Below are 144,179 nucleotides of genomic sequence, written 5' to 3' on the forward strand. Positions count from 1 at the left end.
ACAAAATAAAGAATAAAAATAGGGCTGGAGGTGTATCTTGGGGGTAGAATGCCCCTGGGTTCCTTCTTCAGTACCAAAAAAATAAATAAATAAACCACACAGTTGCAGCATTTACAGGGAAATGGATGGACCTTGAGGACATTATGTAAGTGAAATTAATCAGTCACAAAAAGTAAGCAATCGGATGCTTTCCCTAATATGTGAAAGCTATGGTGAAATGGGTCATAGGAGGAACTCCAGGTGAAAAAGGAGATCCTATAGAGGAGCAAATAAGGCAACCTAACTGTCGGAATGGGAGGGGGGGGAGAAGGAAACTCTTTAAAGCCCATGGTGTACTAATTCATATCATAGTCAACCACTAAGCCAAGCATGGGAGGGAGGGATGGGGAGGGAGTGGGGTGGGCACTGGTTGGGGGCTGGCTGGGTGATGTGTGCATTTATGTCTACACAAGTTTTTTGCTTCGATATGATGTATAAATATAATGCACCAATAAAAAATTTAATTAAAAATAAAACAATTTCATTTTTTTAAATTTTTATCATTTCTAGGACTATTTGTTTGTGTATAGATCTGAATATCCACACACTCATTTTTTTTTTCTGTATGAAGATTTTTGTTTTACATTTCTTACAGTGAAAGCCTTCTGGAAATAGAGTAATTTTTGCCTTTATTTGTTTTGCAAGATAATGTAGCTGGGTATAGAATTCTGGATCAACAGTATTTTAGTTACTTTTCATAGTGCCACCCAAAATTAAACCAAATAAAATCAGTGACAAGATCAAAAAGATATCTGGTATGAGGCAAGTGTATATCTTACCAGGGTAGTATAGGGAAGAATCGGATCAGGGAACCTGCTGTTTTTCTGGAAACAGCCTGCAAAGATCAAAGATGATGGGAATTCGAGTGAGGAAGCCTTATTTTTAAGAATCACCCCCTGGAAAGTCCCTTAAAAAGAAATTTCTGAGGTTTTTGAAAGCCGTATATGGTACAGACACAGTGCCACAGGTTTGAGGGCCGTTGACTAAGCCTTCCTCTAGGTCATCGAAAGCCTATCCTATTCAGACTTTTAGGAAAAATGAAGCCGAACTATTTTTAAGAGAATGATTACATTGGGTTCTATATGGGCTCTCAGTAGAAGGCCAGAATTAGATAAGACATGATTTCTTGTCCTAGTTAAATTTTAAATATGGAATATTAAGATACATGAATGGGCTTCTAGGGCTTGAAAAGGGTCTGTTCTTAAAACAACTCTCATTATCCACATGAAGACCCATCGCGATTTATCTTTCTTTATATTTGCTTTTGAGTGCAATCTCATTTTAAGCGATATCTCATCGTGAGGTTGGTAAGGGGGCATTTCACTGCCCCTTGTACTCTGAAGGGTGATGCTTACCAGCTTACACATACAAGGCAGTTATGAAGTAGCCCAACTTCCAATTGGCTTTTACTTGTTTCACAAAAATATTAAAAGAGGAAAAAAGTGAAGCAAAGAAAGTGGCTTTTTACTTATAAAAGGGGGCGCGCTGGGCCCTCTGTCACTCGGGGGTCGCCTCTGGCTGCCCTGAGGGGAAACTCCCCAGGTGGGCGGCCCCTCCCTCGGCGCCGGCCCGAGACCAGCCTCGCGGGAGGCAGGGAGGCCGGGAGCGGAGGCCGCCCGGAGCTCCTCCTCCGCCGGGGCGGGACCTCCGCCTGGCCCTCGCCCCCTCCCCCCAGCCCGCGCCATCGCCGCCGCCGGCCGGGCCGCTGGGCATGCGGCGGCCGCCGCTCTGGCTGCCCGCCCTGGCCGCGCTGCTCGCGGGCGCCGCGCGCGGGGAGGAGGCGGCGCTGGCAGGTAAGCGGCCGGGCGGGCGGGCGGGCGCCCAGGCCGCCGGTCACCGCGGGCGGGCAGGTCTGCAGACGCCGGGCTCTGGGCTGCAGAGTAGGCCGAGAGCCGACTGTATTTCGAGCTGCTCCTTTACACTCAGCACTAGAGGGAGGAGGAGGCGCCCCGCCCGCCTGGCTGTTGCCACCCGGGGACACTTCAAGACGCCAGGCTGCACCCCGGAGGGCCGGGCGGGGGCTCCGCCGCCGGTGCACACGGCCCTGTGCAGAGGAGGCCAGAGCGGGCAGCTCGCAGCTCCGGGAGTGGCTGCGGCTGCCCACAGCGCGCGCTGGTTTCATTTTCCCTTTCAGCATCCTCTAAATAGACACCCTGGACGCGCTCTCCACCAGCATCCCTCCTTGCACTAACCGGGCCTGGTTGCAAGAGAGGCTGCCAAATGTGCTCCTTGGGCTTGGATCAACCCCCAATAAAGTCAGAGTTCCTTGTCTAAGGATGAAGGAGGGAATGGATGTTGAGGAGGCGGTCACCAGCTTCCGCCTCACCTGGCAATCCAGAGGTGTCTGGCAGTGAGTTACACCTTGGGGAACTCTGTGGCAGTTTTTATTGAACAGACAGTTGTTTAGTATGTGCTAGGCAGTGTTAAAAGTGCTTCAGCCGCATCCTCTATTATATTTTTAAAAATATGAAGTCGGGCGTGGTGGCGCAGGCTTCTAATCCCAGCATTCGGGAGGCTGAGACAGGAGGATTGCAGGTTCTGCCAGACTCAGCTGCTTAGTGAGGCCCTTTGCAACTCAATGAGACCCCTTTTCAAAATAAACAATAAAAAATAGGGCTGGGAGTGTCGCTCAGAGGTAGAATGCCCCTGGGTTCCATTCCCAGTAAAACACACACACACACACACACACACACACACACACACACACACAAAATACCCCTCTCATGGTAGTTAATAAATACATATATAATCATAAAAAATGATACCCCTGTTGGGGTAGTTACTATATATATATGTGTGTGTGTGTGTGTGTGTGTGTGTGTGTGTGTGTGTGTGTGTTCATGTTACTCATGAAGAAACAAAAGCTCAGTACTAAGAAACTTAAGAATAAGCTGCAATAAACAAACAAACAAACAAACCACAGATCTAAGAGGAAGGTTCCTGGTCATAGGAGAAGCCAGAAAATTAGAAGTAGCCCTGGACCAACACTTAGAAACCTGGGATCTAGTTCAGTTATTTCATTCAGCCATCAGCTGTTTTATAACCTTGGTCTAGGCACATAGTCTTTATAGGGACAGTTTTCTCAACAGTAAATGAAGGTGTTTTAGGGCTGATGGTTGTGCGATGTTTTCCTCGCCTTTTATTTGCCTCAACGAAGCCAATCAAAGACATACAAACTTGCTTACCAGAGCTTTTGTTCTGTATGAGACTTGCAAGAGGCCCACAGGGTCCGTAAAATTCTAGTCTACAGCGGAGAAAAGTGGCTACTTCTGTCACATAGTGGGGGTTGCCATTGCAAACAGGCTTGAAGTGTGGACTGGAACACATCTACTGTCCTGTAGTGTGTCATTGACACTGTGCTGGATTAGACTAGGTCTAAGAACCAGTGATGCTCTATAGTGTGACTTTATGAGGAACCCTGAGATGAAATAACCAGCATAGGTAAATGCCTTTATCCCCAGGAATATGTTCCAAGACCCCCCACCCCTTGCATGCCTAAAGCCTCAGATGGTACTGAAGCCTAAATATACTGTTTTTTTCCCCTATACTTGCATATCATGATGAAGTTTAACTTATAAATTTGGCATAATAAGAGAATAAAATAATAACTAATAACAAAAGAACTGTTGTGACAATATAATATAATAAGTTATTTGAACTGATGAATTATTTCTAGACTTTTTCATTTAATATTTTGAGCCCACAGTTGACCACAGGTAACTGAAACTTCAGAAAGCAAAACTACAGATAAAAGGAGACTACTGTATTTCCTTTCATAAAGTAGTGTCCATCTTTAACATGAGAGGCTTGGAGGATATTTAAAGCCCCTTCCTGTTCTATAATTTTGTCTTGTACACACACTCTTCCATGGAATGGAAAAAATCCAGACTGAGGCTAGCTTTTTATCATCCTGTTTGGAGGAAAGTTAGAGGGAGTTGGCATGGGAAACACAGGTAGTTTGGTTGAGAGGAAGAGAAACCTCAAGCCAAGAGTCACCTGTAATTTGTATCTATTGGGAGAAGTCTCTAGAAACCATGTGTAATGAAGTTCAGGTCAGGGAAATGGCTTCTCAGGTTTAGGCAAAAGCAATAGGTCATTCCATATTTACAGCCTTAAAATTCATCCGTGGCAAAGCAAAATTGGTATTTGGAAAAGGAGACTCAACCCTGAATGTATTCGTTTCAGTTTCATTCTCTTATTCTTGGAAGAATAAAAGTCAAGATTTATATTCAAGTTTTAAAAACAAACTGGGATTAGCAGAATAGAGAATTTACCTTTGTAACCAATACCTTTGTAAATGTGGGCTTACAAAAGAGTTCAAAGAAAAAAATCCCAATTCAGCCAGGCATGGTGGTGCAAGCTTGTAATCCCAGCATTCGGGAGGCTGAGACCTGAGGATTGCAGTTCACAGCCACCCTGAGCTACTTAGTGAGGCCCTCCGCAATTTAGCGAGGACTCTGTTACAAAATAAAGAATAAAAAATAGGGCAGGGGTGTAGCTCGGAGGTCGAATGCCCCTGGGTTTCATCCTTAGACCTGCAAAAGAAAAAAAAAAAAAGAAAAAAGAAAAAAAAGAAAAAGAAAAATCTCAACAGTATATAGAATCATATAGATATTTTGAACTTTTGCCTTTTGTTTTTCCTGATCTTCTTCTTTCCTTGTCTCAAAAGAAAAAGAAAAACAGTTACAGGTCAGATGGAGAAAATTTCAGCATAATGTAATAATAAATTCTTATATATTATTCTGTTATAGTGTAATTTAAGTATAGTGTGGTAAGTTTTTAGGAGTAACATTGGTGGAATACTTTTATATGGAAGGTGGTTCAAGATCTGCTAAGATTAAGAAGTGTTTGTGCTTTTTACTTTTATAATATTCCATAAGTAGGTTTAAGTACTACTTGTCTTTTTATAAAGTTTTGACCAAATATTTTTACTATTAATGTTTGACCAAACTTTTTGACTTAAATATATACTTAGATATTTAGGAAAACTAAAGAAAAAAAAGGAGTAAATTTTAAATTTACTTGTTAAAGCAAGGGATATGCAACTGTCCCTTTTTATATAAGAAATGTATAGTAGTTTCCCTTTATCCACAGGGAATATGTTCTAAGACGCCATTGGGTACCTGAAATTGCTGAGAGTACTGAACCCCATATATGGCATTTTTGCCCCTCATATATACCCACAATAAAGTTGAATTTATAAATTAGGTACAGTTAGAGATTAATACAATAAGTAGTAAGAGAGAACAATAATAATATATTATAATAATAGTTAATTAAAACTTATAAATTGTTTCTGGAATTTTCCACTTGATATTTTTGGACCGTGGTTGATCACAGGTAACTGAAACTGTGGATAGCAAAACCACAGTCAAGTGTAGGGGGGAAACCACGATAGTCCTAAAATTATATTAGTTGAGTATTGATATATCAAATGGTATTTTAAATGAACTAAGGACTCTCTTTCATTGGTATAGGTAATCCTGACTTGAAGCCTGTGGTAGTATAAGTTGTTCATGTCTTCTGTTTGCCTTAGCACTTCGGGTACAACTATCCAGAAGTATACTGTTCTCCAGAAGTTAGGTGTATTGAGTGAGGACAAAGAGCCTGCCGGGAAGTACGAGGGCTTTCAGAAGGTGAGGCTCATTCCAGGGCATAGGGGCCAGCCTTGCTATAGGAGGGATGGCATTCCATCATTCAGCGTTGGTCCCACGGTCTCCTAAGTGCTTGGGAGATGCGGCAGAGCTGGGAGAGTCCACGCTGCTAGGCTTGTGCCTTCTTGTAGGTGACCACCTTTCTGGTCCTTTAGATGTGTAGAAATGTTTGTGTGGGTTGACTGAGATGCATTAACCTCAGAGAGAGGTGATAAGAATGGGAGGCAGCCAGAGGACACCATGAAATGCTAACACCTCATCTCTTCAGTCTCATGTGTTGTGTGAGTTGTACCTTGGCTTCACCTCAGTGGCCAGAGGCCACTCAAGAATCCCAGGGGAGATGCAACATGCTTTTAGTAGGCTGCCTGTAACCATCAGCGGAGTGACCTGCCTCCATCTGTACTTTCCCTAATCTGATTGAAGACTAGGGAAAATTCAGAGCAAGTTGTTTTCTTTAACCACGGGGTTCCTTATGCAGAATACACTGATGTACCATATTTGAAGAGAACGAAACCAAGATTATTGCCATTGTCTTCCAGTATCTGGTGAGGAGCAAGGAGGTGGTCCTTAGCGGGTGCTATTAAGAGTTAACAGGCTCAAATGTCCCACTAAGGGTACACTATTGATGAGGTGGGCTGGAAGGAGGTATAGCCTATGCCTTCCAGCATGGCCCTCTTGCTGTGTGAGTTTTAGATGTGGGATGTCAGTGCCACAGGCTGGAGAATTGCATCAGAATGTTTCAACAGGAGGGCCCAGGGTGCTCCTCTTAGGGTGCTGACAGACACTGGCCAAGTTCTTATGAAAACTGGTTGGGCTTTCACTGGCTGAGTTAACCCTGCTCAAATAATCCTCTCAAATTGCAACACACACACACACACACACACACACACACACACACACACACGACAAATATGTAAGTGCTCTGGAATACAATAATGAATATACAATGCCCCAACTCCATAGAGAGGCAGAGTATAAGCTAATAAATGCCAATGTTCTGTGAATGAGTACAGAATAAGGCAGCGTAGCAGAAAGCAGATGAACGTGGTGGCAGCTGGGTTGGAGAGGGCCTCCTGAGAGGGAGACACTGGAGCGTACACCTCAGTTATTAGCCAGTGCAAGCTCTGCCAACATCCGGGGGAGGGTGGTTACACACCGAGGAACCCTGAAGCAGCGGAGCAGGCACCTAAGGAGGACCAGGGGTCTGAAATGGCGGAGCAGCCGAGTGGGAGGGAGCGAAGGGGAGAAGGGCGTACAGTACTTGTGTCCTCTGAAGGGAGAGTGGATTTCATCACGGTGTGGTGGGAAGTCATTAGAGGGATATGCTCTCGCTGATGTTTCTAGAGAATCTAGATGCTGATCAGAGAATAGGATGTGGAGGGTACAGTGGGGGCAGTTGTTGAAGTGGGAGGCCCGGTAGAAGGCTGTTAGAGTAATCCAGGTGCAAGGGAATGTATCTTGCTCTTAACTAAAGCTACAGGTACCGAATGATTTAGAAAATAGACTTAGAGCTGGGTGTGGGCGTGGTGGCGCACGCTTGTAATCCCAGCATTCTAGAGGCTGAGACCTGAGGATTGCGGTTTGCAGACAGTCTCAGCTACTTAGTGAGGCCCTCTGCAACTCAGTGAGACCCAGTTTCAAAATAAAGAATAAAAAATAGGGCAGGGGGTATAGCTCAGAGGTTGAATACCCCTGGGTTTCATTCCCAGACCCACAAAACAAACAAATAACAAAAAAAGCCAAATAGACTTAGGACCAAATTAGAAAATAAAATCTTATTTGAAGGTAGCACTTATTTGCACAGCTTAAGCCCCACAAAGAGGCTATGTTCTCAGACTACTGACAAAAGGGAGCAGAAGTTGATTCAGCCCTTGAAGTAGTGGAACTCACTAGGAAAGGAGAGGCTGGGAGGGGCACATTGGAAAAGCCCTCCTAGCATTTAACAGGTGTACGGTGACCAAAGAACTGGCTAGAAGCAAACATTTGTGCTGCTGGGGCTCTGGTCCCCAGACCTCCCTGCACCTGCTTCTCTGGAATGCACGCCTTTCTGACAGTAAGTAGAGTCTCTCTCTCCTCTCTCAAGGATACCAGGACAAAGCCCTTAACTCTAGCTTCTTGATTTAGCCCTGGTTCCTGCGCAGGGACCCCACAGGTGGCTGTGCAGAGCTTCCAGTCCCTCCTATGCTCACTAGGTCTGGGCTTGTAAGTGTGTTCTTCAGTGTACTCAACGGAGTTGTCCAAGCACTTCCAGGTTCCATGCTGCCTTCTTTGAAGTTCTTTTCTGCAGCTAGCCGCCAGCCTGTTGATGCTCCAGGGCTGCTTTTCCCCTTTGCTGCCCTCAGCAAGGAGTCGTGTATGTCTTAGATATGTCCGAGAACCGCTCAGCAGTGACTGCTTTTTGTGTTCACAGCACCAGTTCTGCGTTCTTTTGGGGGCTCTTGGGCATAGACAGACTGTTACAGGATGCGTTTTTAAGTTTTAGTAAACAGAGTCTCTTGAGCTTCCTTTCTGTGCCATTTTGAAACTTGGATTCTGGTGTTTACAACTCAGACTCTTGAACTGCAAATTTGTTGATATGTTTAAAAATATATGCATTACATCATAATGTTAAGATAAAATGGACAGATCTGACTGTCACATGGAATGTTCAGGGAACTCCTGTCACTTTTCCTCCTGGTATAGCCTCCTGAGAACCTCGTCTTTCATGCCACTGTGTTTCAGGAGATGGGGCATTCCCAGACTTCCCCAAGTCTTCACTTTCCTCCAACTCAATGCTAAGGATATGTCAAGCTAGAACATGGACCTATAGACCCTTACTCAATATTATCCCCCAAATGGATATAACTGTTGACTACTTACTGCTGGTCACCCAGTCCATCCCACCTCTGGTATAGCAGGCCATTCTGGCTTCAGTTCAAGGTTTTCTGTAGAAATAGTTGACCACATCCTCCTGAGAGGAGTTGAGGATTGTACCTAGGGCCCATTTCTCTGGGTACCCATAAGTGTTCCCTGTTCCTGTTTCATTTTGGAGAGAGATTTCATATTTGGCACCCTGTCTTGGATTCAGGAGAACTTATTTCAAATCCAAATATAGTAGTTGTCACATAAGAAAATGAACCTCGCTAATTTTTTATGTAGAATTTGCCACATTAACCTTCTGTAACACAGCACCTGTTTCTTGCTCTCATATTGTGTTGTATTATCTATAACTATTATAAGTGATATGTAAGACATGTTTGCATACACACATAGTCAAATTTTTGTATCTACATTCGTCTCCACCCAGATTTTCCCTGTGTTGCAGACCTGTCCATCTTCATTTAGTTCTACCAATGAAAACTGAGCACTTGTAGTGATTGAACTGAATCCATCCCCCAACCCCCTCACAAACTTCCTTCTTTTCCAGTATTTCATTTTTATGTGAGGACCTTACTATCTCTTTATTTACCAGAAACCTTCACATCATCTTCTTGTATTTTCTTTCATCCAATGAGTCTCCAAAGCCATGATTTCACTTCCGAAGAGCCCTGGAATCTAGCCTTTCTCCCTCCTCACTTAGTTCATAGATCCAGTAGCATGGCATCCTCTCCTTGCTGTTTCAGGCCTAGAGGTTGTACAAGCTTCCTGTTGCTGTTGGTGCCTGGAAATGTCACACAGTTTTGTAATGGTGCCTTCACCCTCTCCAACCCTTACTAATCTTATTTGGTTAATCCCTTTTGAGTGTCAACAGTTTCCTGCCAAGACTCTGATACTTACCTAAAATCCTCCAGTACTTTGCTTTCAGGATGAAGACTGTGTTCCTTCTATATGCTTACCTCTCCAGCTGCAGATGTTAAGATACCTCCTCTACCCCACCCTCCCTCCTCATTAGCTCACTAATACAACAGATATCTCTTGACTGAACTCCCATTCTTTCTCTCATTTTCATGGTTTTGTACACATTTGCCATACCCCAATCCCTGACTCTGTCTCATTGTCTCTGATCTTCAATCCATATTCCATTTTCTCTGGGAAGCCTCCCTTAATTTCTGTCCTCCACTTCAGGACTGAAGACACACTTATTCTATGCCATATATAGTGCCTCCCACGTCATAGAAGTACTGATGCTGGACTGTGATTCATTTTGTCTGTCTCTGTGATTCTTTCTGTCAGTTCTGTAGACTGAAGGACTATAATTGCCATGTGAAAGAATTTGCTTGTAACAAAATGTTAAACTGCCATTCTCTTCCTTTGAATACATTTCTTTAAAAAATCCTGCATAATTAAATATTTAGGAAATTATATTTTTTTACCTTCTAGTTCCAAAATGTAAAACTTTGAGAGAAATGGATTTTATCAAGACTTCTGCATCAGACTGTTACTGCTACAATCAAAAATCTCAAATGAAATGGACATATATGTGGTCAACCGTGCAGGTAAGGATCTACTTTTAAATCACATCATAAGGACAGGGAATTAAAATTTACATTTCAAGGATCACAGGCACATTTTATATGGTATATAATTGAGTATTGGGATGAAAGCTGACTTCAGGACCAAGGAATGTTTTATTTGTAAGTCAAGTGTAGGTAGTCTCATGTGCTCAGAAGTTACTTGGGTTAATTCATTTTCAACCACGCCTCATCAGTATGGCTATAGTATTTCTTCAAAGTATAATTTATTTTTGTTTCTATTTTAATGTTTTCCCTACCATGTTTGATTTTAATATTATTAATTTTGAGTATATATAACATTAACATGGCTTAAAAGTCAAAACTCTCCACAAAGTGACACTCGGATCACTGTGACTCCCCTCATCCCTTCTGTTCATTTCTACTCAGCCCTTTTAAGTAATCAGTCAATAGTTTTTATATCTTTCCTATTTCTTTTGGCAAAAGTAAGCAGTAGCACATATGCATAGTACTTAAAGCCATGAGACTAAGAAATTAGTTTAGATGGAGAAGAGAACTGTATTATTTTGTTTTTCAGTACAGTAACAAAGGCTAGCTTTATAAAGAAAAGAGGTTTATTTTGCTCACAGCTTTGGAAGCTAAAGGTATAGACAGCATGGTATAGGCTCTTGCAAGGGGCCCCCATGGCGGCATCACTTCATGGCGGGTAGCAGTTGTGGGAGCACATATGGGAGGAAGAGATCACATCTTAAATCATTAGCCAGTGAGTGATTCAGGGGTTAGGGTTGCTCTTACGACAACTCACTCTGAGAGAACTCGGGTCCCATGAGGGAGGTAGCTTTACACCACCCAGGGGCAGCTCTCCCAGTGATTTAAAGACTTCCTATTAGGTCCTACCTCTTAAAGGTCCCACCACCTCTCAGCACTGCCACTCCAGGAATCAGGCTCCCAACACATGAACCTCTGGTGAACACATACCCAGCCCATGTCCAAAGGGTAGGTAGCAAGGACCAATGGCTGAGCCTAGGTCAGTGTTACATTAGGGAGTCAGGGAGAAAGAAAGCTGGCAGAGAGGAAGAAGGAGCAGTAAGTGAAGAAGGAGACACCCTGGAAGCCTGGGAAGACAGTGAAGCAGAAGGGAAGGATCGTTCACACCACGTGTGCTGGTGTGCCAACTTAGGTGGCTGAGAACTCACTGACACACAGTTCAGCCACGTGGTGACCTTAGCACTGATGACCTTGGGGGGGGCAGCCTGCTGGGGCAACACCGGACTGAAGCGGGCTAAAGAGGGAATGGGAGGAGAGGAACAAGAGGTGGAAGGTATAAGCAAAATTTAAAAGGAACTTTATTGCAGTGAGAAGCAAAGTAATGGGGGATAACTAGAGGAGAGAATGGAGTCCATGGAAGGTTTTTGTTTGTTTTGTTTTCTTTGTTTTGGTACTGGGGTTGAAACCCAAGGGCTTTCTATCTCTGGGCCACACCCCAAACCTATTTTAAACTATTTTTATTTGGAAACAGGGTCTCAATAAGTTGCTGAGAACCTCACTAAGTAGCTGAGGCTGGCTTTGAACCTGCATGATCCTCCTGTCTCAGCCTCCCAAGTACTGGGATTACAAGCGTGCACCACCACGCCTGGCTGGTTTTTGTTTTTATTTTTAAATGGGTAAAATGGCACTATGCTGCGTGCATATAGGAATGATCTAGTAGAGGAGAAGAAGCGCTAGTGAGATGCACTTGAGGGCCAGGGCAGATCGATTGGGTCCAGCATACCCAATCGCTCTGTGGCAAAAGTTTCCTCCCCATTGGCAGGAAGCAGAGCTTGTGCCTGCAGGTTTTGACAGGTGGGTAGATATGAGCCTTGGAGCTGGATGACATCCGCTTCTGATTTCTTCCATTTGTAGTGAAGTGGGAAGGCTCGCCATCTGAGAATGGAGGTGGGGAGGAGGTGTTGGAGTATTGAGAGGGTGGAGTGACATCCCTTGTTGAGGGAGTAGAAGAACGAATGGATAGGAATGTGTGGTATGAACGACTGCAGCCTTTCAGGCCCTCCCTCAAGTTCACAGTCATGGGTTCGAAGTGAGACCACCGTGCCTATTCATTAGCACAAATACAAGAGAAGAATAGATGGGGAACTGGATTTTTTAGGTGAGCATGACAAAGCAAGAGGGGTACAAAGAAGCGAATACAAAAGATTTATGCAGAGGAATGGCTCAGCTGGGAAAGAAGGGACTGAGGGCATCAAGGGGCGAGGAGCAGAGGAGAGATGCTCAGATCTGTCAGGCTGCTGATGGGGGCAGGTGGTGGCCAGCCAGGGGGTGCATGAAACACTGCCGCCCCGGGGTGTGGCCCACAGAGGATTAGCTGAGGTGGGTTAGAGGACTGGAGCACATAAGTGGAGTTCCCGGAGTCAAGGCCCTTACATGTCTCTGGGCCACAGCAGCTTGCTAGAAGGAGTTAAAATAACCATTAACTTGGGAGAAGAAACATCCATTTTCAAAAGTGCCAGTGATGTACCTAGTGTTTGGACTAAACGCAGATGTGTAGGGTCCACCCCTGGGCTTGGAACATGACCGTGTGCATCTGTGTGTTCTTTCTTCAGCCAGCCATAAGGTCTCCTGAGTCCTCAGCTAATGTCTGTAAGAAGTTTATGAGAAGTTTTTGCATCTTAGTGTAATGGGTTTGTTGGTTCTTTTTTTGTAGGTGCATATTTCCAGTCTCGGGCTGTTCAGTATTGTACATATCACAGAAATGCGTAATTGCCAGCATCCAGAAACCATTCTATCCTTTATCAAATGCATGATTCATAACTTTTGGGCACCAAGAGAATATAATGAAGTAACCATAATCATCAGTCCATATAAGGAAACCACGTGCTTCTCTGTGAAGCCAGTTGGGAAAATATTAATCTATACAATAAGTGTCAATCAAAACAGTAAGTCCTTTTATTACACTTGAATTTTAGATATACATTTTTTCTGGAGTGATTTGTTTCTTCTACCAACACTACATTGATACAAACTGGTTTTTATATGTCTTTTTTTTACTCCAGTTGTAGATTTCAGACTCTTCCTTGTGTTCCTGGCAGGTGTTTTTCTTTTCTTTTATGCAAAGACCTTGAGTCAGTGAGTATTCATTTTTATATTCTTAATTTTGTGAAACAAAAGACATATAGGTCATTTTGACCCTATGTTAAATATTTCTACATCACTGTGCATTTGTAGTTCTTGTTTTAGGCTTTGCAAATAGGTCTGAAGATAGTGTTTGAAAGCTCTTTGAAGACAGCAATAGATTTGTAATTGTATGGTATATATATATATATATATATATATATATATACACACACACACATATATATATACACACACATATATATGTATACATATATATGTGGTACAGAGTGATTTTGCATACATTATTTTATGTGTTGATATAAAATTTTATTAGATTTTCATAACAACTATCTGAACTCTGTATTATTTTATCAAGGAGAAAACCAACATCAATCATCACACAACTAGTTCTTATTAGGGCTGAGATTCCTGTTCAGGCACCTTGCTCTCTATTTCCTGTTCAGGCACCTTGCTCTCTATTACATTAGGCTGCCTCCTAGATTTGTGGCTCTGATACAGAAGGTTGACAAATATCTAACTCTTGGATAAACATGTTATTCTGATATTGTGTTTCTCGCAACTTCCTTTCTACAAAAGCAATCTCTTTCCAATGTTGTACTCCGTAACTTCCTCATGGTAGGTAGTGCCCGACATTTGTCAGCCATTCATAATATTGTCGATTTTTTAGTTTTTCCTTATAGCATAATCAAGTGTGAATGTGGTCCATCATCTTTCTAAAGCCAGATGATGTGTACGTAGCAGGAAGAGTAAAGCTCAGACTCTGAGTAGCGGAGCTGCAATCCTCAGTCCTCCAGATTAGCAGATACCTGCCTGGGAAGGTCTCTTCTTGGTAGAACATAGACATGGAGAGCATGACTGCATGCAGAGCTCTCAGACAAGTGCCTGCTACATGGCAGGTGCTCAGTGATTATTGTTAGAGCACATTCTGAATATAGAAGATAATTCAGACATTCCATTTTGAGTTGGTGGCAAGCTCTTTATGGTGAATTTCAAGTACTGATTTCACTTTTAAGAATATAGGATGTAATTAGAGTTGCCCTCTGGTTTTTCTTTCTTAGTGATCTTCATGACTACTGTTGCCATGTTAAGCATGTTTTTCATACTGGAAGTGCTGCTTGGCATTTAAATGGCTTTTATCTGCTTGTCTTGACAGAAGCCCTGTTTTCTATTACTCTTCAGGGACTGTGCTAGGCATTCTAATGACATTAGTCTTTGTCCTGCTGTTTGTAAAAAGACACATTCCAAAGGTAAGCATACAATTTCCAAATGAATAAAAAATGGAAGCCATGATCTGATAGATAGGAAAAACTAACCCAAATTAATTAATGTTATGATGATTCCGAATTCAAGCAATATTCCTTCATGCTGTAAACTGACTTTAAGCTGTATCTTTTCTGGAGAGTTCCTTTCTATTTATTACTATATATAGGCTTACCTAAGTATTAAGTTTGAGTGATACTTTTTTTGAAAACCTTTTTTCCCCTAGGTGGTGCATGTGTGCTTTTTAGGTTTTTAAATGAGCGATAAGAGGCTGATTTGATATTGAGTAAAAATTTCTCTTACCTTGACAGAACTTAAGAATTTCATGAAGCAATGTCTGGGTGTTTCTTCATTGTTTTTAGTTATCCAACACAGCTTCAATAATTCCCTGAATTTAGTTGAGGATAAATAAATATGAATTCATGATAGTAATTTTGCTGTTACTTTGAATAAAGCTTGCAACACCAGAATTATTATTTTGAGATAAATTTATTCTTCTTAATAGCATTTCTCCAACTTTAATGTGCATGGAAGCCACCTAGGGGTCTTAATAAAATGCAGATTCTGGTTCAGCAGTCTGTAGTAGGGTCTGAGAGCACACATTTCCAGTAAGTTCCTGTGTAATGCCCACATCCTTGTTTAGTGGACCATGCCTTAAGCAGCAAGACTCCAGAGAGAGAGAGAGAGAGAGAGAGAGAAAATATATATATATAATTTTTTTAAACAGTGTTTTAGTAGGTTGCTGAGCATCTCACTGAGTTGCTAAGGCTGCTTTTGAACCTATTTTCCTCCTGTCTGAGCCTCCCAAGTTCTGGGATTACCAGCGTGCACCACTATACCCATCTTTTTAGAGAGTATCTTAACTTGACTTATGTTCAGTTTGATGTAGAAGTTTCTAGTGCAAAGGTTTTTTTGTTTGCTTCTATTCTTATGAGACTGAATAAACCAAAATATGTGTATTATTTTCTTCCACACACAGTATAGCACCTTTGGGGCTCTAATGATTGGTTGTTGGTTTGCTTCAGTGTATGTTGTGTACCAACTGATGGAAGATGTGAAGTGGCTGTGGTATGGACACAGAATGTACGTATTGGGTAGGTAAATATTTAGAAGCACATTTCATTATTGGTGGAGCTTAAAGGTACAATAGAGACCTTTTGACATGTGTTTCTAGCATCTAAATTTTCATTTTGAATTAAAGACAGGTGCTATTAACAATATTATTGTTTATATATTATTACTAAAAACATTATTAACAATAGTATTAGCAATAATATTGTATTGAATTGAAATTACCTGTAGTTGGTGATTTTAGTTCACTTAGAATTCATTTTAAACTATTTCCCTATAACCTTTCATAATTTTATATCCTAATGATAGAAAGAGTAAAGTATTTATCTCTATTGATTGCATATGCTTCTAAATTGTGGTTAAGCTCTTACCATATTTACCATATCTAACTTGTGATATAAAAGTTTCTCTAAAATGTGGCTCTTTATTTTTTTCTTTAATGTATTCGGTGTGAACAATGAGAATCCTAACTATAAGGGACTAATGAAAACATGACTTTTCAAAAATCTGAAAAAGACATCTGTTTTCCATTACCAAAATTTGTTATCTGTTTGTTTGGTTTGTTTTCTGTTTTTTGTGATACTGGGGGTTGAGCCCAGGGTTCTCTAGCTCACATCTATACCTGTGCCCTATTTTATTTTTTATTTTGAAACAGCATCTAAGTGGCTGAGGCTGGCCTCAAACCTGCAATCGTCGCAATAGTCTTAGTCTCCCAACTACTGGGAATACAGGTGTGTGGCACTGAGACCTGCTTATCTTTTTCCTAAATAAGGAAGTAATGGACAGTGAGAGAATCCTTACCATCAAATTTCACATAAGTATGCCACCTCTAAAAAGCAATTTGTTTTTTTTTTTTTGTTTTACTTGAAAATTCTATATTCTTAGCTCATTTTTTATGTTAAAATATTTGTTTTTAAAGTAAATTGTAGGTACCATGGTATAATTCCCTGAATTTTTCAGTTTTTATCTCCAAAAAACAAGAGAATTTTCCTGTACAATCACTTAATTATTAGTGTGTGTGTGTGTGTGTGTGTGTGTGTGTGTGTGTGTGTTATTGGAGATTGAACTCAGGGACATTCTACCTCTGAGCTACACCTCCAGCGTTTTTTATTTTTTTGTTTTGCACAGGGTCTCACTAAGTTGCTGAGGCTATCCTTGAATATCCTTGAATCTTTCTGTCTCAGCCTCTCAAGTACTAGGACTATAGATGGGTGCACGAGGCCCAGCTACATTTTCCTTTTTTGACTAGAAAATAAAAATAGAAAATAGATTTTATATCAGTTTGTGGCATCCAATGTGACTTATTTCTGACCAAAACAACCTTGATGACACTTGCAAATCTAAAACATTGAACTAAAAACCAGACATGCTTATATAGTATCATTATAGTGATTATACTTCCTGTATTATTACGAAAGTCAGCCTAATATCTCATATGGAAAAGTAGCTCTATAGGCTTTTAGACCTTACTTCAGTGGAAAGAAAACAAAAATTAAGCCAGGCTTGGTGGCGTACACTTGTAATCCCAGCACTTAGGAGGCTGAGGCCAGGGGATCACGAGTTTGAAGCCAGACTTAGCACTTTTGTGAGGCCCTCCACAACTTACTAAGACCTTGTTTCAAAAATAAAAAATAAAATGGGACTGGGGGTATAGCTCAGAGGCAGAATGCCCATGAGTTCAACGCCTAGTACCACACACACACAAAGAAAACAAAAATTAAAGTTTTCTCCTAGATCTTACCTGTAAGTCAAGGCTCTGCCAGTTTTTTTTTTTTTAATATAACTTTTCAAGTTCAGATTGGCATTATTTTGCCTTCTTCTGCTCTTCCAGGCTATGTCTTGGTGGTAGGACTTTTCAGTTTTGCTGCCTGTTACAAACACGGGCCCCTTGTTGACGACAGAAGCAGGAGCCTCCTGGCGTGGACGCTGCGGGCCCTCGCCCTGGCTCTCATCTACGCCGGTGTGGCCGCACCGCACTTTGCTTTCACAGTTATGGTTCTTCTCATGTCCTCCCGGGGTCTGCGCTACCCGCTGAAGGCGTTCGCTTATGTGAAGTGGTACGTATCCTCATCCTTTCTGTTTCTAATATATTTGACATTTTTGAGTTCTGGTTTTATTGATTGTTTGGGGGAGATTTTTCTAAATTTACTCAGGGAGAGTGAGGAAAAAGAGCGCCAAACACCCGATCCCATCTCCATTTCTAGTCTCCATTACTCGTTCAGAGGTGCATCGCCACCTCCTGTGTGATTAGAGCTCACTCACAATTTACTAACATCAGTGGCAAAGTTACTTGGGCTCTGCATCACCTAAAATTTCTACCTTTATTCTTCATTTTCTTTTTTTTTGGAGCCAAATGCTGCTTTAGTGTATTAATTGTGCTAGAAAAATGGAACAAATGATGCATGGCTGCAAGGTCTTTCTTTGCTCTTAGGTTTCTTTGCTCTTAGGTTAAGGACTTTCTTTGCTCTTAGGTTTCAGGTTAAGGCTCAAGGCCTTTGAAGTACAGAGAGGCATGCGAGGTCACTTCTGCTGTCAGGTGTCATAGCTGCATCATGTCTCCTCAGCCAGGGGTCTAAGCACCTGGTTTCATGTCAGGTACATACGTGAGGAGGCATAGACATGCATTTGTATGTCTTTAAATGTTAAAATAGAGCTTAAGCCTGCCCTGGGACTAAGGGAATATTAAGAAAGTTCAGGAAAACTTTTCTAGATGAGAAATTACTTAAGAAATGAATCAAAACAGTGATGGGAGCTGGGTGTGGTGGCACACGCTTGTAATCCCCGCGCTTGGGAGGTTGAGACGGGAGGGAGCCAGCCTCAGCTACTTAGTGAGGCTCTCAGCAACTTAGTGACTTAGTGAGACTCTGTTTCCAAATAAAATATAAAATAGGTCTGGGAGTATAGCCTGGAGGTAGAAAGCCCCTGGGATCTACCCCTAGTACCACCCAAAAAAACCCATAAAAACAGTGATGGGCTTTTTTGAGAGAAAGCCCCATCTGGTTCCATCAGGAGGCAGCAACTATCAGGGTGGCCAGTGAGGTAGGCATGGCCCAGACTGAGGACATTGCAGGCCCTGCCAAGGGACCTGGTCTAATCTGTACCTGGTGGTGCAATTAACCAGTATGTAGTTTAGTTAGTTCTTTCTAGCTGCTGCTGACTCAGATTCTATAAATACAAATGTCTTAAGGCCTAGACAGGTACTGTGCCAGGCAGGGCTGTGGCAGTGGGGTGACCATGAGGATGGTGGGAAATTCTAAAATGTACCCTCATAAAAAGGGGCAGTTACCACCCAGCTTGAGCTGATTGTTGCTGTATGATTATGGGTCTCATGTTGCTAGATCTTCTGATTTTCTAAAAATACTGGAAACATAAATTGAGATTAGAATGTCATTTTTAAAAGTTGGCAGCTAATCTAATATATATATTTATATATATAAATATATATATATTTATATTTATATTTATATATATATAAAACCAGAGAGTACTCATGGGCTACCAGGTTGTGGCCCATCTGTCTCCTGGCTCAGAGAGTGGGTAAGGGGAGACCCCTGCGGCAGAGACCCGCCCTCACACAACAGGGGTCCAGGTGAGCACTGAGGACCTGGAGAAGGGCACTAGGCTGCCCTGGAGAGGGAGTTGGCAGATGTTCAAACAAACTGGCCATGAGAAAGAAGGCTGGTGACAGGCAGTTTGTGGATCTGGTGACTGGGCGTGTGGCACTGTCACTGAGTTACAAAGGCAGCAGCGACAGGACAGGAAGTCCACACAAAGGGGCAGAAAATGAAAGGCAGCAGTGCCCATGGAGGGGTCAGAGCTATGCAGTTCTCCATGCCTCATCCACCTGAGGCCCATAGTGCCTGTGACATCCAGAGGTCCCTCTGCAGGGGAATGCTGGTCCAGCCCCGCACCCTTTGCCAGGCTTGTGGCCCAAGGAGGCCAGCATCGAATTCCTTCCTCTTCCCCTTTGACCATCCAGCTGCCCTGCCCAGAGCAAAGTGTGTCCCATCACCCATGCAATGGCTCTTTTATGCACTTGCTGTACATCCCATAATAATCAAAATATACTATAAGTCTGTCAACTTTAAATTTTGCTAGCCAAATATTAGATGAAGAAGTAGAGAATAAAACAGTCATTTACAGATTAAATAAACTAAATAAATGATATCTTGACTTGTATACAGTACTTTTTAGTTTCCAAAGAGTTGTTTAGATATAGTTTATTTTATTTTTTTAAATTTTTTTTGGTTGGCACTGGGTTTCCTGGAAGCCCTTCTACCTCTGGGCTACACTCCCAGACCTATTTTTTTTTTTATATTTTTATTTGGAAACAGGGTCTCTTAAGCCAGCTCGGCTGGCTTCGAACCTGCGCCATCCTCCTGTCTCCGCCTCCCATGCGCGGGGATTACAAGCGTGCGCCACCATGCCCGGCTTACATATAGTTTAATAATAAATGATCAGTGCTCTTTTGATTATCCTTATTGAATACTTCTATAAGCCATTCACTGGGCTAAGCACTTTACACAAAATAACTCATTTAATCTATACAAAGACCCCATCAGGTAGATATTACTGCTTTTATATATATTCATTATTTATTATTATCATCATCGTCGTCATTATGGGGAGTGATCCCAGTAGCATTCTATCTCTGAGCTATATCCCCAGCCCCATTTTACCTTTTATTTTGAAAAAATAAGATCTTGCTAAGTTACCACATGCTAGCCTCAAACCTGCAAACTTCCTGTCTCAGCTTTCTAAGTACAGGGATTATAGGTGTGTGCTACCAAGCCCCGCTTGCTTTCATTGTTTTTAGATATGAGCAGAGTGCAGCTCAGAGCTCTTAAGGAATTTTCTGAGTCCATGCAACAAGTAAATCCCAAAGCCAGGCCTGCGCCCCAGTCTCCTGGCTCAGGGCACAGGGTTTTTTCTCTACAGAAACCAGGCAAGCTATTCAGAAAAGGGGAGGAGACAAAGTCAGTGGTTTCTCAGTCCTGCTCATCAGCTATCAGATGAGTTTAGAAAGATAAAAGACTACTTAGGTCCCAGTCCTGAAGAGAATATGTTTGTTTTAGAAACCTCCTGATAACTATGATGCTGAGATTTTAAAATCTCTGGTTAAATGATATTCAAAAACATCTCAAAACATTTTAAAAACTCATTGATAGATACACTGTAGATGTTTTTTAAAAGCCTCGTGATCATTATTCTTTTTTTAGATCTACATTTTATTAGAATTAAGTCTTTCCTGGTTGGAAAAAGAAAGTTCCAATCATGAGCCTTTTTGCATGCAGTGAAGGAACTAATATCCGTAACCATACCTAAAAGCCCTTTGTGCAGCATTTTCTTTCTCTCTAGTAGGAGACAGAATCGCTACCACTAGGTGGAAGTGATGCCCCACAAATCCAGCCTCTTGGTCTAAAGAGTAAGTGGTGGCTGCGTCCTACTTACTAGGTCTCCATAAAAGGACATCTCCAAGGCTTGCTTCTATAGCGCCCAAGAAAGCCAGCAGGCTAAGCCCAGAGGGGCCAGGCTTTTAATTGTCTGATTGTGTGATTAGAAATCACTGAGGAAGAAAAATGCAATTAATGTCTCTGTTAGAAATCAATTCTTAGGACATTTATGCTAGTTTGGGAAGCAGGGAAGCATACATTAGGCCCCAACTGCATCTTCTCTATACCTCAGTCATTGTAATGACAATGAAAAGCAGATATGCTGAATGGCAGTGAAAACATGTTTTGGGCAGGAATCTGTAACCAAATGTCACATCTTTTAGTAAAATGAAGCAATGGCTCACTTCGGGACGGCCGGCGGTTAAGCTGCTCACTGAGGAGGAATACAGAGAACAAGCGGACGTGGAAACTTCCAGTGCTCTGGAGGAGCTGCGCAGAGCCTGCCGCAAACCTGACTTCCCATCGTGGCTGGCCGTCTCCAGACTCCAGGCTCCGAAAAGGCAAGCCCTGCTCTGACCATAGCTTGGTTTCAAACTATTTGGAAAATAAGTGTTTTGGGATGGGCACCTCAGCTTAGAAACAGACTGTTCCCCTGGATCACGGGTGATGTCAAGTTGTCCAAGGTTCTCTTTCCTCTGCTGTGACTTTGCAGTAGAACTGCCAATGTCCCAGAAAATAGTGATCTGATGTGAAGGTATTGACACACTAACATAATGAAGAGTAAATCTAAACTTATGACAAATAGAGAAGAGGGCTCAGACCATAGCTCAGTGCTCGAGTGCTTGCCTCGCATGCACACGCCCTGTGTTCAGTCCCCAGCACTAAAAGAGAAAACAAATAGAGAGGACGGAGGAATTAGCAAACATTGGTGGGCACATTTGGCTGTACTGGGTGCTCCTCTATCTGCCTCCATCTCTACCTTTTCCCTGAGTAGCTATCTCTAGAAGGATCACAGAAGCCATTTCCCTGTTTCTACCCAGAGTATAAATGCCATCCTCTTTTGACACAGAGATGAATTTAATTAAAAGGGGATAAGTAGCAAGGGCACACGTCTTCTTCCAAACAGACCTTCCTGTGATAACATGACTTCATTTTTAATGGGAAAAAATCCTTACTTAGATTTGCAGACTTTGTTCTTGGAGCAAGCCACTTGTCGCCTGAAGAAATCCATCTGCATGAAGAACAGTTTGGCCTTGGGGGCTCCTTCTTGGAACAGCAGCTCTTCAGCCTACAGACTGACAGTCTGCCTGCAAGTTGATTGCACGCCAGCACAGGAGTGGTTAAAAGACAGGACCTGGTAAAGCATGTGCCGTGGAGAAAACTAAGCCATACTGGAAAGGAAAACTAAACTATGTTGAGGAGATCTTGGCAAAATCTGCTACTTACTGTGCTGTAGGTAGGCACCAAGATTCTGTGACGGTCATTCCTGGTTGCCTTAAATGAAGAGTCGCCTTAGAAACAAGGGAATCATATTGTTCTTCAAGGAGCCAGTAAACATACACAGGTTCCTTGTCAACACTAGGGCACTAAATCCTCCAAATCCCTTGAACCTGTGTCAGAAGATGGCATTATTCTTCCTACATTTCATCTATACGGTGCTGGAAGAGACCCGAGTTTGATACGCTGGACGAGTGCTTTCCAGTGTATCGACCCCAAGATACTAACGAAGTCAGCTTGTCAGCAAAGGGATTCTGAGGTCAAGTAAGATTGGAATGAAGTTGAACAGATATATTGCAGGACTTCTCAAGAGTCTTTAATAATGCTAATGTACACTGTGAGTTTCTGAAAAAGGAGACATTGTGTATAGCAGCTTCGGAGTTAACTGCAGAACCCTTTTCTCATGAGATTAATATTTCTTGGAATGCCTGTTTAAAAAGTGCTAATTATGGGAGAGTTGAGGTTTGAGGAGGTGAAGTAACTTGTCCGCGACCACAAAGCTTTCTGGAGGCCGCACTGGCAGAACTTCAGCTATGGGGTGTTTTACAGCTTAGGTAGAGGACTCCCTGCAATACGAGCTCAGGGGCCATCACCCTGGGTCCCACCTTTGGGTCTCACAAAGTTGGCATCTTTTTTAGATAATGGGCAATTGTTACATAATAATTGTGATAAAGGGAAACTTTTATTAAGATTACATTTTTTTGTGTGTGTGGTACTGGGGGTGGAAACCAGAGGCTTTCTACCTCTGGGCTATACTCCCATACCCATTTTCTATTTTATTTGGAAACAGGGTCTCACTAAGTTGCTGAGAGCCTCACTAAGTAGCTGAGGCTGGCTTCGAACCTGTGCGATCCTCCTGTCTCAGCCTCCCAAGCGCAGGGATTACAATTATGCGCCACCACGCCCGGCTTAAGATTACATTTTAAAGTTTTAATAAGATTTTTATATATATGTATACACACCATAAGGATTAGAAATTAGAATTGCTTTCTATATTTTGATATGTTGAAATTGGAGGCATTAAACTTTTGTGACATTTTGAGATTCATTTAAAAATGTTTAGCTATATATATTTGTAATGACTTCCTACAAAAACAGATTTGTGATTTTTTTTTACAGAGAACAAATCTTTGCTTCTTGATTCATGATGTTAAACCCCAGAGTGAAAGGAGACTGAGCTTTGGCCTACGGAAAGGAGGCCAAAGCAGAACTGAGATTTGAACCCAGCAAAACAATCTGTGGGTTAAGGTGTCACTAAACTGATTCTCTGAGAATCAGACTCAGGCTTTTTTTTTTTTTTCTGTAACAGGGTTATAAAGATTCCCTCTTAGCAAGAGAAGAGTATCAAGGGGAGGGAGGATGAGCAACAGAGAATTTTGTCACCAACACTTTCCTGAGCCAATTTTTGTAGAGCTTTTCTAATTATTAAATAAGAATGTGGCTACCCAATTGGAACTTTCTAGATTGATTTTCAAGGGCAATTTCCTCTTTGGAGCAGTATGTTTGTGTTAACAGGTCAGTCTTTACCAGACATCTTTCAAGATTAGGAGCCTTCCTTTCTTTTATCCTTCCTTTCTGTTCTCCACCCCCTTTCCTTTCCTCCTCCTTTTTCTTTTTGTATATTTCACTACATTTAATCTGTGCCTTTAGATAGATTTTGATATAAAAATAAAAAATCAACTTTTATTCAGTTTTATTAGTGTTCTAACATTTTTACAGAAATGCTAATATTTTTACTACAGTTGAATCTAATTTTTATTTTTATAATTCTATTTATTGGTGATGAATTATAAATGTATCAGATATATCCAAATTTGTGCTGATCAAGTTCACCTCCCAAGAGGCAACTTGTATTGTACAAAATGTATGTGATATGAACCACAGGTGAACATCTTTGGGTCTGCTGGTGTGAACCCCAGGCCATAGCAAGGCCTTACCTGAGCCACATGGGGGAGAGTCTGCGTTGGAAAGCAGCAGCTCCTAGAGGACAAAAAGCCACAATTACAACAACTCGCAAAACAGAAAAAGATCAGTTTTCTAGGATACTGTTTTTCAAGCTTGAGAAGGAAACATGGATTTGTCAGTTTCTCTTATGTGCGTACTGTGAGAAGCAAAACAATTAAAAGCATTACTGGTGATACTTTTGATGTATTTACATTGTTTTCTTTTGATTTGTTTATTATAGGACTAATCAATTCTAATCCCCATCACAAAATGTATGGATTTTTCTCTTTGCCTCTGTCCTACCCCTTCTTATTTTCTCTCTGCCTCCTGTGTGTGTGTGAGTGTGTGTGTGTGTTTATGTGTTTGTGTGTAGTATTAGGGGATGAACCTAGGGGCTTTCTACCTCTGAGCTATACCCCCAGCCCTTCTTATTTTTCATGTTGAAACAAAGCCTCACTAAGTTACCATACACTGGCCTCTGTTTGTCTGCCTAATTGTTAAAGATTTTTGAGCAGTTTAAATGCCTATTTGGTAAAATGGCTGTGCCCTTCACAGGTGGCTGCAAGTTGGCTTGTGCTTGACACCATCACAGGTGTGCAGTGATGGAGCGTAGCGGAGACCTTTGCTGTATTCTTGAGTATGCTGGTGCCTCACAAAAGCTTTCTGTTGTTAGCAAGTTGGATTATTTGACACCAAATATGTGGGTGAGAAGTAGTGTAGGCCATGCTTAAACAATCACATCATTCAAATGTTATTTTTAAAAGATTTTAAAACACATTTTACATACCACAAAAAATGCTTTGTGGATTAGTTGCATAGTTTTCCAATAACACTTAGGGCTAAATTACAGCGGAGTGTTTATGTGACATTTAAGACAATATTTGAATTTATGACTTGTTCAAAAAAACTGAAAATTTAAGGGACTTTAGATTTTAAGAGGTTTGGTGAGGGGTTACATCAACATATCTAAACATGTAGATGAAGTAACACCTTGAAATAGTGTAAAAAAATATCTCATGTTATTCTGTGTCTTTATTCCCTAAAATTGAAGATGGACATTTTTTTGGTCCAACTAAAAATGAGATCTTATGCATAGATAAGATAATGGGTAGGATTTTGAGGAAGCCTGCAACACAGAGATATCTTTAGATGACCCCCGGAACAAGCTGCCCTCTGCCTGCTGGGTGGCATGACATTGATAAATCAGTCTTCTAGGTGTGACGGTGGGCCTTCTAGATTCGGAGGCCTCTATTTTCCATAAGAAGACAGGTCTCCCATTAGCCAATTCATATAGTCAGTGCACCTTGTGATCACAGCCCAAAATAGAACTGGCATAAGGATAAAAATAGGTGAATTGACACGACCAGCAGATTTTCTCTCAGAAGACCAATTTATGAAGGGTCCAATTTTAAGAATGTTGCTGGTAAACAGAAACAGATTGAAGGGAGTTTCTTATATAGGTCATGTGTTTAATGTCCTGATACCAAAGAGGCAAATGGAGACTCTCCCATCGGCTAGCCTTGCTAATGGGATGAGATACTCATCTACTGGCAAAGACTTCCCCTTCCTTCACCCAAACCTGCCAACATTCTCCTCTGACTGCTGTATCTCACGTTTTGCTGTTGACTGTGCATCCCACTTCCTTCTGCTGGGTAAGTTTTTACTCAGGCATCTTTTAAGTATCTTAAGTCTTTTCTCTGGCTTAGGAATCAAGTTGTCTTTTTAAGGGTGACATTGCATATTTTTTTCTGTGATTCCTAGGATGTGATACCATATTAGGTCACCAGATTTGGGATGGGTATATATTTACCAGGATAAATCTTGAAAGATATATCCAGTAGGATAGCTGTTCTTCATTATTTAAATAATTAGGGTTGGTTTTTTTTTTTTTTTTTTGCCGGTCTGGGGATGGAACCCAGGGGCATTTGACCTCCAAGCTACACCCCACCCCAGCCCTATTTTTTATTCTTTATTTTGAAACAGAGTCTAAGTTACAGAGGGCCTCACTAAGTAGCTGAGGCTGTCCTCACATCCTCCTCCAGTCTCAGCCTCCCAAATGCTGGGATTACAAGCGTGTGCCACCACGCCTGGCAAATAATTAGGTTTTTAAGTTTGGCCCATTGTTTCAAAAAAGGCAATGATGAAAAGGAGGAAAGAGTGTAAATATTTATTGGCGATCCGTTAGGCAACATAGTAGGCATCTTCTATGTCTGACCATGTGAACTTCATAGCCATTCTGATATATTTTAATATTTTCATCGTACGTTCAGGAAAGACTCAGAAGGTGAAGAACAAGTCGCTAACATGGCAAAATGTGAGCCCGCATGTGAATGCCTTCATGCCCTTGCTACTCCCTTTGTGCCATCTTTTTAAAAAATATGTTAGGGGTTGGAAAGTAGCTCAGTGATAAAGTGCTTGCCTAGCATATGTGAGGCCTAAAGTTCAAACCCCATCATTTAAAGAAAATTAGGGAAATGGCCCCATGGATAGTGCATATGAGTGGTGACTACAGCTGTTGATGTTCTGCATTTGCCAATTTTTGTGCCTTGTAGCTATGCACACTGTAGACCGTGATTCAGGTTGGGGTGATGGATCGGTTTTCTTCCAGTTCATCACAATGTCTGGTATAAGACGCACCAAAAATAACTTTTTAGAAATAGAAAATGATCTTTTTTAAGGACATGTAAAATATAAATCAGTGATCCTGTGCCAGGATGCCAGGATGGTGTCACATTGCCGTGCGCTATTGAAGCGCTTCCTTCCTGTTTCGTCACACCAGCAACAGTTTACAGACAGCATCAGCCTAGACACTGCTTTAGATGTTATTTTTCTGATATCCCACTGATCTTTTCAGAGGACAAAAATAAACTTCCTGATCTTTTGAAACACAAGCTTACGGTGTGGGGACAGCCTCCTCAGCTAGCTGTTTGAGAAAGAGCACAGCATATACTTTTTTAAAAGACTGAGCACTTCTTGTTTACTTTTGTTGACACTCGGAAGAAAAAGAAAAGTGGAATTCATGGAACAATGTCTTTAAACCTCTCCCTCTTGGCACAACCTTGCATATTTGGGAATTTTCGTCATTGTCATTTTTTTCTTATCCTCTTCAATTTGTATTTTGGTTAATTTTATCTCTTAACTAAGCTACATCTCTAACACTTAGTGTTTATGATGCACATTGGAACTGAAAGCTTTTTTGTACAGGTTACTAGGTGTAGGTAGATATATTGAGCATGGCATTGTAGTTGGGGAGAACAGAATATTATTATAGATTTAAATGTGTATAAAATACCCAAAGTGTGGCTCTGGTTGGGGAAATAAGACTGCATTTCTCCCACCCAGGCTCCTGGCTCCATAATGGCGGGGTATATGGGAAATGCATGTGTCAGGGCTCTCATTTAAGCACTAGAACAATCTGTAAAGTAGATGTGATGTATTAAAATCACCTCAGTTTAACAGAGGAAACTTTCACAGCCCAGAGAGGTTATGTGTGTATGTTAAGTTCTCACTGGCAGAACCGGGACTTCAATCCAGACTCTCTGGCTCCAGAAGCCACATTCCCAACTCTAGCACTACACGGCCCCCAAGTTGCCATGTAAAAACAGACACTTTCCTACAGCCACAATAGGGAAAGCAGTCCTGAATGAGCTGCCCAGAGCAGATGGAACCTGGGTGAGTGAGATGCCTCCCCCCCCCCCACCCCGCTCCCATTCTCCCAACCCAGATAAGCAAGTTTCCAGTCCCTCCCTATCCTAAGCCACAGCTGGTCCTGGTGTATAGTACGTTCCTTTTCGATTTGAGAAGCCACTTCCCCTTCTCACCCCTTTATTCTGGCCTCATCAAAGTGTTGCTTTCTCAACTGCCTGACGTCTCTGAAGTCTTAGGTAGGTATTCTTGAAGTTTTTCTGAACTAGCACAGCAGAGGGTTGGGGCTTCAGATGTTGCCTTTATTTTGTCCCAATTCACTGAAAAGGTTGAAGAATTGCTGAATGGAAAAATCACTTTTTTTCTTCCCCACAATCACAAGCATTACCTCATCTTTATAGAACATAATTTTAGGGCCTTGACTTCTCAAGCAAAAGTGCAGGAAACAGAGGCCCAGAGATCTCTCAGTGGTAATCTCTTCCTCTCTAATACCGTCCAACATGGTAGCCATGAGCCTCATGTAGCTGCTTAAAACTAGAAATCCAATTCCTCAGACGTACTATCCACATTTCAAGTGCTTAACAGCCAGCCACATGTAGCTCGTGGCTATCATACTGGACGGTGCAAATAGAGAATATCTCCTTTCTAGTAAACCCTGCGGGACAGTGCTATCCTGCAGTGCCATTGCCTCAGGGTGCTGAGCTGTTAAGTGTCTGCCCTTGCTGTCTCCCGTGCTCGGTCCGGGTCTTCAGAGTCTATTCACCTTGGGAGTTTCTCTATAGTTCTATATCATTCAAGTCACTTCTAAAGTGTAATGGTACTAGAGTTCTCACAGTTAACAAAGAATCTGAGAATATCCTGAAATCCTAAATAGAGATACAACCACACATGCGTGTTTCAGGCACATATAGAATGGTTCAGGCCAGGGCTGCTTTATGGCTTGTCCCACCATAGGTGGGGAATGACCTCCTTGTTTCCATGGATGCAGGAAGATGCTGGGCTGAGCAGGACACTGGCATCAAGAGGATTTTGAATCATGGCTTTGTGCCCTTGCTCCCATAATTTAAGCTGCTGTTACCTGCAGAATCTTTATATTTAGCTGGGCATGGTAGTGTGCATCTATAATCCCAGTACTTGGGAGGCCAAGACAGGAGGATTGCGGGTTTGAAGACAGCCTTGGCAACTCAGTAAAACCCTCAGCAACTTAGTGAGACCTTGCTTCAAAATAATAAAATAACAACAACAACAATAATAATAAAGGCTGAGAATGTAGCACAGAGGTAGAATGTCCCTGAGTTCAGTTCCCAGTACCCCGCCCCATCCACATTTTAAAATGAGGGTAAATGAGGCTGGACGTGGTGGCGCACACCTGTAATCCCTGCGCTTGGGAGGCGGAGACAGGAGGATCCTGCAGGTTTAAAGCCAGCCTCTCTGGCTTAAGAGACCCTGTTTCCAAATAAAAAATATAAAATAGGTCAGGGAGTGTAGCCCAGAGGTACAAGGGTTCCCCCACTACCACCACCAAAAAAGAAAAAAAAATGGGTGTAAATGATACATACCACCCAGGGTTTCGTAAGGACAAAATGATAATTTCTTTGGCATACAAGCACCTGACAGCTGTGACTGTGGTTCCATTTCTCAGATTCACTGGTAGCTCCAGATTGGCTGAGGGGAGATGGATCAGCACCAGTGGCCCTGGAAGGAACTGCAGCTCCTTGGGAAGCCCGTAGCCGGCCATGTGCTTCCTGGCCATGGGAGGATAGGAGGCCAGGAAAGGAGCATGCCCTTCCTATGAGTCCTTAGGCTTTTCAAGAGGTGTAGTGCCGGCTGGAATGAACTAGAATCTATTAATTCTTCTTAAAGCTTTGAGGCATAGTTTAACAGTCATTTACTAGTCCCTCTGGATGCACACAAACTCAGTACCTGGGGGTAATTTGCTGTTTCTACAATCATAGGGGGAAAAGCAAAAAAAAAAAAAAAAAAAGCAGTGATTACCAGCCTGAGCTTTGTGACATCCCTGAGTATTTCTAGGGATCTTAAGAGGAGATATAAAATTCTCAAATCAAGATGTAGTTTGAATTCACTTTAATATTTTTTAAAGTGGCATATGGCACTTTGAAGACAGGAAAGAAAAGTCACAAAGTCCACAAACTCATGAAGGTGTCAGCTCAAAAGGCTGGAAATTGCTGCAGTATTGGATCGATTCTCACAGTAAACATTTCACAACAAAGGTGCTTTGAGTTTGGTCTCATTCATTACAGAGCAAAGGAACGTTTACTTGTTTGGTCACATCTTTATCATTTAAGAAATATTTTTTAAATGGCATTTGTTTTTATTTCAACATGTCCACTGTGCACTTCCCAAACAGCAGGCTTTCCAAAGGAATAAATCAGAACTGTAAACACAAGATACAATATAAGTTTTTGACTTCCTACAGTCAGCTTCACAAATCCACATACTGTCCATTCATAGGTGAGGTTCAGTCTATCACCCACTGTTTTATTTCTGTAATTACACAAGCATAATAAATACATCTGATCTTAAAGGTCACTTAAAATGAGAGTCATGATCATTTACAGTACAGTACATTTCAGTTCAAGTGCAAAAATAACTATTTGCTTAATTCTATCTCTTTCTGTTATTTTACTTTTAAGCTATGTTTTGTGGTGAAGGTAGCCATCCACATACGGACTTTCTTCTACCAGATGCAGTGTGAGGCAGGTCCCTGTGGTGAAGCCCTCATTTTACAACCGGCCCTGTCTTGTCAGGGCCAGAGGCTCAGTTGCTCCTTCCTAACTGCCCTCTCCTCTCTCCTGGGCTCCTGCACAGCTGTCACGCTTCCCTTTCCCACAGCCCTCCCTCCCTGTGGGCTTCCTTTTAACCTCCACGTTCATTTTTAGCAGCAAGCATTATGCATGATTCACCCAACCATTGTTATAACTGTAATTATAATAAGTTTAGTTGCAGACCTAAATCTAAACGGTCCAGTGTCCGACTATAGCTTCTTGGGGAAGAATACACTGAGATTGTTTACATACTGAAATCTGATTCTTCAGTCATTAGAAAGTTCCTATTATCCCCACCCTTCCCAAGCTCCTACTTTCCTATTTACCACCTTTCAGACAAAACTGACCCACTCTGGAATTTTAAAACATTTTGTCAAAAAACAAAACAAAACGTTGTGTCCCTCCCCCAGGCACTTATATCTCATACTGCTCTTTGTCAATAGTACTGTTTAGTTAAAGAAACTTTTAGAAATTTGGTGATTTCTATTTGGTTTATTCCACCAGCTAATTAGAGCCCAAACTACTATACAATAATAAGTAGCAACAGAGGCTGTCTCCCCTATAAATATATTTAGTAAACCCTTGTTTATAGTCATAGGATACTGAGTTGGTTGGTTTCTTTGAAATATGCCATCATATCTAGTCATTCTCCAAGCCCATCTAGAACAAGGCATTTTAAAGCTCAGTTTAGTTTGCAGTAGTCCATAATAGCTTTTGCTGCTCAAAGAAATGACTATTTTCATTATATACCATACACATATAAAAATATATTTGCTAGAGATATGCAAAGTCTAGGGTGAAACTCTTAAATTTTAAACAAAAAGTATAGCTACTATTTTTATCTGGTTATTTTTTAAATACATCTCATAATTTTTAAAATGATTCTCTTCAAGAGAAACAAAATTATAGATGTACTCTGTTTCTTCCCAGTTTGCATCAAGAACCCAACAATTAGAATAAATAATGAGAAAAGGGACATTATACCAATAGTCACCTCTAAACCCTTTGTTCTCTGATTTGGTGTAACTGCTGGCTTCTACCCTTCCTGCACTAGCAGAGAGTGCTGTGGTCCTAACTCAACCATGGAAGTCCTCTGACTGCCTTTCCCTGCTGCAACTGCAACGGGACTATGGAAGTTCACTTCTCTTTGCCAAAAGGCGCTGTAGCTCGGGTGTGTGTGTGTGTTTCTGTGTTAATGAGTTGAGATATGGAGAAGCTTAGGTGGTGCTGAGCTCCCCGGGGGGAGGGTGCTGGGTCCTAGCCATGGCTGAGGAGCCCAGGTCCATGCAGGTGTAATGAGCGGGAGCCCTCAGTGCCCTCCCAGGGCAGGCCCAGCCTGCCGCCCCTCGCTCTCCTCCACGCGAGGGCCCGCGCTGTGCGCAGGGCTGCTCTGTGGCTGAGATGCTGCTGCTTCAGGGGATGGCTGGTTTCTAGGTGGGTCAGAGTGAGTCTCACGTGGGACAGGTCGGGCTCCACCAGCTGGAGAATTTCCCCGATTCTCACTGGTCACCTAGAAGGAAGACACAGATACCAATGGTGAGAGAGGGGACGTGAATCCGACCCTTTGCATGTTTTCAAGTAAGACACAGCAAACATGGGGAGGTTATCCTGAAGGGCCCGTATCAGGGACCAAGTAATGGAGGAAGAGGGAGAGTTTGTCTTACCTTTCATCTCTTTTCCTAGGTGTAACTGCCAGAGCCGCATGAAAAACACAAACACTATAAGCAGACGCATCTTGTGGATAAAGGAACATTATTACCAAAATGCCTGTTGCTACTAGGAAAATAATTGACACCATCCAGAATTCGCTGAGTCCCCCAGGGCAAGGCACTGGGCAAGTACCCTGGGACACATGACAGGCAGCACTAAGTACAGAATCCAGGAACAGAAGACACCTGGTCTAATAATAAGTAAATGAGGGATTTTCAGTCTTGGAGCTACCTGGGAAAATAACATCCTGCAATGAAGAGTCCTAAAGTATATATGCGTGATTTCAACATAAACACAAAAAGCTAAATAAGACAGAACAGCCACGTTAAAAAAAGGCCTGGTGAGCCGGGCGTGGTGGCGCACGCTTGTAATCCCTGCGCTTGGGAGGCGGAGACAGGAGGATCGCGCAGGTTCGAAGCCAGCCGCACTGGCGTAAGAGACCCTGTTTCAAAAATATAAAATAGGTCTGGGAGTGTAGCCCAGAGGTAGAAGGGCTTCCAGGAACCCCAGTACCACCAAAAAAAAAAAAAAAAAAAAAGGCCTGGTGACCAGGGTAAGTAACTGAGTATATACGTTCATTCTAGAACATTTTTGTAAAATGCCATATTGGTTTACAAGTCAGGAAACATGATTTTATTTTTTTTTAATTTTTCTTTTCTTTTCTTTTTTTTTTTTTTTTGCGGGTCTGGGGATGGAACCCAGGGGCATTCAACCTCTGAGCTACACCTGCTGCCCTATTTTTTATTCTTTGTTTTTGAAACCAGGTCTCACTGAGTTGCAGAGGGCCTCACTAAGTAGCTGAGGCTGTCCACGAACCCCGATCCTCTGGTCTCAGCCTCCCGAATGCTGGGATTACAAGCATGTGCCATCACGCCCGGCTTGGAACCATGATTTTTAAAAGGAAGTTTTCTCTTAATTCTACTAAATTTGTATTCAATAGCTGATTATAAATAAATAAAAAAGAAAAAAGTTTTCATTTCTGTGATTGGTTCTGAAATTACAAAAAAAAACCACTCCTAGTATAATGACTTCTTCATGAGAATAAATATACCACATTTGCTAGTTGTTGTTAATCTTTAACCCATATCAGAAAAAAGTTTAATGCTGTTAAGCTTAATAGGTTTGTGTGAAAATGAGAAGGAGCTCATGTGGAAACTGTTAAGCAGCAGACAGCATCAGTTCTCCTGCTCCACACGCTGCTTTAAGGTTTTGAAATCCATGTGCTCCTTCCCGCCCAGTGTCAGTTCTAGACCGAGTAGGAGATTCATATGAGATTATTATCTCAATAAATAAATAAGGAAGGTTGTACATGGGAAGGCATGCATATGTTTATCAGCTTAGAATCAGATTTGGCTAAATTACACCAAGATGTTATGTAGGTTTACAAGGTCAAGATAAATTTAATTAAGATAGTTCAGCAAATTTTCTAAAAAGGAAATTATCTAAATTATTCTTTATTTTTAAGTCTGTCCTTTTATTTCTTCTGGGTTCTCTGAAAGTTTCTCTACAGAGCTAACAAAATGGACGGAACTTATCAAGCAAACGCAAGAGTCTAACATTAAAGGGGGAAGCAGATTGATTCTTTTGGCCAAACTGTTCACAGAAGCCTCTCTCATTTCCAAAGTCAGGACACTACTTTAGTTAAACAGTTACTGACTTTATCAGCATGGTTTGACTTTACTCAGGACAGAGCATTCCTCTAGGGACAAGAAGGAGAAAAAAAACCACTATTTTTCAGGTGAGACCACAGCAAACCATCTTTCCACTGGGTTAAGAGTCCTGTCAAACGCATACAGTGGATCAGGTTGTTAGTTGGCTAATTCAGCAGATATTTATTGAATTTTTATAATATGTTTCCACTAGAATTCTGGAATTTAAAAAATTGGCAAAGATTTCCAAAAGCAAGAACAATATATTCTTGTTGCAACCGGCATCAATCTGACATTTTAAAGAAATGTACAGGTTGGAATGGATTTATTTAATTTATTTCATGAATTTATATGCTCCTTTGTGAAGCCTTCCTGAACTCCATAAGGCAAAATTTTCCCTCTGTGGGATTTTTGTAAATACCCCTATAACACAGTATATGAAGTTATTTGTTGGCATGTCTATTTTTTCTCACCAAATTTCTAGTAAATATTAATGAATGAAAAGTGAATAAAATGGCTTTGATTAAAATAATCAAAGCATCTTCAATGAAGGTAATATTGCTAGCTCCATAGAAGAGCGTTACCTGTAAAGGCTGTATCTCAGAAGCACGGCTGTCTCTCGTCAGCTGCATCATCTCTTTAATTTGGTAGAGTGCGTAGACAAAGGTCACCCAGGGAGAAGAGCTGACCCCCCAGGCTGGTTTGTTCACATCTTCCTGTTCTTCCTGGTGCTTGGTTTTCTTGGGCGGAAGTCTGGACTCAATGCGTGGCATGACATCTTCTGTCTGTTGCTGTACCAAGTCGATGGTTGCTATGGGAACAGGACTGGAGGGAACAGGAATCCTTTCTGCCAACATTGTCTTGTCTGGAGAGAAAATGATGTTTAAATTATTTTTTCAGTTTTCTATCTTTCCGAATTTACACATAGGGATTAATAGACATTAACATATTTACTTAAGAAATGTATCTCTCACTTAACTTAAATATTCCACCTGCGGAGCATAGTTCACAGTGACTGTTGCTTTAGGTCCAATTATAGGAGTACAATTTTAAAGGTAGCATCCAAACAGGAAAAGGCACACAGTAGCTATTATAACTGGCCTTTTACAGAAGGCATGGACTAAAGCTTGTAAGATATGTGGTCCAATTGATATTATTAAAGAACCAAAGTGAGAAAAATCAGTGGCGGTCTCTTTTTCTCTTCTTTTTTTTTTACTTGAATAATTCACTGGGACTAAAATCCATCCCTAAGGTTTCTTAACAAGTGAGTTTCTCCACTCACTGAAGCACATCTGGTACTGAGACCTGTGCTCCTGGGAGGACAGAACACACCAGTCTTGTGCTGGGGCCCAGCAGCTGAGCAAGAATATTTGCATTCTACTGGTTGGCTTTCTTCATTAAAAAGTTGGCTTAGCTGGTCTCATTGGTGGACTGCTGTAATCTCAGCTACTTCAGAAGTTGGATCAAAAGTTGGAGAACAGCCTGTGAAATTTAGCAAGACCCCCTTAAAATAAAAAATGAATAAAGGGCTGGGACATAGCTCAGCAGTAAAACATCTCTGCATTCAATCCGCAGTACTCCTCCCAAAAAAGTTAATTTAACTTGTTCTCATCTGCGAGTTACATTTCATATAACCACCCTTTTGCAAAATAACTTCAATAAAGGTTATGCCTGGTTCAGGGAAAACTTCAAATTTCAGGTTTATGCTTTTTTTTTTTTCAAATAAAGGTAAAGGCATAGAGATTAATAACCACTCCCTATCTCTAGTGGTATAATTACTGTGTAACCTAATATGTATTTGATGTACATTGAATACCAGGGAAGTTTAAAACCAATACTATAAAATAAAACAAGAAACCCCCAAGCTATTCACTGTGAGCACTATTCTTGTCAGTGTAGCAGGTGGCTTCTCTCTAACCTGGTCCACATGGGTTCATCAGTATACCACAGAGGAAACCTAGCCAAGTAGACCTGTTGCACACTGTTTGTGCTTCTGGTTCCTGAGGGGCAGTTGCAGAATTCCCATAGTTTGAACCATTTTCACCATCAAGAAGGAACGGGAATATTTACCTTCCTCCTCATCTGGCACTGCCAGCCACTGGATCAGGGCGAAGAGCAGGAGGATCACCAGGCAGGCCATGCCAATTCCTCGGAAGGTTGCAGCAGCCCCTTTGAAAACAAACATCACACAATAGAGTAGCTGAAGGAAACACAGGTGGCCCCATCCCAAACTATCAACATCCTCAAGTTCAGGTCAAAGAAAGCACAGATGTCAATGGATTAGAGAAAGTGCCCTTACAATTAGCCTCAGATAATGGAAAAACCCAGGGCTGGGTATGTGTCAGGGGGCCCTGGCCCTGGTGCTGGTGCTGGGTCAGCTGTGGGTCCGGTATACAGGCTCATTTGTAAAGAATTTTCTCTGAGCAGGCTGGGCGTGGTGGCGCACGCTTGTAATCCCAGCATTTGGGAGGATCTCGGTTTGCAGACAGCTTCAACTACTTAGTGAGGCCCCTTGCAAATCAGTTAGACCCGGTTTCAAAATAAAGAATAAAAAATAGGGCTGGAGGTGTAGCTCGTAGATATAATGCCCCTGGGTTCCATCCCCAGTGCCGCAAGGAAAAAAAAAAAGAAAGAAAAGAAAAGAATTGTCTCTGAGTGCCTTTCATCACCACACATAATAGTCAGTGGCACTCTCCTCTTCCTGAAGACTACTGCCCTCCTATTAACAAATAGTCCTAAATCGTCCTCCTAATCTATAGTTAGAACAGCAGAGCTTAAACAGTTCCCAGGCCCACCTCACATAGACGACTGAGCAGTCAAGATCCCCGGAACAGAATAATCTCATTTCTACCTCAGCCTCTGTATTTGCAATAAAAGAGATCTAAGCAGGTTTGTATTAAACAGATGTAATGGAATGACCAAAGCCAGGGTATGATTCAGTTTTCCTGGTTCAAAGGACAAATCTTTCTTTAGCATTATTATCAGCAGCTTTTGGCTATCTTTTGTCAAACCCAAAACACATGTGCTTATTCATTTGGCTTCTGTGACATATCTGTATAGCATCTCAATAAACTGTCAGAGGAATGTCCACAGTTATGAGCTGCCTCTAATCTTAACAAACCAACCACATGCTTCACAGCATGACTACCAGGAAATCTAGAAAGAGAGTGCAAATACTGAGGTTTAGCTCCAGGGAAACTTTAGTAATAATTTGAATACTTATTGAGGTAGAATTATGTTTTCACCAAAGAAAAAAAAAGAAAACCTCCTTACCAAAATAATTGACTAACACGCCTCCAATCATAGCGCCACATCCTCTCCCCAGCCCCAGGTGAAGGCCCTGCAGGATGCCCTGCGCAGACGTCCTCAGCTCTGGGGGAACGGCAGCACTGAGGTAAGAGATGCAAGCCGCCCAGATGGCTGCGTGCGTCACTCCTGGAGAAGAAAGAGAAAGAACAGGGGGATCAAATGGCTGTTCAGAACTCCTTTGGTTACCCCTTTTTGGAATGTGAATTATTTATTTAACTAGGCACCTAGTTAAATACATGTATCACACATATATATGTACATGTAAGTATACATATATATTTCTATGGTAAAGTATGCATTGCATAAAATTTACCATTCTAATCATTTTAAAATGTACAGTTCAATGAAATTAAGTATATTCATAATGTGCAATCATTATCACAATCCATCTCCAGACTTCTACATCATCCCAAACAACCTCTGGGCCCTTTCGCCCCCGCCTCGCTCCCTCCCTGCTTCCTTCCCCATATGTGATATTAAGATTGGTATTGGTGTTTTCACATATGTACATTATGTCAGTGGAAGTGTTTTCTTCATTAATCCTTTCTCCCCTGGACCACCTCCCTTGCTCCTCTGGGGCTTCTTCTCTATTATCTAAAGTCCTCTTGTGATATACTGCTTTTTAATATACCTTAGATTATTTACATAAGCTATAATTCTACAAGTGATAATCATTCAAAGAATATAACAATTTTTATTAAGCTTTTGAATATATAGTTTGAGTTAAGTTTCCCAAAGGAGTGTGGAGACAATTTATAATGCCTCACAACAGTTTTATTATATCTTCACCATCTGTTGGAAGGAAGCAAGAGATAGTGACAACAGGTTAAAAAAAATTGTCATTATTTTAATAAAGGGGAACTGAAATAAAATCTTCACTAAAGCACTGATTTCTGTAAAATTTTTAAAAAGAAACTATCACAATAGATTTTATAGCTAGAAGGGATTAAGGAATCATCTGGTTCTGTATAAATTAAATCAAGGACTCTCTTCCTGGGGAAAAAAATAATCTCATTTGGAGATAACAGAATCAAAAACTCAACCTATGTTCAGGAAAACAAGACTAAAAGGTCAATATTCTTTCAAGATTTGATTTAACATTAGTCTGCTGCTGGCCAGAATGGGGGTAACGGGCTAGATTTACCCTCTTTCCTAAAATAACTAAAAAACCTGGACAACACATATGCAGACACTGAGCTAGTATACCCATGAGATGAGACACAGGGGAGCCTTACCAACTGGCGCCAAGAGTCTTAGGGGACAGGTAGCTAGAGCGGCAGGATGGAATACCAGAGAGGAGAAAGCTTCTTAGGAAGTTCCAGATACCCACAAATGGTTCTTATAAAATGTTAGGCAGAGTACTTACTGGTGCAAAGCATGTGCAGAAACTACTCAAAGCCAAGGAAAGAATTATCCAAGAGGCTGAAATAGTGCCTGTCTCCATCAGCCAACCTAGAAAAACTCATGGTTCCTGGAACTGTAGAGGACTCAAGAGGGTCTTGTGTTAAATAACAAGCCCAAGGTTAAACACTACTCTAGTCTCACCTCATCTTATAAGCAAGATCCAAAAGGTTCATACTATTTCTGAGAAACTTAGCTCTATCTCAGGATAAAGCTCAAGAATATTCAAAGGAATACAAAATATCCAGCTCCCAAAAAAAGGAAAATTCACAATGTAAAAAATCACCTGGAATGACCTTACTTAAGTAGATCCATAATAGAATAAACAGCATATGTACCTAGCACATTACAGATTATATGGCTCAGAGTTGACTGAGAAACATCAAAATATTTTTCCTATGCCTTATCTATGTTTCAGTCATCATTTTAGCTAGTTTTTGTTTTTCTCAGTGAAAGGAATCAAACTTGGGCGTCCCACATGCTAGGCAAGCACTCTATTACTGTGCCCTACCTAGGCTATTTTTTAACTAGAAAGAAGGGCTAGATAATTAATTTCCATAAGAGTCAATAAAGCGTTTGCTTTATCTGGCTAAACAATTGCAATACCCTAGATAATGTCAGCTTCCTTAAATAATGCCCAAATGAACTCTTCATTATAAATATTGACACAGTAGTACATAGTAGGAATAGTTTCATTTGTTATTAGAGATTATGTTAAGTTTATTTTTATATAGCATATTTTTATCAATGCTAGAATAAAATTCAAACTTCAAGAAATAAGATTCATTTTCTCAAAATTGGTCAGATTCATTAGTACAGTCCAAATTGGTGACCCATCCCTAAATGATTTCTAAAGAACTAAAACCAAATCAGAGCCTGGCGTGGTGGCGCACGCTGGTAATCCCCGCGCTTGGGAGGCTGAGACAGGAGGATCGCGCAGGTTCGAAGCCAGCCTCAGCTACTTAGTGAGGCTCTCAGCAACTTGGTGAGACCCTGTTTCCAAATAAAATACAAAAAAATAGGTCTGGGAGTATAGCCCGGAAGTAGAAAGCCTCTGGGTTCCACCCCCAGTACCACCAAAAAAAATAAATAAAATAAAATAAAACCAAATCAAATGGTTGAAGGTTAACTTTATTGGTGACTGCGTCTCGAAAATCAATTGCAGGATTTACAAGTAGACAAAGATGACTTTGTTTGTCAAAGGACTAAAACATTAAAATATACTTTTGGGTTATAATTTTAATAATTCTTGAAGATATTTTCTTAAGTGTCAAGGCTTGGGCACACATGATAATAGGGACTCTCTTTCTCTTACTTTTTCCCCTGTCAAAATTAAATTTTTAAAACTTTGAATCTTCTAAGATAATTAAAACATTTTCCAGCAGGATGACTGTAGTCAGAAAGCTTTTATGTTATTTTTAGAATGTGCTGGCTGGTACTAAGTGGGAGTTGTAAAAGACTCTCTCCAGTTAGATTTCTAGAGTTTCCTTTGTTTATTTGGGACTGGGAATATAATTGGGAACTACAGTCTTTAAAGTAATTCAGGGTATTTGTGGAAGGAAAAAACAGTAAAGCATACAGTACAATTTTTTTCCTCTGGTACTAATAGCAGAATAATAGAAACCACTATACTTGTATGCTTCAACATTCTTCAGAGAAGATGGAGGGTTAAATATAAATTTCCCTGAAATAATTGAGTTCAAAATATAATATCAATGAAAGATCAATTAAATCCACTCTACTTCCTAGAAAAGAAACTAGCAAACTATGCAACCCATAGGAAAGGATTTAGATTAGTAGCGTCATCTTAAGACAACTATGGTGTTTTTATTCTTATATTTAAACTTGAATATGCAACTCTTTTCATCTTCTTATTAATAAATTCTTTTTTTCTTTTTTGCGGTACTGGGGATGGAACCCAGGGGCATTCTACCTCCGAGCTACACTCCCAGCCCTATTTTTTATTCTTTACTTTGAAACAGGGTCTCACTAAGTTGCTGAGGGCCTCACAAATTGCTGAGGCTGGCCACGAACCTGTGATCTTCCTGTCTCAGTCTCCCGAGTACTGGGATTACAAGTGTGTGCCACCACGCCCGGCTTTATTAATAAATTCTTGCTGCTGTTTTTACTGTAATTGTGTTCTGGTCCTCTATGTTTAAAATAATAATTTAAAGACCTTAGAAATCTAAAACTTTCCCATCATTTTACATAGTTGTAAGATAATATTAAGGAAGTTTTAGCAATTGTGCTAAGACAGTTTTCCTATAAAATTTAGGTGACAGATATCATAAGATAGGAAAAGAAAATGCTTCTACTTTCTTGACTTTTTATTAGAAACCTGGGAAAAAGCAGTAGATGATTATTCTCTGTGTGATGAAATAAATAAATTTATTTAGTTGCATGAGTATATGTGTTTACACTAGAGCTACTTAATTTTAAACCTTCAAATATTAGATACCTACACTGGTAGATCAAACAGTAAAAAAAAAAAAAAAAAAAAAAAAGTCACCCCCTGACTGGGTACTAGTAACAAGGGCACACATATTGCCTCTCCTAGCAATATATGTTAACCCTCCCTTGGCTACTTGACATAAACCTACTGAAATACTTCAAGTAGCAATCCATCAACTCACATAATATGTGCTTCATAAATATACTGGTTGGCAATGATTTGAAGACCAAATAGATCCCACAAATTTAGAATCTTGGTCCTTTTTTTCTTTCCTGAGGTCCATCAGGATTAGCTTTGAAGGCCTAATTTAAAAAATAGATATTTGTACACTATCTACTGTCAAGGCCTTACATGTCTAGACATACAATATGCCTGAATAACCTCAAATCACTAAAAAATAATTATGATTAACAAAACTTTCTTTCATTAATATTTTATAACAGCTTACTCTACAAAAAATTTTGCTATTTACATAGATTATTCCCAGCCATAAGTACTATTTTTTTTTTTTTTACAAAGAGAAAACTAAGGCACTGAGAAATTAGAATACCTTGTTTAAGGTCACAGGGACAACGGAGTTAAACAGGATCTGAATATCAGAAATCTAAGTTTAGAACTTAAATACTGAAGAGCTAGACTCCCCATCCTGATAACTGTTCAAGTGTTCTGTAGTGAACATAACTGTTGGCTTTGAGAGGTTTTGTTGATAATATCAAACATATCCAACAGTCTGCCTTCATAAAAAACATGGATATTCTTACTGCCTTTCCCCCTCCTTGAATAGCTGACACATCATGTATATTTTTATATGCCCCAAATGACTCTTTGCTTTATAATATTCAACACTGGTATTTGGTTCTGCAATATGCATTGCAAAATTGTTCAGTCTTGGCCCACAAGAGTGTTCCACTGCAATAAATGGCATGTCTGAGCAAGAAAAAAAAAATCCTTTCTCTCAAGTTGACAGCACTCTTTGTTAAATGCTCCTCAGCTTGGAGAAAATCTCATTATAATGGCAGAGAGGAGTGAGAACTGACAATCAAATTATTGGGAACTAGGATTGTTTTGTTTTTCTCACTTCTGCCACTGACGTATGCTCACTGAACAAAATATAATTATCCCTTGAGCACTGGCACATGGAATCAGCTTCGACAGACCTTTTCCACTGACAGACCAAAGCATGCAGTTCAACGAGGTCAGTGTGTTTCTCAAATGCAGAGGAAAAAAAAAAAAAAAGGCTCTGCAGGGCAGGCAGTAAGAGAAGGCGTCTGCATTGGTTACGGCCATGCTAACTGTTGTAACAGATAAACCTCGAAATCTCAGTGTTTTACACTGTAGATGTTTTCTTTTCTTGCTCATGAGTAAAGTCCAATGGGCAGGAGACAAGAGGGCAGCTCTGCCCCCCAGCCATTCAGAGATAGGCTGCATGGCCTCTGCCCTCTTCAAGGCCTGGTTACCCAGGTTTCACTATTAGCCAACAGAGAGGAGAAGAGAGGGAAGCACATGGGAAATTCTATGGGCCAGGATTAGGAGTGACATTCATGCTCCTATTCCACTGGTCAGATCCAGCTACCTGCTCATACCTAACTGCAAGGGACACTGAGAAATTGTCTATCCACAAAGAAATGCAAAGAGCAGGTGAATAGCAAGCCAAGCCCCCTGCCAGAGCTGGGGCCACCAAGAACAACGGAATTTCCAAAAACAGCAGAGGACAGGATAAAGAGAAAGGTAGCCAGAAGCAATGAAATGAACCTATGGTGTTTCACATGAAAGAGACTTCATAGAAGATATGTGGCAATTATTATTAAAGACCAACATGTCCACATCCTTCATGCATCCATTCAACATTATCTATTGAGCATCTACACCATGTGCCAGGCACCCAGCTAGGCTTTAAGAGGCAAGAAATGTCCCCATGCACACTGTACCACTAGAGTTTACAATCCAGCTGGTGGGAGAGGGCACCTATTAGAAGGAGTAACAGACTGAGAACAGGCTACAGCGGGAAGCCTGACACCCAGTGCAGCTGAATCAATGGTCGGTGACTAGGGAGGCAAAGGCAGGCGTATGGGGCAAGAAGGCAGGTATGGATCAAAGGTACACTGGGTAAGGTTGGAGAAAACTTCCCAGTCTCATATGGGAGTTAAAGCACACAGAGAAAACAAGCAGCAGATCTCTTCTATAAGTTTAATTCACAAGTTAAAAGAAATAAAAAGTGAGTTCCTTAAAAAAAAAAAAGTCTCTAGCTGGTGCAACCGTGTTTTGGGGGCCCTCAGGAACTTTACATGCCAACATATGCCTCCGGCACATTTACAGCAGGTTTGAGGAGTCTACCTCCCCACACTGAGTGTGTTTAATGTCAAGACTTAGCAACACTGTGTACTACATGCTCAGTGTTTTCCCACATGCAGCCACACATGAGTACTGTTTTGATATCAAATCCAGTAAAAATGTCACTCCTCAAAGATAACTAAGCACAGTGTGTGCTGACTAGTCATCATTCCCTTATGCCTCAGAGCCTAAGTTATGGCCAGGCTTTCATGCATAATTACTGTTTAATCTCAGAATAGAATTTTTTTGGGGGACTGATGAACCCAGGTGCTTTTAACCTTTGAGCCTACACCCTCAGCCCTAATGCTTCAGAATAGAATCTTCTAAATTCTACTTCCCCTGGTGCTGATTTTTACTTGTTTATAATTGATCTCACCTTTTGCTATTGTATACTACCTAACATCTACTGGATGCTAGCTCTGCGTAGGTTTTGGGCTAGGTACTTGATATGGGGTTATTCACTTAACACATATCTCAACCCCTTATACAGCTCAGAAGTCTTGGGCTTAGAGAAATTACACATCTTGCCCAAAGAGACAGAGCTTATAAGCAGGGGAGCTAAAATCCAAGCCTAGATAGTCTATTTCAAGCCCAAGCACTTTATGGTTTCCAGATTATTGCATAGTTTGGTAAACTGTCTCAAATAACTTATAGAGCAAGGCAAATATATAAGTAAGTATATGATTAAAATACACCAATGTTTTTACATATGCGGCAAGATGTCATCCTAGAAAGCGCTATGATGGTGTGTGTTCAGATTTTAAATTTTTCTTCAGATATTTATAAAATTTTCCCATATTACTCAAGAGACTTAAAAATTATAAAATACCAACTATAGTACCTGGTACAGGGGACTATGAACCAATCACATAGCAAGCATTTATAATATATCTTCTACATGCACAATTCTTTGGACAGTTCAAAAGATCCTCATTAGGCATGGTCTTTGTGTGAAAGATTTAAACTAAGGAAACAAAACTAGCAAACTAGCATTTATAAAATAATTTGAGAACAAATAAGGACTAAACCGTCCACAATTTGAGAAGAATTCAGAAAAAGGAGCGTTAACTGGGGTGGGGGGGGGTAAAGGTGTTGCAAATTCCAGAAAAGGATTTTTGAACCAGAAGACAGTTCACTGAACAAATACTAAATGGACAAAATAATTCCTATTTTGAAGAAAACATTTTACAACTTTTCATAGCTGTAAGAAACGGAGTGACAAAGAATAAAATTACTCTATTACAATTCATAAGACTATTCTGATTTATATTAATTTTTTGTACAATTTATTAATTGAAATGTTTAACCTGGAGTATTTGTCTATCTCGGGCATTCATATAGCAATCACATCTAGAATTTCCTGTCAGATAAGGGCTGCATATATAATTTCTCTATGTTCTTTCAAAACATAAGAGGAAGGAAAACATGGTTCCCACTCAGCTCGGCAGGCGCAGTATGTGAGACAAGCCGAGTAAAGCTTCATAACGTCAGCTCAGGCCCTCCCACTGGTGACATTAAGAAGCCATCTTTCATCCAAATCTTTACCCAGCTCCCACTGGCAGGGCACCTACAGAGAGGGGGATGACTTGGCCCTCAGAACGCTGAGAGGATGATCGAGAACGCGGGGGCAGGGGCAGGCATGGGGGTGCACACTTGTAATCCCTGTACTTGGGAGGCTGACACAGGATGGTCACAGGTTTCATGACAGCACAGAGTAACTTAGTGAGACTGTTTCCAAACAAAAAAGGGGCTGGAGGTGTGTAGCTCTGTGGCAGAATGCCTTTGGGTTCAATACCCAGTAAAATAAATAATATATAAATAAGCAAACAAACAAACAAACTTGGGGTTTATTTAAAGTCATCAATGTTAAAGAGTCTCCTCTTCCCAGAACTTGAATAATAATCAGGTAACATTCCCAGTCAATGAACTAAGGGGCATCTATCATGAGAGTGGGCTTCTTCTATAATTAAATCCTTAACTTTTTTATGATCATTTTCTCTCTTGCTTGCATCCTAAGTAGAGTTTCCTTTAAGTGCAGGGGCTTCAAAGTCATTTGGACAAGCCCTGTAAAGGCAGCAGAATCATGACTGCCAAAATAAACCTTTCTAGTCAGACATGTATCCTGTGATGAGGAATTTATTGCACATGGATGAGTCTCTGCTTTCTGTGGGGTGGATCAAACAAAGGAATCTTGCTTTTGTTGAGCAGCCAGAATATTCATGCTCACTTCTGCCAACAAGTGAAACCAGCTCTCCCCACGTCAGAAACAATGAACTCCGTGGAGCCTGTCACAGAGCCCCTGCTGGATTAGGCAACTGTGCACCTGCAGGACTCCTTCTTCTCTTGCTCCAACAGTAACTAAATCTCTACTGACATGGGGAGAATAAAATGAAACAGAGACCGAGTGTGGTGGTGCACACTTGTAATCCCAGGACTTGGGAGGCTGAGACAGGAGAATGGCAGGTTTGAGAACAGCCTCAGAAAGTGGTGAGACTCTCATCAACCTAGAGAGACCCTGTTGCAAAAGGAAAAGGAAAAGAAAAAAATAGGGCTGGAGTGTAGCTCAGAGGTATAATGCCTCTGGTTTCAATCCCCAGTATAACACACTCACACACAAAGAGAGAAAGATGGAGGGAGGGAGGGAGGGAGGGAGGGAGGGAGGGAGGGAGGGAGGGAGGGAAGGAGGGAGGGGGAGAGAGAGAGAGATAGAAAGGGAGGGAGGGGAGAGGGAGAGAGAGGCAGAGGCAGGGACTCTAGCCAGCCACAGGACGAAGAACTCCAGTTTAGGTTCAGAGCATGGCCAGCTCTCGCAAGCCTGGGATGTTCTGCCCTGAGACAGGTGTTATAAAAGTACTTCTGGCCGGGCGTGGTGGCGCACGCTTGTAATCCCTGCGCTTGGGAGGCTGAGACAGGAGGATCACACGGGTTCGAAGCCAGCCTCAGCTACTTAGTGAGGCTCTCAGCAACTTAGTGAGACCCTGTTTCCAAATAAAATATAAAAAAGGTCTGGGAGTATAGCCCGGAGGTAGAAAGCCTCTGGGTTCCACCCCCAGTACCACAAAAAAATAAAATAAAAGTACTTCTGGGGTCAGCAGCTTGGGATGAAGAAGATCCACAAGCCCTTGCTGTGGTGGAGCATTCAGTTCCCTAAACACAGCGGTCCTGCTTTCCACCCTGCTTAGACACAGGACCCTTCCTTACACCAGAATGCCCACTTGCTTGAGGCCACCTGGTGGGCTCCTCTTGGCCCTTCAAATTGCAGCTCATATGTGATTTCCTTAGGGATTTTTCAATAAAATCCTCATCCTCCCCCTCTCTGCTTTGCAAAGCTAATTATTTCCTCCACTGAGCTCCTTCCTGGTCAGTTACCTAGCATAGTTGTGTGTGTGTAGTAATTATGTGTTTACACATCTGGCTTCCAGAACAGATGGTGAGACCTTGAGGTCTGAGCTAATTTTTTCTTTTTAAATTACATTCCCAGTACCCAGCATGTTGCCTGGCTTTTACTAGCCATTAAATACATCTGATAAATTAACAGGAAAAAAGGTTATAAATTCACAATAGCATTTGTTTTCCCTTCTTATAAAATCCCTCTGTTGTTCTTTTAACAATTTCATGCATGCTCTTTTCTTGGGTCTCTTATGCTTTGTTTCCCCCCCCCCCCATGGGATTAATATTAAATTAAAGAAGAAAAAAGACATATGCATACATTATTGTAATAGACATTTTTGGTAGACACAAAAATCTTGTTCTAGAGTTTGTGCACAATGCAATATTAATATGCAAATTAATTAAGCCAAACAAGAAAAGAACAGGAAATATAAATGAGAAATCCTAAGAATTGGGTTGCACATACCTCATTATTGCAAGATTCTTTCCTGTAGTTCAAGTTTATTGCTGTGTGTGTGTGTGTGTGTGTGTGTGTGTGTGTGTGTGTGTGTGTTGGATCCAGGGGCATTCTACCTCTGAGCTACACCCCCAGACCATTTTATATTTTTATTTTGAAACAGGGTCTCACTAGGCTGCTGAGAGTCTTGTTAAGTTGCTAAGGTTGGTCCCTGAAATTGCAATCTTTGTGTCTCAGCCTCCCAAGTACTGGGATTACAGGTATGCACCACCACGCCCACCATTTTTAAAATTTTAAATGACACAATGCTAAGATATGTGTCTCACTTCAAAATCCTCCCAGAGTTCTAATTATCACAAACAATAATTCCTTATTATAAGTCAAATTTGCTATATATTTGTAAACAAATTTTTCACAAATTATACCATGGTATCCAGCCTAACAAAAGTACCTTTAAAGTATGTATATTTTTAAATGTCATAAGTATAATGTGAGTATAAATGATATATCTTTTTTATTTTTTTTATTTTTTTGGTGGTACTGGGGTTCCTGGAAGCCCTTCTCCCTCCGGGCTACACTCCCAGACCTTTTTTTTTTTTTTTTTAATTTGGAAATAGGGTCTCTTAAGCCAGCTAGGCTGGCTCCGAACCAGCGCGATCCTCCTGTCTCCGCCTCCCAAGCGCAGGGATTACAAGTGTGCGCCACCACGCCCGGCACATGATATATCTTTTAAACTAGAATATTCTTTTTTGTTCATTGCCATGATGGAATCTGATGAATGAGCTTGCATTTTGTACCTTTTTTTAGATGTATAATTTTGAATCTCTTATCTTAAAAGATCAAAGTTGTGACAAAAAAATTGTGTTGGTTGAACTGCACCTGTATTCTGAGGGATAGGAAAAATGATAATGGCAATCTTTAATAAACATAATGAAATTTTATGTAATCAAAGACTGTTTAGTAAAATGAATGATTCAGGAGCCTGAGCTGTCACAGCTGACTCCATGCCAGCGATCTGGTCTGTGCCTTTGTTCAGATCTTAATGCCAATCACTGACAGCCAAGTTGCCAAAGGGGGTTTTCAGGATCTAGTCGGGATTATCTGAGCCTGGAATACAGACCCAGGTTTCCAATGCTCTGAAGCTACATGGCAAGAGCCTCCGAGAAATGTTTTTCAGTTATATTTTGATGGGAGCAGCGTAGAGAAGGGGAGAGGCTCAGATGAAGATGTCTGAGCAAAGATTTGGAAGGTTCATGGAAAACAATAATGTGACTCTAAAGCTTTATTTATAATCCACCAGATGTAATAATTATGACAATATTTAAAAAATAAATAGCCAACCTAAAAGCCAAAAGCATCTAAACCTTTGAAAGATAAATCCTTTAATACTTTAAACCACTTCTGGATGCCTGGGCCTAATGTTTATTCTTAGGAGTTTATTCTAGAGTTCCTCTTCCTTTGTTTAATCACAAGGGTGTGGGCCAAATCCAGCTTTGTTTGACTCAACACAGAGCAGCTCTGAGGGTCACAGAAGAGCCAGCCCCCTGACGTCATCTCTTCCTTAACAACCACTTCAAAATCATATCAAACAGCAGCTCCACCCTTCCTTTGTAGAACCAGATGCTGAAGGCCATGGGGCTTTTACACAGTCATTTCTTGTTTAGGTAGAGGAATAGTTCCAATTCCAGCAATTAGCTTACCTTGAAGAACCTCCATGGGCAGGACAGTCCAGGCATTCTCCAGGTAGGAAATATAAATGTAGCGAGCTGTATTGCAGGCCAGGCCAATGTACAGAACCCTAAAAAAAGGCAAAGGAAAATAAACCAAGGACTCGGTATGAAACATGCAGATATTACCTACTTCTTTTTTCTCCCCAAACTATCTGTCATGTAACAGACAGGACTCCAAACTCAGGGGCAGGGAAGCCGAAGGACAATCAAATTTAACCATGAATAAGAAGAGTGTTTCTAACATATCTACCCTCAGCCTTCCCTGAATGCTTAATATAAAAGCAAGCATCACCCTTCCTGAAACCTAATTAGCAACAGAGAGGATGCTTTTTAAAGATAGTCTGGGCATACTCCCATCTATAATGACATGGCTGGCTTCCCTCCAGGTGGCTGTAGAGTAAATATGCCTGGGACTGGAGCCACTTCACAATGGTGGGGGAAGGCCAGGATAAAAATTAGAACATGTGAACATAAATGTGACCCGGCTTATAATACCCAGGACACCAAGGAGATTAGTAAGCAGATACTTAAGGGCATAAAAAACTGCCAGATAATAATGAATAATAAACATGTTCATTATTTCTTAAATATCTATGATATATGCCTATAACACTAACAAATATATATCAATCTCCTGACTCCCCCACCTCATCATTATTACCACCACTCTATATATGCATATGTACATATGTATATACCACCTGTATGTATATATATATATATGTGTGTGTGTGTGTACATGCATATAACATATATATATATATATGTATATGTACAAAATAAGCAAAGGCCTAAAGTGGTGCACCCAAGCATAACATTTCCATCTTTCTTATTCGAACTGTGAAGACCGGTTTGGAAGCAAGTAGTGGCTTTTCTGTCCAAAACACAGCCTGCAGTAGGGATTTCTCTTTCTCAGTTATTTTTCATTTTCTGCTGTTTCTGGCCTTAATTGTTTTCTTGCATTTTTTTAATTCAAGTGAATAAAAATTAGAAATAAAAGACATAAACCAACATAACAATCAGTATTTTCCTAATCCTGTTCAACTATATTTTTATATGAAAATCATCCCTATAAACATGGCTCTCTTCTTCCCAACTTTGAAGCAAGGAAAGGCATTAAATTATTTTAAACTTTATTTATTTATTTATTTATTTATTTATTTATTTATTTATTTATTTTTGCGGTCCTGGAGATGGAACCTAGGGGCATTCTACCTCTGAGCTGCACCTCCAGCCCTATTTTTTATTCTTTATTTTGAAACCGGGTCTCACTGAGTTGTGAAGGGCCTCACTAAGTAGCTGAGGGTCTTCTCAAAAGCAATCCTCTGGTCTCAGCCTCCCGAATGCTGGGATTACGTACACCACCACGCCCGGCTAAACTATTTTTATATCAAAGCACTTCTGTGGTTTAATGAAAAAAGTATGTTTCAATCTTGTTTGATAAAAATTTTGTAGAGCAGACTTGTTACTACTGATCCAGCCATCAACCTCCCTCTGCTAGGAAAAAAAAAAAATAACACAGGAAATTAAAAAACAAAACACAGTGCAGAAACATAAAACAAATTACACAAACCCCTTTATGTTCTAACCCAGCTCTGTGATTTCTATGAAGCCTAAGTCAAGGTCAGCAACATTTTCTACAAAGAGCCATAAAGTCAATAGTTTGAGCCTCATGGTCTCTGCTACAACTACTCACTTCTGCTGCTGTGGTGGGAAAGTAACACATACAGTATGTAAACAAATGAGCATGGCTGCACTCCAATAAAATTTGCATTAGGAATAATTAAATTTAAATTTCATAAAATCTTAATGTATCATATAATAATAATAATATTATTATTATTATTATTATTATTATTATTATTATTATTGTAATTTTTTGGTACTGGGGATTGAACCCAAGCTGTTCTACCTCTGAGCTACATCCCAGCCCTATTTTATTTTTTATTTTGAAACATAGTCTTACTAAGTTGCTGAGGTTCTCAGTAAGTTGCTGAGGCTGGCCTTGAACCTGAGATCCTCCTGTCTCTGCCTCCTAAGTACTGGGATTACAGATAAACATCTCCACACCTGTCTATCTTGAGACTTTTTAAAAAACATTTCAAAGGTAGAATTCTCAGTTCATGGGCCATTTGAAGGAAGCAACAGGCCAGATCTGGCTTGTAAGTCACAGACTTGATCCTTGACCTCATTCATTAATTTCTAAACCATCAGATATACTCTAGTAACTGTTAAAAATGACAGATGTCAAGCCGGGTGTGGTGGTGCACGCTTGTCATCCACCATTTGGGAGGCTGAGACAGGAGGATCACGGTTCGCAGACAGTCTCAGCTACTTAGTGAGGTCTCTTGCAACTCAGCAAGACCCTGTTTCAAAATAAAGGATAAAAACTAGGGCTGGAGGTATAGCTCAGTGGTAGAATGCCCCTGGGTTCCATCCCCAGTACACACACACACACACACACACACACACACACACACACACACACGACAAATGTCAAGACTTACACACCCATCTCAATAAAGGTCTCTGTAGTTGAAACCTAGGCGTGGTGCTTTTGAAAGCTCCCTGACTATTCTGATACTGAATCAGTGTGGAGAACCCTACTGTAACTCATCCCAAGCTGTCTTCAATAGCACTTTCTCACAATCCCATCATACAACAAATTTGGTGATCCACCCTCCTGAAGCTCACACTGCCTATCTTCAACCTTCCTTTTGAGCCCGCCTCTGAGTAAGAGTTGCCATGACTTTTTATTTGAATCTCCTGACCCAAAGTACCCCAAAGTCAGCTCGTTTAAGAGGTAGATTATACTATGCCTTCAAACTTCTACCCCTGTGAAGCCGGGCATGGTGATGCACGCTTGTAATCCCCACGCTTGGGAGGCGGAGACAGGGGGATCGCGCAGGTTTGACCCTGTTTCCAAAAATAGAAAAGTATAAAATAGGTCTGGGAGTGTAGCCGGGAGGTAGAAGGGCTTCCAAGAATAGAATCTGGGACCCTTAGGTCTCAGACTACCACCAACAGAGTGAATAATGAACTTGATATAGCCTTTATATCTTTCCCACATTTCTAATATCACAATCAGAGTCTCTCTCTAGGACTCAGTTTCCTCATATATCAAGTAGGGTCAGTAACATCTACTCTGCAAGTCTGTGAAGATGGTTACAGCACAGCCAGTCATCCAAAATAAGCACTCAGTAAATAGAAGCATTTTCATTATTTTAAAGAAAAGTACCCCCAAACCCTTCTCTTTTCTGACAAAACCTTTTTCTCAAGAATTCCAAGAGAGAGAGGAGCCTGTTATGGTTTAGATCTTAAATGTCTCCCAAAGTCTCATGGTTTCCAGCTGGTGGTGCTGTTGGGAGGTGGCAGAACCTTTAGAAGATAAATTTGCTGATAAAAAGAAATTTATAAAGCTGGGCGTGGTGGCACACACTTATAATCCCAGCATTTGTGGTTCACAGACAGTCTTAGCTACTTAGTGAGGCCCTTTGCAACTCAGTGAGACCCTGCATCAAAATAAAGAATAAAAAATAGGGCTGGGGGTGTAGCTCGGAATTATAATGCCCCTGGGTTCCATCTCCAGTACCACAAAAAGAAAAAAATATGTTTTACTAGGTCATCTTGTAGATAGCTAAATTCTTCTTTATGCTAAATAGAGAGACATGTTCAGGGTCCTGGAGTGTTCCTGAGCACTGGAGTCTGAAAACACAGAGTAAGACTGAAAATTGCTTCTCAGTGAGATACAGAGGTACCTAATAAACACCTATAGTAACAAAGGCCAGTTATTGCACAATCCCTTTTCTCATAACTGGAGGTCAGTAATAAGAGTAGCATGCGACAAAGGCAATTTTAGAACAGATGGTGGGTATAAGTTGTAAGTGCCCATTTATAGCTTCACCATGTTCTCCATGAAGGGCAAGGGCTTTAATGTTATGTTAGCTTAGTTTTACCTACAGTGCCTGGCACACAGCAGGCACTCAATAAAATACTTGTGACTTGAGGAAAAATATGGGCTCTTTAAATATTAATTAACAAATATTTCTTGAACATATTTCTAAGTGCTATGGACATAGCAGTGAACAAGACTTAAATATACACTATGCATATATGTACTTATTTGTGTGTGTGTGGTGAATGAGCCTCTAGTTTATAATTGATCCTCAAGTTTCAGCCTCCCAAGTATTGGGGTTACAGGCATGCACCAAAACACCCAGCTGTACTTATAATTATGTATATGCAGATGTGTATTTTAAGATACCTGGTTATGGTACACAAATAAGTGATGGGTTGGCAAAAAAAAGAATGGGCTTAATTCCTCCTAGAAACTGGATGATTGAAAAAGTACACGCTCATATTCAGCAAGATTTTTGACTAATGTAAATAGGCTATGGCTGAAGACAAACATTGAAGTAGTTCAATAAATAGCAAGCTACAATTTGGTTTGGGGGGCATCCTGAAGCACCACACAATGGAACTTAACATGTGCAAAAGCAGATAACAGGGTTCTGCCTGCCACAGGCCTATCTCACCAGAAGCGGAAGGGTCAGCATACAAGCCGCAGAGCTCAGAGTCCATGGGCTTCCCAAAGCTGAAGGGGTCACCAGTTGAGTCCCTGGGGCTGCCCAGCTCCTATCCCCAAGCAGGAACAGCCAGCCACTGACCCAGCCTTGCAGAGCAGAGCGGAAGAACCAGGCGGCACATCAGAAGAATGAAGGAGGGAGAAACAACAGCCGGTTGCTATGTGGGTTTTGCATCCTGGTACTTCTATTGTTTCTGCTAGAAAAGGAAAGGCTAAAAGCAAAGTCTGAGTCTCTGCTGGTCTTAAATTGATCTTTACTTCTCTGCCTTCAGACCACTTGTCTCTAAGTGACTGATAAGGCAAGAATAGAATGATAGTCACCATCAGCAGGGTCACTGTGCTGGTCCCAGGCTGTATTTTCATCTCTCCATTGTTCTTTTACCTGTCCACTATTCATCTCCAAGTACAAAACTAAAGATGTTCAAAACCAAACAGAACTTTGTTCAATAGAACCCAACCACTTGGAAGACAGAATATGTCATTCTGTGGTTATATTTTCCAATTGGTTAAAAGTTAAATGACCCCCCCCACACACACACCACAATTTTATTTAAAATGCTTTGTGATATCAGCTAAGGTACATATAATGTAAAAATGAGATAAGTTCATGAGAAGAATCACTGATGTTCAGCCCAGTAATTAATTTGAAGGCGGCTTCTAGAGTATCATTTGACCCTAAGCAAATTTTTTTTTTTTTTTTTTTTGTGACACTGGGGTTCCTGAAAACCCTTTTACCTCCGGGCTACACTCCCAGACACCTATTTTTTATATTTTTATTTGGAAACAGGGTCTCTTAAGCCAATAAGGCTGACTTCGAACCTGCGCGATCCTCCTGTCTCCACCTCCCAGGCGTGGGGATTGCAAGCGTGCACCACCACGCCCGGCCTGACCCTAAGCTAAATTTGAGGGAATGAAATACATTCACTAAAATTCAGGCCAAAGGGATATCATGACCAAATCAAAAGGCAATAACACTCCCACTGTTCTTGACTTTGACCATGGCAGAAATGGATACAATGAAAGGCACCACATTTTAAGAGATCACTGACAAAAAGAAAAAGGACCAGAATAAGAAGGGAAAAGAAAAAGAGGCGAGTGCAGGCCGAGGCAACGTTAGGCAATCCTGAGGGAGCTGGAAACTCGAGGCTGCAGGCAGGACCTTCCAGAAGACAAAGGACTTGTCTGCTGAACAGCACAGCAGAAGCTGCCTTTTCAGCTGCTATCCCTCTTTTTAGCTGGACTTGACCTCCAGCATCAGCCTGGGTTGGCCTGCCCAACAGGAGACGGAGCTGATTGGAGGAAGGACCCGGTCCTGATTGCATCATGTGGGACCTGGTTAAGTAGACACCTCAGGCCATTTGTGGGACTTTTCAATTAGATAACGCATGCCCTATTTGCTTATAAGCCACTTTGAGTAAAATTTTCTGCTACTTTTACAAAGTTCCAAGTAATGCACAATTTTAGGTGCCTTGTGAGGCAGTGAGTTCTACATCACCAGAAGGTGACAAGCGAAAGCTAGGTAACCATCTCACAAGGATCGGAGAAAGTGGCTCTACACAGGGCTGAAGCCACACCTACATGATTGTGTTAGTTTGCTGAGTCCCACATCAAATATCACAGACTGGATGGCTTAAACAATAGAAATTTACTGTCTCACAATTTGGGAGGCTAGCAGTTCCAAACCAGGGTGTCGGCAAAGTTGATTTCTTCTAAGGCCTTTCTTCTTGGGTTAGAGATGGCTATCTTCTCCCTGTGCTATTACATATTATAGTAACCCCTCTATGACTGTCTATGTTCTAAGCTCTTCTCATAAAGATAAGCTTCATAATGGATCAAGGCCCATCCTGACAATCTCATTTTAACCTAAAACTGTCTTTTTTTCATGTTCAGTTTTGTTTTGTTTGTTGTTACTGGGGGAACTGAGCCTAGGGGAACCTTACCACCAATCTACACTTCCATTACTTTTTATTTTTTATTTTGAAATAGGGTCTGGGTAGCCGGGCGTGGTGGCGCACGCTTGTAATCCCCGTGCTTGGGAGGCGGAGACAGGAGGATCCCGCAGGTTCAAAGCCAGCCGTGCTGGCTTAAGAGACTCTGTTTCCAAATTAAAAAAAAAAAAAGTATAAAATAGATCTGGGAGTATAGCCCAGAGGTAGAAGGGCTTCCAGGAACCCCAGTACCACCAAAAAAAGAAAAAGAAAAAAAAGAAAGAAATAGGGTCTGGCTAAATTGCTGAGAATTTCATTAATTTGCAGAGGCTGGCCTTGAACTTGTAATCCTCCTGTGTCAGCTTCCCAAATCCTGGGATTATAGGTATGTGCCACCATTCCCAGCTTAATTTAATCACCTCTTTAAAGACTCTAACTCCAAATACAGCTACCCTCTGAGGTACTGGGTTTTAGGCCTCCAACATATGAATTTTCAATGAACAAAATTTACCCCATAAAAAATGCCCCCTCTAAAAAACTCTAGCAACTCTTCACAAATGCAACTACATCTGGTAAATGTCAGTATTTTCCGGGAGAGCTACTTTCTCCAAGAAGTAACAATCAAGAGTGTGATACTAATCGCAGCTTCCCCGGGTCTCAGCTGTCAGACTGACACTACATCTTTAAAGGAGGACTGTTAGCATTTTGCTCAACCTAATTTGACCATATTTACTCATTTACTTTATCTAGGGCATTGCTATTTACTTTTCCAGGAGTTGATGTAAAATGAAAGGCTTGTACAAACAGAACTAATTAGTGCGTTTTTACAATGGGCAGTACGGTGGTGTATGTGCTGCGCTGCACTGAGGTGGTGGAATTCACAGCACAGGCAGACCTGAAGTGGGCTTTCCTCAGGAGTGGTCATAACTGCTTGGGTTGTACTACAGGGGTTCAGAAAAGATCGAATAAGCATATAAAGAAAAATGGCAAAGCACTGTGCAAATGTGTAATCTACCACTAAGTAAAATGCAAATATTCCAGCAAGAGTGAACATATCTTTAACAAATTCTGCCTGAGCTAGTATTCAAAGAAAAGTCTGAGATGTTTGGGTCCCAACTTCCATTTGGATTAACTGGCTCTAGAAAGAGAAAAATTCTATACACAGATCCCAGCACTGCTATCATAAACCACATCCTCTATCACTGGCTGGATGGCTCTCACAGCTCAGCATGGGTACGTTTGCATGAATGCCCTTGTGCACATTTTTTTCTTAGCAGAAAAACCACTCAAAGTCTGAGCCGAGTCTTAGGGTGAAGTATTAGGGTGCAGGCAAAGCAGGCAAAAGGGAAGTTTGATGTACAGGGTTTTTTTTTAATACTAAAATCGACCAAAGTAGAAAGATCAGCAGAATGCAAACTAAAAGAAGCCATAGCATCACCTCCAACCCTATAATTTCATAGAGACAAGGAATGGTCCAGAGAGGTGGAATGGGGCAACAAAATCAGTTGGCCAGTGGAAGCTCAAGTCCCTGTCCCCTTCCCCAACAGTGCTCCTTTAGAGGTAACAGCAATGTATGATCTGCCTCCTGCCTCCAAGGCAGGTCCCTACGTGGAAGACTGGCAGTGTTCATGTGGTTACTCTTTAGGACACAGCTGTATATTTAGATTAGGATGGATGGATATTTGTGTTGGCTTCAAAAGGCAGTTGACATTTTAAACTTCCACGAATCATTGAGAAGACTAGGGTAAGAGGAAAGGAGAAAAGCAAATATCACTCAGCAGCCATCCAATATCCGGGATCTCAAAAGAAATGCTCACCCAGAAGCAAAATTTTACCTTATGAAATGAAATGAGCCACAAGACCATTTCTGCTGAGGTAGCCACAGAAACCGCAGGTGTCGATGCTGAGGCAGGATGCGGGTGAGCAGGGGCTTCCACCAACCTGCAGACTGGGTGGGGGCTGAGTCAAGCAGGTGGGCTTTGAAACGAAATCATTGGAGGTGACTGTGTGGTTGGACAAGAAGCAGAAACTAGGGACCACACACACACACACACACACACACACACACACACACACACACACAAACAAAAAAGAGGGCAGTGAGAGAAGAGTGGTGGGAACAGGCCACAGAGAGATTGGCAAAGACACTTCTGACCAGGGTCTCTCTGACCACAGGTGCAGGCTGCATCCATCAACCTCGCACTAGGGCATTCTGGGAAATATTCTGAGCAGGGCTCCCTACCAGGGGACTGAAAAGAGCCCTGATTGTTTTTATTCTTTGAAGCCTGATGCAGCCCTACATTACTCATCATAAAGACTCTTAACTACCCAAAGGCCACACTGGGCATGGAGTCATCTCTTTTTCTTTCTTGAACTTTCACTAGTTTCCACACTTAACTCCATGCAATCCCCACTCATAAGGCTAAATGCTTTCTCTCTCTGAGGTGTCGTTTAAGCTGTGGGTTTTGTAGGTAAGAAAAAAAATAGTGTAAGTACAATTATAAAAAACATCCCTACCACAACCCTATCAATTAGTAAACCTTTATGACAAGAAATTTTGCTCTATTATTTTTTAATGGAGAACTGAGACCAAATATATTTTGTTTAAACCACTCTTGTCCCTTTCTGTGACATTAATTAAGAAACAGCATCAACACCGTGATCTCTGAGACCTCCACTGGACACACCCCTGGTACCATGCCCATACTAACATTTCTATCATATTCTCCACGTTTTTAGCATTTTATCACTTAGTTTCTCATTTATTCCTTCCAGTAATCTTCTAAAATAGAAAGGACAAGGGTTATTATCTAAACTATTTTAGAACTGAAGGAATCAAGGTCCGGAAAGGTGAACCAAGTTTCCAGAGTCATGCAGCTAAATAAACTTAGCTGGGTCTTCCACTGCCTAATCTGGGCCCTCTCTACTGTCAGCAGAGCCTTCCTGCCTTTAAGTTTATCATCACACGTTAATGGCCACTTTCACTTAAAATCTTGTTCCACAAATATTTGCTAAAATACCTGTATTTGAAACATATTAGATTTTTTAACAAAATCTCATTAACAGAGCCAAGAAAAATATAATTAATCGCAGCAATAGCTTAATGATATGGAAACAGTCATAGTAATTGATAGTAATTTGATTAATTAAAATGAAATAATAAAAACACTAGTCTTTATCTCCTTTGATGACACCAATATTAGAGTCTGATATATGTTGAATAGCATGGGGTGGGGTTGGGGAGATGCTCAGTGGTAGAGCAGTTGCCCGGCACGCATGATGAGGCCCCGAGTTCCATCCTCAGCACTGCAAAAATAAAAATAATAGAGTCCATGGAGTTTAAAGCCAAAGAACCTGGGATGATATCTCATGCTTCTTTCAGAAAGGTAGACTTTGGACAAATCGTGGTAGATCTGTTCTTTTCTAGGCTTGCACAGTAGATGTGCCCAGTCACTGTACCTGATACCATGAATGCATATACATGCAGAAAAACAAGTGTGTCACCGAGGGCCCTTCCTCCTACCACCACCCCTCTGTGTTAAGCCATGAGTTCTTATGCTAGTGACCTCTCTCAGAAGATGTGGGAATCTTAAGAATCTATAGCCACTTTAGGTTCTCCTAGCTCTGACTACAGATGTACATTACTTTGCTAAGGCTGCCACAGCAAGACACCACAGTCCAGGGGCTCAAACAAAAGACACTTCTTAAAGTTTTAGAGCCTGAAAATCTGAGAATAGTATCCCAGCATATTTTCTTTTCTTCACTGTAAGACAGTCACAGTAGCCTGTAAGCAAAGTTTATGTCTTTCTGCATGTATGTAAGAGTTCCTCTAGGCAAGGCCTTAACTTAAAATGCTATCTTCTGGTCATAGGGAATGTCTAGCTTCAACACGCTACAGATGGCTAAATTGGTCTCTGCAGTGATTGTCTCTGTAATCAAAGTGTAGAGGTTGTTTTTGTTCTTCTTGTCCAGTGCACACCTTGACCACCTCCTTGGCCTGTTGGATGGTGGTGATCTGAAATCACAAAACTACAGCACATAAAGAGTTAGTCTTGCTCTTTTAATTCAGTGAGTGCCTCGACTGACCCAGCCACAGAAGGTGGAATGGGAAACCAAAACGGACACCAGTAACTAACAGCCCTGGATTCATTTACACTACCTTGCAACAATGGCCTTCTGTTCTGAACTATGAACTGCTTGATTATAAGTAGGGCTGTTATTAATCAGTCGGTCTGATGACTATGATATAATATGGAAATATATATTTCTTTGCAGAGATACTCCTTTCAAGGTACTATAAAAACCAAATTACTCATTCTGAACCACTGATCACAAATTCTTCTATTTTTGAGATTCTACAGATTATAGTTTGATAATGAAGATCCAGACCTGAAATGCCTCTTAGAGGCTTTTCCTATAAAAATGGGTATCGATGTCTTTGAAGGTGAAAGAGGAAGGGAATAAGAAAAAAAAATCTACCTACATATAAATAATAATAGCTCACAATCACTTTGTATGCTAAGTATTACAGATATGGTAGCTTATAGTCACAGAGTCCTAAAACAAATAATGCGTAGAAATATATAAACAATTTGCTTTTGATATTACTTCATTTTATAACCAGATGTGTTGTTTACTTTGTTTTGTTTTATAAGTGCTGTGATCTGGACGACACATATAACATATGGCCTATGTATATAAACTGAGGACTTAGCACGACAGGAATAATTCACAACTGCTTATTTTAACAACCCAAATATTGTCTAATTTGCACAAAATAAAAAATAAAACCCAGTGGTGATGACTTCATACAGGCCTATCCTCATGTTCTCATCCAACTACCCATGTGGAAGAGAAGATTACCCACTGCACTTTTGGCTAAAATAAAAGCAAGATGTTGGCATGGTGGTGCACGCTTGTATTCCTGGTACTTGGGAGGCTGAATTAGGAGGATCACAGGTTCATCGCCAGCCTCAGCTACTTGGTGAGGTACTCCACAACTTAGTGAGACCCTGTTTCAAAATAAAGAATAAAAAATAAGGCTGGGGGTATAGAGTGGAGGTAGAATGTCCCTGAATTCAACTCCCAGTACTGGAAAAAAAAAAAAGACAAATACTAAAGTCACTGATTTTGCATTCGCTAAGTAGAAAAGCTCAAATTCTCTCCTATCTATAATATTTATTTTAACATAATTCCATCTCAGACCCACCTAAATATACTAATATCTTAATATTGTATATGTCAAGATACTTATTTTTTTTTTACTGTGCCTATAAGTCAGAGAGAAAGAAAGAGGATTTGTTTAGCTTCTTCTAAAACATTTAGGATTGCATTAAATATGAGGGCTCTCAATAAATGTTTGTGCTTATGGCTCATGACCTGCCTTAGTGGCTGAGTGGCACAGGCCAGCCATATTTTCTGAGAGCAGTGTGGTAGGAATCTCTAAATCCCTGCCCCTTAAAATCCTGGGGTTCCTACACCTCTCACCTCCTACATCCTGGTTCATTTTAAACTACAATCAGTACAGTCTCACATGACTCTCTAGGTGGCTAACATATAAGCTCAGCTCTAAAGCCAGGTATAAATGCCAAACAGACTGGAGCCAAATATTTATCTCTTGGACTCCCACCAGTATCTATACTGGGTTGGGGAGATGCAGAACAAACATCAACGAGCTTCCAGCTACTGTAAATTTCCTATCTTTGGCCAACTTGAAATTTCTAGTCCATAGTCCATGTGTCATTAGCTTCTTTAAATGAACAGTCCTGTCACCCTTACTCAATTCTAGAAACATCATTGGCACTGCCAAATCATTTTCTTTCAAACTCAGATCCCACTGAGTCGCTGGGAAGATTTGAATACTGACATATACCTTTCCCAGTTATCACTACCTCTGAGCTTGGTTTATTTTTTCGGAAGCCAAACAGTGGTAACAGTTACTACTAGGAAAGTGAGTCAAGAGATCTGGTACAACTCCCCAAATTGTGCTTTAACCTAGCTTTCCTACTGATAAAATAGTATATACCTCAGAGTTTGTAATAAGTCTGTGATTATTAGAACTCAGACGAAGCTCAGCAAGGTGAAATCTTAGTTGGGTCTCATCACACGAAAGGAAACTCTTGAAGATCCTTGGATGGTGGCAAAAGTAATATCAGCTTTGGAGATCATTATTGTATGGGTGAAGAGTTTTTAGACTTAACTCCCATAGAAAATCTTTGATAAAAATATGTATTTTCAAAAAGGAATACATATATATTTACATACATACATCACACACACACACACACACACACACACACACACACACACACACACAAAATGAACCCAGGAGACATTCTACTTCTGAGCCATACCCCAGCCCTTTTTTATTTTTTATTTTAAAACAAGGCCTTGCCAAGGATGACCTTTAACTTGGGATCCTCCTGTTTCAACCTCCCAAATACTGGGATTAAAGGCATGTGCTACCATGCCCATCTCTGGCTGAAAATTTTAAATACTCATGCTCTTTGATTGATCAAGGGAGAGGTAGGATAATATTTTTTTTCTGGCACCAGTGTCTGACACATGCTCTATCTCCTTTGGCAAATTATCTACTCACATACAAAATCAGACTGCTTTCAAATGGAAGCTCTGTAATCCTTAGACCTTAAGGGTAAAGAGAAAACAGTCTTGCTTTTGTCTGCACAGCCAGCCAGTTACAGGAAGCATTATCTCTTCCTATATTATCATGTAATTCTAATGAAGAGAATTATCACTTTTTCCAATTGACTGCAAATAAAATCTCTAAGCCAAAGTACCAGGAAAGGAGTAAAACCTTATACACTAGGCCATCCAGTGTAGGAAATGAGGTCTTTTGTCTTCTGTGCATCTAGACCAGTTCTCGTTATGTGCCAGCCCTGAAAGACTCGAAGAACCGGTTACTCGAGTCATTCTCTGCACTGCGAAAGGCTGAGGTGACAACAAATAAAAATTCTAGTCCTTTAAACTGGGCACAGTATGTTAAAAAGAGGGAGAGAGAGATTCTAGAAAAGGAACATAGAAAATATTTGGGCCTACTGATTATTATGTGAAATACATAGATTCTCTATTCTCTTACATACCCACGAGTTAAAAATGATAGTCAGGTGCTGCGGACTGTCACCACCAATAGTAACAACAACTGCTGCCCACATCTTTGCTTTCTGCCCGACTCCACACAAAGTGCCTTACATAAATTCTCACAAATTCTTTCTGATCTCCCTATAAAATAAATATTGCCACCCAGACTTAAAGATGAGTAAAACTAAGAGTCAGCCAATTGAGTGTGACCAAGACTGCCCACTGCAGTAAGGAGCAAGAGAGCCAGCTCAAGGCCCCAAGGCCACACCCGAGGGTGGAGACTTATAATGAGGGGCCTGGACGACTTTCTCTCTGGATCTACTTCAGATCTACATGCTATAGTTCTTTTTATCAAAGGACAGAGTAGGAAAAAAAAAAAAAAAAGGAAGCCACTTCTTTTCACCATGTGATTTTTGTATAAAAATATAGGAATTTTTAAAACAACACAAAATACTGTCTTCATAAAATAACTGCTCTTGAAGGAAACGGGAGCTGCTGGATGGACCCAATACTCACTTTCGAAATTAAAGCAAAGTTCCATAAAATGATAGAATGTTAAACCTTATAGAAATGCTTGGCTCGTTAATTTTATAAGCTGTATTGTGCCTTTACATTTGTTTTGTGTGTGTGTGCCTTACCATACATTTTATATAATAAGTGAGAAAATAAAACAAAAAACAACAAAACTAAGTTGTGTATAACAATGTCTTCCAAAGAACCATAAATTCTCTCTAACACCAAAAGGAAAGAACACAGTTTGAGTCTGCAGTCCACCCTCCTGAGACATGGTGAGCAAATTCCCAATCTGCTGCAATACACCACTCATATTTCACGTTCTAAAAACCAACACTGGTCACTGCAGAACTGATGCTGTAGCTAAACTGTGTTCTAGAATGTCTGTAGGACCGAGAACAATCACCCATCGAGTGTGAAGTCACCTGCCAGTACACACACTCACTTTATCAGTGCTGAGTCAGCACATTTCATTTTATTAACTAGCCAGAAGATATCAAATCACCAGTTTTTGACACCTAACAGGCAAATCCTAAAAAATAAAAGTACTTTATTGTATAGTACTAATTAACTTTATACTAGGCTAATCTTTAATACCATATTATGGTTTATGAGAACAAAACATTCTACACTATAAAGGCCACATCAGGGAACAGGCTTTACACGTATTTAATGTCATTTATCTGGCACTTTACTGTTATCTTAAATCGGAAGGAAAAAATTTTCAATATGACCAAGATGTTTCTGAGGGGGAATATTAGTTATTTTAAAAACCCCAAACAACTTGATTGGACAGCCTTAATAATCTATAAACTTCTGATATTTTACTGTAATTTGTATTTTTGTTAGGTACATGGTCTTGTAGCAAAATATTAGATTAAGCAAAATATCAGAAGCTTGACAAAGGGATAATATAAAAATAAACTCTGAATATATGTCACTACTGTAAGCAACTAGCGTGTTTTATCCCATTTAGCAGGATGCATAAAAAATTTAAGAGACAGGTACTAATATGTCTATTTACAGATGATAAAACAGATACAAGTTCTGTAGCTTGTCAATGGTCACACAAATCCAAGTGGGAGACCCAGGCTGGGAACCAGGTGGTCTGCCTCTAAGTCTGTGCTGGTGACTTCTGTGAAGGCTGCCTTTCATAAATGAGGACAGGAAGAAATCCTCCCCTGGAGACAACACTTATTTCCTTTCTGTGCTTTGCTTTCCTTCTCTCACTTCCTCCTATTTCCTTGCTTTTCCCCTTCTCTGCTTATGCCATAAGCCCGCTTTTAAATGCCTGTGGAGTGCCTGGCTCAAGTGAGGGCATCAGGGTCAAGTGCTCCTGAAGCAAAAGTGGAACAGGCTACAGTAATGACCAAACAGCACAGTCCCCATGACACCTGCTCTGCTCACACGGGGACACCAACTTCAAGCAATCAAGCACAGACCAACACCTCAAAAGGTCAGAAACCTGGAATGCTATCTTGGAAACAACCATAGTTGATCTTCTCAGCCCAGTAGATTTCCTTGTTGATCTTATCCATGTTTGTGGTTTTAGCTGTTCCAAATGTGCATCCCCAACCCTAACCTCTCCACTCAGCTTCAGGGTTATGCCAGCTCATGTCTACTGTCTGCAGGACACCCCCCTCCAGATGTTTCGACTTCAACTTAATCCAACAACAAATTCAGATTATTATAACCACCTCCCTCAATCCCTAGCTCTACATCTCTTTTCTGAATTTCCTTTTAGATTCAGTGGAACTACCATACCCAATCTGGAAATGTGGGCATCTCCCTTGCAAACAAACCATTCTATCAATGTTACCTCCCAAATGTATCTTTTCCATCAATTTCTGCTGTTCCTGCTGTAGCTGAGGCCTGTTTCATCTTTCACTTGGACTCTTTTAAGACATTCTCAATGGGCTCCAGATTCAAAGTTTTCTTGCACATTGTGCAGGACAGTGCTTATCACATAGGAAACTCGATGGCCTGTTCCAGCTTTTAAGTTTGCTATAACTCTTTACTGCCTCCAGAGAAAGTTCACATTCCTCATCCCAGCATCCATCTGACCTTCGACTCTCCTGTATTTGCCAACCACCTGCCCCTTAGCTTCTATTCCCTGCACCCTATTTATCTGAGATTCTGTAGGCAGCTGAGAATTAATCAGCTCATGAGAGGAAACTACCAGAGGACATGGGGAGAACCACCTGGAAGATCAGAGGGAATGATCGCAGAGATTTATACAAATATGCTACATGTGCTAGAACACAAGAACAATGCCCTGGGTTTTCCCTGTCTCCCTCCTGCTAACCCTCTTGCCTACGCCTCTCATCAGCTCCGTGGCTCTCAGCCTCGGCTGTGTGCAGGAATCAAGTAGGAGCTTTAAGAAGCACAGCTGCCAGGAGAGCGAGCTGGGATTGCCCTGGGTGCGGCCTGAACAGCAGGAGCTTTAGCAGTCCTCCTGGGAGTCTACTGGTTGGAAGTCAACACATCAGCCCAACCCAGGCAGAAGTCAGGACGCCAGATCCTGGGACTCAGCCTGCAGAAACCAGTGCTCTTCATCCAGGGTAAAGAGAGGACCTGAGAGCCCACAGGTCCAGGGTTAGAAAATAGTACAGAGGTAAGCGGAAACAAGGGGAGGGAGAAAAGCAACCCCCGCCCCCACAGATAGGACCCCTAGGTATTTTAGTGTCCAGTTCGATTTCATCACCCAGGCTACAGTTTCCTCCCTCTTCTAATGCTTACTGCTGTTCCTCCAAGACTACGCACTCCATCCTGTGCTCCCAGCTGAGCTGCAGCCCAGCACCTTGATCTCTGTTCTGGACTCTCCTGCGCTGCCTCAGGAAAACCTGGTGCTCTTCCTCTTGCTATCTGCATTAAGTATTTCCCTTTCCCCCACTGACTGACTAGCCCATTTGGGTACTTAGCTACTATTAAGTAGTACTTCATAACTAAATATGGGTAATATACAAGCCCCACTGGATAACAGCTGCATGGCATGACCTTAAATATAAGAACTTCAAGGAGAAGTGTTGGGATGATTCAGTAGATGTTTGTCTGTCCCTTAAAATGAAAATAATTTTACTCAAATAACATAAGGAATGGCCTAACATTGTGGATAATAACAATTTTCATGCTTACAAATGCTCTATTGTAATTTATTTGGTCACAGCCCTACTCACAGCTGTTAAAGCAGTCGGCAAGATGAATATACCCTTAAGATACATTTATAGCTCAAATTATCCTTGTATAAATGGGCCTGGAAATATACTTGGTGTAAATTCCAAAGTCTTGTGATAGTAAATAAAAGAAATTTATTTTTTCTTGTGTACATAGTAAGCATTATCCTACTTACCTGAGAAAGAAGCTTTTTAGAGAGGGAAAAAATCCAAGGTCAAAATAAGAAATCAGTGCGTGTGTGTGTGTGTGTGTGTGTGTGTGTGTGTGTGTGTGTGTGTGTTAGACTGATTCCCTGAAAAACTGGGCCCCAATTGTGAAATGTTAAAATACTAACTGGTTCAAAACTAGACATGAAGCCGGGCGTGGTGGCGCACGTTTGTAATCCCCGCACTTGGGAGGCTGAGACAGGAGAATCAAAGCCAGCCTCAGCTACTTAGTGAGGCTCTCAGCAACGTACTGAGACCCTATTTCCAAATAAAATATAAAATAGGTCTGGGAGTATAGCCCGGAGGTAGAAAGCCTCTGGGTTCAACCCCAAGTACCACCACCACCAAAAAAAAAAAAAAATTAGACATAAAAAAAATATATATATATATATACTGGGGTTCCTGGAAACCCTTCTACCTCCAGGCTACACTCCCAGACCCATTTTTATATATTTTTAAATTTGGAAACAGGGTCTCTTAAGCCAGCAAGGCTGGCTTTGAACCTGCGCGATCCTCCTGTCTCTGTCTCCCAAGCACGGGGATTATAAGCATGCGCCACCACGCCTGGTGCTAGACATGATATTTTAAAAAAACATTTTCTGGCGTGAATTTTTCTTCTGACTCCTAAAATTCCTAACAGAATCCCAAATGCTAAACAAAAAGTACAGAAATATAAAAGAGCCACAGATATATCTACTGTTATGATCCTATAAGGAATACATAAACACTAAGAATTCTTAGAAAAGCTGGGTATGATAGCACATACCTATAATCCCACTACTTGGGAGGCTGAGACAGGAAGATCAAAAGTTTGAGTATAACTAGTCTCAGTAACTTAGTGAGACCTTTTTTCATAATTTTAAAAAGATTTTTTTTAAGGACTGGAGGTATAGTTTGGAAATAAAATGTCCCCGGGTTCAACCCCCAGTACAAAACAAAACAAATAAACAATAACAACACAAAAAGTACAGAAAGAATTTTTTGAAAGACCATTTCTCTTCCTCAAAATATATATATTTTTTAGTGCTGAGACCTAAACCCAGGACCTCTACATGTTAGGAAAGAGCTCTACCACTGAACTACACCCCAACCCTTTTTATCTTATTTTGAGACAGGGTCTCACTAAATTGCTGAGGCTGGTCTTGAACTTGTGATCCTCCTGCCTCAGCCTCCTGAATAGTTCTGATTACAGATGTGCGCCACCATGCCTTCATCTTCAACTTTTTAATGTATGATATTCTTCCAATTAAAAATTTAAGCTGCCACCACTACACATGTTAACCCCCATATCTCAACAATCACCACCTGACTGGGCTCCCAAAATAGTTACTCAGAGAAAAATAGCCATTCTGCCTGAGTAAAAAGGTAGAAATAATAATTAGCTATCAGAATTAGCTTTAGCTATCAGAATTGTGTGTGTGTGTGTGTGTGTGTGTGTGTGTGTGTGTGTGTGTGTGTGTGTTACTGGGGTTCCTGGAAGCCCTTCTACCTGAGGGCTACACTCCCAGACCTATTTTTTTTTATATTTTTATTTGGAAACAGAGTCTCTTAAGGCTGGCTTTGAACCTGCGCGATCCTCCTATCTCTGCCTCCCAAATGCAGGGATTACAAGCATGCGCCACCACGCCCAGCTTTAGAATATTTTTTAAATATTTAAAATAATTGGGGGGTGGTGAATTGGCTTGGACCACCCTCCCCCCATGCCAGAATGGCATGGGGCTGTAACTATCTGCTGTATTTCTTTTTAATAAACTTCTTTAAATCTTCAAAAAAATAAAAATAAAATAAAATAATTAATAAGCCGGGCGTGGTAGCACACAGCTTATTAATGCTGTAATCCTAGCATTCGGGAGGCTGAGACCTGGAGGATTACAGTTCGTGGACAGCCTCAGCTACTTAGTGAGGCCCTCTGCAACTCAGTGAGACCCAGTTTCAAAATAAAGAAGAATAAAAACTAGGGCAGGGGGTGTACCTCGGAGGTCAAATGCCCCTGGGTTCCATCCCCAGACCCGCAAAAAATAAAATAAAATAAAATAATATACTTTAATGGCAAAAATTAAAGTTCAAAAGAGACAATGACCATATAGTGACAGAATTCCAGCAGGCTCTTGGAAACAATGATCTGACCAAAGGAGCCACCTGCCACCTCCTGGATAAATAGGAAAAGAAGATGCTTTTTTTACACATAAAACCAGAAAATTGAGGCTATGTAAACTACAGACTTTAAAGCAATATGTAACTAATACAATCAAGAAATAAAAAGATGAGTGTAAGCTCATGTCATTAACAAATGCAGTTTGAACCCACTTGGATTTGTAATGAAAATATAAATCTCAGATAAAAGGCAAAGGCAGAAGAGAATCCCCTTTTCTTAGCATATGGGAAGAGCTTACCAACATCTTTGAAAATAAAACCTATTTGCATCTTCTGTACTGAGTCAGTGTTCAACTGAAGGCTATTGACTGATTAAATAATGATGTCTAAGAATTCCCTTCATTGGTAACACCTAAATGAGTATCATTTTTTAGTAACTTTATTACTCTGTGGGGATGGGGTGCAGGCATGCGTATGTAGCTATATTCCCAGCTCTTTTTATGTTTTTATTTTGAGCTTCGACTTGAACTTGTGATCCTCCTGCCTCAGCTTCCTGAGTAGCTGGTATGACAGTCATGTGCCATCACACCCATCTGATTTCAATAATACTATTAACAGTGAAATCTGCTCATACTCAGGCTGCAGAGATGTGTCTAGTTGATAGTGGTCAATCCCCATAGCTCATAAAATACAAACATGGCCTGAACAAGAACATTAAAGGACATTCTAAGTCCTTAATATTATAAGGCTGTTTTTCAAAAAGTTCCCACTGGTTGTGCCTTGGGGATTCTGTGGGTCTGAGAACCGTTCACACAGTGCCTGACTTTGTTTAGTGACAACAAAAGGGTCAAACACTTGAGAGAGAGACAGAACAGAATGCAGCCTCCCAAAGCAACGCAAAAACAAACCACACAAGGACAAATGCTCGCAATTGTTTCTGGGGGAAATGGTTCTAGGTTGAAACTTTAAATTATAAAATATTTTCTTCACTTAGAAAGGAAATAAAAGGAATAAAGATCCATGTTTTTCAAATCTTGTCATTGTCTAATTTCTTATAGAAACAGCAGATTTGTATAGACAGAAACAAACAAACTGTATAGAAACAGTTTCTATAGATGAGCACATCCATACAAATGCTGTACACAGTTGCTTTCTTTGAGTTATGGTAATTTGAAATTTTAGGGACAGATACATCATGATTTTCTGGAAGGCAAGAATGTTTAAGTGCAGCTGGCTCTGCATTTTAGAGCCAACAACAGAACATAGAAATTTAGAGTTCAAGGTGCTGTTAAATCAGCTTTGGACAAACACCAATGGTGAGAAACACAACACAGAAACAGTAGGCATTTACAAATGTATGTGGGGGTTGGCGGTGCTGAGGACTGAACTCAGGAGGGCATGCTACCCTGAGAGATACCCCAAGCCCTATTTTATATTTTATTTTGAAACAGAGTCTCATTAAAATTCTTGAGGGCCTCATGAAGTTACCGAGGCTGGTCTCGAACCTGTGATCCTCTTGTCTCAGCCTCCCAAGTACTGGGATTAGAGGTGCACACTACCATGTCCAACTGTGTGTGTGTGTGTGTGTGTGTGTGTGCGTGCGCACACACACAAGCACAGTACTGGGGGTGGAACCTAGGGACTTTTCTACCTCCTGGCTTTACTCCCAGACCTATTTTATACTTTATTTGGAAACAGGGTCTCACTAAGCTGCTGAGAGCCTAAGTAGCTGACTCTGGCTTCGAACCTGTGCGATCCTCCTGTCTTGGCCTCCCAAGAGCTGGGACTGCAAGCGTGCGCCACCACGCTTGGCTCTGTGTCCAACTTTATCATTATTGTTGTTGTTAAAATGACATCATGTAAAATTTTAGGCGAGAGGAAGATTTTTTTTTTAAAGCCCATGCCTTCATGGCAAAGATATAAAGATTCATGTAACAACTAGAAAAAAAACATTATATAATAATCTTCTCTGTGTAACATCACGGATTAGGAATTATGGAGTATTATGTCATAGCTCTATTAAATTGAAAAGTCTTTTTATTATTATTAGTGCTATGCTCTGCCACTGAGTCCCTGATCATCTTCATATGCTACATATTCAAACCCTATCTGTGTCAGTAGGTGGCTAAGAATAAATTAAGCCTGGAAAAGCATTGTCTATCTTATTCACTGGCCCCTCCTTCATAGATGTCTGGGGAGGGTGGACCCTCCAAAGGCCATGGAATAATATAGTCCACTAAGCCCACGTTTTATGCCTAGAAACATTGATCCTAAGAGTCTCTTAGTTCATAGCTAAGTAGCCTCTGGATCTTTTCTGAACCGTGGGGAAGAAGAGGCTGTCATTTTGTTGTTGTTGTTTTCTTTACTGTTTGTCTTACACAACCCAACTAGGTTGTGCCCACCTTCTTTTCTTTCTATTTTAAGGAGGAAGAGCAACAGAAAGCCCTCTTCCCACCCCAACCCTACCTCCAGCACAAATGATAATGTCCTTCTATATGCTACAAAGGAGCTATAAACTATAAAAAGATAAAGTCGCATGACTGAGGGACCTCCACAGTAAAACATTTTCTTACCTGATGTGGCCAATCAATTCAATCAGCTTGTGACTAAAAAAATAAGCTGTCAGCTCCGACACGTGACTCAGGACTGAGCAGACTCCAAAGAGGGTGGTGGACCCGTTCAGGTCTTCCAAATGCCAGTAGAGAAAGGTGAACACGAAGCCATAGCCAAAGCCCATAAACCAAGCCACAAACAGCACCGAGCCATACTGCACGCTGCACAGCAGCTTGATCAAGTCCCAGAAGCTGAAGGTCTGCGAGTGGCTGGCGGCGGTGGGCGTCTCCTCCGAGGACTCGGTGGAGTGGTTCCTCTCCACCTGAGGTATCTCCACCTCCTTCCCTTTAGCATCACTGTTCTTGAAGTGGTTGTAGCGGAACCGGAACTGAGTAGCCACGATCAAGGCCATGGTCATGAGAACCCCGAAGACGATGAAGACAATCTGGTAGTTCCGGTACTCGGGGGGTTTACACCCCTTTCCGTCGATGAGCACTTCGATGTGGGTGTAGTCGATCCCAATGCCCACGGACAGCATGGCCAGGCCCCAGCCCAGGGAGCCCCACATGCGCTGCAATCCATAGCGGTCTCTGTGTTTCCCCAGATACTGGAGTGTCACTGTGTCTACAATCGTGACCGAGGAGGCACTGAAAAATTCTCCTATTATGACAACTACCAAGATCACTAAGAATATCGCTTCGACCTCTTGTTGATCGTAAACTAGAGCAACCTGGTCAGAAGGTAAAGATTTGGTGGTGGAGACGAGAGCAGTGGTTGTCTCCCTGGTTCCGCTGCCGGTGGGGAGAGGGGTTGCTGTGCTTGCATTCAAGGGCAAGTCTGGAACATGGTGCGTGATTTCTTCTGTCTGGGGCTGCAGAGTGGGTACCTGGGTCTTGGTGGGAACTGTTGAAAAGAGACTAACATCCAAGATATCGGGCTCTGTCTCTGATGTCACTGGCTCGATGGAAGGAGACACGTCCCTTTTCCCACGCATTTTTGGTAATGTGGTCGGGAAGGAGACAGCAGAAGAATTTGTTGGCAGGATGGTTAACGGATGGCTTGAGTTGGTGGGGCGAGCCGTTGGGGGAATCTTTGGTACGCATCTCAAGGTGGCAGGTTTGACAAATCCAATGCCCAGGTTGAATAAAACCCAACACAGAAGAGAAAAGAGGAGGACGATTTTGCCTTTTTTGAAGCGATCTGCCACGACACCCCAAAAGGGGGCACTGCAGAATTCGATGAAGTATCGAATGCCTACCAGCAGTCCACTCTGGCTGGGTGACATGCCCAGCTGTTTATAATACACAGGCAAAAGTGGGTAGAGGGAGCCATAGGCAGAGTAGAAGAAAAAATAAAAAACCTTAGAGATGAGAAGATCGTTGTTTATTTTAACACAATGCTTCTCTATCCAGTCTATTTCCTCCTCGGGAATAGCAGATGTTTCTGTGGAGGAGGGTGTGTCATTGGAAGGAGGTTCTGGTTCCCGGGAAATGCCATTGAAGGGATCGGCAAGCACGTATTTCCTCTTCTGTTCCTCTTCATCGTCAGTTAAGATGGCAACTTTGTCATCTGCCGCCATGGCGTACCACCACCATCAGAAAGTTTATGTCCTTTGAAATTTTGATTGTTGATCTGCAAAGAAAAATTTAAAAGATAGCTTAGTAATGAATATGATGGCATGTAAATATAGAAATTAATCTTGCAGGAAGCTGAAGAGTTTAATAATGGTGCTAACATAATAATTGGAGAATTATATTTTATCATTTATTATCATACAGCCCTGATAAAGAAAAACAGCATAAAATTGAATAATCCTTCCTTATGGCCACTGACTCATTACATTTTTCTTTCTTTCCTTCTGTGTATGTTGGGATGGTACTTGGGATTGAACTCAGGGGCATTCTACCTCTGAGTTATACTCCCAGTCCTATTTTATTTTTTATTTTATTTATTTATTTATTTATTTATTTATTTATTTATTTATTTATTTATTTTTGTAGTACTGGGGATGAAACCCAGGGGTATTCTACCTCTGAGCTAAACTCCCAGCCCTATTTTTTAGTCTTTTATTTTATTTTATTTTTTTTGAAACAGGGTCTCACTGAGTAGCAAAGGGCCTATGCTAAGTAGCTGAGGCTGTCCATGAACCACAATCCTCCTGTCTCAGCCTCCCGAGTGCTGGGATTACAAGCATGTGCCACCACACCTATCCTATTTTATTTATTTTGAAACAGGTCTCACTACATTGCCGAGGCTGGCCTTGAACCTGTGGTCCTCCTGTTTCAGCCTTCCAAGTACTGGAATTACAAACATATGCCACCATGCCTGGCTTCATTACATTTTTCAGTGGCAATTTTATAGTGCAGATTCATTCTCAATATTTTCTTTTCTTTTCTTTTTTTTTTTTTTTTTGCAGTACTGGGATTGAACCCAGGGGCATTCTACCTCCAAGCTATATCCCCAGCCCTATTTTTTATTCTTTATTTTGAATCGGGGTCTCACTAAGTTGTGGCGCACCTCACTAAGTAGCCGAGGCTAGCTAGAAACCTGCAATCCTCCTATTTCAGCCTCCCAAGTACTGGGATTATAAGTGTGCACCACCATGCCCAGCTCATCCATTTTCACCGACTCTCAGGAAAAATGTACAAATAAGAGTGATTGTGTCTAAACCAAATATTGGAGTTGAAAATAAACATTATTAATAGTTTCTTGGTTATATTATTCCAACAAATCTATTGCATTATGAAGTCTAAAACTCTTTAGCGCTGGGCATGGTGGCGCACGCTTGTAATCCCCGCGCTTGGGAGGCAGAGACAGGAGGATCACGCAGGTTCAAAGCCAGCCTCACTGGCTTAAGAGACCCTGTTTCCAAATAAAAATATATTTAAAAAAATAGGTCTGGGAGTGTAGCCCAGAGGTAGAAGGGCTTCCAGGAACCCTAGTACCACCAAAAAAATAAAAAATAATAAAAATAAAACTCTTTAGTGATTAAAGGTACTTAAAAGATAGCTTAGTAATGAATATGATATGTAAATATAGATATTGATGACATGTAAATATAGCTTCGATAGAAAATCAGAAATCTGTTTTTAACCGCCATGACACTGAGAAGGAGGCACCAACTACATCTTCATGCCTGGAGCTGGTTTCTAGGACCACGGCAAGGCTCTGTGGTGAGGGATGCAGTCTCCCCACTGCTTACATCATGTGCATTACTCTAGATATGCTTTTCTGGAGGGCAATTTAAGGAAACAGAAAAAAATAGAAGATAACATTTATTGAGGGCTGTGGGTGTAGCTCAGAGGTACAGTGCTTGCCTAGCAGCATTCGTGATGCCCTGGGTTCAATCCCTAGAACTGAAAATAAGTAAGAACAGAAGGAAGGAAGGAAAGAAAAGCAAATTCAATCTGCTTGTGTTTAAAAAACATTTACTGGGCAGTTACGCTATCCCAGATAACGTTTAAAGATCTTTACATGCATTAGTTCACACTCGTCACAACATGCCTACCATTTTGCCAATTTTGTAGATGAAAAAATGAAGCTTGGTGAATTTAATAAGCAGCAGGGTCAGGATTTGAATACTGACTGATATCATGGCTTCAGGGTGCGTGCTGTAATACACTCCACCAAACTGCCAAATTTTAAGTAATAAAATGCTATCAACACTTTTTAAGAGGCAATTATTTCACGTGAACAATTACAATATATCAGTGGCAAAAATGTACAGGGACAGTATCACATGGCACCAGAATTTCCCCTTTCTTCTGCTATACAAATGATATAGTCCAGTGCTTTTGCTTGCACCAAGATCTGTGCTATGTAGTTATAATGTACATATTCATACATTGGGTACTTGGTGATTCTTGTCACCTTTTCCACCAGAGAGAACCATCAATTTTACTTGCCATCCATTATAATAATCTTGCTTTCTCTTTTCACAAAATGAATTAACATTCTGAAAATCTCCCAGAATCATTCATACAAGTGTTTTTTTGTTTGTTGGTTGTTTTTTGTTTGTTTTTTGTTGTTGTTTTGCTTCTACAAACTCCTAGGCAGGTAACAGAAACACCGCTTAGTGAGGTCTGAATAATAAAGCCAATTTAGTTTTATTTCCAAAAGCAAGGTGTCATGTAGCTACTAGTTTTGTTGATGTGCTTTGGCTTTTTTTTAAGCCACAAAATTTTTAGTTGAGTTAAAATGCAAATAACATGAAACCAAACATTCACAAATGACCCAATTCAGTGGTATTTAATATATTTGCAAAGTTGTATATTTACCACTTCCATGTAGTTTCCAAATCTTCATATTCTTAATGCTAAGGGGAATGCCCACATATACACACACACACACACACAAAAAAAAAAAAAAAAACTGAGAGAAAAGCAAAATCTAATCTTTTGCTGCTTAGACATGAAAGATTTTCTTCTAAGTTATAATTATTTTTCTTTCATCATTAGTATCTTCACATATCCAACTCAGCAGTTCTAATTCCATTTCACCACCCAAAAGAACAGCAATTCCCCTTTGAAATTAGTTCCCAAGTGGTTTATTTCTTAAGCTCAATTTTGAAAGAAATATTTGTTGTGTTCAAAATAAAGAATAAAAAGTAGGGCTGGGGGTGTAGTTCAAAGGTAGAACGCTTATGGGTTCCATTCTCAGTACTGGGAAAAAAAAAAAAAAAACACCTAAAAAAAAAGGAGTTACCTCTGAGAGGAAAAAAATGAAAAGGGAGGATACAGAAGTCTGAGGGGTTTTGTTTGCTTTTTAACAAATGTTCTGTTGTGATTTGGTTTCAAACATCTCCCCAAAGCGCATATGTTGGTAATGGAGGAGGTATTTCACTAGGGGCCTGGCCTTGGTGATGGGGAATGTGTCCGTATTGAAAAATTGCTTTGGTTTTAATTTCAAAACATAAAAAGTAGTCAGGGCCTGTGTGCTGTGCAGACACTCAGGCAGGGAAGGGAGGCAGCTGTTACCAAAAGTGCTTAGTAAGTACACAAAAGAGTTGTAGCCCAGGGTCTTCATATTTTAAAGACAAATTTACATAATAAATAACTTCTAGCAGATAGGCTAAAACTCCCCAAGGATGTGAGAGGATGGTACAGGCCTTCCTCAATGAGGGCAGATACCATGGGACCCTGACTTGGTTAGCTAAGTAACACATTTTGGTCTTAACAAAGACTTGTACCAGAGATGAGGGGCTGGCCCACACCTGCATCAGGGCAGGAAGAAGGCTCATGGTCAAGCAGGATGGGAGATAGTGAATCCTCATAATCATATCAAAAGGCTGGCACCGGAGACAATGGGCAGGGCCACACCTAGTCGGGTCAGGAGCAGATAGAAAGACTATTGGTCAACCAAGATGGGAGATAATATATCCATAATAACTATTCTATGTTCAAAAAAACTTCAGTGTCTTATTTTCAAGGCACTCTACTACATTGTCCCTCTGATTTAGTGCTTTAATAATTCTGTCTCTTCTTTCTGCCTTTGTAATAATAAAAATTACTTAAGCTTGCAGCAGTATAGTTCTGGCTATTTTTTTCTAAATTAGCTAAAAACAAGAACCCACAGCAGGCTCCATCTCACTTTGTTACAGTTTTGGCTCTGTTACACTTGGGACTTATCTGTCCCTAGCCTCTTCTTCTTTCTTTCCCCTTCCTCTTCCCCCTTTCTCTGCTTCCTAACCCCATGAGGTGAGAATGGCTTTTTCCTCCTCTGCCATGCCCTAAAGGACATGCCACTTCAGTGGCTTCAGCACTACCACCTGAGTGGTAGATGATCATGGGATGACCTCTGAAGGTGTGAGCTCCAAGTAAGCCTTTCTTCCTCTGAGTTGTACTTGTCAGGCACTTTGGTTACAGCAATGAAAAAAGATAACTAAAACACCTTTAAAACTGGTTTGTTTTTAAATATATAACTCATTACAAAAATGAAAATCAGTCAATGAGTTGTATATTTTAAAAGCCTAGAAAAAACTATAATGAAAGTTTTTACCATACAGAAATAATAAATGTTTGAGGAACTAGCTATTTTTAACCTGATTTATATATTATACAATGTGTACATGTATCAAAACACCAAATGGGACTCCACTGATATGTACAATGTTTATGTTGTTACGGATCAGTCAATTTAATTAGAAAAAGAAAATGAAATATGCAGTTATGTGAGTTTGGGCTGTACAAGGGACAACAGTACAAACCACTTGTAATATCCTATCACTGACTAAAATAATTTTTCAGAACTATACAGAATGTCTGACTGCATGAATTCTAATCAGGTGCCCTTTAGTGGCCTTTAATTATCCCACATAAATCAACTGCTAAGACTTTACCAAGTAGGTCAGAGAAGGTCACAAAATCTTCTTAAAAGGTCATAATTCCTTGAAATGTCCAAGTTATGATAAAGAACAGATGCTCAAATTCTAACTGCAAACTGCAAAATATCTTATATTTTGATGTTGGCTTAAGTCTTGATGAATGACATTCTCCTGAGCCATTTTTTATTCAAATGATTTTAGATTATCATAAGGTGATACAAGGTCTCTCCTGTTATATAAGTCCAGATGTTAAGTAGTTCTCAAAATATCAACAAATGCAAAGTGGTTAAGGAATTGCCTTATAATATAGCATTCAGTACTTTTTATATGAAAGTCACATGCAGTAACTTTCATAAGAACTTCAAATCTAAATATACAAGCAAAAACTATTAGTTAGGATGTTAATTTTTTAGGCCCAATATTATGTCATACTTAGATTTTGATGAAAGGAACTAAAAACATGGAGAAATCGTTATAAAAAAATAATTAAATAAGGTTACATCATCTATGTAACCACAGAATGAAGGACAATAGGAGCCAATCTAAAACAATTTCTAAATTCAATAAAATTAAAACATGTCCCAAAGCAGAACATCAGATTATATTTCACTTATTATAGTATAGACAGAGCAAGCATAAGTAGTAGTAAAAATACTGATATGCTGAACAACGTACTTAATATTGTAAAAAGTGAGAAGAAAATTTTACTAAGATACTGGTTTGTGCTCAATATCTATGTCTCTCCAAAATTTATAAGCTGGAGGCCTAACCCCAATATAACTATATTTGGAGGTAAGTCCTTGAGTTTTAAAAGGGTCATGAGGATGAGATTCTCATGATGGAATTAGTGTCTTTACAGAAAAGGAGGTAAGAGACATCTCTTTTTCCATGTGTTCTTGCTTAGAAGACAGAGAAGGCAGAAGAAGATCCTTACCAGGAACCAAATCTACTGGCACCTGACCTTAGACTCCCAGACTTCAGCCCTGGGAGAAATAAACTGTTGTTTACGCCACTAGTCCATGGATCTCATTTTGTTATAGCAGCGTGTGCAGACTAAGATAGTGGTCAACCAACCTGAATCCATTCAGGTAATATTTTTTTTAAATTTTTAACTCAAAGATTCTTTTAAAATCTTTTAAAAAGAAAAATCATTTCAAATTATACACAGAAATTTATGCTCTTTTCTGGGAAATCACTATTGCATGTTTGTAGTTAATCCTGATTGGATAAGAAAGGCTTCTATTTTTTAGAAAACCACAAAATTTCTCATCAAGGGTAATATAATGCTATTAATCAATACACCACCATGAAAATATAACAAAACCTTTTAAACCCAGAAAGGCATCCTACCCATACCAACACAGAATCATTCGAATAACAGGTATTTCTGAATTATTGATGAGAGGCAATGAAATCATTCTTGTTAAAATAGATACCTTTCTTCATTAAGTATTTAAATTAAATGGCTCAAACATATAATGCTATTCATAAATATGAGAAAAGAAATGGATTAAACGTTTGAAGAAAAAATCCTCTCAGACCTGAATATAGTATTGGAATAATAATTACCAAGGGTCAGACTTACAGACATGGTGATACTGAGTACAGTGCTAGGGTGACCTGCGGGATGCAGAGGAAACGACCCCCCAACAACCCAGAAGCGCCCTTCTTCCTGGACCATTGTCAGCATCAACTAGCGCTGCCCAGAGATCGGGACTGAAGCTGCGACACGGAGCTGACCGGAACCTCAGAGCTAGCTCTACCTTGTCACTTGTCCCCAAGCATTCCTAATGCCTTCAGCAATGTGAGTCCAGAGCAGGGCTCTTAACCACTGCTGCAACCTATTATCAGCAGAGACTAAGAGAAGTCACTGCAAATGATCCTAGGTTCCTGGTATTTATGTGCTACAATCCCAAGCATCTTTCTGAATAGAGCTTTCTTCGGGGATGCAGCATGCAATACCAGCTCAAATGACCTTTATTTAAAAAAAAAAAATCAGGATTTCTTTAGCATCTGCTAGACATTTAGCTGGTATCAGGAAAAAGAAATATGAAATTGTCTTTGTAACAGTCACACAAGGCACAAGGTCAGTAAAGTACATGAAAGTAAATGGCTATTTTGGAATCTTCCTCTTCCTTCTAGTGCACTGTGACACAGTGGTTCCTTTATGGCTAAGACAGTTTGTGAGAAGCTACAAAACAGGAAGGTCTACTAGGTCTAGTCCTGTCAGTACAGTCTCCACGCTCAGCCCTCCAGGCACTCAGCTCTGCCCCAGCCTCCCCAGCTGCTACCAGCAGCATTCCACTGGGACTGAACCTCCTGCCAGAAAACAGAAACAGCCACTCTTGCCGTTCTTGGAGGACTTTCCCGGGCAGCTAGCAAAACTCATCTGCTAGATGACAAACAGATCTATACAAACAAAATCATCCATTACGTGCCGTTGCTCCAACTTGACAATGTATTTGTATTTTAGTAGGGACTAGGTTCACAATTTTACCATCATTATTACTAAATAGTACAGCACTTACGTGACATTTGCTATGGACTTAACAAGTGTTAACTCATTCAATTCTCATAATTGTTCTCTGGGAGTGGCTGCGATTGCTCTCCTGTTTTATAGATGAGGAAACAGGCCTGGAGAAAGCGAATAAGTAGCCCTTGTTTACATCGGGAATCAGGGGAAGAGCTGAAACTCAGTCCGTGCTTTTAGCAGATACTGCCTCTCAATGCTCTGCATAGCAATTAGGAATGCCAAAGACCTGCTTTATAGTCACAAGATGAATCCAAAGCACAAGGAGACATCAAATAATGTGAGACAAGTCAGAAGGGTAACGAAAGAGAAGCCACACAGCACTGCATAAGTAACTACAACAACAACAAAAAAATAGAAATGGAAATACTAGTGGAGTTCAGAGAGGCGTTGGCAAGAAAATGAGGAACCTAAACTGAAACTGGGAAGATAGATAGAGTTTACCTTAGGCAAAAATTAGTGCAAAAACTATTCTAGGATGGAGAATGAAAAGGAAACAAAGCCTCCTTAAAAGGTTTATACAAGGGCTGCGGGGCACGTGAAACCGCCAGAAAGCAGCAGACCATGGAGGGCCTTGAACTTCAGGATGACGGATGATACAACATACAAATGATTCTGTTTTTCAACTCAACAGCAATAAATTCAGCACCATCCATTAGATAGCACATGTGCTTGGTGACCCAAGGCTCATCAGTAAAGACCGAGTGGTTCCCGAGAGCAAACACAATCATGACATGATGCTAAAACAGGAACAAGCAAGGTGACACAGAAGTCCCCACAGAGGCCTGTGCACGTGCTGAGGGGTCAGTGGGCAGCAACGACAGACTCAGAGGCTGATCCCAGCCTCTGTCCCTGACTAGCTTTTAGGTTTGGAAAAGCTTCTCACTTTTCTAAGTCATACTCTCATATACAAATGAAGAACATCATAACCCCTTCCATCAGGGTAGGTGTGAGGATAAAAAAAAAATGATGCATTTTGAACTCTTAACACAGTGCCCAATATAACAAGTTGTGGGTGTTATTTGAGAGCAATGGGGAGCCTCTGACAGAAATGAAGCCTGAGAGTAGAACAGACACATTCATATGTTACAGTCATTATAGCTGCAGCCTGGAAGACAGGCAAGTTTTTCTACTGCAGCCCCTAAGGATGTCCTGACATTTGAACTTTTATTTTGGTATGAGGGTCTTATCACTACAGGCGATCAAAACCCCTGTGTGGTATTGTTTCAGAACAAACAGTACTCTGTGAGCTGTAGTTAATGCAACCTTTTATAACATCTGGAAGTAGAATTAACTTAGAACATTGTCTTCACTCCTTCCTCCATTGCTGGCAACTGCACTCACACCTAAGCTGTTAACAGGATTCATAGATAATCACCCCTATCTTTTTCTAGATAGCTCCTTGTCCACCCAACAAGATTATACATCCTTGAAGGAGGAATCTAGTATTTTGCAGATTTCACTTTATTTCTGTAAGCTCTCAAGAAAATACTTGTTGTTTGATGAGTACCTTGATGACAATAAACATATAAGGTTTTTATTAAAGTTTAATGTGATCAAAGATTAATTTTAGGAAGCGGAGCTGGGAGAAGTCCCAGCAGCTTTCCTGGCTTTGACAAATCAGTGCCTCCTTTTCCTCATCTTAAAATGGGGATAAAAATAGAAACCCAGGTCAACTGACGCACAGAGAGTTTCCGGGGTTTTAATGAAATAGTATATGCAAACACATTCTGTTAATTCAAAAACATCATATGAACACTTGGTGATGGCAGTGGTGGTAGTTGTGATTTTATCCCAGGCTATACTATTTATTTTGTAATTATTACAAAAGCATCCTGTCCACGTGAGTGTTGTAGAATTCTTCGGCACCACCCCTGAACTAGGCTAGCATTTTACCGCCAGTGCTCATGGATTTCTGTGCATGTCTGTCTTCTAGTTCACAGGCTCGTGGGTGGGGCACTGGCTCACTAGAGAACGCACTGCTGTATTATGGACTGAGATGATAATAAGTACCTATGGCCTAAAACTACTACTCATTTAAAATATACTTCTCTGTAGAAGCATTTTTACATTTCTGATCTCTTAAGAGGGCGAGGGGATCACTTTTAACCATAAATGTGGCTTTAGTAATAAAACCAAGTAGATTTTCACTTTCACTTTGTGGGAAGAAACAATTAAATGTCAGTTTAAAAATTCACAACTGAAGTCCTTTAGCCCTTGTTAATCACCATGGAAGCAGATTCCTATTTGTTTTAGGCTTTTGATTAAATATTGTACCAAGACAGTTATTTATAGTTTAAAATATAAATTTGAAGCAGATCCTCATTTCCTTCTACCTTTCAAATAAAACTTTCCATCTTAAAACAAGACCAGCAGGAGGAACAAGTAACAGCTCATATTACAGCATTAAAAAAATGTATACAAGACATTTATGCCAGGGCTGGGGATAGAGCTTAGTGGCAGAGAGCTTGCCTTGCATGTGAGGAGCCTTGAGTTCAATCCCCAGCACCACACAAAAGAAAAAAAATATTTACACAATATAAATTCTTAAAGATATTGTTATATGTTAATACTTAAAGATATTTATATCTTGTAAGTTTCCCCATCAATAACAAAAATTCAATAGATGTTCAAGATAAGAAGTAAAACTAAATTTTCTGTTGATACTATGTATTTATTTGTTGAGAAGGAATACAATGTAGAAATTTAAAAGAGTTAAGAGAAAGTTTTATCAAAGTAGAAACAAGTATATTCATCTCTTCCTAAGCAAAGATCAACAGTCAGGTAGGCCAATGAATTTCCTTGGTTATGATAATCAAATGAACAGTCAGGGTTTCCAATATTCATTATACTTCACGTGCTGAAGCTTAGAAACCATTCCCAGTTGAAATAATACTACAATTAGTATGAATAACTAGAGTACTGAACTAACATCAATAAAAACCTAAAGGTTATAGAGTGCATTTTTTATGGTAATGAAGACTGAACCCAGGGGCATTCTATCACTGAGCTACACCCCAGTCATTTTTATTTTATATTTGAAACAGTGTATTGCTGAATTAGCCCAAGCTGACCTCCACCGTGAGATTCTCCTGTCTCAGCCCGCCACTGAGCCAGTTTGGGCATAATATATAAGAGGAGGTTCCTTCCACTTTTCCATCTGGGGTACCACCAACACATCTCACCAAGAAACCCTCGCCCAGGGCTTGGGGCTCCTGCTGGCCCTTCCAGCCATGAGCCACAGCTGTGGGCCTGCGTCACCAGCCACCTGCTTCCCCAAGGCAGCAATCCCAGCTTGTGAGAGCCGTGAGTTATTGTCAGGGGCCTATGAAAGCTGTAAATAAACGTGTCACACATTTATGTTCTACTTGTTTTCAAGAGTATATTCATTCTATCATATGTTTATTTCTATAATAGATGTTAATACAACCCTTACTAGCTTTCTACCATCATGTATTTTTTTCAGATAGGACACCCTAGAAGAACAACTGGGATTATGTCTTCAAAGCTGGGCAGGGTGGCACATTCTTATAATCCTAGTACTTGGGAGACTGAGACAGGAGGATTGCAGGTTCAAAGCCAGCTTTGGTAACTTAATGAGGCTCTCTTTCGTCAACTTAACAAGACCCTATTTCAAAATAAAAAATAGAATAGAACTAGGAGTGTAACTATAGCCCCAGTGCTACCCAAAAAAAAAAAAAAAAACCAACAGAAAAGTCTCCAAACTCTTTCTAGGTAACTATACAGGTAAAAGGTTAAGAAAGGTTAAGCATAAGGATGGAGAGAACCTGATCACAGGCTGCAGCAGTGTGTGAAACAGTGGCAAGTAAGCATTCAACATTTGAAAGCTGTCTCTACGACCAAATTAGTTATTATTTTAGTGAATATAAATTTGTTTCTTTGCCAATAGCTAGCATGGAAAAGCTTAGATTTGTCTTTTCATAGTATAAAATGAAGGATTTTAAGGACTCCATTTGTTTGTTGTGGGACTAGGGATTGAACCCAGGGGTATTTTACCTCTGAGCTATACCTCCAGCCCTATTTTACTTTTTATTTGGAAATAGAGTTGCACGAAGTTGATGAGAGCCTCATTGAGTTGCTGAGGCCTCAACGCTGTGATCCTCTTGTCTCAGCATCCCAAATACTGGGATTAAGATGTGCACCATCACACCTGGCTAAAACAAGGGATTTTTTAAAGTTTTGTATTGAAGGCAATTATTTAAGGTTTTACAGAAAGATTCCTCAGTAAAATACAGTTTGCTATACTTAGAAGCAAAAGCAATTTATACACTGTGTATATCTGTTTTTTAAAAAACAAATTGTAACTCAATTTGGATGGTTTTGAGAACTGTTCTTGAATCTAATTGTGTGAATCTCTCTTTCATATAAAAATACACAATTTTTCCCCAAATCTTTTCAGAAAGGACTGACTTGGCTAAATATAAGTAGTATAGTGCTATGGGCTCAAGAATACAAAATACTTAGAACACAGAAAAATTCAACTATGGAAAAATAAGAATTATAATGAAAAATAAAAATCTACCTCGAGGTAATAAAACACCAGGTACTTTGTATATTATGTTAATGCTATATTTATTCAACTATGGAAAAATAAGAATTATAATGAAAAATAAAAATCTACCTCGAGGTAATAAAACACCAGGTACTTTGTATATTATATTAATGCTATATTTATAATGGGTCCTTAACAAATGCTTATTCAATAAAAGACTGATATTATCATTTGGTTATTCTGATACTATTAGACACTGAGAAAGTTAAGACAATTAAAGAGAACAGAGAACAAGGCATTTTCAATAGAAATTTATAGTTGCTTCCTTCACAGACACATTTTTTCTTTTTTTCTTTCTTTTTTTCTTTTTTTCTTTTTCTTTTTTTTTTTTTTTTTTCCATACTGGGGATGGAACCCTTGGGCATTCTACCTCTGAGCTACACCCCCAACCTTATTTTTTATTCTTTATTTTGCAACAGGGTCTCACTGAGTTGCAAAGGGCCTACATAGCTGAGGCAGTCCACAAACCTCAATCCTCCTGTCTCAGCCTCCCAAATGCTGGGATTGCAAGTGTGCGCCACTATGCCTGGCTAATCAGACACATTTATGAATCACATTTATGAATTTACCATTTAAACCAGAATATATGCCTCAAGGTTTAAAATACATTTTTTATATAGACTTGTACGTACCATCTATGATTTTTACCTTCATCCCTTAAATGCACTATTTAAGACTTGTAGGTACCATCTATGATTTTTTTATATAGACTTGTAGGTACCATCTATAATTTTTACCTCCATCCCTTAAATGCACTATTACCTAAAAGAATAATTTATATCCTTAGCAGATTATAGTATGGATAATCTAAAATTGTTTCATTTCTGTTTCTTATGCTGTTAGAGTTCTGTAAATTGAGAGTTGCCATATACTATTAATTATAATGACATAATTAATTTCAGAAAAAAACCTTTTTATTACCTAACTCACTAAGGAAAAAAATATGCTTTAACATACATGCCATATTAATAATTTTTTAAAATAAAAATGTTCAACACTGGTGAGAAAAAGGATATATAAGCAATCATCTAAACTAGTGTCTTTTAAAATAATACCAAAATTTTACTAGGGATTATCTCTGAGTAGGAAAATTAGGACTTACTTTAATTATTTTCTTATACAGTATATCTTTAATCTTGGAGTTCCTGGAGTGCATAGAAAGTTTCTAAACTGAAATCTAATTATCCACTAATGCTTTCTGCTTCCCAGTAGAAACCATTTGAAAGGGCCTGTTGCAAGGACTTTGAACTTTGAAAAGATCCTACACCTTCAATAGGAAGCCTCATTATATGGAAAATGAAATTAAAATGTGTGTCTTTTTTCCCCTTTTAAAAATACAATGAAGTCTTTTATTTAGGTTTCCTCATAAAGGTGAAATGGGTGCACATCTGTCCATGTTAATCACAATTACACAGACACTGTTTTGCAACAGAATTAAGGAAGCACTCTTACTAGCTAAAGAGGCTCCACTCTTCTGGATCAAAGCATGTTCATCAGGACAGTGCATTTCTTAAAAGTCATAGTGTGCACACCACTCCGTGTGGTTTGAATGTATGTGTTTAGTGTAGGGAAATCCATGCTTTGCTCTATATGACAGAATCCTTGTTTGTCCTGGGCCCCAGTTGTTCTACCTTAACCTTCATCCCTAAAAGTGACCGAAACACAGAGTGGCCACGTGGAAACGGAGGGCACCTGACTGCGAGGTGAAGGTTTCCCCACACAGGCAGCTAACTGCTAGTCCAGGCTTGTTCCTCACTTTCCCTTCTTAACCCACAAGTCAGGCTTGTTCAGGCAGCACCAGTTCCTCTTTCTAGTTCTCCTTTCCATCCTCCTCAAAGCCACACCAGAGCTCCCTCTGCCCACAGCTGACTCATGGTGCCCCCACACCCCTTCTTCCCCCAGGCCCACTGTTGGTCTCAGATCAAGACACTTCTAAACATGTCTTTGGAGTCATTCAAAGTTGAACTTTCCTGTGTTCTATTTGCAGAATGTTTCCTGAATTAGTCTCCCATTCTCAAACATACCCCAGAGTAAACATCAAAAATGGTGTCGCTGCCTGCATTTCAAGTTTCCATAGCTTGAGTTTCTTCCATCTTTGCCCCATTCTCTTTCACTACAGCACCCCCCCCCCCACGCCCTACAATGCAGTAAGAGCTCTCACTTACATTTCCAAACCCTTGACGTGCCTTCAGCACAAGTACCAGCACATCTGTGGCTCAGCCAAGCTGACACTGCACTGGACCAAGGCAGATGGCCGCTACTTTTGATACATACAACTGACCAGTGGGCTTAGTTTTTTTGGTGCTGAAGTAGTAGAGGTATACAGATGATTTTAGAAACACAAACTATCAACCAGAGTTGTAATAGCTACGGCAGATATATATTACTGTATGTCTCAAGGCACATACTATTATGTGTCACCAAAACTCAAGATTGGTTTCACATTTGTTTGTTTACTTGTTTATTTACTATGGTACTGGAGATGGAGTCCAGGAGCATTCTATCTTCAAACTACTCCCCTAGCCCTTTTATTATCTTTTCATCTTGATACTGAGTCTCACTGGGTTGCTAAAAGTCTCACCACTGCTGAGGCTGATTTTGAAACTACGATCTTCCTGTCTCTGCCTCCCAAGTACTAAGAGTGCAAGTGTACACCACTGTCCAGCTAGTTGCTTCATATTTTTTAAAACTTGTTTTGGTTTTTGTTTTGGCCTCTGTACCACCAAATTAAATATTGTTTATCTTAGCAACTGACACTGGTAGTTTCCAAAAGTTGCCTAGCCATTGAGCTTGAGACAGTGCCATTTTACAAAACAGTAAATAATTATCTTTCAAATGTAGAAAACAAAACAACAACAACAACAACAAAAAAAAAAAAAAACAGCTACAAATGTTCAGGAATATGACAACAGAGCTAAGTCCTAAATACTGTGTCATTCAAAATTTAGGAAAACAAACCAAGCTGACACAAGTCCCTTTCACTTCCAAAATACCAGTGTGGTAGGTACATGGGCCACAGTCATGTTGGGCAACTAACCATGAAAGAATTGTAAACTCAAATGGAACATTCCTGGTGGAGGCACTAAGGTGTTTTCATTGCCCCATGAAGAATTCATGTCAGATGAGTGCCTTTCCTAGGAATCCAAATGCTGAGCCCTGGAAAATGCCTTGGTAGCTTTGCTTTAGGGAAGAAAATTTTAACAAATTGGCTCTATACAAGGGCAGGATTTTTGTACTTGAATTAACAGGGCTTCCTAAATCAAAAGACAGATTTCCCTCTGCCTAGATCATAACCAAAAACCTTAAATAAAATGTTGGATGATATCCAAGATTGTCAGAATATTTCTTCAAAATAACTTTACAGGGCCGGGCGTGGTGGCGCACGCTTGTAATCCCTGCGCTTGGGAGGCGGAGACAGGAGGATCGGGCAGGTTCGAAGCCAGCCGCGCTGGCATAAGAGACCCTGTTTCAGAAATATAAAATAGGTCTGGGAGTGGAGCCCGGAGGTAGAAGGGCTTCTAGGAACCCCAGTACCACCAAAATAATAATAATAATAATAATAATAATAATAATAATAATAACAACAACAACAACAACAACAACAACTTTACAGTGATCACTTTCTCAAGACTACCTACCACTTTTATGATGAACCAAGTTTACTTAGAAGAACTGTGTGTTTTCTTGATTCTAAAAAGTATGAATATATTTGGCTCTGGATTTCTAAGTCTAAGCAGGGAATTGTATTGATCTTTAAGGATTCTAAGCATTGATTATTTTCTTAATTTTATGTAGAACTGGACAGAATTTTGTGGTTATATTGAATAAATATATTTGCATCAGACTAGATTAACTTGAAAACTTGATGCTTTATATTTACTGCTTTATATTATACTTAGATATAATTATGCCTAATATCATCCAGAATGTCATGGTTTCGTGGATGAGACAGCAGGTAAGCTCACTTTTCCTACTCCTGCTGTCTCCCAGACTGTTCTGTAGAGGATAATTATGCTTCCATGCTTGCAGCCACCAGCAAAACCAAGGAGAAATAAATTATTATGCCCTAGTTTAAACAGATAAACTGATATGTACCACCTAATCTGCTCTTATTGAGGAGGCTGGGCAGCTGTAGAATATGCTATAGCTACAGTTAGAAAAAGTAGAAGTCAGTCATCTAAGACTCTCTACTCTTTGTCCCAAAACCTGCAATTCCAAGAACACTATCTTTCTCTGTGGCCTCCTGCGTTTCATTTCACTTTTTTTTTTTTTTTTCTTGTGGTACTGGGGATGGAACCCAGGGGCATTCTACCTCTGAGATACACTCCCAGCCCCAGTTTTTATTCTTTAATTTGAAACAGGGTCTCAATGAATTGCAAAGGGCCTCACTAAGTAGCTGAAGCTGTCCATGAACTGCCATCCTCCTGTCTCAGCCTCCCAAATGCTGGGATTACAAGTGTGAGCCACCACACCCAGCCTCATTTCACTTTCTTAACAATAGTACAGAGTTAAGGCATATTCAATTTTCTAGTTTTGGATTTTTATAAAGTGGATCAATTCTGTTCCTCTTTTAATTCCCTTTAGAGCTTATATAATAATATATGCCTGTTTCAGTTTTTGATAGTCCAAACCTAACATTATAAGTAAAAACACCTTCTTATTTCCACCCCATCCCACCTCCTTCAGGTAACCACCTTCAACAGTTTGAAGGCAAGGAGATATATGTATGCCTATATGCAAATTTAAGTAAATAAATAGAAATCTTTATGCAACTTGCTTTTTTTTCACTTAATATTTCTTGTTTTTTTTTCTAATCAATTTACCAAAGCAGCTAACAGACATGCATGTATGGCATTTCTCCTTTCCCCTACAATGGAAATGCTAAATCAAGATTTACTCTCAAAAGAAGTAAAACAACAACAAAATACTGTCTTAATATTAAACTTATCTTTGGTAATATTAGTTTTTATATTCACTTTAATCTAAAAATAGTGAAGAACAAATCAATAAACACACATGTACTAGTCTACATCCACTATAAATAAATAGATTATCCTACATGGATAAATGTTAACACATGTAAATATATATATATATATATATATATATATAGAGAGAGAGAGAGAGAGAGAGAGAGAGAGAGAGAGAGAGGGAGAAAAGTTAATTTTGAAGGCAAGAAACACAGGAAAACATTTGCGTAGGTGGTGAGACTTGAGTGTCCTGAGTAGGTAGGGACACCATGTGGAAATTTCCTGCAGTTTGCAGTCAGACACAGGGTCAAACCTAACTACACTTCTCACTGATTATGTGGTCACTGTAAATTGCTTAACTACTCTGAACTTCCTTTTCATCATGCGCAAAATTAGAGGAAAGACATCTTACAGAGATTTAAAAATCAACTGTGTTAAGATGATGTATTTAACATAAGTGCTCAAAAGTGCCTTATCACTGTTAATAATCCAGAAATTATATATGATGGACTTAGTCCAATACCCACATTACCAAATACCTGGAAACCTGGCTGGTTTGTCTCTGTGTTTCAGTTTGCCTTCAAGATTTTATTTTATTTGGATAGAGACAGAAGGTGCCTTTAAAATAAATTACTGTAAACATGCTTAGTAGCTTTAGCTGAGCTATTATTGAATTACCCGCCCTCTCCTGTTCCTCCAGAGTATCTTGCATCCGACTCATTAATATGTTTCAACCTTTCCCTAAGCAATGCGAAATTTTTCTTACCATTTGTGATAAATACCATCCATTCTACTCTCACTAAATAAATGAAAGGTGCTCTCCTTGTTTGCGATGACCAGCAGCTTTGTCAAAACACAAGTTTCCTAATGATGAAGACTCTAGCCTCTCCTTTTACTTAACAAGGCCATCAATGATGCATACAGCTTTATCTCGCTAGTGCCCAGGTCTTGGGGAAGAAATGCAGCGCCCACAACGGGACCACCACATATTCATCTCCTGTTAGTACACGTTGGTAGCCAACCGTATGTCCACCCACAATTCACATTCGCCTCCACTGAAGAGGTTAGGTTCACACATTATCATGGACTTCTCTCCATCTTTCTCAAATGCGAGAAAACTGGGGCCCAGACAGATGTAATAACTCCAAGGGCAAAAACTATTTAGACACCAGTTGGGATTGGAATCTCAACTCTTTCAGGTTCTTTTCTACAACCAATAGACCAGGTATTATAGGTTCCAATAGTTCTGTGAAGTGCTTATTAAATATTTTTATTAAAGAAAATATTTGTGGCTCGGACTGCGTGGGGGAGAGGCAAAAGGCACCATGTGCCTGCCTTCAGGGTAATTAATCCACCTGTGTGTCCACGTGGGGCGGGAATAAAAAGGGGGTAAGCTTACCATCCTACTTAAATTTACAGGTAAATTACCATATGGGGAATAAGTAGGACCCAGAAGGACTAGCAGATCCCACTTGGATCCCAACAGAGCTTCAGGGACAAATCACTGATCTGAAGAAGCAGGAGGAGCGGAATTTCCCCTGGGGTGGTAGCAGGCCCACGGACGCGGGTTTATTTTTCCCCCATATTTATTCACCTGCGGAGGCAGACAATGCCAATTTCCTCCTCCTGCCAGACAAGTGGCCACTCCGGTCACTGGGACGGCGTGGACGCTCCGGCAGCCACCCCCTCCGCGGGGATGTTTACGAGGGGCGGCGCGGAGGCCTGGACCCGGACCGGCCACCTCCCCGCACCGCGGCCGCAGCTGCGAGGCTCGGGCGGCGCCTTTGTTTTCCCGGCTCCGCGGCGTCCGCGGAAGTGCGGGGGGGGGGGCTCCCTCGGCCGCTCGGCCGGGCGCAGGTGCAGGGGCGCCACTCACCTGGGCGGCTCAGCGGCGCGGGGCGCGGGGCGCGGGGTCCCCGGGGCGCGGGGCGGCGCGCACCATCCCGGGCGCTGGGGCGGGGGCCGCGGAGGCGAGGCCGAGCGCACCGCGGCTCCTCCCGCGGCTCCGGGCTCCGTGTCGCGCACCGCCGCCCGCGGGACCTGGATCCGGGCTGCGCGCGAGGACCGGCCGCCAGGTGCAGCGCTCCGCCTCCTGCGGCGGCGGCGGATGCGTCGGCTGCCTCCTCCCGCTCCCGCCCGCCCGCCCGCGGCCCGGCCGGGGGGACCGGACCCAGGCGGGCCCGGAGAGCACGCGAGGCCCCGGCCCTTCGCATCCCCATCCCCATCCCCATCCCCATCCCCATCCCCATCCCCATCCCCATCCGCATCCCCATCCCTCCCCATCCCCATTCCTCCTCATCCCGGTACCCTCCCCCCACAACACACACACACTCTAGCCTGAGACACCCACCTCTTCCCAGGCCTATACATATATATAATTTTATATTTATTTTTATATTTATATATAAATATAATTTATATATTTTATATTTATATATTTGTTTATATATTTTATATTTATATACTTGTTTATATATTTTATATTTATTTATTTTATAATTTTATGTTTATATTTATTATATATATATATATTTTTTTTTTCAGCTGCTGCAAAGGGTTAGGGCCTGAGGCAGGGAGTAGATGGCCACCTGGTGTGGAGATTTTTCCTGCCAGCTTTTACTGAGCAACTTATTAGGTTCCAGACAAGAGGCTTAAAGCTGCTGATGAGTTATCTCTGTGTCTCTGGTCACAGTCTTGGCGGACTGTCCTCATTTGACCTGGGCGAGGAAGGGGATGGAGGAAGGCAAAAGTAGTGAGTTTGAAGAACTCACTGACAAGAGTATAGAGGCAAAGCACCCTTCTTAACAAGCACTAGGTAGTATCTGGCACCTTGTTAAAGAGTAACCATTCTGCACTACAAGTGTAATTAAAGTTGCATTTCTGGTTAAACATGCAGAGAGGGTGGGAACCCAAGTTGTTTGTGCCCTTGTGGTGGATTTTAGGGGATGCCAGAGCCTGTTCTCGGAGAGTTGATGACTTCTCCTGGTAACAACAGAAATAATAGTGGCTAATGTTTACTCTGTATGAAGCATTGTTCAAGTATTATTTAAGCCTTATTGTAATCTTTTGGGTATAAGTAATATTATTCTAATTTTACAACTAAGGAAACCCAGGCTCAAAGTTAATGTCAACTACTTCATGTAATTTTTACTAAGTTGTAAAAGAGAATGCTGACTTGTTTTAAATCCAGATTTTAAGATCCTAATCATAAATTCATACTGATGAGAATTTTATAGGCCCTGAAATTTCAAGTCCCTCTTTAGAAAGAAGTGAAACAATTAGCAATCTGAAGTTGCCAGGAGCCCCAGAAAAGGGCCCTGACACCTACAACACAGCCTCTTAATGAAAGCACTTGCAATATTGACACATAAAAGCAAAACAATTAAAGGTGGTGAGTGCTGAAGTTTTAAATGAAAATGATAATGGTGATCATTGGACTGAGAGTGACAGATTCTGGTCCCTCGTGGCCAGGAGACAGCTGCTTCCTACCCCAGTATTTGGAGCTGAATGGCTCATGAAGTGCCCAGGCCGTAGCTGTCCTACTAGAATCATCATTCTCCTGATTCATCCAACTATTAAGTAAGCAAATTGGAAAAAAATAAAAAGGAAGGAAAGAAAGGAGGAAAGCAAACAGATTCCAGGTCTAACCTGCTTCGGGTCTTTTCCTGCATGAGAAAAGAGAACAGAAAGATAGTTCTGGACCTACAGGTGGCTTCATGTTGAAGAGTAAAACCAAATCATCCTAGAGCTCAAAGCCAGTGTTTCTGTTTCAAATAGGAATTTGTAGCCTCGAGGGTCAGCGTGGGGAAGTGTTGTTTCAATTGGGTTTGTAAAGGCAGGACTTTTGTTCCTGGTTAGCCGCGTTCCTTTTCATTTGTCAGGGTTTTGGACCACATCTACTAGGTCAACTAAATACTACCATTTAGCCTGACATGCGCTTGTGATCCCAGTACTTGGGAGGCTGAGAGGTTTGCAGGTTCAAGGCCAACCTCAGCAACTTAGCAAGACTCTCAGCAACTTAGAGACATTATTTTTTTTTTCAAAATTGAAAAATAAAAAGGCCTGAGCCAGGCGTGGTGGCGCACGCTTGTAATCCCAGTCCTTGGGAGGCTGAGACAGGAGGATCACAGGTTCATAGCCAACCTCAGCAACTTGTGAGGCCCTCCACAACTTACTGAGACCCTGTTTCAAAATAAAGAATAACATAGGGCCGGGCGTGGTGGCGCACGCTTGTAATCCCAGCATTCGGGAGGCTGAGACCTGGAGGATCGCGGTTCGCGGACAGCCTCAGCTACTCAGTGAGGCCCTCTGCAACTCAGTGAGACCCAGTTTCAAAATAAAGACTAAAAACTAGGGCAGGGGGTGTAGCTCGGAGGTCGAATGCCTCTGGGTTCCATCCCCAGACCCGCAAAAAAAAAAAAAAAAAAAAAGAATAACATAGGGCTGGAGGTGTAGCTTGAGGTAGAATGCCTCTGGGTTCAATTCCCAATACCAAAAATATTAAAAAAATAACTAAATAACAAAAAAGGGGTGGAGATATAGCTCAGAGGTAGAATGCCCTGGGTCCAATCCCCCAGTACCAAATATGTATTACCATGTTTATATTTTTCTTAATATTTATTTATGTATTTATATGTTACTGAGTATGGAACTCAGAGATATTCTACCTCCAAGTTTTACCCCCAACTCAATTTTATTTCTTTTTTTTTTTTTTTTTGGTGGTACTGGGGTTCCTGGAAGCCCTTCTACCTCCGGTATACACTCCCACGGGCTACACTCCCAGACCTATTTTTTAATATTTTTATGTGGAAACAGAGTCTCTTAAGCCAGCGCAGCTGGCTCCGAACCAGCGCGATCCTCCTGTCTCCGCCCCCCAAGCGCGGGGATTACAAGCCTGCGCCACCACGCCCGGCTCAATTTTATTTCTTGAACAGGGTCTCACTAAGTTGCAGAGTACCTCGCTATGTTGTTGAGGCTGGCTTCAAACCTGCAATTCTCCTGTCTCAGCCTTCCAAGTACTGGGATTACAAGTGGGCGCCACCATGCCCAGTTTTTCTTAATTTTTAAAAATGTAAAAAGCAAGCTGGGCATGGTGGCACATGCTTGCAATCCCAGCATTTGGGAGGCTGAGATGGGAGAATGGTGGTTCGCGGACAGCCTCAGCTATTTAGTGAGGCCCTCTGCAATTCAGTGAGACCCTGTTTCAAAATAAAGAATAAAAAATTGGGCAGGGGGTGTAGCTCAGACGCCAAATGCCTCTGGGTTCCGTCCCCAGACCTGCCACAAAAAAAAAAGCAATATAAGAAAAAGATATAAATACACATAAAGAAAAGGTGATCTGCCACTCCTCCACTTTATTCTGTGAGCTAAGCAGTGGGTATGGTGTGGGAAATTAGCCTCCTGTACACAGCTAGTCAAGCTATCCCAGAGGTCATTGCACAGAAAGGTTCAAAGACATAATTAAGATGTTGAAGCCAGACGTGGTGGCGCACACTTGTAATCCCAGTGTTTAAGAGGCAGAGACAGGAAGATTGTGGTTCATGAACAGCCTCGGCTACTACTTAGTGAGGCCCTTTGCAACTCAGTAAGACCCTGTTTCAAAATAAAGAATAAAGTCAGGCGTGGTGGCTCATGCCTGTAATCCCCGTGATTGGGAGGCAGAGACAGGAGGATCACACTGGTTCGAAGCCAGCCCAGCTGGCTTAAGAGACCCTGTTTCCAAAAATAAAAAAATATAAAATAGGTCTGAGAGTGGGCTTCCAGGAACCCCAGTACCACAAATAAATAAATAAATAAATAAATAAATAAATAAATAAATAAATAAATAATAGGACTGGGTGTAGCTCAGAGTTAGAATCCCCCTGGGTTCCATCCCCAGTATCAAAAAAAAAAAAAAATGTTGAAATTCCAAAACTTACTGAGGCAATTGAAAACACACAGCAAGAAGCCAGAGTAGACAGCATGCTTTGGTGCATGCCTGTAATCCTAGGGATTTAGGAGGCAGGGACAGGAGGACACAAATTCATAGCCCATCTAAGCAACTTAATGAGACCCTATCTCAAAATAGAAAAATAAATAGGGCTAAGAATGTAATTCAATGGTAGAGAGCCTTTGGGGGTTCAGTCCCCAGTACTGCAAGGGGGAAAAAAGTTTAAATAAAAATAAAGAAGCCAAGGAAAAGTGGAGATATTAACACATTTAGGATAGGGTACAATTGAGTAGTATATTTTGTGAAATATGGAATAAATTCTCTCACACACACACACACACACACCCTCAGCTGCATTATTTTCTCCTACTGATGGTACAGTACAGGACCATAGTGGAGGTCAAATAAGGAAACCTGATAAACAGAACGTGCCTGATGCCAGACCCAATACAGGCTTGCTCCATCAGCAGACATAGGAGCAGGTGTGTCTGCCTGTAGTTCTAGCTCACCAATTAGTCAGATGAGTAGCTATGGATTTTATCTGCCTAACTCAGGCAGAGAGCAAAGCACGGGTGTTGCCAGTGGGTGATCGCTAAGCCTTAATGAATATTGAGTGCCTCATGAATATTTAGCCTGTCAAGAATATTTGGTGTCTACATGGTCCTTTCAACCTTTCTTCTTTATGATCAGCTCGTATATGTACTACTTAATCTTACAGATAATTTTTTATACTTCAAATTCATTTATCTTTCTAATAATTTTTTCCTTTGGCTGAGTAGTTTATTCTTTAAAAAAATACATTACAGTGGGCAATAATTATAGCAAAAGTGCTTCACACTTATATAGGACTTACCACATGCCAGGCAGGACTTGGTGCACTTTTAATATATTTATTAACATAAATCTCCCAGTAATCACATACAGGGAGGATTGTTATTATTGTTATTATCCCATTTTACAAAAGAGGAGACTGGTGGAACTTAACCGAGATCACACCACTAGTAAACGAATGATCTGCATTTGATCCTGTGGAGTCTGACTTCAAGCACTGGCTCTTAACCATACATTTCTCCTCGCTCACTTAAATATGGACAAATGTGTATGTTCATATGGAAGGGGTGGGCATTTTGCTTTTATGAAAATGGTGTTGGCCACTTCTTCCTTCACCTGTCAACAACACTAAACACTGCCCCTGTACTTATCCCCTAGTACCAAGTATATATGACCATGTTTAAACTTTTCTTAATTTTTTTAAATGAAGAGGTGATGTCCCCTTTTTGAAACTCCCACCTTCTTAAAACTCTCTTCTTCTCTCACTTCCATGACCCACAGCCCTTGGGTTGTCCTCTTTCTTCCTGGCCACACCCCTTTGTATGTTCCATTTGGATTTTAATTTTCCTTGAATTTTATTCTAGGCCTTCCTTTCTTCTGACTGTTTTTTTCTGTGAATGTTCTTTTTCTTATTCTCTGGTTTCAATAACAGAGTATTTGAAGATGCTCCGACATCTCTCCCTTGGGGCAGCTTCTCTCCTGAGTGCCAGGTCTATTGGCCGTTGTCCAGTGGGGTGTGTCTCGGGCATCCCAGCCTCATGAAGTCGCACATCAGTACGTCATCACCCGCTCCTCTTAACTCCTTCTTACACCTGGGTCCCCAAACTGTCTTCTGCCCAGTTGTTCAAAGCCCTCACTTCATATGCTCTTCAACCTCCCCCACCCACACCCTATTTTTTTCCTGCCAAAGTGAGTCACCATAGGCTTAGTAGGTTTTCTTACAATTCTGAAAGTCCAAAGTGGGTTTTAGTGGGCTAAAATCAAGATGACTGTAGGGATGCGGTGTAGGTCAGCTTTTGATTACTAGGACCAAATACCTGAAGTAAATAACTTAAAAAGAAGAAAGATTTATTTTGGCCCATGATCACTTGGGCCTGAGATGAGACAGACATCATGGCGGGAAACACACCAGAGTAGAGCTGCTCACCTCACCACAAATAGGAAGGAGAGAGAGAAAGAAGAGAGAAGGGGCCAGGGACAGAATACACTCTCCCAGAGCACAGCTCCAGTGACCTACTCCTCCAGCTAGACCACCCTGCCTATAGTTTCCACCGCCTCCTAACAATCCATGCAGTCATGAACCCTGCAATGGATTTCTTCACTGGTGAGATCCGAACCCTCAGGGTCCCATCTCTTCTCAAACCCTACACTGCTGCTCTGGGGACCAAGCATCAACACCTGAGCCTTGGGGGTACTTTCCAGATTCAAACTAACAGCTGCCTTCCTTCTGTAGACTGCAGAGGAGAGCCGTTCCCTAGACCTTCCCCAGCCCTAGAAGCCATTCACACTCCCTGGCTCGCAGGGCCCATTCTTCACCTTCGAGGCACGCAGCTCTAACTTCTGCTCCGTCTCCATCTCCACTGCCTTTCACCCTCTTGATTTCTCTGAACTCACTCACCCTGATAACTCACAATAATCTACTCCTTCCAAGAGTCTTAGTCATGTCTGTGAAGTCCCTTTTGCCTTGGAAGGTAGAATATTCACAGGTGCCTGGGATTAGGACCTTAGCATCGCTAGGGGTCCAAATGCCAAACTCTCCTGAGTATACCTTTTGAAGTATTTCTGGATTCTGTCCTCTTCTTTCCATCCCCAAGCTATCTTAATTCATGAGGTCCTCTCTCCTCTTCCTTGTGACAACGGTCTCTCTGGCCTGTCTACCTCAGTATGTTCTCTCATCCAGTTAGCTTTCCACTTTGCAACTTCAGTCTTTCAAAACAACTGGCCATGGGATTTATTTGCTGTATATACCCAGGCATCCTTCCCATTGTATTGTGCTTCGGAATGTCCACCCAGCAGACCTTGCTCCTCTTCTTAAAACCTCAGGCCTCCTTTATTGCAGAGAGAGAGAGAGAGAGAGAGAAGAGAAGAGAAGAGAAGAGAAGAGAAGAGAAGAGAAGAGAAGAGAGAAGAGAGTCTAAAATCCATAGCATTAGAATATTAGAATGTTTTTTCTCCCATGACAGTTCATAAGTAGACTGATAGTGCAGCCCCATCCCTTATCTACAGGACACATGGATTCCATCTCAGGTCCAGGGTGGCAGCCTCTGGTAACACCATTCCCAACACATGCCCAAAACATGGCCCACGGAGACTGTAAACCCAGTCAGTTAGAGAAGCCCTAACAGTTACTGTATGCATCATGTCTACCCACATCCTACTGGCTGGAACTTAGTCACATGACCACATCTGCATGCAAAGGAGGGAAACCTGTTCTTTAGCTGTGTGGCTATATGCCCAGATAAATTTTATTTCTACAAAGAAAGGGAAATGGCTTTTGAGAATCAACTAAAATTCTTAAACAGGAAAAAACAAGGTGCTATGCAAGAGAAAAACAGAGGAATATAATTTAGAGTGGAGAATAGGGAAGCCCTTTAAAAGCAAGTAACATTCAACTGAGACCTGAATTATAAGCAGGAGATGGCCAGGCAAAGAGTTCTGGAGAAAACCTTTCCCCACAGGAGAAACAGCCTGACGAGCGAGGGTCTAGTGACTAAATGAAACAAGTAGTGGGATAAGGGATAGGATGAGGTTGGAGAAACAGGCAGGAGCTGGGCCAGGCAGATTCCTATGAACCATTTGGAATTTTTAACTTAAATTCAAGGCAGTCCACTGCAGAGGGTTTCAGAGATTGGGTCTGTGCTTTGCAGTGGTCACTGTGGCTGCTGCATGGAGCACAGGAGGAGCGGGCCCACGGGAAGTGATGCTTCCTGAGGTAGCAACCAGCAGAAAAGAGTGTGCCGCACAGGGGCTGGCTCACAGACCACGGTGGGGACGGAGAGAAGCGGCTGGGTTTGAAGGAGGTTTTGAATGTGTGTGAGCACACTTGGCGATGCATTGGCTGTGGGAGGCAAGGGAAAGGAGGTGTTAAGAATGACTCAGATTTCTGGCTAGAACAACTGGGTACATTGGAATAACCTTTACAGAGAGGGAGGAGACTGTGGGAGGAGCAGGCTGGAGGGGAGAAAGGAAGAGTTCACGTTTGACACCAGTTTGTAATGCCTGTGAGACTTGCAGGTGGAGCTGCGAAGTAGACAATTAAATATGAGTCCAAAGCTCAGAGGAAAGGACGGGCTTGGCACTCATCAGTACTGAGGCACTATTTACAGTCACGGAGAGAACCACCCAATAAAGAACATGCTGAGAGAGCCCCAAGGAAGACCAGCATGTGCCAGTGGGTAAACAGGGAGGAACGGGACAGGATCAGCCATAGCAGGAGGGGATTCCACAGGATGTAGTCACTGAAACCTGGAGAAGAGTGTTGTCAGGGCATGGGTGGTTTGCCCGTGCTTTCCTTCAGATTCCAGATAAAACAGTATGTCCTCCCCGGACTAGTCTTGATGCTCCGAAGTGGCCTCATTGACCACATGTCTTTTCTGTCATGGCATTTATCTTAACTATTGTAATGATTTGTTTGACATTCATGTTACATTGTGAACACCTTAAAGACGGGATGTCTCAATGTCTCACTGTTGTTCACCATATTTATTAGCACAGAGGAGAATCCACAGTCACAGCCACATACTTGGTTTAAACAAGATAAAAGATGTTTATTCTTCATATATAATTGTAGGTAAGCCAGGTATGGTAGCACACACCTGTAATCCCAGTACTAGGGAGCTGAGACAGTAGAATCACAGATTCAAGGCTAGCCTCAGCAACTTAGCGAGAATTTCAAGAACCTGGTGAGACCCAGTTTCAAAATAAAAAGGGCTGTGGGTGTGACTCAGAGGTGGAATGTCCCCTAGGTTCAATTTTCAGTAACACACACACCCACACCCACATGTAGGTAAATAGGTGCCTCGATGGTGTTGGGGACCAGGGGATTTGTGCTGGTCTGCATCTTTTCTCATTGCAAAGTCCATCAGGGCATCGCCAAAATATAACACTTAACTCTTACCACTGAGTGGACATTTCAACCATTGGGGATGGAGGAAGGGGAAAGCATCTTCCTTCCATTTGAGAACATAAACAGAAGCTGTATATACTACTTGTTTAAATTTCACTGTCAGAAGTTGTTTGTATGACCACATCTATCTGCAAGGAAGACTGAGAAATGTAGTCTTTGAGCAGCCTCATGCACAGATGAGACTCCTATTACTCTGAAGGGAGAAGGGAACAGATCTGGGCGTGGCCAGCAGCCCTGGCATGCCACTGGAGCTGCATCAGAACCCGTGTCTCTGCAGAGTCTCAGGGTTGTGGCTGCCTTACACAGAGCCTGACTGTTGGAATGTGCTCCCATGAGCAGAGAGACAGGCATGGAAAGTGAGCACCGTGCATCATCCATGGTGGCCGTAAAGCGGGGTCAGCTCCTCTCCGCTCCTGCTACCATCCACTTTCCCTTCTTTCCTCGGCCTTGGCTTGAGGACAAAGTGGGACCTATCCTAGACCAAGAAATGACTCCAGAAGTCAACAGGAGGGAAGAAGGTTAACATATTTAAATTTTTAATTCTGGTTTATTTTTGTTTATTTCTCTTGAGTTTTATGGGAAGAATATCATATCAAACTATAAATAATGATTCCTTGGTCTCCTTCTCAATACTTGAATTCTTCCTAATTTTATTACATCAACAGACTAATGGTAAACATTCATAAGGATCAATAGTTGTCCTTTGTCTTATGACTTTCCTTGCTATGAAGACCTCTGTTACTTGACTGTTGAGTATGAGGCTGAGCTATTGCTTTGATATAGACAGTTGTCATTAGGTTAATAACATATCCTAAAAATGTTTAATAAGTGGTTTTAGAAATGAAGAATAGATTATTTTAATGCAGTTTTCCTCATGTATTTTCCAAAATTGGTGGGGGGTGGTACTGGGAATTGAACCTAGGGGCATCCTACCTCTAAGAAATAGCCTAGCCCTTTTTATTTTTTATTGAAACAAAATCTTGTTAAATTGCTGAGGCTGGCCTCAAACCTGTGATCCTTCTGTCTCAGCCTTCCAAGCACTGAGATTGTAGGTATACGCCACCACACCTGGATTCTAATATTTTTTTCTTGTTTATTTCCAATCTAGTTCTATACCATATGGTGTATATGTATTATCATCTAATTATGGTCATTTTTTTTGTGGGTGTGGGATGGAACCCAGGGGTATTCGACCTCTGAGCTACACCCCCTGCCCTATTTTTTATTCTTTGTTTTGAAACTAAGTCTCACTGAGTTGCAGAGAGCCTCACTAAATAGCTGAGGCTGTCCGCGAACCGCGATCCTCCGGTGTCAGCCTCCCGAATGCTGGGATTACAAGTGTGTGCTACCAGACCCAGCTCTAATTATGGTCATTTTAAATGATAATAAGTCTACCACAGTTGGGCAGAGAGTTAAGCCCTAAAGATAAAATGAAGCACAAAACAGGCCCTTTCTACCAAGAGGCTTGTGGCTTACAGAAGCATGGTTCTAAATCAGTCAATTATAGTTAAATTAATTATGTCAGAAAGTAGCATATGCTATGAGTGATACACAGATTAACTTTACGAAAACAACACTTTCATCTTGTTCAATCCTTAACGCCTAAAGAAGGGAGTCCAAAATCTTTACCTTCAATCAAACATGAACTTCTGTCATTTTATCTCCTTGGAATTTTTCTAATATGCTTGATCTTACCCATCCCTTCACTTCCTTACACAGAGCCATCCAATGGGGTGGGGACTTAACAGAACAGTCTCCATAATGACTTCTCTATTCCCAGCCTCACAGCTGTCTAATACAAACCAAGGCATTTAATTTTTTTAATGTTTTATTGGTGTATTGTATTCATACATCATAGTGGGGTAAAAAACTTGTGTAAACATACGTGCACACATCACCCAGTTAGCCCCTACCCAATCCCCACCCCATTCCCTCCCCATCCCTCCTTCCCACGCTTGGCTTAGTGGTTGACTTCGATATGTTTAAGTACATTGTGTGCTTTAGAGAATTTCCTTCTTCCCCCTTCCCGTCCCTACTGTTAGGTTGTCTTGTTTGCTCCTCTATGGGATTTCCTTTTTCATCTAGAGTTCCTCCTATGACCCATTTCTCCTTAGCTTTCACATATTAGGGAAAGCATCTGATTTCTTACTTTTTGTGACTGACTAATCTCACTTAGCACAATGTCCTCCAGATCCATCCATTTCCCTGAAAATGATGTAATTGTGTTCTTTTTATGGCTGAGTAAAATTCCATTGTGTACATATCCCACGGTTTTGTAATCCATTCATCTGTTGATGGGCATCTTGGCTGGTTCCATAGTTGGCTATGGTGAGTTGTGCGGCTATGAACATAGATGCGCACGCATTAGTTTGGTAGTTTGGTTTCCTTTCTTTTAAACCAGGGCATTCAAAATAGAGCTCAGCTACATGGACAAACAGACACACACAGGTATATACACACGTACTTTCTTATATTTTAGATTTTAAAACTTTTTTATTAGCATATAATAAACATATAGAAAAGTATATACGACATAATTCAATGAGTTATAATAAATATAACAAAAAACTATGTAATCACCCCATTAGCAACAATTTGAACATTGCCAGCATCCTAGCAAGCTCCCCTGTGGTTCTTACTGGTTCCTACCCACCCTGTTCCTCCCCAAAGGTTACAGTCATTCTGACTTTAAGCTCATAAGCTAGTTTCACCTGATTTAAAACCCTGTATAAATGGAATCAGACAGTATGTAATCTTTTGTGTTTGATTTCTTCTTCTCAAAATATGTTTCTTGCGCAGTTATTAATTTCCAATATGCAAAAATTAGACTTTTTTTCATTTTTCTGAGAAACTTGGATTATTTCCAATTTTTGGCAATTACGAGTAATGTTGCTATGAGCATCCTTGATCTTATATTCTGGTACACATACATGATATGTATCTCAAACTGTAACTGCAAAATCACAGGATACACATCCTTGCCTCCACTTAATATTGCAAGTCTTCTTTTTCTTTTTCTATTTTGGTACTAGGGATTGAACTCAGGGGCATTCTACCTCTAAGCCCTATTTTTCATTTTTTATTTATTTATTTATTTTTGGTGGTACTGGGGTTCCTGAAATCCTTCTATCTCCGGGATACACTCCCAGACCTATATTTTATACTTTTTTATTTGGAAACAGGGTCTCTTAAGCCAGCGAGGCTGGCTTTGAACCTGCGTGATCCTCCTGTCTCCACCTCCCGAGCGCGGGGATTACAAGCGTGCGCCACCACACCTGGCACCCCAGCCCTTTTTAAAAATTCTTTATATTGAAGCAGGCTCTCACTGAGTTGCAGAGGGCCTCACTACATAGGTGAGGCTGTCCGTATACCTGGAATCCTCCTGTTTCAGCCTCCCAAATACTGAGATTATAAGTATGTGACCCCATGCCTGGCTTAAGTCTTTTTTTTTCTTTAAAAAAAAAAAAACTTGTTTTTGAAATAATTTTATACTGCTGAGAAGTTACAAATACACTACAGAGAGCTCCTGCAGACCCCCTCACCCGGCTTCCCCCCAATATTATCATCTTACATAGTAAAATTATCAAAACAAGGAAATCAATGTTGCTACCAATACCTTACGTAAAGCCTAATACAGACCCTATTTGACTGTAACCAGTCTTTCCACCATCACCCTCTCTCTGTTCCAGGATCTAATGCAGGATTTCCCACGTGACATGTATGTCTCTGTTAGCTCCCCTGTTCTGTGACAGCCCCTCATCTTTCCTTGTCTTTCATGACCTTGATACTTTATAAAGAATATGGGCAGGGAGCTGGTAGAATGTCCCTTAATTTATGACAACTAATACTTTCTCATAGTTAGATTAAGGCCACTTGTTTTTTGGGAGGATGTCACAAAGGCAGTGTGCCCTTCTCAGGCCACACTGGACTCATATGTTGTTTATTCCATTACCTGCCATGTGGATCCTGATTCCTGGATTGAGGTTTTTTTTTTTTTTTTTTTTTTTTTTTGGTGGTACTGGGGTTCCTGGAAGCCCTTCTACGTTCGGGCTACACTCCCAGACCCATTTGTACATTTTTATTTGGAAACAGGGTCTCCTAAGCCAGTGCACGCCGCTGGCTTCGAACCTGCACGATCCTCCTGTCTCTGCCTCCCAAGCGCGGGGATTACAAGCGTGCGCCACCACGCCCGGCCTGGATTGAGTTTTTGTATACTAAGTTTTTCCACTGTGAAGCTTCTGCTCTGATTTGGATGTTTGAATATTTTCAAAATTTATGTTGAAACTTAATCCCCAATGCAATAGTGTTCCGAGGTGGAGTCTTTTTTCCGTTTTTTATTCTGGGGAGTGAACCCAAGGGCATACTACATCCAGGCTACACCCCCAGCCCTTTTTATTTTTAAGCAAGGTCTTGCTAAGTTGCTGAAGGCCTCGATAAGTTGCTGAGGCTGGCCTTGAAATAGGGATCATCCTGTTGCAGCCTCCCAAGAACTAGGATTATTGGCTTACTCTATCATGCCTGGCAAGAGGTTGCTTTTAGAAGGTGATTAAACCATAAGTGATCCACCCTTCTGTATGTGATTAGCTCCTTATAAAGGATCTTAAAAGAGTGAATTTTTCCTTTTCCAGAATGTGATATAAATGGAGTTATAAAAAAAGGTAGCCTTTTTAGGGCATGATTTATTTCATTTAGTAATATCTGTTTAAGATTCATTGATATTGTATGAATTACTTTTAATATCATATGAATCAATAATTTATCCATTTTTATTGATGAATAGTATTCCACTGTACAGATAGAAAATATTTTTTTTTTGGTGGTACTGGGGTTCCTGGAAGCCCTTCTACCTCCAGGCTACACTCCCAGACCTATTTTATGCTTTTTTTATTTTTGGAAACAGGGTCTCTTAAACCAGCGCGGCTGGCTTCGAACCTGTGCAATCCTCCTGTCTCAGCCTCCCAAGCGCGGGGATTACAAGCGTGCGCCACCACGCCCGGCAAGAAGATAATTTTTTAATACATTCAGATTGAAGGACATTTAAGTTGTTTTCAGTTATTTATTGTTATTAACAAAGCTTCTATAAACATTTGCATATAGGTTTTGTACAAATAAAGGTTTTCAGTTAACTAAAGTAAATACCTAAGAACAGGATTGCTGGAGCATATGGTAATAATCTGTTTGACTTTGGGCTGAGGTGTAACTCATTGGTAGGATGCTTGCCTATTCTGCATGGAGCCCTGAGTTTGAGTCCCAGCAACTAAAAGAAAGCATGAATATGTTTAACTTTGTAAGAAACAACTAAAATGTTTTTTAATTTGGCTGCAATATTTTGCATTCCTACCAGGAGTATATGGCAATTTCAGTTACTTTGGCAATACTTGGTATTCACCACATTTAAATTTTAGCCCATTTTATTTACAATGATTTAACTTTTTAGGTGTGTAGGAGTATGCCATTGTGGTTTTAACTTGACTTTCTCTAATGACTAAAAATGTTCTGCATCTTTATATACACTAATTGGCATGTATCTCTTTGATAAAGTATCTGATCAAATCTTTTGCCCATTTCTTATTAGATTGTTTAAATTCTCATTATTGAGCTTTAAATTCTGGATACAAATTCTCCACTAAGTATGTAATTTTAAAATGCTGCTTGAAGTTCATGGCTCGACATTTCATTCTCTTACAGTGACTTTTGCAGAGCAAAATTTTTAAATTTTTATCAATTCCAAATTAGCAAATTTTTATTTTTATGGGTTATGGCTCTTGATCTCATGAATAATCTTTGCCAAGTCAGTAAATCTAGAGGTTGGTTCTTTGAAAAGATCAATAATATTGATAGACTTCTAGCCAGATTGGATAGGAGAAAAAGAAAGAAGACACAATTTACCAACATTAAAAGAGGAGGGGAGATCACTACAGGTACTATTAAAAGACTGAATAAAAATTTATGAATAATTTTGTGTCAATTTTATCAACTTAAATAAAATGCACACATTCTTTCAAGATAAAAATGATCAAAGATATCTCAACAAGATAGAGATGACATAATAAAAATAGGTATTATAGCTACTCAGTAAATTGAATTTGCAGTGTAATACTTTTTCACAAAGAAAACTTTAGGCCAAGTTGGCTTCATTGACAAGTTCTACTAAACATTTAATTAAGAAATAGTACAACTTCTTTATCAACATTCTCAGAAAATTGGAGAAGAAACTCTTCCCAGCTTAGTTTGAGGCCAGCCTTCATTATGATTCTAAAGCCCAAAAATATAACAAAATAAATTATTAAGCCAATATCTCTAAAATAAATGCAAAAATTATCCACCAACTTATAGCAAGTTAATCATCCAGCAATATACTGGAAAGCATAGCATGTGACCCACTGGATGAATTCAAGGTTGGCTTAATAATAAAAATCAGCTAGTGTGATTCACTATTATTGACAGAATAAAAAGTAAATACCATATAATCATCCCAATAGCTACAGAACACGCATTTGACAAAATGCAACATCTACTCAACAACCTACTAGAGATTCTATTTAATACACAAGGAAGAAGAAGTAAAACTCTTTATTCACAGATGACATGTTTGTCAATGTGGAAGATCTTAAACCATCTACAGTGAAAGCTTCCAGACGTAATAGAACTGGAGGATGTCAAGTAATGTAATTTTTGCATCTTCTCAGATCACAATGGAATGAAGGTTGAAATTAACAACAGGAAGACCAAAAGAAATTGCATGAATACATGGAGACTGAATGATACACTCTTGAATGAGGACTAGATGAGAAAATAAGAGAGAAACAAAATTTCTGGAATTAAATGAAAATAGAGACACAACATACCAAAGTCTATGGGACATTTTAAAGGTGGTGTTGAGAGAAAAATTTCTAGCACTGAGTGCCCACATAAGAAAAACAGAAAGTCACCGAATAACTTATGACACACCTCAAGGACTGAGAAAAACAGGAGCAGTCTAGTCCCAAAGCCAGCAAAGGCAGGAGATAATTAAAATCAGAGCAGAAATCAATGAAATAGAGAATAAGAAATACAAAGAGGATATAGAAAACCTAAACTGACCAATAGCAAGCAAAGAGATAGAAACAGCAATTTAAAAGTCTGCCACCAAAGAAAATTCCAGGTCAATATGGGTTTTCAGCTGAATTCTACAAAACCTTTACAGAACTAAACCTAATACTTCACCAGTTATTCTGTGACATCGACAGAGATGGAATTCTTCCAAACTTCTTATATGTGGCCAGTATCACATTCATACCAAAACCAAATGAAGATACCTCAATAAAGGAAAATTACAGACCAAATATTATTCATAGACATAGATGCAAAATTCTAAACAAAATAATAGCCATGTGCATTCAAAACCACATCAAGAAAACTGTACACTGTCCCCAAGTTGGTTTCATCCCAGAAAAGCAAGGATCAACATTCACAAATCAATGCGTTATTCACTACATAAATAGAACTAAAGACAAAAATAACATGATCATCTCAATAGATGCTAAAAAAGCATTTGACAAAAATTCAACATCTATTCATGTTAAATGGAATTCATGCTACACTGCAGAAAATCAGAAGAGAATAAACATACCTCAACATCATTACGGCAATATACAATAAACCCAAAGCCAATATCATATTGAATGGGGGAAAACTACAGAAATTCCCTTTAAAATTAGTAATGAGACAAGGATAGCCACTGTCACCACTCCTTTTCAATATAATCCTTAAGACTATTGCCAGAGCAGTAAGACAAGAGAAGTCTATCAAAGGAATTCAAATAGAAAAAAAAAAGTTTTAATTATCTTTAGGGCCAGGCGTGGCGGCGCACGCTTGTAATTCCCGTGCTTGGGAGGCGGAGACAGGAGGACCTTGCTGGTTCGAAGCCAGCCTCTCTGGCTTAAGAGACCCTGTTTCCAAATAAAATATAAAATAGGTCTGGGAATGTAGCCCAGAGGTAGAAGGGTTCCATCCCCAGTACCACCAAAAGTAAAAAAGAAAAAAATAAAGTAAAATTATCTTTATTTTTTAGATGACACATACTATATCTAGAGGACCTCCCCACCAAAAAAATTCAACCAAAGACTACTAGAGCTGATAAACAAATTCAGCAAAGTAGGGTGATACAAAAATCAACCTTAAAAAATCAGTAGCTTTTCTTTTCTTTTCTTTCTTTATTTTATTTATTTATTTATTTATTTATTTATTTATTTATTTATTTATTTTAGGTCTGGAAATGGAACCCAGGGGCATTTGACCTCCGAGCTATACCCCTTGCCCTATTTTTTATTCTTTATTTTGAAAACTGGTCTCACTGAGTTGCAGAGGGCCTCACTAAGTAGCTGACCCTGTCCACAAACCGTGATCCTCCAGGTCTCAGCCTCCCGAATGCTGGGATTACAAACATGCACCAGCACGCCCAGCTCAGTAGCTTTTCTATATGCCAACTATGAACCCACTGAGAAAGAAATCCAGAAAATAATTCCAATCACAATAACCTCAAAACAAATAAAATAAAAATAAAATATTTCTACTACTTAGTGAGGCCCTTTGCAACTCAGTGAGACCCTGTTTCAAATTAAAGAATAAAAAATAGGGCTGGGGGTATAGCTCGGAGGTAGGATGCCCCTGGGTTCCATCCCCAGCACCGCAAAAAAAAAAAAAAAAAAAAAGGGAAGAAATTGTTTTTATATATCTAACATATATATACTCTCACAGTTCAACTGTAAACATAATTTTTGTGGTGGTACTATTGAAAATTTATAGAAAATTTATAATAATATTTTTCTATGCATTCTATATTTAAAATGTTATGATATGGCACATAAAGAATATAAAAGGAACCCCAATTCTGTCTAGCTCTACTTAGCTTGATAAAAGTTGGCTCTGTACTAAATTTAATATTGCCAAAATAAAATAGTTTTCATCCCTAAATACTAAGTCATCATTTTTAACATTGATAATAAATAAGTAATGAAATATCAATAATTGAACAATTATTCAGTTAATATTTATTAGGCACTCAAAGTTCTGGTACAGTCCTTATTGAAGTGGAGTGAAAGAGAAGAGAAAGAACAGGCCATGGTATTACAGAACCTGCAATCTCAGCAGAGAAATAAATATATTTATAGCATATTTCAGAAATTTGTTATTTGAGGAAAAGAACATGTCTCTATTCAAGAAATTTCCCCTTAAAATATTCTTTTATAATGGGCTGGCACATGCCGATAGTCCAAATACTTAGGAGGTTGAGACAGAACAGGAGGATTGCAGGTTCAAGACCAGCCTCAACAACATAGTGAGACTCTCAGCAACCTAGCAAGACCTTGTTTTCCAACAAAAAATAAAAAGGGATGAGGTGTAGCTTGGAAGCTGAATACCCCTGAGTTCAATCCCCAGTACCACACACATACACACAAATTCTATAATAACACTCTTTGGAGATAACTAGATGCAGGAAATGAGCTCCAAGGTCTTAATATTTGTGCTGAAGATTTTTGGATATACTTCATTCATTTATTCAATCAATCAATACTATTGATTAGGTGCCTATTTTGTAACTGTACGGGGAATACAGTCAAGTATAAAACAGACTAGCTCTCTTCTCCCATCAAGCTTATATTCCAGCAGGTATGTACAATGTTAGCCCAAGTATTAACTATTCATTTATTTATTTATTTATTTATTTATTTATTTATTTATTTATTGTGGTACCAAGGATGGAACCCAGGGCATTCTACCTTCAAGCTATACCCCTAGCCCTATTTTTTTATTCTTTATCTTGAAGCAGGGTCTTACTGAGTTGCAAAGGGCCTCACTAAGTAGTTGAGGCTGTCCGCGAACTGCGATCCTCCAGTCTCAGCCTCCCAAGAGCTGGGTAACTTTTTAAATAAAATTTTGTGTCAACTTTTGTATTTTCTACTTATAAGAGTCATTCTTGCCTACTTGAAACAAACTAAAGAAAAGGAAGCCATTTTTGCCGTATAATTACCATGAAATAGTTTCCTGTATATAAGTTAACTATTTTATACTTTCAAAAATATTTTTAGCTGGGTGTGGTGGTGCATGCTTGTAATCCCCGCGCTTGGGAGGCAGAGACAGGAGGATCACGCAGGTTTGAAGCCAGCCGCGCTGGCTTAGGAGACCCTGTTTCCAAATAACAATATTAAAAAAATGGGTCTCAGAGTGTAGCCTGGAGGTAGAAGGGTTTCCAGGAACCCCAGTACCACCAAAATATATATTTACAAATGGATTACCCTTGTGTAGTTTGCTTTCTTTACACTTGGCCAATGCAGTGTACCATGAGCATCTTCTGATATTGTGTATTTAGATGTAAGTCTTCTTTGTTGGTTGCATAATATGCCATTTTATAGAGAAACTACAAGTTATTTTAACCTTTCTTCTATCGATGGTCGTTGGGGTTGTTTCTTATTTTTCCATTATAATTACTACTTTTGATGTCTTGTTTAAGAAATCTTTGCCTAACCCAAGGTATTTTCAAAGTCACATTTTAGGGGAGAGAAAGAGGGAGATATGCTACAGCATGCTACAGCATGCCATGCAGATCTTGAGAAAGCTCGATCAGGGGATCCACAATGATGTAGATCCCCCATGAAAAATGTCTAGCATTCCTTTCTTCACAAAATTATTTTAGGATTATTTGGATTAATATGTATAATTGGGATTTTATGTATAAACATTATAACTAAAACTGATAGGCAGGGGCTTGTGAGAGACTCAGGCAGCAAAGATTTTTTCCCAAGGATAAAGTTTGGGCCAAACATTAAGTTCAAACTGACCTTAGTTAGAGCCACTGTATAAGATGAAGTTTGAGTCAGCCTTATAAAGTGAGACAAAGCATACTATGATTAATTAAATGTCTGACACCCTGCCCTGAAGTATGTAAATAACTTTTCCTGTCCTTGAAAATCCTGCTTGCATGACTATGCCCTTGCTTTTCTGCCAAAAAAAAAAAAAAAGTATAAAGGTTGTAACAAATCCTGAATAAAATGGAGGAAATTAATCTCGCGTGGCTTCTCTCATTCGACCTCGGCTTCCCCTCACCAACACATGAACCTCGACTCTGCTAGGGCTAGACCCCAGCAGAGATACGGAGAGAAGAGAGAAACAGAGGGGAGGAGGAAGAGAGAGAGAGAGAAAGAGAGAGTGTGTGTGTATGTGAATCAGTCCAGTTCTCAGCTCTCAGCTGTCTCATTGGGCTGAGAAGGTGGAAATAATAGTTTGTTGTCTGGGGATTTGGGACAGCCAGTATCTGAGGACTTAAAATCTCAGAGAAATGTAGTATAGTGAGTCTTGCCCTCTGCCTGCAATTTCTCTTCAGGTCTTCTCATCCCAACGCTGCACTGTGGGGAGCCATTAAGTACTTCCCCATGTCCTTGGCCATTGTGGGGAACCATTAAGGTCTTCCCCTTATCTTTACTAAAAGAGTACTTCTGACTGTCCTTCACCCAGAGTCAACAAGGTTTGGAGTCATGGGAGTTTCAAAGTAATTAAGACTCTCTCAGAAGATTGACTATTGTTCTGTCTGCTAGATAAGATTAGGTTTGTGTTGTACCAGGGTATTGTTTGACTCGCCTGTGATGTATGTACTTTGGACTTGTCTTTCTTGCATTCCTGTGCAACCCAAAGCTAGAAACTGTATAAATACCACAAGAGAATAAACCTAGGCGCACTAGTAGTGACTAGAAGCCCTCCCATGCTTGCATTCTTTAATCCTCACTCTTCTCTTCGGAACCCGTACTTCTGCTGGCTGGCACCGGCACTGCACATACTCAGAGTGAAAGGCTCAGAAACCTAGCAAAATGTAACCAGTTGCTAGGAGACTCAAAATCTAAGGAATGATTCTGACGCTCTCATCTGTTTTCTTCATTTCCTATTTTGTAGGTAGAGGCAAGGCAGGTAGAAGGCCTTGAATGCCAAACTAATGTCTAGTTGCTAGTAGGTACGTCACCAGAGAGTTTTTAGGGAAACGAGGACTCTAGGACCAGCTACCCTGTGCTGGAGGCGGCGTTGGAAGGGCCTCTGTGACTGCCCTGCACTGGAGAGGCTGCAGCACAGGTCATCCTCTGTGCCTACATGCAGTCACAGGTCATCCATACGGTAGAGCCAAACCCACGCGGCCCCTGGTCCAGGCTTCTGAAACTATTGCAGGCTCCTAGAGCCCTGCCAACAACCGCAATCAAGTGTGATCCGAGGCAAGGAGAGGTCTGGTCAGAAGCAGTTGACTAGGATGTTGGAATGATCAAAGACTGTTGGAAGCCAGGAGATGGGGAGAGAGCAGAGAGAAAGAGCTCAAGGATGAGAATGGGCCTCCAGAGTTTCCTGGAGAAGTCTGATGGGGGGGGGGGTGCTAGGGACCCATTGAGTTTCATGAACTGGCAAGATATGGAGGGGAAAATTGCCAGCCCACAGTTGGAAATGTGAATCAGGAGTTTAAAAGAAAGATATATTAGGGCTTTTCTCTGTTCAAATCTGTTACGGATTGGGAGAATATGGTTGTGGGGAAACTGTTCCCAGGGACCCCTGTTAGGGTCCCAGACACAATTTCCCTCAAACCACAACAAAACCCCAAATGACCAAAACCAGAAAATTACCACGGGTTCTTGTCCTAAGCTAAGAATAAATATGCATAGCTTGAACAGTTGCTGAAGATTTAAAGAAGTTTATTAGAAAGATAGAAATACAGAGGATAGGTACAGTTCCATACCAGACTGACATAGAGGGGTGACTCGAATGAATACACCAAAGGGATCACACGTGGACCGGACTTTTTATACCTATGACCTCCATCTTGTTTTCGTAATTCTGACATAGTGAACATCCCTGTAAGGTACTTCCTCTTACCAGGTAAGGTTCCTCCCCCCAGCAAGGTGTGGTGAGGTGTCTCCTTTCATGAAGGACAAGGTCAAACCCTGCTCCACCCTCCCTAGATTATCATGTAGATCTGTCTTTAAGTATAAAAAGGCCTAGTTCTCCTCTCCTATTGACTTGTTACTTTTAGCTATGTTAATTTACATTGTAATAGTTGCCTGCTTTTAGGCAGAAACCAAGTCCTTGCACAGATTTGCCCCTCACCCAGTTTTTGAAATATATTAATAATCATAGCTTTCTCAAATCTTCCTAGGTCATTCCCAATACTGGTACATTATCCATGCTTTCCTTAACTCCTTCCTTTTATAAATTTGAAAGTTTAATACATATTATAGTTGATGCTATAGAGATAGATGGGATTTTTAAGTAAAAGATGCATAAAGATAAATAATTTAAAAATAGGGCATGTCAGAATTTTACAACTGAAAAAGTAAAACCAATGTAAGTAATCTGATTTGTCATGAAAACCAGATGTCATGGCTGGGATCTCAGAAAAGGGGTCAACTGGATTTTGCTCAAAGCTGTCTAATGTCTGTACGATGGTGGTAGTTGGATTGTAATTCATTCCATAGCTGGACATCTCAAGTCCTATAAAGGTTTCTTGAAGTTCAAATTTATGTCTATCATTTCTGCTCATTGATTCTATAAAGTAAATTTTATCTACTTAGTACAGTGACATGATATACAAGGAGCACACTAGGTTTCACTGATTACTTACAGTTGACCGACTAATCTCATCATAATGTAATTAATCCTAAAGAAGGACAACTGAATTCAAACAACCTGATCTTTCTTCACATAGACTTGAGTGGTTGATGATATCTAACACTGGCAAGCATGAGGAAAATGAGTTTTCATTCTCTGATGATGATGTCAACTTAGTATATCTTTTCTGAAGGACCCTTTGCCATCAACACCCACATTTTAAAATGGGTATTTTTGATCTAGCAGTTCCACTTCTAAGATTTTATCTTAATGGTGTTATTAGGATCTCATGAAGTTACTGAGGCTCAACTTGAACTTATGATCCTCTGGTCTCATCCTCCCAAGTACTGGGATTACAAGTACGTGCCACCATGCCCCACTCACTTGCTTAGTTTTATAGTGCTGGCTAATTTGAGTAATGTTGCTATAAATATTCTTGTATACATCATTTAATGTATATTTACATGCATTTCTGTTAGGTATCTACTGAGCAAAGAATCATAAAATAGACATATGTTCAGCTTTATTAAGTACTGCCAAGCATTTTTCTAACAGTTGTACAAATGTACACTCATACCGGCAATATAAGAGGATTTTAGTTGTTTTAAATTCTCTCCAATATTTGATATCAGTTTTTATCAAGGTTAGACATCCTGGTGAATGAAGTAGCATTTCTATATAGATTTTATTCTGAAACAGAATCTCACTAAGTTGTGCAAGTCCTCGCTAACTTTCTGAGTCAGTCCTCAGACTTGTGATCCTTCTGTATCAATCTCCCAAATACTGGGATTATAGACATGTGCCACCACACCCAGATTCTATGTAGCTTTGATACATTTTTTTCTAATAATTTGCGATATGCTTATTGGTTATTTGAACACTCTCTGTTGTAATCCGTTAGTTGTAAATACTACTGCACTCGGACTAACCACTCCACTTTGTAAAGGGCCTAGCATATTTTCAGGTGGGCTTCCTGTCTTATTTATGTTGGTTTTTAGGTCTTGATTTCTTCTGAATACAATTCCTTGGTCAATATGTATGTATACGTGCATGCAATATGTATATATGTATGTATAATATATATTACAAATAATATCTCACATATATGTAATATATATTATAATATATAGAATATGTATTTCTTGAATTGAATATATATATTGAATTCCCAGTACCACAAAAACAAACACATCTATATAGAGACGCTATTTCCTCCACCAAAATGGCTAGACTTTGATAAAAATTGATATCAAATATTGGAGAGAATTTAAACCAACTAATATCCTCTTATATTGCTGGTATGAGTGTAATTATATATATTATAACATAAAATTTATAATATATTACCTTATTATATAACAATATAATACATATTATATTATATATTACAAATATCTCCTCCCATTCTATGGCTCAAACTTTTATTCTCTTAAAAATAGAAGAAAATACTAGAGAACTAAAATAACAGTAGTTGCATCCGGATGTTGAATTTCCCTTTTTACTCATCTTTTCCAGCTTTAAGGAGTAAGTGGTGATCATTTAAAACACTATGAAAAGACTGAGTTGTTACATGATGATTCAGTTAAACAGTAACCTACTGGAAAAACAGCTTTGCCACTATTTGCCTTGAATGTTTCATAGGAGCTTGAGCAGATCTGCTGGGGACACCTGGTGGACAGTGTTAACATTACAGCGAAGGAGAGGATGTGCTGAATGTACCAGCTTTCTTGCCAGGTGAGAAATGTACTAAAGCAGGCCCTGGGTTAGTTATGTCTTTACATGTCAGTTTTCAAATAACTAAAACAAATCTTCATTTGGGATGAATCTAGCTTCTCTGTGGGTTGGATTTGGACCTATCTAGCAAATAAAACAAAATATGTGGGGTACCTTGTTCTAAAAAAAGGGGAGGGAACCAAACATTGATGGTGCTCACCTGTAATTCCAGTACTTGAGAGACTGAGATCAGAGGATTGCAAGGTTGAGGACAGCCTCAGCAACTTAGCAAAACACTCAGAAGCCTAATAAGACCCTGTTTCAAAACAATATGTGTGTGTGTGTGTGTGTGTGTGTGTGTGTGTGTGTGTGTATACTGGAGATGTAGCTCAAAGGTAGAATGCCCCCTGGGTTTAATCTCTAGAACAAAAAATATTTAAAATTAAAAAAAATAAAATCAGGAGGAAAGTTGCTATTAAAGATACCAAAGTGTAGGATGCAATGGTGTGTGCCTATAATTCTAGTCCTTGGGAGGCTAAGATAGAAGGATCACAGGTTCCAGGCCAGTTTTAACAACTTAGCAAGGCCTTCAGCAACTTAGCGAGACCCTGTTTCAAAACAAAGAATAAGATAGAGCTGGGGGTATAGTCTGGAGGTAGAATACCCCTGGTTCAATCCCCAGTAACACACACACACACACACACACACACACACACACACACACAGGTATCAGAAATGTTTTTTCTTTTCTTCTATGGTGTATTCTCAACTCATCCTGTTTTCTTGTGTTGTTTTTCTTGGCTACTTAATGTCATTCTAGAAACAAAAAATTAAAATATTAAACCATTAGCAACAATTTTACCATTCATCTTTATATCATGTAATGCTAGTTCTAAATGCAGATTCATGTGAAATCATCAAAATTAGATAATTCATGCAGATTCATGTGAAATCATCAAAATTAGATAATTCTTTTTCCTCTTTCCCCCTTAAATATATATTTTTTGTTTTTCTCTATGTTTGTTACAGTGCTAAGAATTGAACTCAGAACTCAGGGCCTCGCATGTGTTAAAAGCTCTCTCTCTCTCTCTCTCTCTCTCTCTCTCTCTCTCTCTCTCTCTCTCTCTGTACTGGAGGTTGAACCTGGGGTATTCTATCACTGAGCTATACCCCCAATCTTTTTTACTTTTTGTTTTGGAATAGGACCTCACTTAAGTTGTTGAGGTCGACCTTGAACATGTCTGTGGTCCTCCTGTCTCAGCCTCCCAAGTCCTGGGATTACAGCCAAGGCTGCCGTGCCCAGCCTGCCATTGCTGGGACTCTGGTGGCATTGTGTGGCTGGAGAAACACCGAGAGGAGGAGCAAACATGATGCACATCTCTCCTGTCCTGTATGCTTACTGCCAGGAGATGCTTAAAGCCTAATTTCACAAATCACATGATTTGTTGCCATACAAAGAAAGTCTTCATTGCCCAAAGAATGAGAAAATGAGAAGTCTCACAGGGGTCATACTAGATGGATGAGACTCATTAACCACACAGTGAGCTCTGATTGAGTTTAGAATCCAATGACTAAAGCCTCCATTAGGACAGGAGCCTGTATGGATGCAAAGTCTAACTGAAGCTGGAGGCTAGCTTTCCCCAAGAGGTCCTCAGGGGACATGAGAACATTCAGGGGCCCTGGGTGGTTGCGCTCAGTGCGGTGTGGCTAGCTTCAGAAGATAGCTTTATAGCTGTCAGAGTAGCCCTCCCCTGTCACACAGAATCTTGGTGGAGAGGTTTGTTGGAGTCCAGCAGCTGAGCCCACCAACTCACCTCTGTGGTCTGATGAGAGGCAGCTTAGCGATGAGGTGGAGGAGGATGCACCCTCTTCTCACAGCAAAACACATGTCACTCTCATGGTGTTTGGACTCGCTTCAGGGCTCCCTGACTCCACCATTCCTGCACATCTCTGTGGTCCCTTCCACATAACTTACAAGATACAAGTTCAATGATGAAATTTTTAAGACTCACCACAGTAATAGCAGAACGTTAGATGGAACTTGACAACCTTCAGAGAGGGGAGCCATGCCGGGCGTGGTGGCGCACGCTTGTAATCCCCGCGCTTGGGAGGCGGAGACAGGAGGATCGCGCAGGTTCGAAGCCAGCTGCGCGCGCTGGCTTAGGAGACCCTGTTTCTAAATAAAAATATAAAATAGGTCTGGGAGTGTAGCCCGGAGGTAAAGGGCTTCCAGGAACCCCAGTACCACCAAAACAACAACAAAAAAAAAAAAAAAAAAGAGAGAGGGGAGCCTTATCCAACTGCAGAGGTCACAGACCAGGACGAGGATGCCGTGGGTAGTTTTTGTTTTTGTTTTTTGTGTGTTTTGGGCTTGTTGTTATTGTTGTTCATAGTAGGTAAAGGGAGAAAGCTCTTATTCCTGCACGATCATGGCTCCTTTAAGATTATAAATGCTGAAAATACAGCCCAGAAAAGCAATACCTCACTTAGAATTATAGTTTTATTAGAACTAGAATTTTGGCTAGCGTGGGCATTAGATAGAAAAATCAAGCAACATCTTTTCAGAAAGGTGTCAGTGATCAAAATAGCTACTTCACCATACCATTTCCAAAGATCTCTTTGCATGTATACCAGGCTTTGAGTTTCCTGCCACCCTCAAGCAATATCTGCAGGTACTTGGGCTTGCTTCATGAACATGTTTTCTGCTCTAACTTTCAAGCCAGACAGTAGTACTGTAAGCTACGGATGGAAAAGGCCACAACTTACTGTTTCTACTTTTTTCTTCCTCTTACATTTAGCACTTAGAGAAAAACAAATGCAAACAAAGCTGGGACAAGAAGAAAATTGTAAAAAAAAAAAAAAAAAAAACAGCAAAAACTTTTGTTTTTTTCTACTTTTGGGGAACAGAGAATACATACATCTATATTTTGCCTTTCTGCCACTTTGGGTACAGAGGCTTGGCTGAAGGTTGACTGCAGTGGCATGGTCCGGGCTGGGGGTGAGGGTTAGGAGGGTGGCCCCGTGTGGAGGACTGGGCTCAGTGACTCCTTCAGCCAAATGGCCAAGCGAGGCACAGAGAGCAGACTGGGCTCAGGTTTGTCTTCATGCTGAGTAGCTGACAGAGGGAGGCAGAGGGATGGTTTGATAGGGGGCAGTGGCCTGGAGGCAAGTTGCCATGGTCAAGAATCTCAGAAATTTCTCCTAGGTCTCAGGGAAGGAATAACCCTACTTGAATTTGCCTTCTATTTCCATCATGATTTTGTTCTCAGTAAGTTTCCTCTCTCTGTCATCCTGAAGGATGCCTATGTTTATAGCACTTTAATTCTTTGGGGGATAAAGTGAATAAGTGCATCCTAATTTGATAAGTGAGTATCTGGCTATGAGCTCTCATTGAGAAGACCGGGGATGGGTGCTCAGATCCAGGCTGAGACAAGTCGGGACAACTCACAGTGCTGAGAGATAGAGGTTTCTGGCTGTCTTCCTGCACCTGTTCCCCATCTCCCACGGTGATAAGACCCTGAGTTTTGAATATATGGCTGCCCAAAAAGGAGATGTTTTCCCGCTTCCGTTACAGCTGAGTGTAGTCATGTGACTAGACTGTGCCTGAGGAGATGAAACATCCTCCACCCTCTTTCCTTTGTCTTTTCCTAACTGTGGAAATGCAGGTGCTATTGTGTGGCTGGGGAGGAAAAGGGCTCTAGCCTGGGGAAGAGGGATGGTGGGCCAAAGAAGCGAATTCCTGCAGACTTTAGGGTATAGCCGCTTTTCAGCTTGAGACCATGTACCATTCCATGTACCACTTTTATCTAACTTAGGCCATTGTTATTTTTGCATTTCTGCCACTCATAGTTAAGCCTAACACTTGCTGGTACAGAGACATATCCTGGCTGGACTTCCTCTGCACAGAGTGCTATCTTACAGACGATACACATAGAGACCGTGGTCTTCTTATACTACTATCATGGCAACACTGCAGAGCGCCCTCACAGAATGCTCATCCCTTCACACTTCAAAATCTCATGCAGAAGCTGGGGAGTTCAGTGGCAGAGCGCTTGCCTCACTACCCAAAATACAACAACAAAACCCCCCTCAAATCTCGTAAAAGGATCCTGTGACAAAGGAGTCAAGGCAACACATACAAAGCCAATTAAAGACAAGGGTCTTCAGGCCCCTCCTCAATCCTTAGGACCAGTTGGCCGAGTTAGAGGTGAGGGTTAAGTGGAAGTAGGTGGCCAACACAGAGAATAACAGGTGAAAAGAATAGGGAGAAAATGCATTTAAGAGCAGATCTTGAAAAGTTAAAGCCTCAGGGCTTTTTATTATGATATTTTCTCCTTCCTTAAGGCATTTATTGCTGCATTGTAATTACACATTGTATTGAGATTCAGAGATGATACACTGTATCTCTTGCTGCGATTCCCTCTGCACCCGACACGCTACTCCCTCCTGCTCTCTCCCTGTACACGCTAGTGCATTTGGTACCGATACCTTTATATAGGAGCATAACATTTGGCCCATTTCCTCCCTTGAGCATCCCCCTCCCCTCTCTCCACTGTTCCACTGGTCTCTCTCCTCATTGTCATGAATGCCCCTTTCTTTCTTACTTTCTCTCTGGCCTCCACATATGATAGAAAACATATGGCCCTTGACTTTCTGAGACTTATCTCACTTAGCATGATGTTCTGTAGTTCCATTCATTTCGTTTTGCAAATGAGATAATTTTGCTTTCTTTATGGCTGAATAAAACTATATTGTGTATATATACCACATTTTCTTTATCCAGAGGTTTGGTTTTATTTTTATACTTTTATTGGTGTTTATAGTCTCATATCATAATATACACACATGCGCACAGCCCTTGGTGGGCTTTCCCTGGATCCCTCCCTCCTTCCCTCCTTCCACATATAGGATATTGAGATTGACATTTATCCAGAGATTTTTAAATGCAAGTAAAATATCTAGTCAGCTGAGAAATTGGAATCCAGGGATATGCAATTAGACTCATCATTTTAAAAATATAATGAAATTAAATGTATAATAGCATTTTGGAACATAGGGTTCAATATCTTAAATACCATTTACTATATTATTTTTATAACTGATTCAGGACAATTTTTAGTAGGCATTATTTGTTACCCATAAAAATAATTCTAAGCCCATCTATACAAGCTATTTGAAATTCACATAGAATGTCTCGTTTTCATGAGCTCTTTGTTTTCTGTTTACTGTTTGTTTGTTTGTTTGTTTGTTTGTTGTACAGGGAGTTAAACCATGGGCATTCTATCTCTGAGCCACACCTCCAGTCCTTTCTATTTTTTTGTATTGAAACAGGGTTTCATGAGGTTAGTGAGAGTCTTACTAAGTTGCTGAAGGTGGTCTTGAACCTCTGATCCTCCCATCTCAGCCTCCCAAGTACAGAGATTACAGGTGTGTACCACCATGCCTAGCTTGAGCTCTTTGCAGTTTGTTTGTTTGTTTGTTTGTTTGTTTGTTTTGCCCGACTGGGGATTGAACCCAGGGGCATTCAACCTCCGGAGCTACACCACCTGCCCTATATTTTATTCTTTATTGTGAAACAAGGTCTTACTAAGTTGTGGAGGACCTTACTAAATAGCTGAGGCTGTCTGCAAACCAATATCCTCCAGGTTCAGCCTCCTGAATGCTGGGATTACAAGTGTGTGCCACCATGCCCGGCAAGCTCTTTGTTTTTAGAGAATTTTTATTTCTACTTCTGTGATGAAGCGTGGCATAGAACTACCTATCCTAAATCATTAATCATTTGTTTCTACATTTCTGAATATTAAGACAATTATCTAGTACTTATACATTCATTTTTCATACCAGCATTATTTATCAATTTTGCTGCACTGCGATTGAATTAAACACAGTCCCTCGTGCACACTAGTCAAGCACTTTAAGATCGACCCACATCCCTGGCCCTTGTTATTTGAGAGCAGGGGCTCACTAAGTTCCCCAGGCTGGCCTTGAACTTGTGATCCTTCATAGCAGCATTGTTTACAATAGCTTCCACAATGATAGAAGCAGTCTAGGTGGGAATACATGCAATCAAATAGTATTCAGCCTTTAAAAGTAAGGAAATTCTGGCACAGGCTACAGCAGGGATGAAACTTGAAGACAATATGCTAAGTGTAATAAGCTAGACATGAAAGAGATAGACACTGTATGATTCCAACAGATGAGGTGCTAGAGTAATCAGACTCAGAGAGACAGAAAGTCCAAAGGTAAGATTGTCAGGGGCTGGGGGAGGAGAAATGGGGAGTTTTAATACGGAGTTTAAGGTGAAGATGGAAAGTTCTGGAGATGGGTGACGGTGATATTTGTACGGCCATGCCAACGCACCTAATGCCACTGAAGTGTACACTTAGAAACTGTTAAATGCTTTTACCTGATGTATTCGCTAACCCAATCTCTTAAAAAGTAAAAAAAATAAAGCAACTATCCTTAAAAATAAAAATATTAACTTAGGCTTTATGCTTTTAATTATCTGTGTAGTTTATTCAAAGTACCAAGTAAAACTGAAACGGACAGAAGTAGAGGGTCTAAACCAGTGCTTTTCGATAGATATATGATGGGAGTTGCATGTGTAATTTAAAATTTTCTGGTGGCTATACTAATGAACGTACCAAAAAAAGGTGAGATTAATTGAGGCAGTATTATTTTTAATTAAATCATTTATTTTTTAGTACTGGGCACTAAATCCAAGGGCATTCTATCTATGAGCTCTGAGCTATACCCCAAGCTCTATTTTACTTTTTATTTTTATTTTCTGGTGGTACTGGGGTTCCTGGAAGCCCTCCTTCCTCTGGGCTACACTCCCAGACCTATTTTATATTTTTGAAACAGGGTCTCTTACGCCAGCACGGCTGGCTTCGAACCTGCGCGATCCTCCTGTCTCCGCCTCCCAAGCGCGGGGATTACAAGCGTGCGCCACCACGCCCGGCTCTTACTTTTTATTTTGAAACAGGGTCTAAGTGGCTGAGGGCCTTGCTAAGTTGCTGAAGCTGACCTTGAACCTGTGATCCTCCTGTGTCAGCTTCCCAAGTATTGGAACAATAGGTTTGTTCCACCATGCATGGCACAGCATATTTAATTTAATCCTACATATCCAAAATATTATCACTTTAACCAACAGAAAGAATGTTAAATTCCTCATTGAAATTTTTTTTGTTGTTTTTTTGTTTGTTTGTTTGTTTGTTTTGGTGGTACTGGGGTTTCTGCAAGCCCTTCTACCTCTGGGCTACACTCCCAGACCTATTTATTTTATACTTTGTTTTTTTTAAGATTTGAAAACAGGGTCTCTTAAACGAGTGCGGCTGACTTCAAACCTGTGCGATCCTTCTGTCTCCACTGGAAGCTAGTGGCTACCATTTGTACAAAAGAAATCTAGATTACCTATAGACTGAATAAGAAATCTCAAAGTAGATAATCAGATCATAATTCTTAGAATTTATTAAAAACACTATAGCCGGGCATGGTGACACATGCTTGTAATCCCTGTGCTTGGGAGGTGGAGACAGGAGGATTGCACAGGTTCGAAGCCAGACTCGTTGGCTTAAGAGACCCTGTTTCCAAATAAAATATAAAATACGTCTGGGAGTGTAGCTCAGAGGTAGAAGGGTTCCATCCCCAGTACCACCAAAAACAAAAACAAAAACAAAAAATCACTAAACCACTACAGAACTTACCTACCATATTTATGACCTGCCTTATCGTATAATAAATTGATTAAAAATCTGTCCTAGAAGCTGGGTGTGGTGGCTCAGGCTTGTAATCCCCACGCTTGGGAGGCAGAGACAGGAGGATCATGCAGGTTCAAACCCAGCTGCGCTGACTTAAGAGACCCTGTTTCCAAATTTTAAAAAAAAGTATAAAATAGGTCTGGAAGTGTAGCCCAGAGGTAGAAGGGTTTCCAGGAACCCCAGTACCACACACACACACACACACACACACACACACACACACACACACACAAATCTTTCCTAGTAACTGGGCGTGGTGGCTCATACATGTAATCTCAGTACTTGGGAGGCTGAGACAGGAGGATAGCAGGTTCAAGGCCAGCCTCGGCTACTTAGTGAGGTCTTCCACGACTTAGTGAGACCCTGTTTCAAAATAAAGAATAATAATAATAAAAAAAAAAGAAGTCAGGCATGGTGGCACATGCTTGTAATCCCCTCTCTTGGGAGGCGGAGACAGGAGGATCGCGCAGGTTCGTAGCCAGCCTTGTTGGCTTAAGAGACCCTGTTTCCAAATAAAAATATAAAAAATAGGTGTCTGGGAGTGTAACCCGGAGGTAGAAGGGTTTCCAGGAACCCCAGTACCACCAAAATAAATAAATAAATAAATAAATAAATAAATAAATAAATACATAAAGCAGGGGGTGTAGCTCGGAGGTAGAATGCCCCTGGGTTCAATCTCCAGTATGACACACACAAAGACATCTGTCTTCATGGAGCAAGAATATTAAAGCTATAAATTTCCCACCTTAATGAAATTCTCTCTTATGTCCTAAGGACAAGCCAAACTCTGCCTGGCTTTTTATTCTCTTACCTTGGCATGACATTTGAACAGGACAAGTTTGTTCTCATAGCTATTCTAATATATTACATCATCCTGGGCATAGTTGAGCTTATTTGGAAGAATGAGGTTGCTAAAGCATCTTGATATAGAGATTTATACTTTTAGAAACACTTGACCTAATGCAGATGAATGTAAACCACATGGTAACTGAGGCTACTCATTCTCAGACCCAATGGGATGGTTTAGCTTCCACTACAGATGAAATGGCCTGTTTTCTTTGCATTCCAGCTATGATAACTCTTATTCCTGCCATAGGATCAGAAAGGCGTGGGAATGGAGGAAAAGCAATCTAACCATTGATTACTTCCCCCATTAGCTCTCAACCAGGCTGCTCCCTCGGACTTGAATATCATGAATGTCAGCCTTGGAAGTGCCGATGCTTATTCTCTGGCACAAGAGTCCATAGGTTACTTCAAGCAGGAATGGGGTTGTTTTGAAATTAAGAATTTAACTGCTCAACTATGGGACTAATTCTCAGCATTGTAACAGAGGTTTCTGAGGTGTTTTTAAAAATAATGGCTAGCCGGGCGTGGTGGCACACACTTGTAATCCCCGCACTTGGGAGGCTGAGACAGGAGGATCGCACAGGTTCCAAGCCAGCCTCAGCTACTTAGTAGTGAGGCTCTCAGCAACTTAGTGTGACCCTGTTTATAAATAAAAAAATATAAAATAGGTCTGGGAGTATAGCCCGGAGGTAGAAAGCCTCTGGGTTCCACCTAAAGTACCACCAAAATAAATAAATAAATAAATAAAAAATAAATAAAAATAAATAAAAATAATGGCTAAAAGTAATACCGACATAGTTGGTGTTGCATATTAGTTATTGTCTGGTGCTTGAGCCCACACTCATTCAGTCAACATTGATTTAACATTGACTGTATACCCAGGCACGTTCTAGGCAATGGAGATAGATGGCACCTGAAATCTCTGCCCTTGTGGAGCTGATGTTCTAGAGGGAGAGAGAAGGGGCCATAAGGTGTTATTGATGAAAGGCAGGGGAGGGTGTACAGGGTAGGGAGAGGGAATGTGGGTTGCACTGGAATGGTAAGTGAAGATCATACTGATGCAGAGATGAAGGAACCGTGATGCTATCAGGAAAAAACATTCCAGTTAGAATGGCAAATGCAGAGGTCCTAAGGAGCAGAGAACATACTTGGCAAGTTCAGAGGGCAGCAAAAGAGGCAGTGTGGGCTGGGGTATTATTCAGTGGTCGAGCACTTGCCTGCCATGTGCAAGGTCAGGCCCTGGTTTCTATCCCCAGCACCACAGGAAAAAATGAAAATAAAAACATCAAAGGAAAAGGAAAAGGAAACAAATTGAAAAGAAGGAAGAGAGATAGGCAGGCAGTGTGGCTGAGACAAACTGAGCAAGGGAGAGAGTGTCTAAGTCCATCCGGGCTGCTGTAACAAAAATACCATAAATGGAGTAGCTTATAAACAACAGAACTTTATTTCTCCTAGCTCTGGAGCCTGGAAAACCCCACATTAAGTTTCAATGTCTGGAAAGGGCCTGCTTTCTGGCTCATACACTGTACCTTCTTGCTGTGACCTGGTGAAAGAGGTGAAAGGTCTATCAGGCCACTTTATTTTTTATTATTATTTTTTTTTTGGTGGTCCTGGAGATGGAACCCAGGGGCCTTCTACCTCTGGGCTACACTCCCAGACCTATTATATATTTTTTTATTTGGAAACAGGTTCACTTAAGCCAGCGAAGACTGGCTTCAAACCTGTGCAATCCTCCTGTCTCAGCCTCCCAAGTGGGGGGATTACAAGCGTGTGCCACCACACCCGGCTGCAGGCCACTTTTTTTTTTTTTTTTTAATTTATTTATTTTTTAAATTGGTGCATTGTAGTCATATATCAATCACATTGGAGTACAAGACTTGAGAGGATATACAAGCACACATCATCCAATTAGCCCTCCTCCAGCCCCCGTCCCATTCCCTCCCCCCCCCCTCCGTCCCACACTTCTTTGGTGATTTACTTTGATACATTTGTTTATGTACCTCCTGCGTTTTAAAGAGGCTCCGTCCTCCAGTATTACATACCCTCTGATTGGTCACATTAGTTGCTTCACTATAGGGCCCTTTCTATAGCTTAACCTCTTCCTGTTGCCCTTTTCCTCCTAGTTATTGCTGATTAAGAGAAGCGTCTGATTTATATTTTCTGCGATATTTCTCTGTGCATGCTGCGTTGCAAGTACCAATCCCACTCTTGATGGTCCCAGTAGTGGCCTGGCTACTCAGTGGACTGATCCAGACCTCGCTGGCTCAAGCAGCGTGCAGGCCACTTTTATAAGGGCGCTAACCCCATTCCTGAGGGCACCACGCTTGTGACCTGATCATTTCCCACAGGCCTTGCCTCCTAATTCTGTTGCCATAGTGGTAAGAATGTCGACATATGAATTTAACAGGGGATAAAACATTCAGACCATGGCAGAAAGTAAGAGCAGATGCCTTCCCGCTCCATGGGCAAATGAGGAGGGTGGATGGTGGGCCTTGTGGGCTGTTCTCCTGAGAGCCCTGAAGAGCTATTTACAAGTTTGTTTTGAACAGAAGAGGGACATGATCTGATGCATTTGAAAATGACCACTCTGAGCCGGGCGTGGTGGCGCACGCTTGTAATCCCCGCGCTTGGGAGGCTGAGACAGGAGGATCGCACGAGTTCAAAGCCAGCCTCAGCTACTCAGGGAGGCTCTCAGCAACTTAGTGAGACCCTGTTTCCAAATAAAATATAAAAAAGGTCTGGGAGTATAGCCCGGAGGTAGAAAGCCTCTGGGTTCCACCCCCAATACCACAAAAAGAAAGGAAGGAAGAAAGAAAGAAAGAGAGAGAGAGAGAGAGAGAGAGAGAGAGAGAGAGAAAGAAAGAAAGAAAGAAAGAAAGAAAGAAAGAAAGAAAGAAAGAAAGAAAGAAAATGACCACTCTGGCTTCTGCACTGAAAATGAGGGGTGTGGAGGGAAGTTAGAAATTATTGCAAGAATCCAGGTGAGTTGCAAAGGGGACCTGGGGCATGCTGAGCGGCAGGAGGAGGAGTGAGGAATGGTGGAATTCTGGAAATGTTTTGAAAGTGGAGCCAAGGTTTCCTGAGTGATTAGTTGTGGGTTTTGAGAGCAAGGGATGAATCAGCATTGACTTGGACTTCCAGAGGCTTCTCTTATTGGTGTGCAACTTAAGCTAAGCTATTTTTTTTCAACCACGGTCCACCTAAGTGACCTGGTAGATTAATCTCCCTGTCCATTCTCCTATAAAGCATACTGACCAATCCATGAGGAACCTGACCTTTGTGGTCAAGGGCTTCCTCTCTAAGTGTCTCGCCATCACTACCTGACTTCTATTCCTAGCAAATGAGTTTTCTGTGTACCAAGAGTTGCTGTATTCTTTCTAAAACTCTATATTTCAATTTTATTTTTAATAGTTAAATTTATTAACTAAATGTCATATAAAATGTCATATAAAAACAAAGAGTCAAAGGCTTTGGTAAGGACTAATAAAGATGAGTCTTTTAAAAATACTGTAGAATATGAGAAAATTAACATATAATATTAGAACACTATAAAAATAGAGGAAGAATTTATAAAAATCCAGAATGAGCTGGGCATGGTAACACATGCCTGTAATCCCAGCACTTGGGAAGCTGAGATAGGAAGATCACAGGTTCAAGGCCAGCCTCAGCAACTTAGCAAGTCTCAGCAATTTAGCAAGACCCTGTTTCCAAATAAAAAATAAAATGGGGCTGGGAAGCATGTAGCTCAAAGGTAAAATGCTCCTGGGTTCAATCCCCAGCACAGACACACACACACACAAAAATCAAACAAATGACAAAAATACAGAATGATTTATATTCTTAGATTCCTTTTCAACTTTTGTGTGTGTGTGTGTGTGTGTGTGTGTGTGTGTGTGTGTGGTACTGGGGATGGAGCCCTTCTATCTCCGGGCTACACTCCCAGACCTATTTTATATATTTTTTTTAAATTTGGAAACAGGGTCTCTTAAGCCAGCGAGGCTGGCTTCAAACCTGCGCGATCCTCCTGTCTCCTCCTCCCAAGCGCGGGAATTACAAGTATGCACCACCGCTCGGCCTTTTTGAGTTTTAAAGTCCTTCCTGTGAAGAAATTAAAATTAGAAATTATACTCACCAGGGAGTGGCTTATGCAAGACAAACAATGCAGCCTTGTCAGTGAACACATGGCTCAAGGAAGGGTCTCGTCTTTCCTGCAAAGATTCACAATGAATATACAGCTGTCCCTCAGGATCAGAGGGGTTCACAGAGCCAAATACCAAAATCCACAGATGCTCAAGTTCCTTATATAAAATGATGCAGTACTTGCTTGTAAATTATGCACAGCCTGCTTTATACTTTAAATTATCACTTACAATACCTAAGTTCAATGCCAATAGTTGTTATACCGTATTGTCTAGGGAATAATGACAAGAAAAAATGACAAAATTTCCCTCCAAGGCAGGTTGAGTTTTGAATAAAGAATCCACAAATAAAAAGGGCTGACAGTATACAATAGATATTTACAGAATATATTGATCCCCATTTTTCTCCAGCTTTTTTCCCCTTCCAACTAACTGAGAAACTGCCCTTACTGGAGATGACTCTTTTCACTGCATGTTGATAATTTACATACTCTGTGAATGCTCTTAGGGACACCAGATTTATTTTTGGGGATCATATTTTATTTATGCATGCTGGTGTCTGTGGGAGCAGGGGTCTTGAGTTTTTATTTCTAATGTGTTATGTGAATATTTCTAATGTGTTATGTGAAGAAATTAGATGGTGAGTGACAAAACTATACAATGTGAGAGTCCACAATCACAGAGCACAGGGTAGACTTGTAAAAGCTGTAACACTAACCAGGCATGGTAGCACACACCTATAATCCCAGTACTTGGGAGGCTGAGACAAGAGGATCACAGGTTTGAGGCCAGCGTGCAATAACTTAGCAAAACTGTTCCAAAATATTTTTTAAGTAAAAGCTAACCCTATCATTAAAGAAATCATTGGATTTGCTAATGTGCAGCAAAATACTAAAAAGTGTTCGACTAAGGAAATATAATTTCATTTATGCTGAAGACATATCTGTACTCCCTATTTTTGTTGAAGCGTTATTCACAATATAAGATATAGAATAAACTCAGTATTTATCAACAGATGGAGAGATAAAGAAAATGTGGTATATATACAAAATGGAATATATATTTGGTCTTATGAAAGGAGATACTTTCATTTTTTTATTTGCAACAATATAGATGAAGCTGAGAATGTTAAGGGAAATAAACCAAGCACAAAAATAAAAAACCAACTTCCGGGAAGATGGCAACGGAGCAAAACGGGGCTTACGAGCCCCGCAAACAACCAATCTCTATTACCACAAAATCAGCGCCTTTCATAGCCAGAAAACACCATCAGCAGAGAAACAAAAAATGTAATTTTAAAGGACAGAGAAAAAGAGGGCTGGAAAAACGAGACACCAGAAACCAGACCGCAGTGCTGCAGCCGGAGTGGGCGCCACTTTGCCTTGCAGCACCAGGCTCCAGAGAGGAAGGGAACTCATAACAGAACCCAGAAACCAGAGAGGAGATACGCCGGCTTCACGCCCGAGAATGCGGCAGCAGCGCCTTACTGCTGGCGGCAGTGGCGAGTTCACCAGATGGCACCAGACCAACACACTCAACAGCCCACCAAGCTCCAGAGAGGAGCGGCAGACAGCGAGCCGGGGTGAGCCGCTGCGGAACAGCTGGGAGGAATTCGGCAGATCTCTCAGAGCAGGGAGCATCTAAAGCTCCCAGGGGCTGGGCTCAGCGCACCCTGCAGGGACCCAGAGTGGAGTTCAAAAACAGAAAAGAAATATGCCAGCCTCACGGCTGAGGGCGCAGCAGCGGCGCCATATTGCTACCGGCGGCAGCAGCAGATAATTCACCGAGTCCACGACAGCTCCATCTGCGCACTCAACAGTGAGTCAAATTGGGGCCCGTAGAGGAGAAATCCCAGTACTGTACTCCCAGGGACTTGACCCAGTGGGGGAGTGGTGGTGGCAGAGATATTACATCATAGGAGAACGCCCAACCTGGCACCCCCCATGGTCTAAAGCAGCCTCGATTGACTCCCAGGGTCTGAGACTCTGTGATACAACCTAGTAAAGGAGTAGTGGGAACTGAGATACCATAGACTCGAGATCCACAGCACCTTAAGTGAAGTCGTAGTGACCCAGGGAAGAATCCAGAGAAGGCACAAACTTCCAAAATCATGGGAAAGAGGAATAACAATGGAGCAATGAATGCCCACAACCTCAGAACCTAATAAAACAGAAATTCAGAGATTTATAGAAGATCAAATCAGGAAAATAACTGTGGAAATAATAGAGGTGTTTCAAAAAGAATTCAGAGAGAGCCAAAGAGAGATAAAGGATGCAATTAGTGAAGTAAAGGCCTCAATTCAAAGTACAAACAACCGATTAGACCACATGGAGAATAGAATCTCGTTCCTAGAAGATGATCATTCAAAAAATGAACGCATAGTTTCTAATTTAGAAAAAAAAATCCGACAGCAGGAATCTGACATTGAAGAAATATGGGCCCATTTTAAGAGAGCTAACCTAAGAATAATTGGAATGGAGGAGAGAAAAGAAGGTGAAACCAAAGGGATTAACAATCTTTTCAAGGAAATAATAGCAGAAAATTTTCCAAACATAGAGCAAGAGGTCGATACACAGGTCCAAGAAACTTATAGAACTCCCTTTAGACAGGATCGGAGAAGAGGATCCCCACGCCACATAATTGTCAAAATGACCATTGTGGAAGCCAAGCAGAGAATCTTAAAGGCAACAAAAACAAAGGGCCAACTGACATTCAGAGGCAAACCAATTAGAATCACTCCAGACTTCCCAAACCAAGTCATGAGAGCCAGAAGGGCTTGGAGTAACATATTCCAAACCCTGAAAGAAAACAACTTCCAGCCAAAAATTTCCTACCCAGCAAAACTTTCTATCAAATAGATGGGGAAATAAGAAGCTTCCATGACAAACAGAAACTGAAGGAATTTATGTCTTCAAAACCAGCACTAGAGAAAATACTCAAAGAGATTAACTACAAAGAAGAAATAGGTAACACACACCAGAACCAGAGAAACAAGATTTTCCATCCAATAGACAGCTAAGATTGGTTATCTGTGGAGATTCATTATTTATGTTAGTCTTTTACCTATCTCTAAATTGTACAGTTTGCTTTTATTGTTGCTAATTTTTAGGATTTCTAGTTGGAATATTAATATACCTTCAGATATAGCATTTGGAAATATTTTATCCCATTCTATCAGCAACTTTTAACTCTGTTTACATTGTCCTTGGATATACAATATTTTTTTTTATTTTTTAGGGAGTTTATTTACCCTTTTGTTGCCTGCGCCATTGAAATCATATCCAAGAAATCACTGCCAATTTCAATGTTGTGAGGTTTTATGACCCAGATTTTCTTCTAAAAGTTTATAGTATTAAGATTTATACTTAGGTCTTTTATCTATTTTGAGTTAATATTTGTAAATATGTTAGGTAAGGGTCCAATTTTATTATTTTTCATGTAATTATTATTTTTCAACAATATTTAGTTAAAAAATTATTATTTCCACCACCAAATGTTTGTGGAAACCTTGTCAAAAATAACTTGACAATATATGGAAGAATTTATCTCTAGGCTTTTATTTAACTCCAATGGTTTATATATCTGCCTCTGGAACAGTACTACACTGTTTCAATTATTGTAGCTTTATATGGTTTGAAATCAGAAAATATACATCTTCTAGCTTTGTTCTCCTTCGAGATTGTTTTGGGTATCTAGAGTTCATATTCCATATCAGGATAGATTTTTTCTGAAAAATAAATAAATAAATGTATGATAGCTTCACCTAAAAAAAAGAAAAGAAAAAAATATTCTCTGGTAAGAAAGAAAGCAAAAAGAAATATTGAACTGTTATCTTTTAGTCATCAAAAGCTTGGTATCAGACAAATGAAACTGTTTTGTGAGATTATCATCGTTAATATTGGATAAATTGCTATAAAACTAGATGTCAACCACTAAGCCAAGCATGGAAAGGAGGGATGGGGAGGGAACGGGGTGGGGATCGGGTAGTGGCTAACTGGGCGATGTGTGCATGTATGTCTACAAAAATATTTTCTTTATACCATTATGATGTATGAATACATTGCATGAATAAAAAAATTAAAAATAAAAAATAAAAATAAATAAAAAAAATTAAAAACCCTCACAGTCTTACTTATATATGGAATTTTAAAAAGTCCAACTCATAGAATTGGAAAGTAGAATGGTGGTCATTAGGCTTTGGGCAGTGGAGTGATTGGGGAGATGTTGGCCAAAGGATATAAAATTTCAGTTATACAGGAGAAATGAGTTCAAGAGACCTGTTGTACAATGTGATGATTATAGTTAAAACAACATATCATAAGCCGGGTGTGTATTATAAGCGCACGCTTATAATCCCCACGCTCGGGAGGCTGAGACAGGATCGCACAGTTTCGAGGTCAGCCTCAGCTACTTAGTGAGGCCCTCAGCAATTTAGTGAGACCCTGTTTCAAAATAAAGTATAAAATAGGTCTGGTAGTATAGCCCAGAGGTAGAAACCCTCTAGGTTCTATCCCTAGTATCACACACACAAAAAAACCAATATATTGTATACTTGAAAATTGCTAACAGAGTAGATTTTAAGTGTTCTTACCACAGAAAAAAGTAATGAGATAATACATGTTAATTAGCTGGTGTAGCCATTTATCAGTGTATGCATATTTCAAAGCATTGTGTTGTATATATAACAGTACAAAATTAAATTCTGACAGTTAAATTTAAAATTTAAGGGTATCAGAACAGAATGGGGAAAATAGTTATTTTCTCCATTGTAGGAACATACTTTGCTCCCCAGAGGGCGCAGGGTGGTCAGAGCTGAGGGTTTGATCTCTAATTGACACCAGAGAGTTACAGGACTGCTATGGAGAATACTAAAATAAATAATAATACAAGTGCCCTGTGTTCATCCCAAAGAATATTTAACCTGGGATACTGGTACACATAGAATTGCAGGTATCTAAAGTGTGTGTGTGTGTGTGTGTGTGTGTGTGTGTGTGTGTGTGTGTGAGAAAAACAGACAGACTAGGGATTGAACCCAGGGACATCCTATGTCCAAGCTACACTCCCAGCCCTTTCTAAATTTTCTTTTGTTTTGTTTTGAAATGGGTCCTATTAAGTTGCTGAGAGTCTAGCTAAATTGCTGAGGCTGGTCTTGAACCTGAGATCCTTCTGTCTTAGTCTCCCAACTACTAAGATTACAGGCATGGTTACCTCTGGTTTTTGGTGAAGTATAGTAAATATGAAAAAGTTATATAAATCACTTTACTCCATCTCCTTCTACAGAAACGGAGGGCCGTAAAGCACTGTAATTTCTGCTTAGAGAGCAAGTTTAGTGATGATGTTTGCTTTCAGTCATATAAGAAGCTATATGAGGAATACTAGTACACATAAACCTTCCTTATCAGACACAGCAACACTCACAGACAGAAAATAAAATGTTATTCTCTAAATGTCCTGAAAGTATTACAAACAAATGATGCAAATAAAAATGTGTGCTCAACCTGAAAAAAAAAAAAGAAAAGAAATGGAGGGCCGTGTGTACCCATCTCTGTTGTATCTGTGTGTCTGTCTCTTAGTGTATGTGTGTATATATCGCTCCACATCGCTCCCTCGTGCTCCCCATGCGTCTCCCTTCCTCCCTGTGTGTAACTCCATCTCCAGCTCCCTCCCTGTCTCTGCGTGGTGGGAGGGAGCACGCTTGCTCCAGGCTTTCCTTCTCGTGAGGAGCACAGAACACTATCTTAAGTATATGCACTGGCTACATTGTACGGTTTTAGAAAGTTCACAGTTTTTAGACTGCAGATTTCCCCTTCAGAATAGGAAATGAACCCAAGCCACCCTCTTCCCCTCTGTATTCTTCCAAATATTTGTGACATTTCTCTCATAACTTCAATACTTAGAGTAGTTCTACTAATTGAATATTTTCTTTCTTCAATGCTTTATTGAAGTATTTCAAGCAACATGAACATGGTACTCAATGTAAGAATATCATACACCAATTTGCTGCACGAATATCATTAATATACTGGAATTAACATTATGAACACATAATGGAGACATACTCCTCAAAAAAGGAGGGTGAGTGTTAACCATCAATAGGACACAACTATCTTCAAAAGATAGAGGATAATGGGAAAGCGTTTCCGTTCAGTTTCAATGTACTTTGAGGTCAGAGTCCATCTACACCTGTGTCCCCAGAGGCACAAGGTTTTGGATGAGCAGGCGCAGGAACGTTTCCAGCTGCTTCCTGGATCTGTACGCGATCAGTCCCCCCTTGTTGGCCCAGAGGTCCACCCCAGCGGCACCTTCATTTCCCACATGATACAGCAATTCAGGCAAGTGTGGCCCCGTCTCTGGATACCTTTCTAAGCATTCTTTCATGTCAACTATTCCGCCACCCATGGCCTTCAAGATGGCATGGGGAGCACAAGAGTCCCACTTAAATGTGGTGTCTTCTGAAAAGATGTAAATGTCAACAAGACCTTGGACCACACAGAGGCTCTTGTAACCAGCCCCAGCTGCCCGGAATATGTTGTCCCCACACACATGGGACAATGCGGCTTTGACGGCCTCCTTTTCACTGGTACTAATGACTGCTGAGAAAGGGTGGGAGGATTCTGCCTGGGAGCGGGCGTCTTCAGTCTGGACGTCGCTGCCATTCCTTTTAGAGACGACAGGCTGCAGTGAATGGATGTTGGTCCCCATGTAAGACAGGCCCCAGTAACACTGTCCTTTCCACCTATGGGAGAAAAATTTTGTTTGGGAGGATGATTATCACATTGTTTTTTCATTATTTGCAATAGCTGTCAAACTTAATAATATGAAAAAATATACAATTCATCATAACATAATGAGTTTTAATGCCCCTGAGCCTAGAAATAGATGCCAAGCAGCTAAATCATTTCCAAATAAATCAGTTAATTCATTTTTTCATGCAGCTGCCTGAATTCTTGAAGGGTTAGGAATGTGTTCAATTTCGCTTTATTATCAAACCATTCTGGGAAAGCACTGAAACATTTGTGAGATTTCCAGTCTCAAGAAATGCTATAAAAACTCACTATCACTTTTGCCATTCAAAGTTTAATAAGGGGAAAAGATGAATAGATAAATCAGTCTTCAAACTTCTTACAATCTTTCTAACAAGTTTTGGGTCACTTTAGTTACTCTTTTATTTTCTTGTGGTTTGGATATGCAATATATGTGTTGAAAGTATGGTCTCCAATCCAGCAAAGTTCCCAGGAGTAGAATGGAAGAGAAGGTGGGTCACTGGGGCATGGCCGTGAACACTTTATCTGCACCTGGCTCCCGCTCCTGCTTCCTCCTTTATCCCTCTCTCTCCCCTCCCCTTCCTGGCTTCCATGAGCTAAACAGCTTTCCTCTCTCAGGCCCTGCCACAGTGCTGTTTCTCTCCTGGAGCCAGCCAACCACAGAGTAAATCTTTGAAACCATCAGCCAAATAAATGTTTCCTTCTCAAAATTGATCCTGTCAGGTATTTTGGTCACAATGACAAAAAGCTGACTACCACACCTAATCACCAGTTCCACTGTGGCTTCTAACACCCAGAAAGATGGACTCAATATTATTTGTTTTGGGCAACAACAATAATAGTAGCATATTCCACTCATCAATGTTTAACTTATATTCTATATTGGGTAATCTACTCTATTTACAAATGAAGAAATAGAGGCTCAGAGAAAATAAATAACTTGCTAAGACCCAGACAGCTTTTTAAGTGATAGAACCCACATTCAAACCCAGCAGTCTCACTCTAGAATCTATGGCACTAAGTACTTTGTCAACCCCTCCATTTCTAGGCCATGAGCATGATACATGACTCATACTGTTCCAATTCTTTTAAATGTCTTAATGACCTTTTAAAGATGACAGAAACACATTTGAGGTTGAAAGGAAGCAGTGGTAAAGAAAAAATATCAAAATTTCAGGGGTATAAATTTATGACTTTTAAAGAGCAGACTTCTTTTAGCTGCAGTAATTCAAGGCTCAATAAAAATACGTAGTTCTACATACATGGAAAAATATGACCTATTTCAATGAAAAAACTGAAGCTGCTCCTGCTTGGACTCTGCAATCCTCTCGAGTCGACCCCCAGCACAGGCAATGGATTAGAGTCAACTGGTGTCCTGGCCATCCTGTGCTGTTGAGGAGACTGGAGAGAGGGTGAAGAGAGAGAGGGACAGAGCGGGAAGTGATGCTGAAATGGTCAATTCTAATCCTAGACACACTTATCCATCTTCTCACTGGGCATTTTCACATTTTCTTTTGAATTTCTTCTGAAAAAAGTTCAACCAGCTATATAGTGATGACATCTATCTTGTTCTAGAAGATAGATGTTCTTAGAAGTTTTAGCTGTTCCTCCTCCTTCTCTTCCTACTTTTCCTTCTCCTCCTCTTCCTTTTTGTGCTGGGGATTAAAGCCTGGGCAAATGTTCTACTACTGATCAACATTTTCAGCTCTTTTTATTTTGAGACAGGGTCTTGCTGAGTTGCCAAGGATGGCCTCAAACTTGCTATCTTCCTGCCTCAATGTCCCTAAATAGCTGGAATTTCAGGTGTGTACCACCATGCCTGGCAATACCATTCCATTAATCTGGTTTGGAGTGCATTCTGGAAACAGAACTGGATCACTATATCCTAAATGTGAAACCATGCTTTCTCTAAGATAGTATTCCTTATAAATTTTCTACTAGAGTGCACTGTCTCAAAATAAAATGATTCCAAATCCAGGACTGAGAATAGAAAGAACTATAATTCAAACACACAGACTTTCAGTGGGGACACCTTAATGTACTGAGACATGGGGATGTTGAGTAGTCATCCTGGCAAGAAGCCAAGTTCTAAAAACCATAATATACCAAAAATTCCTCTTTTACCTGAGCGTGTTTTGGTCTCGTGACACAAAAGGTTGATTGATGACTCCCATCAGTGGCACTCCTGTCTGTATGTCATAGACACCAATTAAGATAGTGACACACTGAAGTCCGCAGGGGAAAATTCCTTGGTTGGATTTAACATCAGCAGAACCTTTGATATACTGATATGTTGAATCTGAAAAATAAATGTGTTGGAATTTGGGTAAAGATTATTTAGGAGAAAAGATGAACACAGCTGTAAATTTTGTCCTATATATTTTTTCTACTAATTTGAGTTTAGCACATGGCACCTTTGGATCTTGATTTGTTATTTGACATCTTGTATTTCACTCTTAAGATGCTTATGTCTCATTTGCCTGACTGTAAGAGAAAGGAAGGGAGAGAACTTGGCTACAGTTCTTGTGGCAACAGGCAAAGCACCTTGCATAGAATAAGTATTCAAATATTTGTCATATGTCAAAAGCATTTAAAAGCAAATAACTCAGGATAAATGGTGGGGATATTTTAGAACTGTTATTAATCAGAGGACCAGTACAATGTGAGATAGAAAAGTCTCCTTTCAAGAATCTGCCAGAAGTGTAATTTTTTTTTTTTTTTTGTACTGTGGATGGAACCTAAGGGCATTCTATCTCCAAGCTACACCCCCAGGGTCTCACTGAGTTGCAAAAGACCTCACTAAGTAGCTGAGGCTGTCCTCAAACTGCGATCCTCCTGTCTCTGCCTGGAGGTGGAATTTTCTGTGTTATTATTATTGGGTTTCTCAAGTTAGAAGGAAGAAAGACAATAATAGCAGCATAAAAGGGAAGAAGTTGATGGTATTCCTGTTTCCCCCTCAGCCGGCAGTGAGTTAGAACATAGTTAAGGTGCCTGGCAAGAGATCCAGAGACAGGCAACTGATTCAGCCCAGGTAGACTGAGAAACAGGAGATCCCTGCCCCTCAGGAATTGTAACTGATGCCAATGTACCCTTAGGTGGTAAAAGACTTTGAGGAAAATTCTTAGTTTCTAAATATAACCCACTGGCTGATTGTTATATATCTGATGACCAAGCCCATTTCTTTTTTCATTCCTTCCTCCACTACCCCCCCCCCCCCGCCGCTTTAACTTATTGGGATTAGGTCTCACTGTTGTCTAGGATGTTCTAGAACCCCTCAGCTCAAGTGATCCTCCTGCCTCCAACCTCTTGAATAGCTAGGACTATAAGCATGTATTACCATGCCCAGCAGGTGGAGCCCATTTCTACAACACTGTGTTAATGTGCTTGTAAATGGGCAGGGCGGGGGTTTGCCTGTTCAACATAATGCCAGGTCCCAGCTGTGTTGGGTGGGATATGCCAGTAAGGTGGGAAACAAAAGAAGAAGAAGGAGGAGGAGGAAGAGGAGGAGGAGGAGGAGGAGGAGGAGGAGGAGGAGGAGGAGGGACTTCTTAGAATGAATACCTTTGTATTAACAACATAGAGAATAAGGGCTACTTTGTGTGTATGTGTGTGGGGGGGTACTGGGGTTCCTGGAAGCCCTTCTACCTCTGGGCTACACTCCCAGACCTATTTTTACATTTTTATTTGGAAACAGGGTCTCCTAAGCCAGCGCGCGTGGCTGGCTTCGAACCTGCGTGATCCTCCTGTCTCTGCCTCCCAAGAGCGGGGATTACAAGCGTGTGCCACCATGCCCGGCTAAGGACTACTTTTTTTTTTTTTTTTTGCGGTACTGGGATGGAATCCAGGGGCATTCTATCTCTTAGCTACATACACCCTAGCCCTATTTTTTGTTCTTTATTTTGAAACAAGGTCTCACTAAGTTGAGGAAAGCTTCACTAAGTAGCTGAGGCTGTCTGAGAACCGTGATCCTCCAGTCTTAGCCTCCCGAATGCTGGGATTACAAGCATGTGCCACCATGCCTGACTAAGGGCTACATTTTTAAAGTGATAAAATATAGATTATAGATCTATCACCATACAGACCAAAAAATAATGGTAAGGGTTACACAGATTCACAAACTGACAGCTCATGACATATATTAAGTTGCGTTTTGCTTAAACTGTAATGCATTTTTTATTGTTGGTTTATTCAATTAAATTATGATTAAAAATTGGGTGCTCACCTGGGTGTGGTGACACACAATTGTAATGCCAGTCCCTGGGAGGGTAAGAGAGGAGGACTGCACTTTTGTGACCAGTCTTAGCGACTTCGTGAGGCAACTCAGTGAGACCCTGTTTTAAAATAAAATAATAAAATAAGGCTGGGGGTATAACTCAGAGATAGAATGGCCCTGGGTTCCAACCCCAATACCACCACCACCACCACCATCACAACAACAACTAACCGGGAGCTCTCACTTAAAAACCTAGATTTTGGGTTCTTAAAAAACAATCTGAAGATCTGGCCTGTCCTCCCACATGTGGTGGTCTGTTGGCGCTGAGTACCCTTCAAGTGGACACAGCTGCGAGCACTTCCTGTACTCACTCACCAGCCTGGCACCGGAAGCCTTTTGTGGGTTTTGGGGGCTCTGTTTTGGGTACAGGATCAGACCCAGGGGCATTCTACTCCTAAACTACATCCCTAACCTCCCCCTCCCCTTTTCTTTGAAACAGTTTTGCTAAATTGCCTAAATTGCCGAGGCTGGCCTTGGGACCTGTGATCCTTTTGGGATTACCAGTGTGTACCACCTCACCAGGTTCCTGAAAGTCTTTTTTTTTTTTCCAGTACTGGGGATGGAACCCAGGGGCATTCTACCTCTTAGCTACACCCCAGCCCTATTTTTTGTTCTTTATTTTGAAACAAGGTCTCACTAAGTTGCAGAGGATCTCCCTAAGTAGCTGAGTATGGCCAGAAATTTGTAATCCTTCTGTCTCAGCCTCCCAAATACTGGATTACAAGCACGGGCCACCAGACCCGATTTCACTTATCATTTCCAAATTTTTAAATTTTAAACACTTCTTGGAGAGTTAAGCTATATTCTCAACAATGTTTACTTTTTCAAGCCAAAAAGAAAAGAAAAAAAAGTAGAGATAAGAACAAATAAAAGCAATAGGGCAAACATCCTCTCCCATGCATACCTATGGGATCCACCCAAATTCCCAAAATGTCCTGTGGAATGTGGATCTCTATGGAATCCAGGGCTGGGTCAGTAAAGGCGACATCCTGGTGGACAACCCTGGCTAAGGCTTCCGATGCCGACTCATTGCCATTAAGAACTTTGCTGAGAAGTTCTGCTGTTTCCTCCTCCGTTGAACACAGTTTCATGGTGATCTTTTCCCCTAGAATAAAAACCCAAAGTCCATTACATTTCAAGAGTTTCAGCTGACAAAGAACAACAGAGGGGTGGGGGACCGAGGGAGGAGAGGAGGAAGCTGCAAGGCCGAGTGCTTGCATGAGGCGAGGTCAGTGCGCTCAGGCCAGCGGTTCTGAAGCCTGGGTGGCTGCCAGGATCACCCTGGTGCTTCCCAGTCACAGATGCCTCATGGCTTCATCCCTTCATGGCAATAGAAAGGCCACGTTCCCAGAACCAAAAGACCTACTCCTCAGAAGAATGCCCACGCAGGCACAATTTTGTGCCCAATTTAACGGCCCAAAGACCAGCTAAAAATCCCTAAATCTAAGTTGAGCATGGCGGTGCACACCTGGACTCCAGTTCTTGGGAAGCTGAGACAGGAGGATCGCAGGTTCAAGTTTCAGCAACTTACTTAGTAAGACTGTGTTTCAAAATAATAATAAAAAGGGCTGGGAGTACAGCTTAGAGATATAATGCCCCTGGTTTCAATACCCAGGACCAAAAAAAAAAAAAAAAAAAATCCTACAGTTCTTGATCATTACTGTTTATTTACTTTTGCCTTTTGCCTATTACTTATTTATTCATTCATTTATTTTGTATGTGTGTGTGTGTGTGTGGTACTGGGGGTGGAACCCAGGGGCCTTCAACTTCCAGACTACACCCCCAGCCATATATATATATATATATATATATATATATATATATATATATAGTGGCATATATATACATATACCTATATATACATATATATATATACATATACATATATATACATATATGTAGTGGCAATAATATGTGGCAATAATATATATATATATATGTATGTATATCATATATATGTTTTTGAAATAAGGTCTCACTACATTTCTGAAAAGCCTCACTAAGTTGCTTAGGCTGACTTTGAACCTGCAATCTTCATGTCTCAGTGTCCCAAGTACTGGGATTATAGGCATATGCCACCATGCCTAGCTTGAGTTTTATTATACATACTCTGTTCATGTCTGAATATGTTTTATTTAAAAGAATGGAGATTTTTATCAGTACACTGAATGGCTTTTACCCCCTCCTTTTATGATACTGTTTTTGACTAAAAACTGTGTTCAGTAATCTAAGACAAAGTATACTAATATACTTTGTAAAACATAGTAAAACTATATGACCCACAATGGCAGGATGTGAGTAAAGGTGCTTCTCCCAAGGAAACTAAAGTGACCAGGTCCACTTGATTTACCATCACATTAAGTGTGCCCCTTAGCCTCTTGGGTAATCTCCTTTCCAGCCTCCAACAGAAGGGAGGGAAGAGGTTGGTTTAAAAAAAAAAAATGCAGTTCGGTGTGCGGATGTGGTAGTGCACGCTTATAATCCCAGTACCTCGGAGGCTGAGACAGGAAGATCGCAGTTGATGGCCAGCCTCAGTTAGTGAAGCCTTCTGGAACTTAGTGAGACCCTGTTTCAAAACAAAGAATAAAAAATAGGGCTGAGGATGTAGCTTGAATGCCCCTGGGGTACCATCCTCAGTACCGCAAAAAAAAAAAAAAAAAAGGTAAATTAATAGTAATAAGAAGGGACAAGCTTCTTGAAAACAACAACAACAACAACAACAACAACAACAACAACAACAAAACTCCTTAAAATTAAGAAGATGGCATTTGGAGCCTGTTAGATATATAGATACATATTCCTAACTACTCTAGCAGTTCCAAGAACCAGAGCTTGTTAGAAATTCAGAACCTCAGGCCTCACCCCAGACTCACTGAATTTTAACAAGATCCTGAGGTGATGATATGGTCAGCAAAGTTTCGGAAGCACAGTATACATCTATTACGATGATGCCTCTGATGTTTGTTTGTTTGTTTGTTTGTTTACTTATTTCTTTATTTTGGTGCAGGGGATTGAACCCAGGGCCTCACACATGCTGAACAAGGGCTTACCATCGAGTTACATTCCCCAGCCCACAGTGGTGACTTTGAATCAGCAAGAAACGGTCACTTAAATTGACTGAAAATTAAAACTTAACTACTGAAGTTGGGAAATAGTAATGCTAATAACTGCCGCACATTGGGCTTACTAAAAGTCACAGTACCACTCAAACAGGCAAATCTATCCTCTCACTCCCTTTGCTTGAAATTGGCGGGTGAGTCCCCGCTGCACTTAGAGGGGGATCTGGGATCCCGCCCTGCCTGTGTTCACAACACATACCACAGTCTTTCTCTTCCTCCCTGCTCCACATTCCTCTTCCCTTTCAACAAACAAAAATGGATGTGAATGGCTTTGTGTCCCAATCAGTCTAGATAAATGAAATATTAAAACAACTGTTTATAAAGCAGCTGAATGTAGAATTTTTCTTTGCATTTTTAAATTGGTGCATTGTAACTCTACATCACATGGAAATACAAAGTGATAGGGATATACATGCAAACAACTCACTGGGCGTTTCCCTCTGGTCCTGTCCCATCTTCTCCCTCCCCAGAAGCTATCTTTGAGATTGGCACTGGAAGCTTAACATATATAGCATTATTTCAACTGTTAGCTTCTTTATGTCTCTATCCCCTTTTATTCCTCCCCTAAACCTAAATGTAGGACTTTTTTTTTGGGGGGGGGGGTTATACTGGAGTTCCTGGAAACCCTTCTACCTCCGGTTACGCTCCAAGGCCTATTTTTATATTTTTATTTAGAAACAGGGTCTCTTAAAACAGCGCGGCTGGCTTTGAACCTGCACTATCATCCTATCTCTGCTTCCCAAGCGCGGGGATTACAAGCATGCACCGCCACGCCCGCCCGGCTTAAATGTAGGATTTATTTATTTATTTTTTTTATTTTTATTTTTATTTTTATTTTTATTTTTATTTTTATTTTTTGGTGGTACTGGGGTTCCTGGAAGCCCTTCTACCCCCGGGCTACACTCCCAGACCTATTTTTTACATTTTTATTTGGAAACAGGGTCTCCTAAACCAGCGCGCACGGCTGGCTTCAAACCTGCGCGATCCTCCTGTCTCTGCCTCCCAAGTGCGGGGATTACAAGCGTGCGCCACCACACCCGGCAAAATGTAGGATTTTTTAATGATAATTTTGTGTGTGTGTGTGAGTTAACCACTGGAATTAGTTTTAACCTTTTGTCTAAAGGAGATTTCTCTCTTCTTACTGAATGTCATAGAATTAAGCATATTATTATATAGCCCATATTAATATATAGCCCATGAAGGAGACTAAAATTTTTCAATTCACCTATCTTTTGTAAATGTGCTCTTAGATATTGAACTATTTGTCACATGGTC

At 40.7% G+C, this 144,179-nt stretch overlaps 3 protein-coding genes across 3 annotated transcripts in view; 1 reads left to right on the forward strand and 2 right to left on the reverse strand.

The window, feature by feature from the left end:
* Window positions 1-1,750: 1,750 nt before the first annotated feature.
* Window positions 1,751-22,258, forward strand: NEMP2 (nuclear envelope integral membrane protein 2; the record flags this gene model as incomplete). The annotated part of the gene is made up of 9 exons (XM_080689245.1): window positions 1,751-1,832; window positions 9,993-10,108; window positions 12,786-13,017; window positions 13,135-13,207; window positions 14,370-14,463; window positions 15,456-15,570; window positions 17,379-17,604; window positions 21,324-21,500; window positions 22,120-22,258. The coding sequence occupies 9 exons, from the start codon at window positions 1,751-1,753 to the stop codon at window positions 22,256-22,258; spliced, it is 1,254 nt and encodes a 417-aa protein (XP_080545371.1).
* Window positions 22,259-32,121: 9,863 nt separating this feature from the next.
* MFSD6 (major facilitator superfamily domain containing 6) lies at window positions 32,122-72,971 on the reverse strand (the record flags this gene model as incomplete). Its single annotated transcript, XM_080689359.1, has 6 exons — window positions 32,122-32,322; window positions 34,756-35,036; window positions 36,242-36,340; window positions 37,445-37,606; window positions 49,212-49,309; window positions 71,413-72,971. The coding sequence occupies 6 exons, from the start codon at window positions 72,969-72,971 to the stop codon at window positions 32,122-32,124; spliced, it is 2,400 nt and encodes a 799-aa protein (XP_080545485.1).
* Window positions 72,972-134,925: 61,954 nt separating this feature from the next.
* Window positions 134,926-144,179, reverse strand: part of INPP1 (inositol polyphosphate-1-phosphatase) — a gene marked incomplete at both ends in the record, with an annotated part of 13,993 nt that continues 4,739 nt past the window's right edge. The window contains 3 exons of the mRNA XM_080689360.1: window positions 134,926-135,484; window positions 137,637-137,811; window positions 140,690-140,890. Coding sequence (XP_080545486.1) covers window positions 134,926-135,484; window positions 137,637-137,811; window positions 140,690-140,890 — 935 coding nt within the window. The remainder of the gene's footprint in view (window positions 135,485-137,636; window positions 137,812-140,689; window positions 140,891-144,179) is intronic.

This window comes from Muscardinus avellanarius, assembly GCF_963383645.1.
Source record: "Muscardinus avellanarius genome assembly, chromosome: 2".
Classification (NCBI taxonomy): Eukaryota; Metazoa; Chordata; class Mammalia; order Rodentia; family Gliridae; genus Muscardinus; species Muscardinus avellanarius.